Raw genomic sequence first — 144,179 nt, 5'->3', positions numbered from 1 at the left:
GGCAGGCAACTCTGGACACTTCAGAAGCTGCCAGGAGACTTTGCTGAAGCCTCATAGCACCTGCAATAATTGCAAGGGCTGTTTGAGCATGGGGCCTGCCTTTGGGGCCCACGTGGGAGCAGCACTCAAGCAGGAGGTGATGGCAACATAGCAGCTCCAGGGAAGGAGGCAACACTGGGAGGTCTCTGCCCAGAGAAGGGAGGGCCCTGCGTGGGCAAGATGGCAGAGTGTTATTTACAACACTTTCACACTCCTGGCTTGTGATAGACAAACAAACCTGTGCTTCTCACAAGTGGGGAGCATGTGAATGTGCTTGAAAAGAGCATCTGAGGCTTCACGTGCAGAGATAGGCTGAGAGCAGCTGTCCTAAGCCTGCTGTGAGCAGTGGGCAAGGCTCCAAACCCCTTCTGGTCACAGAGCAGCAGGTCTTACCCAGCTCCTCCTGACACCTCTGGCTTAAGAGACCTTTTCTAATGAGAGAGACAAAAGATATTTTGTCAGTGGGAGCTCCTGCATCCTTTTGAAATAACTTCATATTCTCTCTGTTATTTGCTTCCTGTTCCAAGAAGAGGATATTGCTTGAATATTTTCAAGTAATTAGATATTTTTTTTCCTGATACCACAAAATATACTTCTCTCCTGACTGGCTGTATACCACACATTCTGTTAAAAAGGGTATATGCCCACTTCTATAAACACTTTTTTTTTTGCTTTGCTTTTACAGCCTATTATTGCTTTCCAAGTCCCACTTTGCTGGCTTGTTCTCCTGACTTTAACTGAAACTGAACACACTTCATTTTGATAGCCCACTAATCTTCCACTGCAGCACTGTCCACTGAGTCCCAAAAAGATAATAACACTTCCTGTGTTTTTGGTTTATGCTGAATACAGTTTGCCAAAATTAAATTCCTGCCAAACAACAGAATCTGTAGGAACCACAGCTATTCTTCTAAAGGCAAGGGATTGTCTTGGCTTTTTTGTTTGTTTGTTTTTCATAACATAAATAGCTGTGCATGTGGAGGTCTTTTTGAGTGGACTCTGCCTTTTTCCATTTTCTCGAGTATCTTTTCTTACAGGACTTTCGAAGTTTCTTGAGAGAATGCCCAACTTTTTCTTAGCAATGAGACATCCATTTTATAACTACCTATTGCATGCAAAAAATGTAGCAGAGCAGTTTTTTCTCTACAGATGTACATTCGAACCTGTCTAGGTCTCTCTCTCAACCCAAATAAAGTCAACATCTCAGGGACACGATCCATGAGCTGCTGTATGGGCTACCAAACTTCTCTTTTTAACCATTAGTTTTGGTTCTCTGATGTCTGTCTTTATCTTGGCCTTGAAACTTTACTACTGCCTGATTTTTCATGAAGGTAGGTTTTCATAAAGAGGTAGGCAAAAATATGGATTGTCTCCTCAAACCATTTGTAGCTCACCCTCAGATCTCCCAGACCTTCCATATTTGTGCAAATGTAATACTTTTCAGATTTCTTGTACATGGCTTCATAACTGAGTTTTACTGTTTGAGTTGAAACTATTTAATACATCTACTGCTTCAAACCCAGCTATTGTCAGAAAATAAAGATCTATTCTGATTGCCTTCCGTTTCTGGCATCCGTTCCTTGCAGCAACAAAGTTCTCTTTAAATTCTTTCCAACTGTCTTCCATAATTCTAGGGAAAAAAAAAAGAATAATTGTCTCAGATGAGACTTTTAATGGTGCCATTTTTCCATTTGGGGAATTTTAAAATTTCACTTAACTCCTAGTGCTATTATCACTCAGCTGTCATTTAACATCTAATACAGATCTGCTTTATTGAGTCTCTGATTAGAATTGCATTCCCTGAGCTGCTGCACAAGAAAAGTGACCTAATTGTTTCAGGTGGCTGGGCCAGAGCTTCTTAATTCACTAAAAATCAGGGCTAGAAGGTAGCATAAAGAATGGCAGAATACTCTGACATTCCTCCTCTCCTGTCCACATTTTATGTCACCCAAAACAAATGCACTGAGCTCTAATACTCGAGGTTTTGTGAGCTGATTAAAACATATCTTTTGTTCTTTTTGAGAGGATTTGCAGAACAACAAAGTGAGTGGCAAACTCCTCCAGGTGCCCCTTCCCCCTGCAATCCCATCATGGAAGCCTAAAACTAGGTGCCTAAGTATTTACACAGAAGGAGGAATAAATGGATCGTGACTTTTCAAGAGTGGCTGGCACTCACTGGCTCTCCCTGGTGCAGTGTGGATACCACGCTCAGCTCCACAGTGCAGGTCTCAGGCTGCATCCCAGGGCTGGGGATGGTGCAACCTCAAGTCTCCTGCACAATCTCACCCCTTGGATATCGAGATCACAGCACACCCTGGCTCTTTCCTGCCTGGGCATATAAAAAGGACCACACACACATTCTCATCTAAATGTGCAGCTTGGGCAGATGTCTGGGCAGGCAAAGCAGGGCAAACTATGCTCTGGAGTCCACCTGCCTCAGCTTTGACAGAAATGCTGAGTTCAAGCATTGCCAGCACTCTCAGAAGCCAAAGGGTCTCTTGAAAATCCATAGAAGAATTTAGCACCCCAACTTCCAAGCATTTGATCTTTAATAACCTTGATGCTTTCCCAGCAGGCCTGCTCCTCTGCTTGCAGAAGGTGACAGCTGTCACTCCCCGTTGAGGACAAAGTTCAGGACAGTTCTCCACAGAAGCTGTAGCCAGCCCTTTGCACACAAGCTGCTTTTTTTTTCTTTTTTTTTTTTGAGGTTTATAGAGCTTCACAGAATTGTGAAGAAGCTTGAAGTTTGTCTGATAGCACATTTCCCTGCTTAACTGTCTTTTCTGTTCTCTCATATCAAAGGAAATGAGTGTTTGGGGGGAGGGAGAGGGTTGAAGATGGAGGAGGAGAAAGGTAGGAGACAAATAAAATGAAGGTGAATAATCAAAGCTGCCTTTCCTGATACCAGATGCTCTGTAGGAAAGTTTTGGGTGGGTAGGCCTATAGATACACTACAACATACTAACACAAGAACTAGAGTCCAGTGAAGAACTACAAGAGAAGAAAAGGATCAGCACCTATGACATTTCTCAGACAGAACTCTACTCTAAAGAGATTAAACTCATCCACTTCACACCAGGTTCACCCCATGTAAGAAAGGCAGAAGACAGCAGCTGGCACTTATGTATTGTTACCTGGAAGACCTTTGGATGTGCTTCTGCTGAAGCTGGTGCCTACAGGTCCAGAGTGAAAACATCTACCCAAGTTTAAGATGCTTAAAGCTTTTAAAAATGTGTAGATTTGCAAAGTTACTTCATATCTTTCCATTACTGGAGGGATATCATTGCCTCATCTTTGTGTAAGAGGTGGAAGATAGAGAAAAGAGAGAATGAAAGCCCTGTCTCAAATGAGATGTCTGGCAGGACATTTGCAGTTACTGTTAAAGGACATAACATCTCTACCTTTAAATCAGTTCATTAAGCAATTCAAATTCCCCACTGTATCAACTGTTTAGTACTACAAGCAATTACTACACTGGCCTTTCTATTATCTCTGAGCTCTATTTCTTTCAGCAATAAAATTATTAAAGGCAAGATTTTCTTCACTTGCACATTTTCAAATCAAGAGATAAACTTTTTTTTTTTTTTTAAATCCCTAGTCATTCTTGCTGGCTCTGCTTTGTAATCTTTAATGGGATATGGCATATCAGGCTACTGGAGAAATTGCTTACAGAGACAATCTCTGAAAAAAACTAGCTTTCTGAAAGCAAGCTCGGGCTAGCAGCGCATGAAGAGCAAGGCGGTGTGTGCCTATAACGAAAGTAAATCAGCAATCAAGAGGAAACAGCAGTTCAGGTCTGTCCAAACCGCAGGTGCAGGGACTCACATGGCATCAGCTTGTGCAGCCCAGAGTTACATTGCAGCTATTAGAAGATACTCCACAGGATCACTTGTCATCTCCTGCATGACAAATTGAGCTGTCTCCCCATACAGGACTGTTTCTCATCATTCTAAAGAGGCCTTGGTTTGAATATAAGCTCTAAGTCTAATGTAAATTTGTGCTTGGCACTCCTGTAGCCAGAGCACTCCATGAGCACCATCAAACCGTGCCACAGAAGATGCAGCTTTGCTGTTGCAGTGATGCATGAAGTGACAGGGGAGATTATGGGTTTGGAGATGCCAATGGAAGGTCTGAGAAAGACTTTGCATTGGGGTCTTCTGCACATCAGTCATGATGAGCCTGTACCTCTTGTGATACCTGTTAGTTAAGAAAAAGTAACTGAGAGAACCTAGTAAGGCATAGAAGCCACATCAACAGACTTCTTACCATATAAATGAAAGGAGGAAAAAATACCAGCATATGCTACATGGCTTTTGGATTTCTGCAGATGGTACCTTCTGTTGCACAGTTGAAAAAAAAAAATTTAAAAAAAGGATTTCACTCAATTTTTACACAGATCCTACAAAATTTGCACACATCTCTTGTATGCCAAGTGGGTGAAGGTATGTTTACTCCTCTTTCTAATTTCCCACACTTGCCCTGCATACCTACAGCTGCATGTTGTGTTTTATTCTCTATCACGGTGAGACAGCACAACGCTGTGGGGCAGCCTCTGGATTTATATATGGCTCTTTAGTCTTTTTATGCAAGCAGCTTCCAATGATTCTTGCTCTGGGAGAGTTTTCTGCGCAGGCTGGAAATCTCTGCTACCTTTCCTTCTCCACATGGCTCTGAGTTTGCTAACGATCACATTTCAGACCATTTGGTGCCAGCAGCCAACTTCCAGGGCTGCTCAGTGAGTGTGCCGTATCAATGTGGGATGAGTGGGTGGAATGTTTTCTACTGTTTTACTTTTTGGGGGAAAATAGAACTAATCTGGTGGTTTTAACAGTTGTGCTGTCAGTGGTACGGACACAGTGATGATGAATAAATTGTTCAGTCTTGACAAGACCTTCATCAGCAACAGCAAGATTGCTCATTAGATTTCACAGCATACACACTTCAACTACATTCTGTGCATCTGTGGTACTGTTGACTGATTAGGACATTTCTTATATACACACACACACATCTTCTTTGACTTCAAGCTTTTATGTTTGTGGCTGAGTTTATAAACAAACAGGAGCCTGAATCTTGCCGTTTTACTTCATTGCTAATGCATAATACTCTGTACTCTGGCTGGAACTTAGTGTGTTGAAGGGAAGTGCTTCATTAAGAACCACAGCAAAATAATCAGAAAAACCTTTTATGCAAGAGGCTGAGCAAAATCAATTTTACTGGTTGATTTTAGTTTATTATTTCCAAACTATGATGGGTATTTGTTTTCATGCCAAATGTTTCTGTAAATCACCTATCTTATGATGTATTAAAGCATTTACAGTGTGATAGTTCAAATTAAAAGGAGTTACATAACTAAGCAAAAGTTTCTGTGCTACTCCACAGTGCATTAATTAGCAAAGAAATACATTTTTCCCTTCCAGTAATGACAGGTGCCTTCACATATGCAAAGGCAGCCAGCGTTCAGGGCTAACTGTGGGTGGACAAAGAAATGTGCCATTTTACAAATGCCTTCAGTGAGGGCCTTGGAATTACCTTCTCAAAGGACAGAACAAACACGTGAGGCATGAGATCTTCCTTAACGCTGAAATATTTCTCCCAAAAAAGTTTCAAGGCTATTGTCTAGAGAAGCAGCAGAATACATTTTCTTCAGGAAATAATAATAAAGCATATTCTGTGATCCCATGGGTGCATAAAAATCCTACAATGAATGCTTTCACCAGGAAAAACCAACCCTGAACGACTTTCAACTTTCTCCTGGGATTCAGTTCACCTAATGTCTTTAAGCCAGTTACTAACACATGGCATAAATGCCACTAGAATTAAAGAGAATTATTTTTCCTGAAGTTTCTGGAAAGATTCATTACTCTCTTTCTGATATAAAAAAGAATTTTCATCAGCTGTTACCCCTGTTGTCTAACCAAAACTAGCAGACCTGTTTGTTTCAAACAATCACAGGATGATGATTCATGAAGAGATGAGAGGCCTGTGTTCAGGAGCTGCAGATTAATTTGCAATAATTTGATCACTTCAGCTCACTTCCTAGAGCATTGATCATAAAACCCCACAGTAATGACACCATGCAAGAACTTATTTTTGCCACTCTGAAATACACAAGGAAAACCTTTTTTCAGCGAATCAGGCACTGCATTGGAACACCATAATGGCAATACTGGTTCAACATCTAATGAAAAATGATTAATAAAGAGCTATTGGCTATTGTTACAGATACTGGATTGCAGCCCTGTGGAAATCATCTACTTTGTTGATGAATTTGGTTTCATGTTCTTTTTTTTCCTTTTTTTTTTTTTTTTTTTGCCAAATGCCATTGCAAGAAAGCTTTCTCATAGTTTTGCTGGTCAGGAACTATTAGCACCAAACTACCCCCTATTAAAAATGATTTTCTGGGAAAATCTTATTCCACTGTGAATGGATAAAATTTTCCTTACCTTGACAGTGGCATACTGATACAGGGTAATAAAAATCAACTTCAATACAAGGTATTTTTAAAAGGCGTTCAAATTATAGAAAACAATGTGTTTTTCAGGAGTATTCTACCACTCTTGTTTCATAGTTGTGTTTGATTTATTTCTCACCATTCTCCCTGAGATAGTGAGAGTTAAATAAAATTGCTAGGAGATTCTTATCCTCTAAACTGTATTTACAATTTTCCCATAACAAAGAAACCCTCACTGTCCTTCTGGACATAAATTTTGCACAGTTCTGTCCTGGCTCAAATGTAATGAAGCCATCAGGGTCTTCCTGACTGTAACTAAGTTACAAGAAGAAAAGCCTCCATTCTCTGTAAACACAGACCATTTAGCAGGAGAATAAGACAGTCTAATCCATGGCAATTTAGCTATCCTAAATACAGATGTTTTATCATACTTTTTTAAATTCAGTAATAAAAGAAAACCCCAAGGAGTGCTAAATCATTCTCAACTTCATCAGAACTCACTAAAAAGAGCCCTTTTAGCTGTACTGCTTTGCTTCAGAAAGAACCAAGAATACTGGCATGATAAACTGCTATTGCCTTCATGTCACCCCACACTTAATTTTTCCAAATTGATTTATATTGAGAAACTGCAACAATTACCCAAACACAATGTTTCCTGTATTGTTATGGATTGTCAAGACATGTTGGAGAGCAATGTGTCCCACTGCTGCACTATATTCTTTATTTTTTTTCTTTTACCTACCTGTTTCATCAATATTACTACTTGTAGGTAACTTTTTGGCAACAGGGCTCTTTAGACTATACAGCAGTCTGAATACATTTCAAGCCTCGCCAACCTGTGCCATAACTGACAAGACTTACATAATTTAATTTATTAGGCAAGGAGATAGCCTTCAAGTAATTTATCTAGTTGAACTAGAAAATCCACTCTCCTATATTTCTGAACATGTAGAGGCTTATTGCAATATCCCTCTCTGATGTCAGTCAACAGTATTCATTCACTTCTCTCTTTTTCATAAAATTGCACAAAATTCTCTATTGATAGGGCTGGAGTTGGAAAAGTCAATAATATATGGTGAGCAATGCTTCATTTTCATCTCATTTAGTGTATTTTATTTTCCTCCTGTGGGGTCAGTGTCTCTCTGGCTGGAAGTCTGTCACGTGGTTTTATTCGAGTCGCACATCTCACATCATGCAAACACCAAGTGATCTTAACATGCATCGTTGGAGAAGACCAAAGAAGAGACTTGGGTCACTCACAAGGCCACTTGGGTTCACTTAGTATTAAGAAATGAGTCCTTGACAGTCACTGTGTGTATAGGGGGAAGGGAGTGACATCATTATAATATCATACAGTACCATATGGTTTATCAGCAGGTCAGGCTTTATCCTCTGATCACCCCGGTCATGATCCAACAATATTGTTTTTAAATTTCAGACCAATCATATCAGTGAGAAAACAAGACTCTTCTGAGTTTAATATCTTAGAATGCAGAACTCATTCTGAATGCATAGAATAAGCATAAACTTAAGATTACAGCCATGTAAACCCTATATCCTGATTAGCTAAGATCATTTAGCAGTGAATATTCACAGATGAGACACCCTCTCTCCCCGTTTAAGTATATGAGAAGGACTGTCCTATGAATTGCAATATTAAATCTCTTTTTTCTTAGGTAATCCAGCACCAGAATAACAAAACAAACTCATTTTGATTCTCAATGTTATATTAATGGAAAATAAACCCAGATTTAGCAACTTATATTTATGTGCAATTTGCTATAGTGATTGCAATTTGCTGTTCATTTCAGTTTCCCTTAAATTATTCTAAAGAATTACTTGATGACTGTCAGTTTTTCCAGTCGTGGCATGGCACAGCTGGAGCAGACACTCACTGTTGGAATCTCAAATCTTCCTCCTACAGAAATACAAAGGAATTCAACAAGATCTTCAGCTAAGATTCTTTGAAAAGGTAACCTGCCATGGCATAACAGTGCTCAAATCATCAATAACAGACAAAAGAGAAGGGGAAGAAGGGTTTTGTATAGAAAAGGGTCACCAAAAAAGTCCTTTTGGAATCTGCACTGGGATATGTCCCACTCATCATATACAGAAATGGGAAAAAAACATAAAATGGGAAAAATAGGAAAAAAAAAATCATCATTTTTCATCATGTTGCAGACTTCTGAGGAGCATAAATTAATCAGATTATTAAAGACAAAGATTGACTACAAAGAGCTGCCAATATACTGAACAGAAGTGTTATAAAAAGGCGGAGTGGGTACAGTGCAGGTAAAGCATCCCCATGAGGACAACCAACAACTTTACACACACTATGAGTAGTTTTGACACTCACTCCTTTGAAGCAAGAGCTTAGCATCATAAGAGAACTGTGAAAACATCAGTTCATTGCTCATCAGTGGCCAGAAAGCAAATTTAATGGCATGACCAATTAGGAAAGGAATAGAGACCAAAGGGGATCACCATTGTGCTCCTGTACACATTTTTGGTGTACCCACATTTTGCATATCGCTTTCTGATGTGTCATTCCCCCCACCCCAAACTACCCCCAGAGTCATGGAACAGAACTGTGAAGGCTGGAGAGGGGCATCAGAACCCACGGGTAAAACAGTAAGTAAGGAATGACTTGAATACAAAAGCAAACAAGAGTGACATTAAAAAAAACCCCAAATGGTAACCCTTTCAGTAGGGCACAGATGATCTGTGGAACTCCCTGCCAAAGGATGTTATGAACACCAGAAGTTTATCTAGATGCAAAAAGCAACTGAACACATGTGTGAGAAATAATATAATCTGAATCACCATATCTAAGAGCACCACCTCTATCTGAGAAAGTCCCTGAGCAGTAATGGTTGTCTGGTTTGTCAGGTCAGATGTTCTTCTGGCACAATCCCATTTGAAGATTACATCGACATACACGATCATTTTTATGTTGAGACACACTCTGTCCCACACGATTAAAACATCCCCCACACCCCATCTGTGACACATTCCTTTTCTGTGACATTGTTTTCATTTGCTGCCTTGCAGGTGCCACTTCCTGCCCTTCAGAGACAAACCAAACTACTTCTCAAGCAGGGGGTTTAAACAGAAAAGGAGATAATGCTGCCTCAAACCCAGCTTCATGTCACCCTGAATCTTCCTTCCGAGAAACAGTTAGTTAGCAAGCAAAAGAAAGACACACAACCCGTCTCACTTGATCCCTGACTGCCAGTGCTAAAAGATGTCACGATTTCCATCAAAACCCAAAGTCAGGGATCTTTCTCCACACAGCAGCAAAGCTTCTGTGAAGAACATCTAGCTTATTTCATTCAATGCCTCCAAATCTCTGGAAATGCTGTAGTGAGCAAAACAATTCTGAAGCCAACTCCTTCCTCTTGGGACAGTGTGCAGGCATCTGGCAAATCTCTCTATCTTCCTCCAGGGCAAGGGGAGTTTACACAGTCAATGCTACATGGATTTCTTAAATCTGTCCACTCCCAGTCTACTTCCTAGGGCTTGCTGGATGAGAATTCTCTGCTAGCTCAGCTAAGAACATTAGCCCCTCACAGTTTAGTGTTTGTTATCAGCATCACCTTTTGTGCTGTAGGCAATTCTTACTGTCTCCCCAGGTGAGTACAATATTGAATGTGCTAAGTTGTTTCAAGGCAGCTCAGGCTGTCCAGGGTTTAAGTAATCATTATAATTGAAATCATCATTTTTCAACAGTAGGTCTTTTTACTAAAGGCTAGAATCTAATAATGAAAATGAGTAACAATAATCTTTAACAGAGCATTTCGAAATCAGGCAACGCATTTTTGTGCATTCACTTAGATGGTTTTAACTCTGGCTTACCAATCACAAACACAAACCTCTTCAGTTACTGATATTACATGAGCAGCTTCAGCAGGGACAAAACAAGCCCTTCCTTGCCCCAGAGTCCTCTGTCCTTGAGGGAATTCAAACCTTACAGCTATTTCTAGACATTAAAGACTGAAAATGTTCAAAATGGTAGTTTTTAATATGGCAAAGAGATGTTCTTAGATTGACATGAAAACAAAAAATGCCTTTGTTTTGTTAGCTGAGCTCAGGAACTGCTTCTTGCTTTCTCCTTGCCACACCACAGCATCGTTCACCACTGGGGAATGGCAGTGGCAATCAGAGCACTCATGCTGCTGGAGGAGAGTGCACTCTACCAGATAGATTTTCATATCCTCCACATTGCTGTTCTGTAGCATGCAGAAAATCATTTCAGAGCATCCTAGGGAGAGTGGCCACTCTGAAGATGCTGAAAGATGCACTTTATTCCAGTAGAGAGACATTACTGCCAGCAAGAAAATTCTGTACATATCCAGAATAAAAGAGAAGGCATTACCATAGAAGTAAAGAGAAGAGAAGCTTTTGTCTCAAATAGACTGTTTTAAAAAAAGAAAAGGAAAGAAAGCATCCAGTATCATTACTGGCACTTGGAAGTACACAGTCAAAAAGTCAATATTGCTTGCTGGAAAAGCCCAATGTAACAGTTTAAATCCACATCTATCTGAAATATTTTTGAAATTAAGAAACTGATTTCTATGTTAAGTAAGAATATTATTTTCACAGGCATAATATCAAAATAAAAATACCTAACATAATCTCACAAAGTGATTGCATCTGATCTGCTTTCTCATGCGAGTCAGACCTTGTTATGCACCAGTATCGCGCATCCGCATGCTATGGTGTGACAAGGGCAGATCACTGCCCACAAGGACTCTTGTCATGTCTCCTAGTGAAAAGGAGCCATAAAACTTTCCTGAAACAGACATCATTGCACTCCTTCACAGGCAGGGAATTACACCTGTTTCTGACACGCTCCTGCATCCCAAGGAAGAAATATTCCGAACAGTAATAAATGACTGAAGGGTTATTTCAAGCCAGCATTATTAATTAGCTAAGAGGCTGAACACATTCCCAGTTGGCCCTAGGAGATAAAAGAAGGATACAAAGGTGGTGTTCCCACTTGCACAGTTAGTCCTCAGTGTAATCTCATCATTGGGTTGCAAGGCAGTGCTCATAGGAGTGTGTAGTAGATAAAACTCACAGGTGGAGAGGGAGAGGAAATCATACGTGACTCCTGCAGAGCTGCTCTGCCTGTAAATCGGCACCTCCATGTGCTACTGTTTAGTATGCTGTGGGCTGGGTAAGCACTTTCTGGGACATAGGTGAGGCCAGCATCAAGCCTGAGACTGTGCCAAGGTCAGTGTGGCACACTGTGACAAGTGAGACTATTGTGCCTAGAGTTTTTGAGGATTTCTTTTTTGTTTCTGTAGGTGAATGGCTGCTCTGGGAAACAGAAACAGGAGCTTTTGCTGACAGCAGCTCCCATTTAACTCTCAACCCACTTTCCCCTATTCTGATACCCTCAGGCTTCCCTTAAGAGATGAATGTTTCATTTCTCTCTGGTGACGGGCCCTCAATCCCACAGCTGTCACCAGCTGGTGGAGCACCTCCAGCTCTGTCAAATCGCACGCTCCACCCTGCAGGTTACAAAACCGAAGGAGCCTGTGAGAGCTCCCTCCTTCCACCAAGAGGAACAGCTCCAAGGTTTCTGCTGAGGCCACTGCTACTGTGCTGTCAAAAGCTTTTTGTATTTATAAGATATGACCCCTGTGGAAGGTATGTCTGACGAGGATTTGGCCTCCCCTCTCCCTGAACAAAAAGATGCCTGAAATAAATCCAAGTAACACTTATTTACAGGGCAGGACACTGGGATCTAATGATACGTACAAGATGAAGAGCAAACAAGCACAAAGATAATTATCCTGATTCTGGCCCCCTCTCTTTGTTCTCTATTAAAGCAACAAGCCAGATGTGGTTGTGCAAAAAAACCCCCACAGCCAGACGGTTCTTCTGCAGCACACACAGTTTTCCCCTTCTCATATAAAACTACTGGCAAATATTTTTGCTCAACATTAATCTTTCTGCATGACCCAATTTCTACCTCCTCCACAATTTAGGATATTTTGGCAGATGCCTGTAATTTTTATGAATTAAAGTAAATGTCAGAAGGAAAGCTGCTCCTCCCATTCGTCTCAAAGAGCTGGAAATAAAACCCCATTTCTAAGGTTATAAAGCACAACTCTCCATTTTGGAAAATTACTAGAACGAGTTTGCTTAGCAGCTTCACATTAAGAAATGCTTCCAGAAGAGTTTCTGAATTCTCTCAGACTAAATTAAAGACCAACACAAGCCATATCCCAATATCATTTTTACAAATGCCTTTTCCCATAGCAGCCTCAGTCTGCACACTAATTTTAACACCAGTGCCTTAATATTTTATACCTTTTCAGATAGATTTGTAACCATAGAATTCTTGAAACAGAATTTTTAAAGCCAACCTAGTTACAAGCTGAGCTAACTGTATTGCATTGATCCCAAACCTCAAGAAGGCTAAGAAAATAAAACTGTTTCATGGTTGGAGGTGCAAAACTACAGAAACAGGTATAACTTCATACCCATTCTTAGGAGTCTCATAGGGTAGAGATGGACTTTCTCTCATCAGCCCCACTTTTCTCTTTTTCCAATTCTCTTTTTCTAGTTCTCCTCCAAGCTCCAAAAAATGCAAGGAAAATGGCTTTCCCCAACTGGACAAGAATCTTGTGCATCTTAACTCTTTGTCCCTTACAAGCAGCAGTTTGGTCACTATGAGTACTTTTCTGAAATCCATAGCAGACCCCTTCTGATGCTTGCAAATGATTCCCATGGTCTGACTTCAGCTTCCTTTAATTATGAGGGATAACAGACTTAGCAATGGGGAAAAGAGAAAATGTTGAAAGACATAATTTTTTCTCCAGACAGTGTGATGGGACAGAAGGGCACCGAGCCAACCAAGTATTACAGCTCTGCAAGTTACTTGGGGTTTTTTTTCTTCCCTTCTGTCCTTAACATAGCAAACCTTAGATACAGCTCTTGATTTGGAGCTCTCAGAGAAGCTGACCAGTTTGGGGTTCCTCAAGACACTGTAGTGGGACAAATTGTTAGAGCAGTGGCATATCTTTTTTTCTACATGACTGTACTTTCAAACATCAGAGATCACATTTTGAAATGTAACATATTTTGAAATTCTCATTTAATAGTGTTGGGCTACAACTTCTGAAAAAACCCCAGTGAGTCTGCAATACCAGATGAACACTTCTAGTCTGAAGATTAATTTTGTTAATGGTCTAAGCAAAACTAATCTCCTCTAACCCAGACAAATTAGTGTTTCTGTGCGGCTCATTAATCCCTGCTTCTTCATCTGAGGAGGCCATGTTGCATAGTACCAATATATGCAAAAGAACAGCATGCTAGGAATATCTCAGATTGGAAGTGCTGAAAACAGTAGAAGCATTACCCAGTTTGATCTAGACATCTATGGCAGCATTTTGTGCTGGTTCCACCTTTCATTTATCCATGACTCCCCCCTGCCAGTTTAAAGAAGCCTGGAGTATACCAGCAAACACTGTGATCTTCTGCAATCCCATTGAGAATAGAAACTGAAATTGAATGAAAAGCTATCTACTGCACATTTCATCAGAGAAAACAGCTGCCACCATGACAGAGGAGGAAGGAACCAGCATCTGTAAATCTAATGACCTTGCCACTGACATTCATTCATTAATAAGAGTTAAGGATCGTATTACTGACGGACTTTCCCGTGTGGTTTCAGTAAAAGGACACAACTGAAGAAACTTTTTCTTAACCCCTTTCAGTATTTCTTTGGAAGCTGGACTGTCCTCCCTGCCAGCTCACCCAGGTACAACTCCTTGAGCGAAGCAGGAGCCCAGCACTGAGCTCGGATTCACCTCCAGCCTGCTGCCTTCCTCGTGCCTGTGTACACTGAGAATGTGCCTGGCTCGTGCTCCTCAGCTGTCAGTACCAAAGCAACAAGCATGGGACCACTCAAGGTGCTGCTGGGATGGTGCAAAAGTTACGGTATAATTAAGCTACACATGTGGTAATTCTCAATTTAAAGTGACTTTATTCCTCTCTCAAGGTGTTTGATCCCCGAGGCCTGAAATCCTCAGTGTGGGTGCCACTGCTTACAAATCAATTGTTACTGTCAGATATTCTATTGATTCCTGTGGTGCAGTGCCTGCGAGCAGCAAAAGCAAAAATGCCAATTTCAATTACTAAGCAAAACAGAAGATTTCTTTGTGATTAGATAACAAGAGGAAGATCTCCACTCGCTATATTCTGGGGAAGAAAAAAAAAATCCAATGTCCTTACTTTGCAAAAAGGACAGAAACCTATAGATTTCTACACTAGAACTATCCAGCTACATTGTTTTTCCACATTGTTGAAATAAACGATACATATATATATAAAGACAAAAAAACATATACACGCAATTATGCCATAACATACCCACCTGAATGAATTCAGACCAGAGAGAGAAGTGTAACAGGGTGATTTTCCCTTGAAATCCCATGTGCTACACAAATTTTGGTGAATCAACCACATTCTTTTGATGTAGTCCATCATCTCTGTGCCATCACTGGTATAATTGAATTCGGCCTGAGAAAGCACTTCCATGTGGGAAGTTATCTCACTGTATGCCCTGGAGATGAGCGGAGCTGAAAGAATAGGTCCAAGAACAACACAGCTGGGTGTCCTGAAGCAAAGAGGGGAACCATGTCTAAATCTTCAGGCCTCTGGTGTCACCCTCTCTCAAAGGGCAACCCACACTAGAAGGATCATGTCACGTCCTGGCAAAGAACTGAAGAAAAATTCCTTTATTTTCCCCACCATATTTTGGCCACTCCTCCCACTGACATTTTTTCAGCCCTACCTGTGCCAACAAGGATGCCCTTCCCTTACGAGCCCTCCTTCCCAATGTCTGGCCTCAAAGAACTGTGTTGCACCATGCAACAGCTCTGACTGCTGCAACAAGCTGCCAGCCAGCCCTGACAGTGGCAGTGGCAGTGGCAGTGACAGTGCCATTCCCAGAGGAGGGGACAGCAGCAGCACAGACTGGGACAAAGCCTCCCTGCCTTGGGCCCTGTGGACACAGTTCCCACTGATGTGTGCAGAGCGCAGACACTGCAGGGGGGATGTCCTCTGGTTTCTTGACATGGGGGCATCTGCTGTCCCCAGCCTGGTTCCTGCATCTAAACTGCAGTTCTGGTGTGAGGGGGCTAGCAGCAACATCCAATGCAGGGAAGAAGGCCCACTTGATTTCATGTTTTCTCTTCTGCTGGAAGGGGAGGTAGGGAAAGCAAGAGAGAAGCAGGCTGGATATGCTTCAGCTCTTATTAAGAGTAAGAATACTCCAGGCTGCTTTCAGCAGCTTCTGATTCAGCTCAGAGCACAGCTGCAGGGGACACAAAGCAGTGCTGTGAAGGGCAACATCTGAGGCACAAGAGATACAGAATACAATCTGTACATCCTCATACTTTCTCTTGCTCTACACTCCCCTAGCCCTCTTCCTCTAGTCAATATATTCTGGGCTAGAAGCTGGTGCATGAGAGGAAAAGGAGAATTTATTTTTTTTTCACTTCAATATGGCTTCCTTTTAAAAAATAACACTGCTTTTTTTGATCTAGCAACTTCAACAAGGTACACTGTTAATAACACACATAGGGAAAAACATTATTTTCATGCAATTTCAGACCCTTGTGCTGGTCCTTTTACTATTGTACAGTTGTTGAAGAATTGTAGTACAGAGTTGGAATTATTTCTGAGATTTTTAAAGCAAAAGGAACATTTTCCTGATTCCACTTTGCAGAAATATTATGTGCAGGAAATTAGTTAAGAGATCTAGAGAAATCTGCAATTAGACAGTAATTTTGAATGTAAAACTGAGCTAAAGTCCACTACTTCTTGGGCAGAGCACAGCAGTCCCCTGTCAAGGGAGAAGGGCTCAGCAAGAGCTCCCCAAGTTCACAGGCAGTGCTAGGAGAACACATAACCAGTTTGGACCCAAGCGTTCACCTACTGGAATTTGACATTATCTGTCTGCAAGAGTGCAGCTTGAACAACTGCCAGCTCCAAGAGGCAGAACTTACATGGCTTGGGAGCATCACTCCCCCTTCCATAGCCCAGCATCACCTGCCTAAGGAACAATTTTTGGATAGGGTCTTGAAGGAGGCTTTGCTGCTGTCCAGAGTTTGCTCTGTGGAAAGCTAACCAGGTGGGGATGAAAAAAGTTAGACGAGTGCCAGATGCTCTGAAAAACTTTACCTATAAGGTCTGCAGTCAGTATTACAAAAATTGGAAGAGGCCTTGACAAATGCTTAAAAAGCCCCATTTCCTAAATTGATCTGAGGTCATGCTTCATGTCAGCATATCATCAAGGATTCTTGTAAAACTGAACTTCTAGGCCAAGTCACTTTTCAGACAGAGCCTGAGGAAGAAGCATTTGCAAAAAAGCAAACAGCACAGTTGATGTTAGGGATTCCTTTAATCAAAACAGCTTTCAGTTGCCAGAAATATGGTTTATTGGCCACATGTCATACAAACAAACAATCAAGAGGATGGACTTTGTTACTGAGAGAATTTAGAAGGCTTCAAAATTGGATGCAAAGCTAGTTAAAATCATAACCACATAGGCGTCGCCAATTCTCCACGCTGCATGCACGTGTACACTTGCAGTGGTGCAGGCAGAAGGGCCAACTGGCTGAGAGAAAGACAATATTCCACTTTTGCAGGAATGTTTACTTCAGAGGCACAATATGTTCTCCTGACAAGGAGGGATTATACTACACATGATTAGGAGTATCTCATTGCAGCTCTCATAAAAATTGGTCTCTGACAACACCAGAGTTGTTTAATAGCACTTGACAGATTAGAAGCACATACAGTATTAGCAAGAGTGTAACAGTCTTTGCTAAATAATCTGTGTAGCTTTATCAATGAGCAAACACTGCAGATGAACCAAAATCTTTATACAACACGCTTCCCATATGTAAGCAGGAATAATATTTTCAAATCCTCTCTCAGCTGTGACATCTTCTTGTAAGATGGATGTGCCTAATATTGGTGGAAAACACTTTTGCCAAGGGAAAAAGCTCTTTCTCTGATAAACTTGAGTTTTAATGGGGTGAAAAATCCTCATTCATAGCATAGTCTGCACTTGTCCCCATCTATATTAGTTTAACTGTTAGACATTAGGCAGTATGTTTTTAGGAGCTCTCACTTTCAAGGTCATATGGCTTCAAGCAAACTCCTTTAGGGAGATATCTGCAAGGCTGAGTGAATCAGAATTCTTGCCTAAAGACCATGCATGTCTGACATGCATGCATTGGTAGGTTCAAGTTGTACATGATATAAAGGCAAAATAGTCCACTCTTTGCTTTCCCAAAGTCTCTGGGAAACGCTCCATTTAGCAAGACTTGAACATATTTCCTTTAACCCAAGGACAGCCTGAAGCCTGTGTCTACCCTAGAAGATTAGGATTTATTTTCTGGGACTACATAGCAAATATCCTTAGTTCATGATCCTTGTGATGCCCAGACTTGCTGCAGACTGTAGCACTTCATATTGATAAAATTAATATCTGCACTGGAATCCTTGAAACACTAAGAAGCAAATTTATTCACCTGACCTAAAGCCAGCCAAAAATTAAAATATGGTAAAAGGATGTGAATAGGATGCCTATCAGGGAAAGATGTGGCTTGTCAACACAAGGGCTCACTCAGTACTAACATTTCTTGGGTGAATATCATAAGTTGGAGTTCAGACTGGATGAAGATAATATAAAATTTACAAAAAATTCAAATGTCATTTTAAAACGTATTACAGAGATGACTCAGAGCATTCTGGCATGGGTTAAGAGGTGCCCCAGTCTGAACTTTGCAGGCTGGCAATTGACTAAACTGCATCAAAAACTGAATCATAAAATTTTCAAACTCCAGCTCCCTGTTGTTTCGTAACACCAACCATCTAGTGGTGAACTGCCCTTGGATCATCACAGGAGGTGTGTTGGCTCATCATTGGCTTGGGGAGGGCCACTGTAAGGTGCATCACAGGTTTATAGTCAGATGAGCTCAGTCTGGGCTGGAATAACAAAGGCAAACTCCACCATAATTAGTGAGTGTGTGCCTGAGCCCACTCCTCCCAAGCCAGGGTGGGAGCCTCAGCACTGCACTCCCTGCTGCTACCAGTGAAGGGAAGCCTTGCCAGTTCAGATCATAAAACTGTAAGACAGTGGCTCTAAGTCAGGAGAGTGAAACACTTCTGTACTTGTGGGAATAATTATCCACAGGGAGAACAAGCCGCCCAACATGTGACAGAGCACTGCCTGTGCCATGTCACAAGAGCAAGGGCAACAGAACATTCTCCAAGTCCACTGGCTGAGCAGCACTATGGACCTTGCTTTCAGATTCTCCAGTCCCAGGGGCTCATTGAATGCCATTCTGCCAGTAAGAGTCCTCTAAGTGAAAAGAAAAATCCAGTTTCTCCTTTGCCTTGTCCTGCTGTCCTCCTCTCCTCCCTGCTCAGTAATGCAGCAGGACACTCTTTGGAGGCCAGGTGCTCCTTGGCAGCCAGTGACATGATTTACATTTCTATGGCACATTTCACACTAATGGATACCAAAGGACATTTCAAAAGGTCTTTCACAGAGAAAGTCCTAACCTGAGTTATGAGAAAACACTGCAGCACATAAGTATTGCACAGCAACCTTAGGACAAGCAGCAGAGATGAGTATTAATTAGCTACAAAGGGAATTCTGGAAAGATGAGTGCAGTTTCTTACAGTCGTTCTGGCCAGTACATCAGAACCAGTATCATCCAATTCTTACAAAGGGTAGCACAAAGGTCTCAGTAGCTACAAGCTTTTCTGTCTCAGAAGATAATGTGTCCTGAGAAAAAAATCATACAGAGAAACTGGAATTAGTAATAAGTCCAAAATAAATGAGTTCCACTTATTGGATCAGTCCTCACCACAACCTATCATAAGCCTATATCTTCCCTTCAGCACACTCTCATCAGGCTTGTGAGAGATCCCAACCCAGCTCAAGGCAACATATCTGGAAGTGGAGAGCTAATCCTCTGCCCATGTACACCAACAAGATGTCACTGGACTGATGAAGTGGGAGCAATTTACAGCAGCTGCAAATGTGTCACCTAAGGCAATCAGATTTAAAAGAAATATGATGGCAAGGGTCCTAAACATTTTCAAAACACTGCTGTCAGAACAAATCTCAGGGTACAAAACCCTTCTTTGAGATGTTGTCAGAGACCCAGATGGAATACTGGTTTATTCTTTCCTTCCTGGAACACCATGCATTGTGCTCCTTTTCAGTTATTATTGTTCCTGTACCCTAAACTCCCACTGTGAGGAGTCTCTGCTATGACATCATCCCCAACACTGAGCTTAAGGCTGGCCAAATATTTTGCTAAGCTTTCTTTCCCTCCCTGCCTTGGTAGCTAAAACTTTAGCTTAAAACTTTAGTTTTTCATTATGTCTGTGAAATGAGGAGATTAGAAACAGACAGAAAAACAACCTGTAAAAGGCAATTAATAAAATGCACCATCAGTCCCAAAACTGTTCAGAACACTTCATTCAGCAATGCATTGAGACAGAACCTCTGCAAAGCTACTAAATAACATGTGACAAAACAAAACCCAGGAAAAGGCAAAATAATAACTTGTGGTTTTTAACATCTTTTATCCAAAGTGCTTTGCAGCCATATATGCATATTATATGGGGATCATTCATCTAGCTGAAATATAGCTGGCTTCACTTCAAAACTAAGTTGTATAACGGCAGGCAATAAAACTATATGGCAAAGTCAGGGAGAGGAAAATTAAAAACAACTGTTCTAGTAGGATTACAGAACAAATTCCAAGTCAGCAGAACACCACTCTCTCTAGGTGAAATTTAGGGGAACATTGAGGGTTGCATTCAGACTCGTGGAGAAGATACCATGGCATCACCAATGACCCAGCCTTTGGGTTTACCTCTAAATGAAAATATAGTACCTCTGGCAGCAAAACGTCTCCACTAGCATTAGAGAGGGCCCAGGTGATATCCAGTGAGTGATCAACATTCATTTCTGAATCACCTGCATTTCCTCAAAAGTCTCCTCAAAGCTTAGCATCAATCACTGCAGCCTGGCAAAGATTAATATTTCTCAAGAGCCAGAACGAGCAAAGCCTGAGCACAAAAATGTTTCTGATTCTTCTGTTGGGCCAGGAGCACTCAGTAGAGTTTCAGAGAGAGGCCAGTCAGGCTACAGGACGTGGTTGCTTTTACTCTAAATACTGTGGTTAATAGTGTGATGGGAATTAAGTCACTCACTTGCCCATGTGATTGTGTGGAGAAGGTGGGACTCTATTCCCAGCTGTGGATCACATTAGCTAGTTAATGCTGGTCATTAAGGTGCATGATCCCCTCTAGCTTTTGGAGCTTGAGATTTGCACAAAGGTTGCTGACAGGCCACCACACTCTTCCAAAACTACAACAGTAATTGGCGTTATTCATACAGAAATTTTCTGTTGCATTCTCTATCACAAAACACTTGTTACAGGCAGGAACCTTGCTCTTAGGTGGCTCTTCACTTTCCTCACTGCCTTCAAGTGCCCAGCTCTCAAGTATTTGCATCATAACAAATTGCACATATTCAAGTGACCAGCATTTTATTCAGAAACCTTTGATGATGGATGTCTGGGGGAGTCAGCTCTGCTGAAAAGCCCTAATTCTGGTGATTTGCTATTTCAAGCCTCAGAGTGCATTGAGTTATAAGTGGTTCCCATGTAGAGGTTTTCCTTTGCAAGTGAAGGCTTAAAACATTAGTGTAACACCACCTGTGACACAGCAGAACCTAAATCTATTTTACAGAGTAATAGCCCTGTACTGGGATTTTCCTTTATCTTACAATACACTGCACTTCTAATGGCCTACCACAGCACTGGAGCCAGAAGTCCTCTTACAGGTAGCCTCTTGCCTGTTTACACTTTCAGAAGGCTCAGAAGATTGCAGAAACATAAGACAGTAGAAACACAAAGTATTATTCACCATTCCTCCCAAACAGAGGTTCCCCAGGCAAGCCACTTTGCATGTCCTTTTCCCTGAGGATGTTGCATAGCCAGTGGCAAGAAGAAAATGGGATACCTGGGCTGGCGTTTCATCACAACACTCCAGTCTGTTGAGGGGCTGGCTCACAGTGAGGTGCAGGCCCTGCTGAAGCAGTATCACTTTCTGTCACTTTCCTCTCTGTCCTTGCCTCCTCCAGCCTCACAGCACAATTACAGGACAGGTGCAGGTATATTTGCCCTCTTTCCTTTACACAGTCTGTTTCTCTTCCTCATTCACAGATATATCAATAAGGTGACTGTTTTCTGTGGTTAAAATTATATCCCCAGACATTTTAAACCTGTAGTCAAAGTAGATTTGACTAGTCTGAATTCACCTTTGAAGAATAAATAGGAGCATGGAAAGGTGCTGGAATAAGAGCCATCACAATCAAAGACTGGAGATCTCCAGCTATGTCTTGGGAGATTTTATCTGGAAATAAGAGAGCCCTTCCAATACAAGGAAGAGCAACTGCTGTGTGTGACTCTTTCACCTCCAAGTCCTCTCACGATTTCTCGTCTCCATGTCAGTTGTCTTGTTCCTGAAAGCCATCCCTTTCTGAGCTATTTACTATGGCACACCATCCTGAACACAGAAAATCCCTCCTCAACCAGAGAGCTTACTGGGACAGACACGAGTCAGTCAGCACCAACTGATAAGGAATAATTCAGTACAGTCTATTCTGTACTCTCTGGCCCTGGGACACTAATCCAGAGGCTAATAAAGCAGTAATCCCTTGCTGATCTGCAGGCTCTGTTTCCCACATCATTACTCCAGGTTATATCTGCTCTCACCACCCTAAATCTCCCTTCCCCACCTTGCACTGTCCTCAGCAGTGTGACATCATCACAGCCACCTTTCAGGACCCACCAATGGAGCCACTGATAGTCAGTTATTTCAGCCTTCCCTCCTGAATTGTTGCTATCCCAAAGCACAGGCTATTTGGTTTGCTTTTTGAGCTAGTGGGGTTTAGCTTGTCTCAGAAATGCCCCTGGCACCCCAGCATGGAAGCTGCTTCTGGTTCCCAGGGAGCTGCTGAGAGAGAGTAAAAAAAACGTTCCACCTCCAAAAAAGGGTTCCCCTCGCCTTTCCAGGCACCCCAACCTGCCCCTGCAGGGGAGATGTACAAATTATCCAGCCCGAGGTCCTGGTTGCAACCTTGCAATCCCCATTTACTCTGTCATCTGCTCACTCGTCTGTAACAGGAAGCTCTAAGCCTTGTCATGGATCAGCCAACCTCCAGTTCAGTTCATCTCCTGTAAACACCTCTGGCAGGCACAAGGAAGGTGAGAGGAAGGGAAGACGACACACAGCTCCCTGGCAAAGTGTGGCTCTACTGTCCCAAGCAAAGCATAGCTTGTCCCAGGTCAAGCCCTTCACACGGTTTGGTCTTCCTGTGACCACTCCCTGATGCTCAGAGAAGGTAAATGATGCAAAAGCATCGATCTTCTGTATTAGTCTTATCAAGCTTCTTGTAAATAGGAATTGCCCAAGGATCTGAAGCATAGAGTTTAGCATAATATCAGTAAATATTACATATTCTGAAATATCTGGATTTTCTCAGTCAGCTCTTCCACATCAAGCATAAATGGATTTTGCAGAGGCCTTGCTTTCAGTGGTGTGCTGGAACAGGGAGTTAGTTTTACAGCATGCTTTTACTTAGCAATAATCTGGAGCTTGGTTCCAAGCTTGCCATCTTTTAATTTAATCAGATGTCCTTTGAATAAGGCACTGTATTTTAGGCATGCCAAAGAGGCTGATATAGGGAGAGCTGAAGTGCTGCTTCTCTCTCACTTTTGGAAAAGCTCACCACTAGAATTTATCCTGAGACATAAAAGCCAAAGCACAAAGACAATAGGAGGTTTAAAAGGGTACAGAAAAGAGATACCAAATGCTCCCAACATCCATCAATGTGTAAGCACAAATTATTTGCTTTCAGCAGGAGTCTCAGGGTGTCGATCTCTTTTACTAGCAGTGGGTACAAGGGCTACAGAGGACATTACTACATTGCAAGGTAGGCTGTTCTGAACTCTCTCCCTTGATTTTGGGGTTAGGGAAGGCTTTCCATCTTCAACATGGATTTAATTTTACTCCAATTTTTAAAAACAAAGCAACACTCAAAGTGATCTGTGTGCTTCAAATCACAAATTCACAAGACACAATAGAACCCCAGGAATTGCCCTCATTGGTAAACTGCTATTTAAAGAGTACTAAAGCTGACTGCAGTCCTCGTTTTCCATCTGTCCTTCCTGCATCCCTCCACATGACAAGGAAAAAGGATGCACTATAGAAATCAACAGGTTATTTCAGCTACTTCTTTCCTGCCAACTAAGAAGGAATAGAAATGCAAAAGCAAGTACACAAGTTATCAGCCTGTCCTTCCTGACAACTCACTGCAGCTCTCAAACAACACATATCCCCATATGAGGGACAAGGAGACACCATATCCCTGCTGGCCCAGAACTGTGCCTAGGAAGAAACTTGATGACCTGGGACAAGGTGGGAGTACAGGCATCTGATGCAAAGGGACATCACAACATCTCATGGCTCTTGAAACAAACAGAGCAAAAATGCCAAAACAGCCCCAGGCCCCAAGGTGTCACCTCTTTGCTGTGTTCTGTGGCTGCTAACCTGCCTGCAAACACTGCAGTTACAGAGCAGGTGGGCAATTCATCAGTCAGCTGCATCCTCTCGTGTGCCACTATTTTCTTTTGCCCTGCAATGAGGAGAATTTGCCAGCTCTTTCATTTCTCTGACAAGCAGACAGAACCCTCACAGCTCCATCCACAGCTCCTGGCGACCTGGATGAGCCCCTGGCCCTCAGTGTCACCTGCCTGCATCTGATGGCATTTGTGTGAACTGAACACAAGGACTGCGACCAAGCCATGCTGCTGCACTGACGTCTGAAGACATAAAATCAGGCAACCTCTTCTGACCCCATTGCCCACTCCTCCCTCCAAGAGGCCAAGCTTGTGATGGCAACTCTATCCCTCCCCATGAACACCTTGCATCAGTCCAACTGCTCCTACTGGTAACAGCTTCTGTCCTTAAGCACCTGACTAGCTCATTTGGGATTACAGGCACAGCTGATGTTTGCTGCATCCCTGTCTGTAAGCTCTTTATGGAACCCTGGCAGCATGAGGATGCATGTGAGGATGCATCACACAGAGGTGGCAGGGGGCCAGAGAGAGGGGAAGGATACTGGAGTGCTGACTAGGCTGTCCCCCTGAAAGGACAATGACAACTCAGCATTCATCCACTGCAGCTGCTCCCTTTTAAATGCTTATTTTAAATATTTACAGAAGAAGAAGAGGAGAAATCATTAAATTACATGTTGGGATTTTTTTTCCAGCAGGTTTTCTTCCAGAGAAGAGGCCAGCCTGACAGCGCCCAGGCTGCCTCCAGCCCTCTGTTTATACCCAGCTGGCTGAGGCACTGCAAGTCTCACATCTCACCCACCTCAATACTGCCCTGCAGAAGGCTAAGGGAGGAGGTACAAAAGTCAGAGGCTGATGAAGACACTGCTTAATACTGTATTGATTTTTCTGACCTGGCACTGACTGAAGCCCAAAGCTGTTAGACCACTGCCAAATCTCGGCCTGGGGTTGACGACTTTTTATACTGCTGACCTCGGCTGGACCCACAGCACAAGTAAGCCTGAGAGGCTTAATGCCTCCCCTTGAAGGACTTATCATCTGACACTTCCCTTGCTAGAAGGCAACCTGATGCATTAAGCAGATATGCCAGGGTTCATGTAATAAATCTGCCTTTCCTGGGCAATCACCTTCACCTCAGACATTGGCTGCAAGAGAATCATGGTTTGGAAAGCTTCATCTTGCAGCTGAGATCACAGAATCAATTAGGTGGGAAAAGACCTCTAAGACCATCAAGTCCAACTGTTAATGTAGCAGTGCCAAGTCCAGCACTAAAACTTGTAATATGTCCCCAAGTGCCACATATACATGTCTCTTAAATACCTCCACAGATGGTGACTCAAACACTTCCCTGGGCAGCCTGTTCCAGTGCTTCAGAATCCTTTTGATGAAGAAAATTTTCCTAATTTCATATTTACCCCTTCCCTGGCACACTTGAGGCCTTTTCCTCTTGTCACTCGGGAGATCAGCCCCCATCCTGCTACAACTTCCTTTCAGGTAGCTGTAGAAAGCAACAAGATCTCTCCTGAGCCTCCTTTTGTCCAGCCTGCTCAGATCCCACTCTAGTGCTTTATTCCATCAAGCAGATCAACACTCCTGCCCAGCTTGGTGTTGTCTGCAGTCTGACTGAGGGAGCACTCAATCTCCTTGTCCAGATCCCATGTGAAGATTTTAAACAGACTGCCCCCAGTACTGAGCCCTGTGGAACACCACTGCTGTGTGGTCACCAGCTGGATGCAACACTATTCACCAGCATGCTTTGGGGTTGGTCATCCAGCAAGTTTTCTACCCAGCAAAGTGAGCACCCACCCAAGGCACAAGCAGTAGTTATTTGGCTTCTTGGCCTTCCCCTTGATTCTGACCCATAAACACCCAACCCTACTGTCACCATCATTAAGGTAGTTTAAATCTCTTTCCACAAGTCTGGTTAACTCCTGTGCAAAGATCCTTTCCCACTTTTGAGTCAGGTGTACTGTATCTATCACCAGCAGGCCTGCTGTCATGTAAATCGATCCATGATCAAAATCTGAAAATTCTGCCAGTGACAGCAGGCTTGTATTGATACGCTGGCTTCTCCCATTTCTTCCCTCATCATTCCCTGCAACTGGAAGGAGAGATAAGAGCACTACTTGTGCTCCCAATCCCTTAACCAGTAGCCCCAAAGTCTCTCTTGACTGCCCTTGGGTTTGTAACTTGATTGCTACCTACCTGAAAAACCAGTAATGGAAGAAAATCCAAGGACCATATCAGGGTAGGAAGCTTTCTCTTCACATCTTTAACCTGGGCCCCAGGAAGGCAGCAGATGTCCATAAGAAGTGTGTTCAGTCAGCTATGGGGTCTTCTACAATTCTGTTCCCTCAGAAGGGGATGTTCTATGCGAATGATCAAGCTTTCCATGGAGAAGTAGTTTTGTTGCAGTGTGGAGGCTGATATAACCTCACTGGCACCTCCAAACTAGATGAACCAACATCCCTCATTATTGCTTGGCTCCACTTGCTGAGCCTTGTACCTAATGTGCAAGGGAACCTTGAGATACAGCACAGCTGAAGCACGACTTAGCAAGGACGGATTCCCAAGAGAATCCTGTTTTCCTCATCTCAGGAAGGGGAGTCAAAAATGTGAGAGAGCTTGTTCTGCTCCTTCTTGTCTGTCTGAGCTGCAAATCCCCTTGTACAGCTCTCTGTTCTTCCTTGCTTTTCCAGGCTGTGCACACAGGATCATGTTCCTGATCTCCAGCTACATTTAACATCACTTTACAACAGTCCTCAAGGGGAAAGCTGAGCACCTGCTCCACTGAGCTCTGTGGTTTGGAGCAGATGCAAGTGAGTTTACTTTGCTAAACAGTCCTACAGGTTTGTTCTGCCCTCAGCCCAATGACATTTGGGGTTTTGAAGGAAGGCAGTCACTGCTGGAGGAGCAGGGGTATCAGCTCCTCCCCAGCTTTTGAGCTAGAAAAGCACTAGCCCCAAGGTTTTCTTCTCCCCCATGAGAGAGTGGCAACAACTCTCCAAAAGACTAAAATACAGATCCTGCAAGCTCCCACCCTTACCTTAAGGCTGACAAGAACTCCCCCTGCTCTCTAATCACTAATGAGCATTTGCCCATGGGGTTTTTCCACTTTCTCCCCCAGCTGTGGAGTCCTCAGTAAGCACAGGCATTTTGTGCAGGCACTGATGGGTTCTGATTGCTGTGGATGAGGGGGGGACTGCGCATGAAGAGAACCCCAGTGAAGTTCAGCAGCTTGGAAGTGTTTTCCTCAAGGGGACAGACTAGTACAAGCACAGGATTGTCCCTGTCAGACAGCTCATTTCCCCTACCCCTATCCAAGAGAGTGAGGGAGCACTGTCTGTCTGCATTACAGTGGTTGCACTGCTGATAATTTGCAAGCAGGCAGAGTTCACTTGGGGAAAAATGCAAAGTGCAGCAGGGCAGGAGAGGAGAGACTCTTTTAAAACACTTTTGTCTTTTGTTAAACAAAGTTATAAGATGTCTGGGGGGAAATCTATACCTAATTAAAAGCTTAGCAAGCCCAAGAAGATAGTCAAGGCTACAGAAATCAATTGGTGGGAGCCTGAGACTTACTAGCCCTTAAGATGCTAATTCACAATGTTTCTGAGAGAAGAACATGACCCAGAGCTGCAAAGAGTGTCTAAGGCACTGCTTCTGGGAGGATCAGGTGAAAAGTTCTCAAGTTGTTGGTGATAGCAGCCATTGCTCATTCAGGAAAAAAGACAAAAAGAAGTTGTCCAGCTATTTTGAAATAGACAACTGCAAGAAAAAAAAACCAAAAAATCTGCCTGAGTCAGTCTTGGAATCACCTAGTCCGGTCAGCCTGAGTTTCCATAATAAGCATTCCATTCCAGGAGCATAAAGCAAATAGTGATGGTAGTTTTGATGGAGGGGTGCAGAGAAAGACAGAGAGAGCAGGATGGGAGAGGCAGGCAGGAAGCCAGGAAAGCACTTCCCGCACATACAGGACAAGCTAAGGCTGAAAGAGACACGGAGGTTTGGGCAGCTGTGCCCAGGGAAATATGTTCCTTATCATCAAAGAAAGCTGCACCAAGGACAAACTCTCCTCTTCTATCAATTTCTTATTGAAAGAACCCCTGCACTCCTGAGCCCATTGTTCAGGTCAGGAGGCGGCACTGGCTCTGGAAGGGTTTGGGGAATGCTGCGCCACAAAGCAAACCCCAGCAGAAGGGCTGGTCATGTAACTCAGCCAAAGGGACACAAAACTGCCACTCACAAAACCAAAGAGTCACCTAGGTTGGAAAAGACCTTTAAGATCATCGAGGTCAGCCGTTAACCAGCACTGCCAAATTCACCACAACTACACGTCTTTTAAATCTGCTCAGCGCCTCCAGCCCCAAGCCCAGGGCACACAAGATCACAAATGCAGCTCAACAAATACAGAAGGGTAGTTGGAGGGTTTTACTCTGGCCCCCAGTAGCCCCGGAATCTACCTGTAAACCCCTCCAAGGCCTTTGGCAAAGCTGGTGGGGGAGCTGATCCTTGTGGCAAAGATGCACACAAAGGATCAGCTCCCCCACCCCACTGGAACAGTCCCAGCACAGCAGTCCCATGGCCTGGTTACGCACACACACTGCTGGGAAATAAAAAACCAACCTGATGTGCTTCACTGCTTGAGCACCCATCCCTGAGTTATTGAGAAATGACCATCACTTGTGCAATAGAGCTTTTCAGTGCCAGCAATAGCAGGAGGCACACGCAGCACAGGGGACAGAGATTGCCAGCCCCCCCCCCCGCCCACCTCCTGCCACCCCCGCAGCTCAGGCAGACACACAAACTTACCTTTCACTCCTTCCTTCACTAACTGTCTTATCGCCATAGCAACTGTAATCCTAGGTCATGCAGCTAGGAAAAAAGAATAAATATAGCACAAATGAAGATATACACTATCGCCAAACACAGCCTCGCTGGTAGAATCTAATTTTCATTAGAGGCATAACAGTGGTTTTGCATAATTATACATATATTAATGCCCAACATGCCCATCTTCAGTGGGAATTCATTAATTCAGTTCTAAATAAAAAGGATTGCTCATTGCAGGTTAATTTCTTTTTTTTTTATTTTTTATTTTAAAGCAGAAAATATTTCTAAAGGCTCAAATCATACTTTCACAGCTTTTCCTTAATCCTGAGATTAGCAGAGAAAGGAAAACACAAAGATTAAGTTGGCCCTGGAGTAAAAACATGGCGAAACACATAACAGCAAACTTTTCTCCTTTTGAAATGTGAGGAGTAAAAACATTTGGCCAGATGCTGCACTGTACCTGGAATTGTGTCCCAAAGGAAAGCATCTCACAGCCTTTGGTGCTTGTGGTGAAAGCAATACAGCAGCATCGTACTGAGAAGAACACACCACTGCAAGCAACCAAACACAGGTTTGGCTGGCGCCAGAATTTACTACACAGCTTGAGGTCAGCACTTACAAGAGGAGGCTTGCTTACTCTGATGGCACAGGTACAAGATAGCAGCACCAAGGGACAGCCTCAGCCAAGCACACCAGAAAGCAGAGAAACCCTTCCTCTGCATCTTTCCTTCCTTAATTTGCTCCTCAGGTTCCTTCACTACCCACTAAACACAAACACCCTGAGGCCGGTACCTTATGTCCCCTTTTTATTACTTTTTTTTCAGGTGGGCCTCTTCTGAGTGATGGGGAGCCCTTGGTGCTGTTCAGACCCAAATCTTCCTGTGTGCGGGGCAGTGCCTGGTGGGTGGTCATTGTCACTCCAGGTGACAGGTGCCTGGCTATGTGGCTGCTCTGGGATGTCACAGTGAGCCCTTTTATTGCAAGCACTCAAGTGGCTCTAAGGATGCTTCCAGAGTCCTGACCTGGTGCGCGCTGGACTAAATAATGAAATGAAAACAGCATCCTGAAGACATGTCTCTTCCCTAACTTCATCAATATCATAGCCAGGGAGGCAAGGGAGGATCTATTTGGTTCTGTCTCCACAAAGGCTTATTTAATTCCTCACTTACTGAAAAGGCAAGGAGAACTAGGACAAAGGGAAGAGGAGGCCTGGGCTTGAGGAAAGGGTTTGGAGGCAGGGAAAAGGGGGAGGTGCAGAATAAATAGAAAGACAGAAGAAGAGACAGAGAGAGGTCTGTCCTAAACAGCGATAGAAGTCTCTCATGGCTGTCAATCTCTAGCTCATCTCCTCGTTGTGTTGTCATTAGTACACAGTTCAAAGAGAAATCTTCCTTCTCACCCAAGCTTCTGCAGGGTGGAGGGAACTCACTGCCTATCTGTCCAAGCCTGTGTCTGCCCTGGTCCTTGCTGGTCCTTTCCTCTGCAGTAGGGAGCCCTCACTGACATGGACTTTTGGGATGTGCAGCAGGTCCAAATGTGGCCCCTTCACACTGAGAGCATCTCCTGCCCATGTCCTGGAGGTACCTGAGCCCTGGAAGCCCATCATGAAAAGAGAAATCTTTCATCTCTATCCATCATGAAAAGAGAAATCGCAGCTTGTTTCAGATGATGCTGGTCAAAGACAGATTTTTAAGGGTTTTTTTTAAACAATGAATATACACCTCTGGCACACTTGTGCCTACTGTGTCTGTCCTCCTCTCTTGAGTGCCAGCCTAGTCAGAAAAAGAACTTTTTAGAGAGAGGTCAGATGGGGCCTGGCAGAGGGTCCTGCTGTGCATGAGCTGTGAGCTCATAAGTGGAGGAAAGAACTCCCCTTCTCTTTGTGCAGCTGTGCTGTAGGTTTGTGGGTCTGTTTGCCCAGGATTGCCACTGACTACAAAGGCTACCCAGCCTTCTGCCTGAGTAGAGAGTAGTGGCAGTGTTAAAACCTCCAGAAAAACAGGGTAAGTGTTCAAATGTCTGTGGCAAAGTGCTCTGTGGGAGCAGGACAGCCATTCAGATATGGTGGCTAATTCAGGGAAAAGATTCTAAATCTTCCCTGAACTGGTGAAGGAAACAAAATCAGCCACTCCTCTGATTTTCATGTTGTCTGCAATTACCACCTCTGGCTGCCAAAAATAGTAGTTAGGCCTGGGATGGGGAAATGAGACAGACAGGGACTTGCTCCATCCCTGGAAGTATTCAAGACCAGATTGGACAGGGCTTTGAGCAGCCTGGTCTAAGCGTCCCTGCCCAGGTAGGAAGTAATTGGAATACATTCACAGAGGAGCTGAAATATGACCTAGGAAGCTTGTAGAGACAAGCTTGTAGAGTGCCAGAAATATTGTTATCCCCTGCTTCCCTCCCAGCGGCTCCTGCAGTTTTGAGACAAGTTTGGTCTCTCCCTAGACGTTCCTTTCCTGCAGGTATCCCTGCACATACAAATCCCTTGACATGGGATTTTCCCCAGCGTCCCACCCCACTCCAGCTCTCAGGGTTTTTTTACCCACTTTTACCCACATTACCTGCTGTGACTCCACAGTGCTGTGGCAGCAGCAGGGAGAGGTACAGCTCTGCTGGGAAACCCGGCAGGGTGCTCCCCTCCCTGCAAACACGGCCACTGAGCCACGCTGAGGAAAAGCAAAGCAGTAAGGATTCAAGGGACACAGTCCCTGCTCCCCTTTGGAGGGACATTTAAGCCAGCTGAAGAGGCAGAGGGGATGTGTGAGCATATCCAGCAGGATGAGCTTTATGATTTAGGCAAACAGTGTAAATGCTTAAGTACTTACATCTAATACTATTCCTGGCACTCTCACAAATGGACTCTCCTGCCCAGCCATGCACAGCAGTCTCAGATGCCGTCTCACAGCAGGGACCCACGGAATTCCATCCTCTGCCTACAGGCACACCTGGAAATCTTGCATGGGCAGTGTGGCCTTCTCCTTCTGCCCTGCCTATCCACGGAGGGGACAGGCAAGTGATGCTCAGCCTGTCTCGCAGTGGCTGGGGATCTCTGTGCCATATTCACGGCACCTTGGAAGGTGGCATCACGGGGTAAAAACACGAGGCGGGGGGCAGGTGATTTGTTCCAATGTTTTGTTGCAATCAAACAGCAGCTCCTGACCAGAGAGAGAGATGGAAGATGTGGCAAACCTGCACTTCCTGGTCCAGATCTGAAGCTGATGCATGCTCTTACCAGGGTAGGGGCTCTCCTACCCCTCATGGGCTCTCACGTGTTCCTGCACCAGCGAGGCGATAACATTCCTCCTTCTCTCTCATGCACACTGATTAAAATCATGCTCATCACAAGAGCCTCAGCTCGAGCACCCAGCCCTTTAATTGTTGCAATGAAGGATATGAATGTAGGCTATTCTGAGGCCAGCAAAGCAGAAAATTAGCATTTAGCATGAAAATGATACCACTGCATCATCACCAGTGCAAAGCAAACAACACAACCAGCCAGGCTGCCTCTTCCCCTCCCCACCTGCATGCTGGGACTCATCCAGTGCTGCAACAGCCCCATTGCTTTCCACACAGGTGGGGCCTGTCCCTCTGAGGCTGCCACCAGGAGACAAGCAGGGGCTGCAAGGTGGCATCTGCTTGCTGACTCTGAGCTTTTGATGAAGCAGGTTTATACACTCCTGCTGAAATAATCCTCCCTCAGATGTCAAAATGCCACATTAGCTGCTGCATTGATTCCTGCAGTATTTACAGAGCAGAAGAACGCAGCAGGAAGCAGGGGTGAGGCTGGAGGGAAGAAACCTGCACCCCTGGTGTGTCCTGTCCCTCAAGGTAAATTATCTTATGAAGCCAGAAGTCAGATCTCCTCCAGACCCTTAGCTCTCTCCATCATTACTGCAAATTCCCCTCAGGTGCCCTCACCTTTTTGTTACCTAGGCTGGTTGGACACAAATAAATGTTAAAATGCTGTGTCCACAGAAGCCTAAAAGGAAAGGCTGTTTTTTACCAGTCAGGCTGGGATGGAGCCATCATCTGGTAGATAACTAACCTTCCAAACCTGTGAACAGTGCAAGGATGACTGCAATGCTTTCCCACTCCAGTCAGGGCTCTGCACGCTGGTGGTTTCTACCACAGAGAGAACTGCCATTTCCCTGGCCTCCCACAAGTGGGTGTCTGAACATCCTTGCCCAAAAGGGAGACTATTTCAACATGTTTCAACATGGATCTGCAACCTCTTTGGGCTCCTGAGCAAATCAATGATGCCGAAGTGCCAGAGCTTCAGTTCTGATTAGCAGATGGAGTAGCAATTTATGTGGCATGAGGAGCGTCCTGCTGGTCCCCAACAGCACACACACACACACACACACACACCCGTGGTGGCTCCCACGGCTCCAGATCCCCTCGTGTTCCATCCTGCCAACCCAAGCTCTTTCCCCTGCCCACGGAGGCAGGCTGGACTAGCACAGGTTGCAGCCTAGCTGTGCCCAGCCCCTCAGGCCGCCACACTTTGAGGCTGCCCCTTGTCCCCAGCCCACAGTACACGGCTGGACAGGCCTCACTGCCCCGGGGCAAGCAGAGACCTTTGCAGCTCATTACAGACAGCGCTGCCCAGAAATTGTCTGTCTCAGTGCTGTGGGCACTGCTGGTGAGCAGTGTCCCGAGTCAGCAGTTTGGGCTGTTTACTGCTTTAATATACCCTTGAAAAAAGAGACCAGTGGGAGATCTGTTTATAAACCACAACCACCCTGAAACAAGTATATGCCTACGCCCACGCACATATACAGAGCAGCAGTGACTATGGAAGCATACAAATAAATATTGAGCAGACACCAAGGGATTTTCAGAATAGTCTCTCTGTTTCTTTTTTTTTTATTCAATGCCATGTTGTTTGTTATTGGTTTGTTATTGGCTGCTTCTTTTTTATTTATTTTTTTTTACCTTCCTGATTTATTTCCTATGCCTGGGCTTACAATAACAGCAGAAAGTAATCAGTGGCCAATAATGATTAACAGTCTCTCATGTGATTAACTCTACATTCAAGGTAAGGTAATTTCAAAAATCTGTGCCAAGTAATATTATTGTACAGGGAGGATGGGGCAGTTGTATGTATGTAGAGAAATTATACACACAAAAGCAGATCTTTTATCCACACCACCCCATTTACACTGCACTCATCTTTTCTTCTTAGAAATATCTATTATTAACTAGAATATGTGTAGCACTTCTGTGCGTAGATCATCTTGAAATGAACCCTTCATATGATTCAGATAAGGAGGTGAGAAGTGTGTAAGTGAAAAAGTAAATTACTGTGTTGGTGAAATAATTGAAAGGAGAAATGGGATCATCCACTTTCATTGTTATCCCAGCAATTATTAAATGCAGCTAAGGATGACAGTGGTAGCTTTAGAGGAAAGTCCACCTGGTACTTCATCTCCAAAGCTGTGATAGCTCAAAAGCAAGTCTTATACCAAGGACTTGTGGGGTAATTAAAATGCTTGCCTGTGCATGGATCACGTACCTCGAGTTCTTGCATGATGCTTCTCCTTCTTGTGTGTGGGTGGCTCTCTCCTAAATAGGTACATTTCAATTTAAGAGCAAATCTTGGATTAAAGATGTTTCACTAAAAAATAGTTTATCTCCAGATTGCCATCCACAGAGCCCAAGGTATCACTGATAATTTGTTTTGAAGCAGCATCTTAGCCCCTCTGAGTGTTTCTGAGTGAAGGAAAGGTAGCTGCCCTGGCTGCTTGTGCTGGATGGTTGCTTTTTGAAGGTACCCTGCCAGACTCTGTGAAAGAACAGTGCTATTCCCTTAGCAGCATAGGAAATAGAAGAACAGAAAGAAAGTTTTGGCAGCATATTCCGCTCACTGTGGTCAGCACAAGCAGGTAACTTACAGTTCAAAAATTTCATCCAAGATGAGTCAGCTGGAGGAAAGAAAGGGGAAGAGCTGCAGGAAAAGCTGCTTCATTTGCGTGGTGCACTATGTGCACCAACACTGCCCCAGCAACCAGAAGCAGAACAGAACAAAACAACAAAACACAGCTGCAGCATCTTTGAAAGTTCTCCAAAATAATACAGATAGTTAAAGCAGCATTAGACAGAAGGTTAAAGTGCTCTGGTCTCTGAAAGTGTCCTTGGAAAAACAGTGCCTGTCCCTCTGCTATCATTCTGCTCTGTGGACCATGAGACAAAGGGAGAGCCGTATCTGTCAGCTTTGGTGACTACAGACAAAACCACTAAGGAAAAGGATTTGTATTCCTCTGTGTCCACAGCACTGCACAGCATAGGCGGAATGTGAGCTGGAGCCTGCTGTGCTTTTCATGGCAACAGCCCAGCTGCTCATGGGAGCTAGTGCATGAGGTGTGGAGTCCTCCCTGCCCTTACTGATGTCACAAATGAGCACGAAAGATGCTCAGCGGTGCTGCTGACACGTGAAGCGAGGCTGAAAACAAACCCCGCCGTATGGCTCATCTTTGCAATCCCATCGCTGGCATGAGGGGAAGGGCAGATTGTTATTGCTTATTGCTGCAGCTGATGTGGGAGCAAAAGCAGAGGTGTGCTGCAAGCCAGCGTCTGGGATGCTGGTTTTGGTGGAGGAGAGCTCCTTCCTTGTAAACTGAGCACATCTGCTCTAGAAGTGGCTGGGAGGCATAAATATTGGATAGCAGATTGCCAGCTCCAGCTCCTGAGTGACAGGATCTTACTAAATGTAAACAGGGGCTTGGAAATATGCAGAAGAAGGAAAAAGTGCTAGAGAAGAAAAAAAAAATTATATATATATATATATATCCCTATATATATATATCTAAATGAGATGGAAGAAATGAGTGATAACTCAAAGATATAGTGAGTTCCGACTGGAAACCAGTCCCTAGCAAGGAACAAAAATAACGTGGAGAATAGGAGAAGCAAGGCAGATCTCATAAAGTATTTGTGAAGAGCAGGGAAGGGGATACTTGGAAAGTCAGGTCACATATAGATAAATTGAACTGGGTGGCAGACATCCAAGTGCCTGACTTTGCAAGCTACCAAGCTCTTCCTACAAGGTACACTGTGTTTTGTGTCACAGCTAGTTTAAAAATTCACAGGGTTTAATTTTTTCCTTCTCTGTGGAATTCTTGTGATGAACCCAAGTGAACCAAAGCCACTTACCTCCATATCTTCCATAATAAATGTTGAGTTTTTAGTTACACTGACTAAAAATAAATCTCTTCTTCTGATCCAGTGTTAGAATGTTTGCTCTCCTGGTACGGTGGGTGTGCAGGGCATATTTCCTGCAGGCACCTCACTGCCTGGGGACCCATCTTCAGTGCCCTGTCAGGTGGACAACTGGCCTGGGGTCTTTAGGATTCAGTCACCAGAGGCCAAGCAGGCCACAATACTTCTGTGATGCTCTTTGGGAGCATTTTGGATGTGAGAGTCATTTTGGTGGGAAAAGTACAAAATTTCTTGAAACACTTCATGGTTTTCTGCTTTATGTTTCTTCTATCCGAAAAATTATTTTCTTGCTCAATAATGTTTTCAGTTCCTCCCCTCCCACCAAGTTCTGCTCAGCTCATAAGAATTTCACAGAGGGCAGGTGGTGTGCAGTCCTTCACATGGGCCTCACAAAAACATTCAAAACAACACAAAAAACTCCCCAAAAGCCCAAATAAACCACCCTGCCACATTTCCTTGAAAGAAAACTGTGGTCACGTTGGCAACTGCTTCCTCTATACCTAATTTCAAAGTGAACTTTTGGTAGTAGTAAGGAAGACAGATGAAGATATAGAAGTCATGAGAAGTACTCCTAGTGGTAAGCATCACTCATTTAGCTGTGCTGAGTCAGAGTCTCTGGGTTCTGAAAAAATAACAAATGTAGGTGTGTTTTCAATGGGCAGCTTGGAACAGTTGGGGATTCCACATTCAAGGGAAGGTGGGAAGCACGAGGGATGGGCTCTGCTCTGCAGCTGCAATGAACAATATCAATAGGCCCAGAGCTCACAGTGAGAGAGGAAAATTTACAGGGGGGCCTTAGAAAGAAAAAAAGTCTAGAAAAATATTAAAAAGAGGTAGAGGAACCACCTGATGGGCCAGGGTGAAAGGAGTTAAACACGCCTTGGACTCAGCGTGGAGGAGGGAGAGGGACTGCTTCCAGTGGCAGACGTGGGGGAGAGCTGGGCACAAGGGTAGTGTGGCAGCAGGACAAAGCAGAGCAATATCGGGCTAAGGACAGCAGAGAGCACCATGGCAGGAACTGCCTGCGGTACAGTCCCTTGTGGGAAGTGGGGAGTATTAGAGGCTGAATAGATGCCAGGGCAAATCCTAAGCTGTCCTCAGGTGTTGTCTGGGAGGTGGGCGGGTGATGACAGAGGTTTTTCCACTTGCCTAAAGCCAGACATAGCTGGGAAATGCAGCTCTTGACAGTAGAAACTGCACAACCTGAAATACTGCAGAAATTCCCAGCAAAAACACAAAGTTTGCTTTGTGCAAACTTGCTGGGGTTTAGTGTTCTGCCTCCTCCTTGGGAAGGATAGATGTTTCCTGCTTCTTCTTGAAACAGTAATTAATTAAGAGAGACACAAAATAGTCTTTATGCATAACGTAGTCTTTTGTTTCCATGGCAACCTCCTTCCTAAGCCAGAAGCCTTTTGCTCCAGTCATACAGCAGAGGGTGAAAGCCCTTTTGCCAGGAGGTTGGTGAGATGGCATGACCCTGCTGGGAGGTGAAAGGGAGATATCCTGCAGAGCAGGACTGCCATAAATTCCAAACCACAGGAGAAGCAAAGATGTCACTGCCAGGGACAACTGGGAATAAGCCTAGAGGTACCCATCCAAGGCGTGGTAGTCACCCCATGAGGTCACCATCACCATCTTTCTACCCTTCTTCCCTCCCAACTATCCCAAGTGCAAGCCATACTTCTCTCATGATCAAATATTGTTTCATTTCTAGCACTCCACCAATCTCTGATGTTTCTCCTGTTGCTCAGTTGAAACATTTCACAGCCCATACAACTGCCAGGACAGCTTGGAGTCCCACCTTCGAGTTCCTTTACGGCAAACTTCCAGGGAGCACTCTATGCATTGAAGTGTCTGGGGTTTGGATGGGTTTCAACTCTTTGGGTTTTTTGGTAAGCCCTACCTCTGGCTTCAAAGCAGCTCTGGGTTTGGGTCAAAGCCTCGTGCAACCCAAGTTCATTGTTCAGCCATTTAGGGATGGACTTCCTTCCCTGAGGATGTGAAACCATGTGTCATGTCCCTCCTCTCTGCCCACAGGACAGCGAGCAGGGGCAACTCACCCAAAGAACTATCCGTGCAAAGAAAGCATTTAAAGACCCTTATTATTGCTTTAATGAATCTGTACTTGCATCCTTTCTGCAAAGACAAGGACCCAGGCTCTCCTGTCCTCTACTGACAGGTCTGACCTCCCTGCAGTCAGCATGAGTGCTTACAACAGAGCAAATGAATTAACTCCACACAGTAATTATCCTTTTCCTGGCTGCTGGTCCCAAGTGATGTGCTCACTGTTTACAACCTTGGTTTGTAAAAGGCAGCAGCTGCTTTAAAGTCAGACAGGTCACAATCAAATCAGATCATCTTTTGTGCTGCCCTCTTCACAATGCTTCATATGCCAGCTGGGAGACCTCTATGAGGACTGCAGAGGCCCTCTTGGTCTGATGGGAAAAATGGGACAGGGAGCCCTGCTCCTTCTCCTCAGTGCTCTAAACATTCCTGTCTCCATTAGGCTGCTATCATCTCCCTTCTGCCCTTCCCATTCTGTCTTCTCTGACACATCTGAGTGGAACATCCCTGGGGTGGTACATGACATCCAAAATCCTTTGTTCCCCTTGGGTGGCTGGTTTTCCTACCCGTTTGCAAATCTGGGAAGGGTACAAAACCTTGGAGTTGCTGCAGGAGGAGATCCAGGCTGGCCCTGCCAGGAAGGAGACTTGTGCAGTTGTACCACTGGAAAAGCAAGGAGGGATGCAGCCTCTGGAAGCCTCGTTGCAACCACGTTGGGAGAGAATGGTGCTGGACAGAATCCTGGATCCTGAGGCAGGTCATGGATTGAGGGGTCATTCTGCCCTCACCCTCTGCAATCCTCCCCACTCCCACTGCCCTGCAAGGCAGAGACAAGGAGAGCTGCAGTTCTCCTTGTCCTTCTCACCCATCTCTCCAGCTAGTGAACCACTTGGCCTGGACACAGCACACATCAGCATCCTTACAATGGCGCCCACACACACACACACACACACACAGGTCTCCAATCAATATTCACTGCCCTCCATGTCCGTGGCTGGCACTGATTAGGACTCTGGTCTCAGGTACACCGATGCAAACCAGGAAAATGCCAGAGGATGATGCTAGAGAGGAGACAGAACCACCACCGAGCTGAGGATGTTCTTGCAGGTTCTTCTCACTGGAACTTGGAACAGGGTTAGGCTTCAGCCAAGGGACTGACTGCATTTTGTGTTGTTGAAGCCCCCTTCGCTTTTATGTCTTTTTTGAATATTCTAGGTTTTGAATTCTTTTAATATATATAGCTATAGATACAAAAATAACAGATAGGTTTCTCTAGGGATAATTTTTGCACCTTTGGGCTTCTAAAATATAATATCACAATTACTGCAAATAAAAGGGGGAAAAGTTCAATTTCCTCTCCCCTTTTTACCTCCCCCTTCCCTTCCACCCTACCTCTCCCACTCCAAATATCCCCACGAGCCTTGTAATTTTTTACCCTTTGTAGTTTTCTTTCTTTGGAAAATGAAAAAACACCCCAAACCCAACAAAATAGCAACAAAAAAAGCCATGTAGCCTCCTATCCCTCCTTCCATGAGCGTGCCCGCTGTGTTCACACATTCCCTTCAAAGCAAGGCTTTTCACCTCAAAACGTTTCCCTGTGGTCCATGGATATTTGCTTCTCACTGTTGCTGGGGCCAGATTTTCACCTGCTGTAAATCAGCATGAATTCACCTCAAGCCAAAACTCTGCTGCTTTACATCAACAGCATGTTTTGCCAATTTATGCTCACCCTGAAGATCCGGCCCACGATTTTTAACCTTGGAAATGGAAACATGGACAATAAAAAAGCTTGCAGAAACACACAAGACAAGCGTCAGATGTTCTTCCCTTGCTGCTCACCCTGCTTCCCTTCACCCCACCCTCATGGTTTGGTGTAGCAGCTCCTTCAGCACCGCCCCCCCCCCCCCATTCTCTTGTTCCTCCTTAGCACTTTCTGAAATTCATAATCTCTCAGTAAAAAAAATAAATAAATCGATCTCTCTATATATGTATATGTATAGGACTAAACAGCTGCCACATAGCAGTCACCTGGCTGGAGGGTCCTGTCCCTGCCAGCCCCATGGCCTTTTCTTGTCACTATAGTCTCTGGGGTGATGGTCCAGGTCTTGCCCTCAGGCAGGACTGTTCACGTATTGCTTGCACTCTCCCACACCTCTGAGGTACGGTACCAGAATATTTATTATATATATATATGTATATATATATATATTTACGTATATATATATATTTATAAATTTTTGTTTGCCTGTTTTCTTTTTCTTGCAAATCCTTTGGAATTGCTGCCAGGGAGAAGCTAGTGAAACATGCTCCCCATGCCGGCGGCCGAATGCTCCCTCCCTGCGCCTCAGGGACCCTCATCTGTTCCTCTTGCTGACTCCGTCGCCCAGCTCCAGCTCGGAAGGGAGCGGGGAGCTGCGGTCCCCTGTCCCCAGTCTGCCGGGGCCGTCTGGCGCCTCTCCTTCCCTGGGCGAGGGGGTGTCCTTGCAGAAGTCCGTCACCCAGGAGGGCATCGAGAGGAAGCCCCGAGGGTCGACGGTGTAGAAGGGCTTGGCGTGGTGGGCGGCGGGGCGGCGGGGCGAGGGGCTGGCCTGGAGGCTGCTGGTGCTGCTGCACTTCTTCACCAGGGTCAGCGCCGCCGGGGGCGGCGAGAAGAGCGAGGTCAGCGAGAGGCTGCTGAGCGTCTCCGAGGGCTCGCTGTTGTTGCCACCCCCGCGCAGGCTGCTGCCCGCCCCCTCCTCATCCGAAGGGTCCATGGAGTCGTGGTGGGTGCAGCCGGGGCTGGTGCTGCCGCCGCTGCTGTGGCTGCGCTGGTGGCGGCACAGGCTCCGCAGGCTGAAGAGCCCCCGGCCCCGCAGGCTCCGGCGGCGGGAGGCGGGGGACAGGGGGGCTGCCAGGGGTCTTTGGCTGCCCGCCGCCGGCACGGGGCACAGAGCCACCGGCAGGTCCAGGGCACACTGCGGAGAGTCGCTGAGGTTGAGGCTGTTGTCCTCCAGCGTGGTCTGCAGGCTGCCGGCCGAGCTGCTGCTGCCGCTGTCCAGAGACGGGTCGCTCTCGGGGGGCTGGGGAGCGGGAGCACGGAAACACAGGTGTCAGGAGGGACATGGGCAGTGGGCAAGAGACTCTGCCTTATTGGTTTTTGGGGGTGCTTTGGGGGGTGAAAATAAGCCGCGACTACAGAAAGGGGAAAAACTCCATTCCTCTCTCACTCTTCTCTGCTGGGGGAGGGAGCCGTAAACCAAACAATGCTACAAAGCACCAGCCATGCGGCCTGCCGTGGCGATTTCCTTCTGTGTAAGGAGGAGGGAATGTTTCTATATTTTGAGCTAATTTCATTCTGCTTCAGGACGAATTTACCCCTCCCGCGTGAAGTGCTCCATTTCAAGGGATGCCGGGTCTGTGAGCCCTGCAGCACCCACCACTACACTCTCCCCGGGCACTGATGGCCCAGGAGGCAGCAGAGCAAAGGTTCCCTGTGGGTCCTCCCTCATGGCTTCCCTATGAACCTGCCACACAGGTTTATATGGACACTCACATCAGCGGGACAGGAATCAAGGAATTTGTACAGACCTCCTCACATTAAAAAAATCAGCAATATCTGGGGAGAGAAAAGAGGCCCCATGGTTCTTTTGACCAGCACTAGCAGCAACTACTCTTTCATTTAGGGTAGAAAGGTGGGGTCCCCTTCCAGCAGGAAGATGAAACAGCCTTAATTTCCTTGTATCAGGGCTCATCTAGTTAAGCTGCATTTCAGTTGTTTCTAGGAAATTGGTCTGCACTGTGCAATCATCACTGGGACACTGCACTGGGAAAGATGCAGGTAGGACTGGAAGCAGTCTCCTGAGGCAGTCTCCACAGTAATTCAGTACAGTTCTTTGTCAAATAATCAGAAGTTTACTAGTATCTCCTTTACAATAATTCAGTACTTTTGCCCCAGTGGTGTGCCAGCTCCAGGGCTCTACCTTTCTGTGTCTTAACTTAAACCAGAAGTTTCAAAACTGCAACAACTCAGTCTCAGTCCAAGGCTCAGTTTATCCTTGGTGAATTTATACACATTTGTATCGTACCTACAGTGTCTGTTATATACAGATGGATAACGTCTGATTTTATTTTTTTAGTTTGTCTGGAATAGAGTGCCCCTGCTCATGGAGCGTCGTCCAAGAACAGTAGCTGGGATCTCTACTTTCATCTCTGCATCTTCTGCACTTCAGAAACAGCTGATCTCCCTCCAGTGCTTTTATTTTTCTCTTTTGTTAGTGAGAAATAGCTGTCTTTTCATAGAGAGATGGCACCTTTCTGGGATTCAAGGGTTTGTTTAGTGGGCAGGGCAAAACAGTGAGCTTAGGGACACAGTGTGTGGAAGAGGCACTAAGAGATGTGGAGGATGCAGGTGGGAAGAAGCCTATTCCAACAAGAAGGTGCATGATTTGGAGTCACAATCTTAAGAAGACCTGAGGAGGATGTGCAGCTGTCACCTCCCTGCCCACAGCATGGCTGCTGCGCATGCAGATGTCTGCAGCACACCCAATGCCAGAGACCCAGGGAGGAGCTACAGAGTGATGTGATTTCCTCTTCATGTGGGGCCCACTGCAGCTGACAAACTGTTGATCAAAAGCAGAAGAACAAACGACTTCACGGGGTGAGAGCTACACCACTTTGTTATGTTACCCTCTCTCCTCCCCTACCCTCCTGCATTCTGGAGTCCACTGTGCTCCTCCTACAGATTCAGGTTACCCAGCCCATGACCAGAGCTGCCTCCTCCTCGTTCAGCCCCCTCTGGTTGGGTGGGATGTGAAAATAGACTTTTCCTAGCAGACAGAAGCGGGGTTCCTCACCTGATGGAGAAGTGAGCAGTTCACACCTGGAGATCTCAGTGATGCCCACGAGCCTTGCAGGGAGATCTTTGGAAGGTTGTGTGGACACGAGACTTCCTCAGGCCCTGTTTGGGTGGCAGAGATGGCTGGGTGGAAAAATTCTGTTGGTACGGGTAACAGAGGGGAAGATGCACCTGGAGAGAAGGGGCTGGGAGGGACTGACAGAGCATCAAAAGAAAGGGGAGGGGAAAAGAAATAGAAGAAAAAAAAAAGTTTAATAAGAGTCCTCCGATTTTATTTTGTGCCTTTGCTGCTGTTACACTGAGCCAAGTCTCAGGTCCAGTGAACAAAGGATATTCAGGAACATGTACTCCTGGCTAAGAAGCCTCAGTCTGGTGTTCAGATTAAGGATCCCACTTTTTTCACAAAAACCTGCACCAGACCAGGAAGACCTAACACAGCTCAGAGCCATATGGTAACAGGCCAGCTCTGCTGTTGCTGTCACAGAAGAATGCTGAGCTCTAATGCCTTGATTCAAGTATGTATCACTGCCAGAGGACATTCATCCCAAATCCTGCAAGGCAAGGGATGAAGGGAGATAAATTAAGTGGTGGTTTGGGAAAGCTCGGGACCACAGGAGAACAGGGCACACTCAAGAGTAGAACTGGAGCACTTCCACCAAGGGCAGACATGTGTTACATGTTCCCTGAACCTTTATTTGGTCTCAGGGGGCAGCAGTGTTTTCCTGTGCTGAGTGAGCACAGTTCATCCAGCTGGCATGTCAGGAGAATCTGTCCCCACTCTTTTCTGACTGTGCATGTCTGCACTACTGCAAATGGGGACCAGCGCTTCCACAATATTTCACAGAGTCATTCTGAGGGAAGATATAAAAACTAGCAACAAAAATGAAGGAACTGCTCCTCCTCCTCCCCCCATTCCTGAAGCAAATTAGCAAACTGAAAACTAATTCTTGGTTGGTGTAACCCCAAGTCACATTAACTCTCCACCTGGCAGAGGGAAAGCAGGGGAAAACCAGAGCTGAACCAAACCACATTTTCAGCAGACCTGCAGAATAAGAGCCCTGCTCACCTTTGGTACTTTCATGCTTTAGCCAAGATTGAACGGAGTTGAAAGAAGTATTCTCCATTTCACACAGGTAACTGTCTGGGTTTGCAGAGCCATCCTCACTGGATGCTGGAAGCAGGCATTCCTCCAGATTGTCTGCCCCAGTGGAGTCAGGGTTGTCCTGGCCATCCTGCTGGAAAAAATAAGTGAGGACAAAGCCTTCTGAAATTTAATGGAAGATGACAGAGCAGACTTTTCAAAGCCTCAAGAAGAACCGATTCTGACAATAACTTCAATCTAGCTAAGAGATGCTCAATTTTTCAGCCCAAATCACCTTTTGACTAATTCAGAGGAAGTTACTAACAGCAGTGAAGAGAACTTTCAAATACACATATTCTTTTGTTCTCCTCAAATCCTACTCCACAGTATGGCTCTCTGGAGAAGCTCTTGAACAATGACCAGAATTATATTCCTCAGCAGGGACACCTGGATGAATACAGAGCACCTGAAACGAGCAAGGGCATAAGTACAGCACATAGTGTAAGATACCCATGGCTCTCTGAGGCTAACCTTGATCTCCTTAGGATTCAGCTGAGCAGTATTTCGATTGTCTGACTCATCTCCTAGAAGGATGGAAGAGGACTTGTCTGAGTTGAGGGATAACGCTTCCATTTCAGCCAGCTGGACCTGCAGGAAGGGAAAGGAGCTATCACAGGTCATGCCTGGAATCCGCATTTCAAGCAGTCACACTGTTGATGGTGGATAAGTGAGAGCCTGTAGACCCAAGATCAGTTTTAGGTTATATTCCTTGGATATATCAGGAACTGCCTAACCCAGACCTGGGCTGGGCAGGAGAATTCACTTTTTAAAAAAGGTTGAATATACGATTGCAAGCAGGCTGCTACCAGTCCATGCTCCCCTAGTGCCAGAATTGGAAGAATGAGTCCTGTATCTGTCACAGAGATACAGCTGGCCCAAGGCCCTGCAAGTAAAGCCAGGCAGGCAGAGGGGTCCCTCAGGCTGGTGACAGGGCAGCCAGCTCTGCTGAGCGATGAGGAGAGAATCCCCCTTTCTGAAGGCACCACAGACAGCCCTGCTTAAACATGAAGGTGCTTTCATTCCAGGAAAAGTCATGCCTTTTGCAGTCCATGCCAATATCATGCTTTTCATATTCTCTTACCTTCATTACTGAAACCCTGTTTCTCTCCAGCTTTCCTACATCTTGCCTTTCCCCTCTCCTCTAACTTAACCAAGATCTTATCTAACACTTGTCTTCTGTTCTGTTCTCTATCTCTAAACTCAGCCCTCCCACACACCCACACTTGAGCTCTCTTGCTTTCTGAAAGCAAATCTGACCACTGCATCTCTCTCATTCTTGTGCTTCAGCTCTGCTCCAGTCCCATGCCTGACCTTGCTTCATACTGCATGTGCCCCTCTCTCCCATCCTCTTTCCTCCAAGCCCCTCTGCCTGACAACTCTTTCTCACAGTGCTTGAAAAGCATCTTTTTCTACCAGCTTAAGCAGTTACTCTGTCCCTCCTGTGCTTTGATTTCCATCACTGATCTCTAGAATGCCATAGGTTTGCACCACCAGCAGCTAACTCTTGAGAGCTGTATTCTGGGTTGTCTCAGTCGGGACAGCTTCTGGCCATGTGTTTGTGTTTGCAAGAGGCAGGTACAGCTCTTGCGCCATGACAGCAGGTGAAACATTTGGAGAGTTGACTTTCGAGCTGGAAGTTTAGTGACTTGTGCCAATGCCAGAGACTGGAAGAGGTCTCCATCGGGATAATGCACTTTAAACAAACAGAATGGGAAACCGGACCTGGATTTAAATAAAGTGCAAAAATGACATCCTTATTTGAGATACTATTCTGACAGAGGAACATGGTGCTGTTCAACCATGGAGAAAGCCCAAAACCAGCAACTGCTCCTCAGAGCACGAACGCACAGAGAGCCCTCAGTGAGCCGGGGATGCTACACAGCCACCAGTCAGCAACCACTCCTGTAGAGAAGCAGGAAGTCTTCATTCAGTCCCACTTAATGTGTGTGGGACTTAATACTTATCTATTACTCTCCCAAGTACTTGCTACACCAAAACAGCCTTACTGCTGTGCTTATAGAGACAACAGCATGACATGTGGCAACATCTGTGCCTACCTTTTCTATCCATAAAAAAGGATTTCAGCAAATGCCAGAACAGTCTGTTTGTCACTGAACCACTTGCTTGAAAATTCTGATCAACCTGGGATCTAAATCCACAATCAACAAAGTCACAACTAAATCAACTTCAGGTGTGGAAGCACATTTCACTGGTGCTCACTGACAAACTCCTACCATGGCTAAACGCACTTCAGTCATCCATATACAGAAGTCTGTCAACCATCCCAAGAGTGAAAGGATAGAAATGACAAGAGAAGAATTTAGCACCTTGAAAAAATGAGGTTTCATTCTTTTTGCTTCCGCTATGGCAGAATATTTTAAAATCTGCTGACTAAAGATGAGGAGCAAAAAAAATATTTTAAATTGCAGAGGGGAGAAGGGGCTGTTCACTAGATCCCAATCCATGAAACCTGCCAGGAACATCAGCCTGAGATACTGAACCATACACACATATCCCTAAACAACTACTTGCAGATATATCTTTAAAAACAGACTCACAATTACAAAAATCCTTAATTGTACAAATAATTGGTTTGAAAATAAAATATCGGGAGAGTAATTGGGAAAGGCACTGAGTGCTTCTGCTCAATGCCACAAAAAGCTTAATATTAATTATAATAACACATTAATGAGTTTGAGCATACATTTAAATGTTGTGTCCATCCACTGTGCTCAGCATCTCAGTGAATTAAAATACCGATGAAATTGGAGGGGACAGTTTTGCCTAATATGTGATTTTTGTCAGAACGGCAGTTTAAGGCTGATAGGGCGGACAGCAAGCATACTGTTTTTTTCCTAACACACAGGCAGTTAAGAAGACTAGATAAATAGTTTTGCCTATGTAAATTGCTGTCAGCTGTTTCTGGGACTGTACAATTCAGTCTGTGTACAATACTCATTTGGATATGTTGACGTACCAGAGGACACTCTAATTTAATAACTGTGTGCATTGCTGATGTTAGCTATGACTCCATATTGTGATTTATTATTTAAATTTCCTCAATTTCTTTTCCTGTTTTGAAATATGAAGAGAAGGTCATGATCAATCCTGGCTTAAGATCCTAAGGTATAGTTTTGACTCATATGATACAAAATAAAACATCTGTATTTTATTACTAAATTCATTCTTGCAGAGATAATTTCTTTTCAGTTCCACATTTTAGATGTATTAAAATACCGATTTTGAAACTAATTTATGGTTCTATAACAGCCATTAGAAAGTATGATCTAAGAATAATTCCTCAGTTGTGATAATTACATCAAATTCTTCGCTCTGGCTGTGGGTTGCATTTGAAGATTTTGCCATCTAGTTTCTTCACTGGAAAGGTAAGAAAATGGGTTGTTGTCTTAATTCATAGGCGGGGAAACTGAAGACTATCTGTGAGGTTTTCAAATGCAGCAAACTAGCTACAAATGACTTAACTTGGGGGCAATCACTCTGGAATGCCTTAGGAGATCTCACTTGCTGAGAAAGCTGAGCACCAATTGCTGAACATAAAAACTTAAGTAAAGCAATGGAAATTGCAGTTAATGGAAAAGTAGTTATTTGGTTGCATTAATGCAGAATTCATTTGTGAAGTGTCTCTATAACGATAAACTACAGCAATGTTTGCATTTTAATACTTTCAAAAGGAAGCAGCGGGGAAAAGCAGACAGCTGAGAAACTGAAAAAATACCAGAGCATCAGAACTAGGCATTTGAGACCAAACAAAATATTGCTTTCTTCAAATATGAATAGAATGATCTGCCAATAAGAGCTCTTTCCCCAAGTTTCCTTGTTCTTTATAAGCTATAACGTATCGAGTCAGTTATGGGGAAGGAAGGGTGAAGTTTGCCACTGGCATACCAATTGACTAGCAGAAGAGCCACACTACTGCTACAAGTCTGGCCACACAAAATCAGAGCACCTACACACAATAAAATTCCTTCAGAACTAAATTAGTTCTGCTACTCACCTAACCCTTCCCAGACTATTTTGCTCCTCAAGTTTCACAACCTGAAAAGACTAATTGCTTAGGAAGGAGTTTTCCAAAGCAACTTTAGTAGCTCAAGTCTAAGCCATTTAGTCCTGCTCTTAGCAACAACCCAATTGTCAGCTAACAAACTTTCTCGGTGGGCCCGCTTTTATTTAGTTTTTGCTCAAACTAATTAACTGGTTTTCACCACAAACCAATCCTTGCTCACAGACATGACTCTATTCAACGAAGCATTTAAACATGTGCTTAATTGATCAACCTCAATAGGGAATAAGCAAGCACATGCTTAAAATGAGGACAAAACACAAGCTTAAATCTCCCACTGAATTGCTCCTGAGCGGTCTCACTGGGGTGAGATCCTTAGAATCCTCTGTCCAACGTGAGCCTAAACCTAGACTTTTCTTGCAGAATTGAACACAACAAGAGCTGCCAAGGATGCCTTCATAGCCATTTCTCTACAGGTCATTCAGCCCCTCCTGACCCGTGTCCTGTCACGTCTCACTTTTCCACCACCTCAAACATCCACGTGTGGCTGAGGAGGGCAGGCCTGTGCTAGAGGCAGTACTGGCACTTCACAACAGATAACAAACACAGGTCAACAAGCTCTACTGTCTACACAATCTACAGTGAGGAGCATACATGGGACGACCTGCGGGCACGTGGGTGTGGGTGTGCAGGTCTGGGGGGAAGAGTCCCCTCACACATCCTCGTACGCAGGTTACCTCTTGCTTGTCATGGTTACACTTCTCGCACATGGCCGGCGAGGAGTAATGATGGAAGACGGAGCCCGATAGGTTATCGATGATCATTAACTCCCCGTCGAAGGAGTCCTTAATAATTAAAGAGACACTGTCCAGCCATAAGTTCTCCTAGGGGACAAGAAAGGGGGGAGGATGGGAGAGATCATTTTAAGAATGTCGAGTTTTTTGCTTTCAAGTTTCATGTGAATTTGGGGCTGGGTTCTCCACCCTGACTCATCTGGAGCAGCATCTTGTTCTGCAGGTACTTGCACAGGATCACTGAGGGGAACATTTGCGCCACAGGGTGTGTATAGGTGCCAGAGTTCAATGAAAAAAAAATAAAAAATAAGAAGGGACAGTCTTCACTCACTTTCAGTGCTCATGTCTCCCTTCCAGCTCTGCTGGAGTCACTCACTCTCGATCTGCAATTTCTCCTGCACTCTTCTCCTGAGCTCCCCTCTCAAATTTGCTCCTGTCACACCTTTAGCTGATCTGCTCCATCCCTCCTCTGCTGGCCCTCAGGTTCCTACACCGTGATGACAATGAACAGGACACACTGCTGTCATAGCCTTGTCCCTACATGATCCTATCAACTCAAAAGTCTACTGCTGAAAGCAAACCTTTCACCCTGAGGTGGAAGACTCTGCTATTGCTAAGCCCTCAATCATCTGAATTACCCAGTTAATGCCCACAGCTCCTTGCTGCAGTCTGGTTAGTAAATTCAATGGTGTACTCACCTGGGCTGGAGAGTAACATCTCATGCACAGATGTCCTTCAGGATCTGTTCTACCACCACCTCCTCCTGTTCCTGCTCCTTTTCCCTGTCCTGAATTTGGAGAGCCTGACTTGTGGGAGCATAGCCCATGAGTAATTTCCATCTCAAGCTCAGCATCCATCTCTGCATCCTCCTGGGCCTCCTTGTTGCTGTCGTCAAGATGTTTCATGAGCACAGCTACCACCACGTTGATGAGGACAAACTGGGCTGTGAGCACAAAGCTGACAAAGTACAGTGGGGAGATGAACTGCAGGTTGCTGAGACAGCTCCGGTCATCGTGGCTGCAGTCACGCAAGGTATCCTTGAGGGGAAGTTGGGATTGAGAGGGAATGATGGAAGGAAGGAAAGACTAAAGTAAGAACAGAAGCTTGGCTGTTCTCTCTGTCAAAAAACACTGATGCCAGAGGAAAAAACAAGGCAAACAATTCTATCACCCCATACCTTTTGGCATAATGAGGTCCCCAAAGAATCTGGGACACTCCCTGTTCATATGCTGTTTGCTTCAGAGAAAAATCATCCAAAGGTATATGAAGGAAACCTTCAGACCATGACATGTTGCTGCCACCGTAGCCCCACACGTGAACAAGACCAAAAATGAGCAGGCTGGTACTGCTTTCTCCCTTCTATTCTCAAAAGCACCGTATGTGATGAAAGGACTTTCCCTTCTCCATGTCCTCCAAAGGAAGTATTTAATTTGTATTTTCCTGGTAGCTCTGCAGGTGAGTGCTATGTCCAACACACATGTCCTGTGCTCAGCTTTGACAACAGTCCTGACTACAGTGGATATTCCCTCTTACCCTAAATGATTTTCTTGTTCCACCCAAGGAAAATTGGCCCTTTTCTCAATCAAATGTCTCCAGGACTAGATGAGCCCAAGGTGTGAGTTACCATGGTAGAGAGACAGGCTCTGCACCAAGCAGGGGTCTTATCTAGCAACCCAGTTTCTGTGTTCTGTTGCCCTTCCCTTTGCTAGCCCAAGCTCTGCTGAACAGATCCACGCATCAGAGTTTGTCTTTCCCCGCAAGTAGGATATCCTTTCCTCCAAGTCCCAGTTACCTTCATGATCCCATTCCAGTTGTCTCCTGTGGACACCTGGAAAAGTGTGAGGAAGGCCATCCCAAAGTTCTCGAAGGTGGCGTGGCGGCTCATGCCTTCACAGGGGTTCTCATCGTTGCACACTGAAAAACAAGAGGACTTGTGTGTCTTCAGGGGAGGACACACTACCAGCCCTGAGACCAGCAACATGAACTCACAGCCTGAAGACCTCAGGTAATGAATGGTATCAGCACCCTGCCCAACAGTTTGCCATCAATATGGAAAAATCCCTGATGGCCCAGCCCCAGGATATCAGGCAGTGTAACTCTGTTGCTCAGGAGGATCCTCCCTGCGTCTTTCTTCTTGATCAATATTCCATGGCAAGAGATGTAAATAAACTTTCACAAACTTTTTCTTGTAGTCTTGAAGGCAATGTGAGGGACAGAGGGCAGGAAAAGCAAATGTTTAAGAATGTAAGAGAATATAGAGTCTGCTTTTACTTTGTTAGGCTGTTAGGACAACAATTTAGAGGGAAATTCCTATTACGTCAATTATGCATAAGGGAGAATAAAATCCATCAAATAATTCAGTCCCTTTATTGAGGAGTTCTGATTTTGAGAAACCCCAACCAACATGTGTCTCTTGACTGAAGCATGGTCTGCTTGAGACTTACCCAGTTTTCCAAAGAGCTCCACTCCCAGAGCAGCGTAGATGAAAAAGAGGAGCATGAAAAGGAGTCCAAGGTTTCCCACCTGAAAGCAAACAGCACTGTCAGCCTACCCCAAAGCCTATTTCATCTGTACAGAAAGCATTTCTGCATTTCCAAGTCTGAAGAGAACAGCAGTGAAATCCCGGTGTACAAATGCAACCAAAACAATTGCTCAACACTTGGGAAATGTTCAGTGATGGCTCCAGTTGCCATCAGGGTTGGGGGAGGAACAGGCAAGTGGGAAGAGAAGGCATGGAAAAATTAAGGACTTAACAGGTTTTTTGAAACACTAAACAGTTTCTGGTCTGAATGCATGTGGTCACTGGGCCTACGTTAGGATCATCACTTCAGGAATCTAATTTAGTCATTGCAACTGCTGTGCCATCCAAATTCAGCAGAGAAATAAATGATTCAGCCCACCCACTCCCCTGGACTGCCACATCCTGGCTCCCTACATACTCACTGGAAGGAATTATTTCTGATGACTAAATTAGACACCATAGTAAATGCTGTGAAAACACAGTGCTGGGTCTGTGTCTACAGGGCGTTAAGAAGAGGAAGTTAATAAAACTTAGCTAAGGACTACATTTCAAAAAGGCTTGTTAAAATTAAAGCTCTATTCACTATTAAGAATTGCTACAGTGTAACAAAGACAGGAGGGGAATTGAAACAGGACAACTGGAGATGTTTTGTATGCCATTAGCGAGCCAAAATCCCTGATTTGAGTCTCTGCTCTAGGAACAAAAAGAGAAAGGTCAGGACGAGGATAAAGTACAAGGGAGAGGACAACTTATTTTAAACTACTTTTGGCAAAGCCAATAAATCTTGGAGAATAATATTACAGTTAATTCAATTGTCCCCCGAAGACTCGGTGTGTAAAATACGGACACTAGATTCATTCTTTTAATGCTGAAATTGGTGGGTTTTAGACCTTTAAGTTCAGATTTTTACACAACTGTAAGTATGGAGGGATTTTTTTTATCCCTGCTACACAACTTTATTGAACAAAGCCAACCTGTTACAGGAACTAGCAAAAGCCAGTCAATAGGAAGTCACAGGCTTTGATGTTGAAGGGATTAAGTTCTGCTTGTTATTATCTTCCAGGGGATACCTACAGACCAAACTTTCAGACATCTGTTTGCTTTGAGGCAGGTATTACTGACCTCCAAGAGAGCTGGATCACAAACTTGGTTAGCAAAGGAGCCATAGGCAAATGAGAGACAGAAAAATCAGAAATGAGAAAGTGTGGAAGACTATACTTGTAGTTTGTGGCTAGGACCAGAAGCAGAGACTCACAGGTCCTGGCTCTGCTCTTTGCTGTCTTGAGCAAAACACATAACTGTCTGATGGCTCAAGTTCCTCTGTCTACATGACAGAGATATGAATATTTCCTCCTCTCTTATTTATTATTATAATTTATTATATTGGGGGTAGAAGTTGAATCTCATAATCTAAGTGCAAATATATTGCAGAGTCCTCTCACCAAAAGTTTCTGGATACTATTTAATCCAGCTCTTAATATCTGTGTGCATTTCTCTGGGTTTCTGAATAAACATGCCACAGACATGCAGACGCTGGATCTGAAGACCTGCTCTGTCCCAGATCCTTGTCTGAGAAAATTCATCTGTTGTGGCTCTTGAAATGGAAAAGAGCAAGGCGCAAAGAAGCTGCACTGATCCATTCTGTGGCAGCAGCCAGAACTAAAAGAAATTTACATTTCAGGTCTGCCTGCACTAAGAACATCCTTCATCTCCCCTTCCTTCTATTGCCCAGTGTATCTCAGCCCACAACTATCCTGAATCATGTTGCATATCCTACACATGAATTATTAATATTTTTGTTATTACTATTATTATAATAAACCACAAATAATTGTTGTTTAATAAAAAACATGGGAGATCAGACCGAGCTTGGGATCCATAAAATATCACAGAGTTTCCTTTTCCCTTTTGTGCCATCATATTCCCGTAATTCAGATTGACATTTATTGTCACCAACACCAGAAGCAAATTCCCTGAGTAACTACTCATGCTGTTTTCAAATTGATTCCCAGCTCATCATCACTCACCAGCACTGGCACATTAGCTGATAAATCAACTGACAAATGCTGGTGCATTTTGATATCACGCAATAGAGTTGCCTTCTCAGGGCCTGCCAAGGGACTGGTCTGATGTATGATCCGCAGAGCCACTTGGTGCCATTACTCCTTGCTTAACAATTCTCCCTCAACAATCCAAAGGAAGGGGACCAGACTCCCTGACTGCTCATCCATCACAGAGGATGCTCACAGTGGGCTTGGAGCCTGTGTAAAGCACCGTGTCAGCATCTCGTTTGGGAGCAGCTGCCACTCACAGCTCATGAGATCCTTCTGTCTCCATCATGTCTTGCGGCAGACACTTAACTGCCGGCTGTGTGAGCCACAACAGAGCGTGTCACTGCTGCTCATGCATGAGAGACACAGAAACACAAAGGGATCCAGGAGGAGAAAAGAAGAAAAAATAGGAAGGGGGAAGCACTAGCTAAGAAAAGGAGTGATGAGAGTGCAAATGGAAGGGAAGGAGGGAAAAGGGGGTACATTCAGGGAAGAGTGAGCGGTGCAGTGACAGAAAGATTTCCTTTCCTCCTGAAATAGCTTCCAATCACTCTTCCCTTCTATGGAGAGAGGAATAAAAAAAGGAGCCATGGACTAATTGCAAACAGTTAGACACTAGCTAGACATGATGGAAAGAAATCTACCCTTTTCCAGGGGTCAAGCCTCGTTTCTTGCTCATGCTGGAGAAGAGAGATGCAAGGTGAGTTGTAACCCCATGAATGACATGAGAACTTGGACATGACCTTCAGGCAGTTGCCTGCACACCACAGTAGACACCACCTCTGAGACTCCACAAGAATCAACCCTTTGGAAAAAGGGAAAGAAGAGGAGAGTGTTTTGGGAAGATGTTTTACCTGTGGCAGAGCTTGAACAACTGTATCCAGCAGTGCTCGCATTCCTGTGGCCATCTTCAGGAGCTTCAGGACTGCCACAACAAGCACAAGAAAAGTGTCAGTCAGACTGCGCTCAGAGGCATTCTTTGTGTGACTTACTAATGACAGTAGCACCAGACAGGTATCTTGTCTCTCCTTGCCCTAGAAAAACTGGACTTTCCCCTCATTCCTCTTCTTACTTTTGATGGTACAACCCCAGTTGTTCCTTATCAAGTTTTTATCCTTTTTACTAAATATTTTGCTTCTGCCACCCACGTCTATTCTTCATGCTTCACCCAGACACTCTAGCCACATCCTTTTTCCCAGGAATGTGTATCCTAATTGTCCATCTGCTTTGATTTTTCCTTCCATCACTCTCTTTTCCTTCAGCCATCACTGTTATGCCATCTTGGCACACCTTGGCCACCACCTTACCTGTGCAAATTTCAACCTGCTTATTGGTCTCTGCTCCCCACACCACTACTGTAGTTGCCCCAAAAATAAGTAACAGAGAAAGTTCAGCTCTCACATGATCTGCCCACCCTGCCACTGCTTCACCTCCCAGGGAACCAGAAAGCCTGAGCTTCTAGGGTGCCCTAGATCCTAGAATCCCTGCTGGGATGCGATGAAAGACACCCCAGAGGCTCCTTGAGGGCTGGGGACAGGGCAAGCTCATGACTCTACAGCCACTGCTCAATGAGTCATGGCACCAAGCTGCACTCCATGGCCACATACACCCCTGCTCTGGCCAGCGTCTCTCTCACCCCGGGCAATACGCAGCACTCTCATGATCCGGATGATAGTGGGATTAATTGGGAGAGCAGCGTTGATTTCAATCTCTTCCAATGTGATGCCCATGACAGACAGCAGCACAATCGCCAGATCTAGCTGGTTCCACCTTCAGAAGAAAAATTGAAGAGAATAAACTAAGATAGAATTTTTCCGTTTTCCCGTGAAAGAAAGGTACTTGTCTCCAAGTACCTTTTCTCTTTAGCCTAAACATTTCCTTATGTACGAGTTCAAGACCCACTCTGAGTCAGCCTATATGGGCTTTTCCAGAGAAACAGAGATTCACTTTGCACACACCCTGTGCAGCCAGAGGCAAGCCAGCCTGATTTGAAAGCATGGAGCTGTGTTACTATGGTGCTATGCTTTGACTAATGGGCTCAGCTTTTTACGGCCTTACTACCTTGAATCAACATTGCTATATATGTTCTGCTTCAGCATGCTCACAGTTTGCCTTCAGGGCAGGAAAAAAATGTCTCTCTCTAACCTCACCTCCTTTACTTTCTTGCCTAACCAGCAGACTCTAACCAAGAGGCAATTTTTGGACAACTCTTGCTATTGCCTAGGCATTGCAGCTTGTGAAGGATGAGGTTAGGTCCATGCTGTGCAGAACTGCGAGGCAGTCAGAGCACTCTGCCACCACTTCATGGTCTAGATAGGGCACCATCCCCAAACCTCTACCCCAAACCCAGCTGTCCCACAGCCACAGCTGACAACCCTCTGCTCACCTGTCCTTGAAGAATCGTCGCAGACCAAATGCCACCAGCTTGAGGACTGCCTCAAACACAAAGACAGTGGTGAACAGGTAGTTGCAGTACTTGAGGGCGGTCTCCAGGGACTGCCACAGAAAGAGAGGGAAAAGAATTGAAGCAAAAGCAACATCCAACACATAACCCCCTGTGTGGGGACTCTCCTAAGTGCCTGGAATTCATCCTGGCATGCGGAAGCTGCCCCAGGTATTCACTTTGGGCGGGAGGGAAGCTGCCCCATGCTTCTTACCTACTTAAATATGGAGGTTGCCTACTAAGGGCAACCACCAGCCAGCCCCTCTGCCCCTTGCTCTTCCCAGGATCAGTTACTGCTCCTTTCTCCTGTACTGTTTGGCATGACTGGGAGGAGGAGGCCATTGCAAGAGAATCCATGATATGCCATCAGGCTTTTCTTCTGCCAGTAGCCTATGCCACCTGAATGATACCTTGCCAAGGGCACTGGCACAGCTATCAACCAGGAGTGAAGCACAGGGGTTACTCTGGTGGTGGATTCAGGTAATCTCTGACCAGAGGAAACCCCTGCTGTGCCTTGGTCTGGGGCCAGCACATCACATCTCTGAGCTGTTTGGCTTCTGGGTTTTTTACGTGCTGCCCCTTCATGACCACCAGGAACCATTGTGAGCAGTGGGAAGCTTTCGGTGGAATTTTGTACTGGAAGGGTTTGAAGTGCTTTGAGAAGCTTGTTTAACAGAGCCTGACAGCAGGCTGGCTTGGCTGGAGCTGTGTTCCAGGGAAAGGAGCTGAAGAGTAAGAAAGAAGAGTGACTTGTTGAGGGACAAAGATCTGATGTGAGAATGCCAACAGATAAAGGTTGAGACTTCCTGAAATATAAAGCTGGGCACCATCTAGGGCAAGATGAAAGCTGGGCAGTTGGGCTAGGTGGGCAGGAAACAGAGGAGCCAGGCAAAAGATTTGAATGAGAACAGACAGATTCAGCTCCTGATCAAACCTGAGCTACCTCTGACAATCTGTTCAGAAACCAGAGCTGTCACATAAACCAAGGGTCTTCTGAAGAGAAAACTGAAATGTCACTGGGCAGATGTCATGATGAATGCTTTGTCTACATATGGAGGAAGAAGGTTTCTTTGATATGTGCAGCATACATGTTTCCCACCAAAGGCATCTGCAGCTTTGCCAGGAACACTGAGAGGTACATGGTCTGTACCCAAGCAAAGTGTAAAACATTTGGCCTCGAAGGTGCTGTATTTGGAGTCACACCCTGCAGCTGAGAGAGGCTCTGCTCAGCACTTGGGCCCTGCAGCTTCTCTTATGAAAAAAAGGTGGCTTGATAAAGGTGGCCCATCCCATGACATACAACCAGCCACTCTGGTTCTCTCAGCTGAGGCCATATGGCAGGGGAATTGGGCTGACATTTGGAAATCTGATGCAAAGCCTGAAGTTCCCAGAACACTGCTGCTTCCACCACCCCTATTAGGATCCAGGGGAACATAAAAAGCAGAGCAGGCAGCTAAATTTGGGTGACCCACATATCCACTTACTAATAGAAAGCACAGTGATTTAATTGTACCATGCTTTCTAGGGGCTTGACTCTTGCTCAGATACCTTCTCTCTATTGATTTTAATGGATAACAAATGTCTGAGGAGGAACTACCTTTCTGGATACACGTGAAAATATTCACACAAATTTCCCTACTACAAAACTACTTCCTACAAAACTTCAACACTAGTTTTTAGAGACACCCAAGCGTCCTACTTATGCTGGTGGGCAGTGGTCACCAGAGAGCTGTACCAAAATGACAATATCTGGAGGCACGACTTATCTCCATGATCTCACTCACCACAGGTTGGTTGTAGTGCTCCAAGGACATAGTGACCACGTTGAGGCAGATGATGAAAGTGATGAAGATGTCCAGATAGTGGCTGGTGCAGACCGAATGGATAAGGAGGCGTATGTGGCAGTAGGTAGCATAGTACGGCAAACGCTGCGCCTCTTCAGTGGAAAGAGGGATATGGGCAGGGTTAGGAAGAAATTAGAAGAAAAGAGAGAAATGGGTAAGAAACACTGAGGAGGGAGAAGGCACAAGATTGGTGATAGGTATTGAAAGAAAATGGAATGCAGTTAGGAGAGAGAAAAATCAGAAAAGAATAGGTATAGATAAAGGACAAGAGGAGGAGGGGGAAAAATTTTAAAAAAAGGAAGGAAAGAAGAAATGGGGAAAAATATGTAGGGAAAAAGACAAAGAACAGAATGCTAGAAAGAAAATCTGTTAGACTGTGTTTGTGGGAATGGTGCTAAATCAGCATTTCATGTCTTGACAAATTAAGATCACTTATGATAAAAGGAGCAGATGGTTCAAGGAGAGGCCCTGGGGTGTTATAAGAGAGAAGGGGAAAACTGAAGCAGAGGAAGGGAAAGCATGCCCATAGGCTGTGAATAGAAGTCTGGGTAGTAGGGATGATTTCCAGGAGCAAGTATGCTTTAGCAATTTTTATCTAAAGGTAAGACAAAACAGGACAGAAACACCAGGAATAGAAGGTTTCCTTCAACACAGAGGATTTAAGATCCCAAGGAGTGACACTACAAACACTGGGGTCACTGGGACACAAAACACAGGGGTCTTCCTCTTTTTTTTCCCCCTTCTTCTTTAAATTTGGGTTTAAACATAAAGAATAGTCTGTCCAGGTTCTTCTTCAACCACCAGCTGAGCTGCAGGAAGCCCAGGTGGGGCTCTACCCCAAGCACAGGAAGCATACCGATGTGTGCACGTCCCATGCCAACAGTGCCTGTCAGCATGTGCACAGGGGTGTTTTTGGTACATCATCTCCTGAGGAGCAGGGTGCTAAAACCCTTCCCCAGTGCCTTCCCTGGAGTCCCAGCAGACCTCCTCAGCCACCCCTCTTCCCTAGACCGCCACAGTGAGGTGTGTGGTGACACAGCAGTGGTGCAGAGAGGAAGGCTGAGAGCACGGCCACGAGTGATGGATTTTGGAGACCAGCCCATTGGGAAAGAAAAAGAAGAGGAAAAGGTTTTTCTCAGAAAACCTTGGCCTACGAACCAACCAAACACTTAGGCTGTGCCTTACTCCTTCGCTTCTTCTCCAAGCGTCGCAGGCGCTTCTCCTCCCGCCGGCGCGCCTCCTCAGCCTCCTGGTGCTGCCGGCACTTGTGGAAGTTCTCCACCACCACCCCCACAAACATGTTGAGCACAAAGAAACTGACGATGAGGAGAAAGGAGATGAAGTAGAGTAGCATCCAGGGGTTGTTGTTCGTCACTGGCTGGAGTGGGAGAAGAACAGAGGCAGCCATTGTCTTAGCAGTAGAGGAATAGGGATGCAATGGGCGGCAGCCCAAGAGATTCTGCTTTACAAGGTATTGAAATAATGATGTGTGGGCCAGGAGGGAGCCAGAGAGACACATGGCATTATTGCTTTTTCATTACAAATAGGTAAAGGCCCACTGACCCCACAGCATAGCCACGGCTACACCTCCCTGCATGGACTAGAAAATACCATGGACCTGATCTCTTGCAAATAGGTGAGCAAAGCATTCAGAAGGAGCCTGGAAGGAACTCTTGGTGTGAGGGAGGTATCTGAAGCAGGATGTTAAAAGATGTTTCTGCCTTATGAGCACAAGGAAAGTGAAAAGGTCTTTTCACAAGAAAGTCCATGTACCTGCTGGTCAACAGCCACAGCATCAAGTCCATTGTACATAATATTGACCCAGCCATCCTTGGAAGCCAAAACAAAGAGGGACATCAGAGCCTGCAACACATAAAGAAAATCTGATGTGGAGACGATGCATCTGGCAGGCAGAAAAAAAAAATACTGTGGGTTTATGCTCTAACACACACAGCACTGAAATACTCTTCCTGTGTCTCTGCACACATCAAAACCTGCTCCTTCCCCAGTGGAGGACATGGAGGGGGTGACAGGAAGCCATATGCAGCCAGATCCACCAGAGGAGAGAGGTTGTGAAGAACATCTGCTTCATGGCAGGAGAAGAGAGAAAATCAGGCTCTCTGCTGCCACCACTTTTCTTTCCCACTCATCCTGTAAGTGTCATTCTGATACCAACCCTCTAGTGACACAGCTTCTGCATGGACACCCATGCCAAATAACTGCTCCTTCTGGCCCAGTCATTGGCTTTCCAGGTACTGCATCTGTTCCCTGGGGAGGAGACAAACCCCTTGCTGGGTCCCCATCAGAGGGAGGGGCTGTGGGCAAACTCACCTGTCCCAGGTTGTCGAAGTTGTACTTGTGGTGCACCCACTTGTAGTTGGCTGCCACGCAGTCGGAGCGGTTGGTGATGTTCCTGATGTCAACCCCCAGGCAGTGGTAGAACTTGCCCTTGAAAAGCTGCAGGAGGGGAGTGATTCCATCAGGGTCACTTTCCCCACAGGGTTCCCCACAGGGTTTCCCATGCTCCCTGGGATGTACAGAAGTTGCCAAGATGCTGCATGGCCTGCAAGACTGCAAGCCACATAGAGCACGACAGGGACACCACCAACACAATGTAGAGCACAGACTCAGCCATTGCAAAGGAGCCAGGACCACCCTTGTGAGCTCACACTTGGCTTTTCAACCTCCTCTATTGCCCCAGCTCAGCAGTGACTGCAAGCCCACCATCTGACAGCCCTTAAGGCAGCCTTTCTGGGTACAAAGTGAAAAAGTATCTTCTAATCAGTCCCCTAGAGTAATCTTCCCTCCCTGCTTCCCGGTTACTGAGAGTGCTGATGGGATCTCATCTGAGGGTAAAGAACCAGAAAAAAACATCCTCTTCTTCTCATATATATTTATTCACAAAGCTGCACTGCACTGCTGTGACTCTTCTGCCCAGGGCTCCTTTCCCCATATGGAAGGTACTGGATTGTGCATTTGTACAGATGCATCAGAGCAAACTAAGTATAGCGCATTCCCTGAGATGGAAGTAACACCCACACCCTTGCTCCTCTGCAATGCAACAGCCAAAAATAAAGAGGATTAAATAAAAAAATTAAAGAAGTTTGTGGGTGGATTTAGGGCTCAGAGTGAGGGGGAGAAAGAGAGCTGACTGGAGGCAGGGTTCATGTGAGCAGGCACTGAACTGCTTGCCCTTGTGGGGTGACATGGATGGGTCCTGTGAGCTCTGTGTCAGCCCTGGGCTCTCCCTATGGCACTAGCCCAAACCCTGACCCAGCTGCTGCCAGGTGTGAGCATTAACTCCTGTCTCTCACATCCAGCAATGCCTGCGCTTGCTGAGCACCTGTCTGTGCTTGCCAAAGGCTGTGTCATTGTGGAAATGACTTATGGAAGAGGGCAAACACAGAGAATTCACCAGCTTCCCTGTCTCTCCTGCTCTGCTTGGCTCCCTGTGTCTGCTACAGGACCTGGGGCACAGGTGTCCATGGCAATAGGGCTCCAGGGCTGTTTGATGGACAGTAACAACCTACCTGCACTCCCAGGATGCCAAAGATGATGAAGAAAGCACAGCAGATGAGGACAATGTTTCCTATGGGCTTGAGGGAAGAAATAAGTGTCTCCACCACCAGCTTCAGACCAGGGGCTCGACTGATGACTCTGGAAAGGAAACAAGGGGAAGGATGACAGAGGGACAGGGTGGGGATGTTTGGCCTAAGCTAAGCATTTTCAGCAGCAGCAGCAGACCCCTGTCTCCCTGTGCAGAGACCCCTCAGCGGAGATCCCTCCCCTGTGATCAAAAATCCTTTTCTCTCCCATAGATTTTTTGTTTGATGAGGTATCTCCAGCATCAGACCCATATGGCTAAGGAGGACCTCCTTGTGGCTTATTGCTTGTAAGTGGAAAATCTACACTTTGCCAGGCACAGCTGGATGTGACCCTGGGACCCCTCCTGGGGATAACCAGTGGGAAGAGGGGGCCGAGCAGGGTTCGGTGGGGTTCTGACCGGAGGGGACGTAGTGTGCGCAGCAACCGGAGCACTCGCAGCACCCCCAGGATTTTGGCACCACCAGCAGAGGCCACTGAGACCACAATGTCAATGAGAGACACAAAGACCAAGAAGCCATCCAAGATGTTCCAGCTGCTGCGGAGATAAGCTTGGTCCCCAAAATATAGGCCTAGAGAGACCACCTGGGAGAGAGGGGAGAGAAGAGAGCGTGAAATGGCTCCTATGTTACCTGGTAGAGAGCAACTTTGGAGAGAATGGGAGGAGAAGGAATAGTTATCAATTCCTTGTGACACTGAAGTTGTCATCTCATAATCTTTTCCTTTCACCTGGGTGTCTATAAAGGAAAACACCTTTTTTTCTGCCTTCCTGAGTAACATGGCACTGTAGGGGAGCCACAGGAAACCTTTCCCTGCCACACAAGACTTCGGGGAAAGTCTCCCAGTTCAGAAATCACCTTGGAGGTAAAGTCAGGCACTAAATCCATACTTTGGCTCTTAAAGGGGTAATTTGTTTGTCAGCAGTTCTCAAAAACAGTGAGTGCTACAGAAATTGATGGCCATGGGAAGATATTAACATCCTGCAAATCATGGTCAAAATTCAGATATTAATTTTAGGGGTTTAATTTCCAGCACACAGATTTAGAACTTTTTCCCAAACATGAGAAGGTAGTAACAAGGTTTTCTGATTTTTGCAAAGTACTTTTACATCTATGGAATAATTATCTCAACTTTGAGCATGTCATAAATATTGTAATGTCCCCCATTCTTGCTCCAGGAGAAACGGAATGGACATTTGACATCATTACAAAATCCATACTTGAATGCCAGCTATCCTTCATGAATACTAAGATTCAACTGGATCTAATGCCTACAATAAACATCTCTATGCCTAGCAAGACAGGACTGAACCCCAGGCAACATCTGCCTTTATAAAGGTAGAGGGAAGGATTGCTGCACTGAGAAGATGAGCAGATTTTAAAAGGGTGCTGAGCAGACATGAACAGTGTTTGACACTAGAAAAAGGCTCTGAGCTGTTCATCTCCAGTAACTTACCTTCAGTGTCATCTCAGCTACAAAGATTGCTGTGAAAATGTAGTTGGACACAGTGAGAAAGATTCTTTCCTAGAAAAAATAAAACAAAACAAAAAACAAAACAGAGAAAGATCTTAAATGTATTTTGACTACTTCTTGTTACTCTGTCAGGCCCCTTTGATGATCTTGATATTTTTGCATTCCTGTGAAGGGTCTGAAAGTTGATGAAATAAGGGAGCTGCCCTTTGCAGAGATCAGTGCTAGGCAGCTTTCAGTTCATATAGTCCCTTGGCTGGGACAGGATCCTGTGCAGCTCTGGCAGAGAAGAGTGGATGGGGTTTTTTCACATCCTGCAAATCTGGTTTCAAGGCACCTTCTGCCCTTTTCTGTCAGTGCTGCTCAGACCTAACCCGCTACACTGACCTGGGACTCCTTCCTGAAGAGCTGCTGAGCATAGACCACAGATTGTGTCCAAGTGCAGCAGAGTCTGGGAGCCAGCTAAGGCAGACAAGCAGAATGAGTAATTTCATTGCCAGCTGAAGCCACCTCCAAGATAGCCCAGGAGTAGCATACATGAATGATGATGTGCCATTCCTACAGCATGGAAGTTACTTCAATCTTTCAGTACCCAGTCATTGTCCCTTTTGCCATTTATCTCTTATATGCAGGTTTCTGGAGGAGACTTTTACTTTCCAAGGCAGAAGGAACTAGACTTTCTGTATTATAAAGTGGGTTGCCCCACTTTACATTATATACATTATAAGAGCCTGCAGGGGAAGCACACATGTCAATTACTAATATTTAGGTATTTGAATAGATGAGTTGGAGCTGGTGTTTAATGCTGAAGTTCTTCCAGAGATCATACCAGTACCAGGAGCACTCAGGAACCACCAGTGTTAGAGGTTGTGCTAAAAAGTGGGTGACAGGTAATGGTTCTCACCGTGCTTCTGTGTTCAATCTGAGGTCTTTCCAGGGCAATCGTGATGCAGTTCAGGAAGATGAAGGCCAGCACTACGTGGTCAAAGAGCTTGTGAGCAATGACGGTTTGGCAGAGGAGGCGAAACCTGCAAAAGAGTTCCAGTAGGCACCTGTGCCTTGGGCAGAATAAGTTTAGTAGCAAAGGGGACACAGAATTAAGCGTTCTGGCCAAAACTGGGCTCTGATACAGCAGCATGTCTGATACTGATGTTCCTTGAAATAGCAGTAGCCCAGGGTGGTACGTGGTCACACAGGGAGCCTGGAGCAGAGCAAGGGCAGAGCAATGAGCTGAACCTCCACTGATTTCCCCAGTGCCAGAGTAGTTTCCTAAACACTATGACGCTGTGCTCCTCTCTTGCCCTCTAAAAAGGCTGAATTGCAGTTTTCCTCCCAAACTCACACTTTGTACCACCCCACAGCAAAGAGACCACATGCTGAAAGCTGAGGAGAGGCAAGTAGGGTGGCAGTCATGGGGGCCACACTTCTGAAAGACATTGTGTACATCAACATAGGTGTCAGAGCAAAAAGCTCTCCCTCATGGCCTGTAATGAAAGCCCTTTCTTTTCAAGGGGCAATATGCATGGGTGAGAATACTGTTGTCTGGGGTACGTGGACATTTTCTCCTGGTGAGATCTCTTTAACAGGAAGAATTCCAACTTTACCCTAAAAGGTGTGATATAACTGCTGGTAAGTTGATACTGGGACTGTAAATTAAATGAAGATGCTATTCTGGTACCAGGGGAGGAAATATCAGTATATGGAGTCATCAATAATACATTTTTTATCCTCTTTGTGTTAACATTAGTATTCCCTGCCTTGCTTTGCTATAAATATTTATGATTACAGAAAATAAAAATGGGATGCTCCAAAGTGAAGGAAGATCACAATAGCTATTTAGGATGCTCAATTTTCCTTTCATTGCCAGAATCTAGGAAGAGAAATGTAGAAGGGACAACGGAGGAGAAAATACACATTCTTAGCTGGTAAGTTTGCCACCTAACATCAGGGGATGCAGCCAGCAGAGCAAGAGAATCTGCCCCATCTTCTCAACCCTCTCATGGCAAAAACTGCACAAACCTGTTCTGTGGAGAGAAGAGATATATGGACCAGTCTTCCCGTAATTCACACCAGTCTGGCTTATAGACTTCCATCATCTTCCGGATGCGAAAGCACAGGCTCTGTAGGGATGCAGCAGAAGCAATTGCCACTGGTCACCTTCCCACTTGCCTGAGAGAGACATTCTTCCTTTCACATCTGACTCAAACACACCACTACCTGCTTTTCTTTAATTCCTCAACTGAGAAAATCAACTCAAAGGCAACAAGTCATGGAAAAGAAGGTAGAAGCTTCTTTGCCAGGGCTCATTTACTTCTTGGCATCTGGTTTCCTCCCCAAATCATGAAAAATAAAACCACTGGTGTCCCTTCTAGAGTAGGACACTGTCCCATGATGCCTTCTTAGAGGTGTTGGAGGGACTGTGTTACATGAGGGCAATATTTCCTCCCTACCTCAGCTAAATGAGAAGACAGGACAAGAAGGCTTTCTGTTGGCACTTGGGCTGAGAATTTCATACAGACATTTATATCTGTTCAAATTTCTACTGACCCTCACTCCACTTTTTCCACCCTTTGATCTGCTCACAGATCTGCTGTCCTCCAGGCTGATACCACAAAACCCACTTGCCTTGCCTGTGGTGCCTGTGCTTCCTGCTCTGGTCTGCTGATGTTCCTCATGCAAAACTCTCACTGTTGCACAGCTGGACCTCTCCTATCTTGTAGAAATCACTGGCTGCACTGCTCTGAAATAACAGCCCCTGAATGACCACATGTACATCTCACATCTGCCTTCCTCCCACCATACACCTGCCTTGCAGGCAGCCTGACAATGTGGTGTGAGCTTTTCTGTGCCTAGAAGGTCCTATCTGCATTCAGTGCTGTCCTCCAGCTTTCCTAAAGCACCTTTGCAAGCCTTCCCATCCACATGCAAGAAGACTGAAATTTGAGGATAGATTTGAGGTTTCCCAGAGCACTGTGATGTAATTCCAGGCTCCTCCACCAAGTACTCACATAATCTATTTCATCATCATCCTCTCCCCGTTCTTTGTGGTTGTTCATCTTTGGGAAGATCTCCTTGACAATGCTGGGCATTTTGCCATTGCAGTCCTGATGCTCACTGGCCCCAGGCGGTGCTCCCAGCCTGTGGGTCACTCTGTGGCCAGAAGGGAGCGAGGCCAACTCCAGCAGGTCACAGGAGCCTTTGTTATCCAGAGAGAGTGTCCGGCGGTGATGAAACACCCTTCCTGTCCGATCCGGCTCCCCATCTGCTGCCTTGTGCGTTTCCCCAGACAGGAGGGACTCATGCTCAGCTGAGGGAGGTTTGTGTTTCAGGCTGTGTCCCCGGGCCAGGCTGTTCCAGCTGGAGCGACGGCTTCCCCAGGCTCCACTGCGGCTCCAGGCGCCGTAGTGGGAACTGCGGGAGCTGGACTGTAAGAGAGTGGGATGGGGACTCAGTGGCTCAGGGCACAAGGAGGGTGCTTGTGATCCTCTCTCAGATCACAGACTTCTCCCTGAGCCCCTGTGCCAGAAGGCTGCCATTTATCAGACACTGAGCAAGTTGCATGGTGGGAATTCAGCAGCAATCTCGGTAAATCTGACAATGAATTGATAATGAGTTAGCAATGGTGTTGACTGCGATTACTTTATAGCACCATCTGTGTGCAAAGCACTTTCAGGGAAGGTAAGTAATAAAGCCAAAGGCCAGGTGCCTGATACTGTTACTTACACCAGCACAGAGCAACAGTAAAGCTCTCAAAAAATCTGATGGGCAGCTTTTTACATTGTGCTGGGGTTAAGGAAAACACAAGGCACAGGGTGATGGATCATCTGACACGCCATCTTTGAGTCCAGTCTTAGTAAAAGGGAGAAATGAGAGAAACAGGCTTGTTACAGTCTACTCTAACCACATCAGCAAGGTATCATGTAGTATGTGGCTGCTAGCTCTCCCTGTTTGGAAATAACAGGGGCATTTAAGCACGGAGGCACTCCCCAGAGCTGTGTATGACAGTGGGTAGAAAGCCCAGAAGCTGATGCTACAAGGTGGACTGACCTGAGATGAACTGACTAGAAAACCTGCAGTGCTTGGGGAAGTGCTATGGGGTAGCAGAATCTGCTATGGGAGCTCAAAGACAAAATTTCCACTGTTACAAAAGCTGATACAATCCCATCCATAATGGAACTTGGTGCTTCTGGCATCACCTCAACTCAAGGCATCATTTTGTGTCCTTTACTCTAAGAAAACAAGGAAAAGGCAAGGGGGAAAAACATGTTCCACTGTAAGAGTGAGACTATCTTCTTGATGTTCTCCCCCTCCCAAACCCAAAGGAATATAGATAGCTAACTTGGAAACAGACTTCAAAAATCTGGAAATTCAGAAAAATAATGTGAACTGATCTGGATTCTAAAGACAGGCAATGCTGTTGTGCTAGAAGCCTACAGCAGCAGTGCAATCCTTCCCAGAAATGCCCAGATGATGGCAGAAAGCCAACAAACTGCTTGGCCTTCAGAAGAAGGGTATGACACAGGTTTATACTCCCTCACTCACCAAGGACCGCTGGTCATAAGTCATTCTCCCCAGGGATATCACACTGCTCTTCCGGGAGCCAACAGCAACACGGATCTGGTCAAGTTGCAGTGAGTTGCGTGAAGAGTTGGTGACTCCCCCAGAAACCACTGGTGGGTTGGAAGAGGGCAAGGATGGGTCCAGGTGCCCATTAGGTGTCACAGGAATTGCACAGAGTTTGGGATCTAAGTGGAAAAAATGAAGAAAGAAGAATGAAGAAAGGAAAAAGGGGGGGTTCCTCATGACCCAGTGACTGCTTTGATGCCTAAGCTGTCTAGCAAGTTAGCAGCAGCTGCAGATTGTTAGCCCTTTACCATCAATCAACATCAATTTATCTGATTTAGGGCGTGGTGACAAAAGCAGTGCAAGCTGGGAAGGCTTTAAAGTCATTTCTTCAGCCTCCAAAACTGACCACATCTCTCCTTGGGGACAGACAGATGAGCAGAGTGGTGATCAAGCAGCCTCAGACTGACAGGCAGAGCATGAAGGAGAACAGGGGGACAAGAGCATGCTTCTGGCAGGCCAAGAGCAGACACCAGCATCTTCAGGTCTCAACAAATTCCACCAGCTGTCAGATTGGCTACTTAAAGCAGTTAGGCTGAAACACTGTGCAAGAGACTGAGATGTAGAGACTGCCGCAGCCATACATGTACTGAGATCACCTTAAAATTCCTGCAATCATACTGCATACAAAAACTGCAACCCAGTCTATCCTACTACACTGCCCTTCTTCAAACGACTGATCCTTGACCTTTAAGATCCAGGACACTTTTGAGGGAAATCTTAAGTTCTGTAGATGACCAAGAGCATTTTTTAAGATGCATGGAGAGGACAGGGTACTGAATTTTAACGCCTGAAAGGACTGGACCAATCACTTTTGTTTGGCTTATTCATTAATCAAGGTCACCTATCTGTGTCTGCATGACAGACAGCCATGAGTCCACTAACACCTCTGTAACCTCTTCCTCCTCTGTCATCTCAGGGGTTTGACTGCCTGCATTCAGCATAAGCTCTGATATGGTGCAGCCATGTAACTCAAGATAGGACTGCCTTGAAAAGAGCTAAATTACGGGAAAAAATTGTGAGCCAAAAACTGGAGCCACTGTTCCCTGCTGCAGGAGCTGCATTTATGCTCAGAAATGTGCCCGTGGTGCTTGTCTGAGTTGTGCTGTGAGTACACTTGTGCCTGTCCTTGTTCCTTGCTGATCCTGATCTTATCTTGCCGACTGGACTTCTTGGCTTGACCTCAGACCTTCCTCGCCGCTGTGGGCTTGCCTGGTAATTACTGAACCTTTAGCAGACCCTTACTAGTGTCAGTGGGCCTGCTCTCATCACCTTGTGCAAGAGTGTGCAGTGTGGCCCCTGCCCTCCTGCCTGGCTCTCTGTCCCCTTCAACTCGTGGCTCACCATCCATTGCAGAGCAAGTGACTCTTGCTGCTCCCTGCCACCAAGTCCTGTTTGAAGTATAATACATCTTGTAGAAAGACTTTCAGTCTTTGAGGGATAGAGACCTTACCAGGCGGCTTGTACTCAGGTTGTTCCCACTGTTAATTATCTCTCCTTAAAAATATACAGCTTTTTTTCAGCCTGAATTTGTCTAGCTTGAGCTTCCAACCTTTAAAATCTCATTATGCTTTTTTCTGCTCAATTAAAGAGCTATCTACCACCACAATTCCCTCCTTATGGTCTACAGAGAGAGTGATGAAGTAACTTTCCTGATTTCTCTAAGCTTCATTAGTCTCTCACTATGAGGCAAAGCTTCCAGGTTTGCCTGAGTCCTTTTTACTGTCTTGGTATCCCCTCTCCAAATGTGGGTTTCAGATTTGGATACAGTGTTCCTGAAATGGTGACCCTGAAGATAACCAGAGACAGCCTCACTTCTCACTTCCAGTTGCTGTTCTGGAGGTCATTCAAGAACTTTCACTTAGCTACCACATTCCTCAGGATGCCAACATGTCTCTGTTTTTTCCACAAATAACACCACAAACTGGCATAAAGTTCAAAATAAGAATTGGCAAGTTCTCAGAAGTGGGAGTAAATTTTCTGCAGAATCTGCATTTAGATTTCTCACCAAACAGCAGTAGGACACAAGCAAATAATACTGTTTGAGCTATTGTACCTGAGCCTTCCTGGACCTCTTGGAATTGATCAAACTCTTCCATGTTTGAAGAACTCTGATCTTCATCTGAGTATGACCGGTTGGCATCACCCTGGAACACACAAATATAGAAGTGGAAACTCAAACAGTAAAGATCATTTGTTTTTGCCTTTCATTTCTGGAACAACTGCAAAACTGTCCTTGGCAGTCAGGCATCCAGTGTGATCCCTGGAAAGATTTGGGATGGCTGAGAGACTGCACTGCTGCTTTTGGATGGGTAAAGGGCTCACCCTAAAGTAGGTTTTTTGTGTTACACAGAGCAGAAATTGTGAATCCCTTCCAGAGAGCCTCTTTCCTTGCAAGGATTAACACTGGGATTTTTTCTTTTGTTTAATTGAATCCTACCCTAACAAGGGTCATTTCATGAGTGAAATTAAAGAGGTGTGATACTTTGTAAGTCCTCCAGCCCACTATCCTCAAAGTGTCACAAAGCATCTCTTTTTAGCACCTCTATTCCTCCTCCTGATGAAGCCTTGGTGGCAGCTCACCTCAGCCTGGAATCCCTCCACAAGAATGGCCACCAGAAGATTAAAGAGTACATAATTGCCAAATGTCATGAGAGCCACAAAGTAAAGGGAAGCCCACGGTGAGGTGGAGGCCATGCCATTATAGAGTACAACATTCCAGTCCTCCTGTGTTAGGATCTGCAAGAGAGGACAAGAAAGTCAAAAAACATGAAGGAAGCACATGAAGGGTATTCCCAGAAAAGCACAGTCAAAGAATACACATCAGGAGCAGACCAGGCCTCTGAACTCCCCCATAACCACACACCCACTGCCACTGTCCAGCTGTGGCACTGCACCAAAAACTTTAGCTGAGCAAGAAGAAACAAGAACAACCATTAGGATAGCCATGTGCTGAGGTGAGAGTGTTAAACTTGGGAGTTGCCACAACAGGACTGACATTTTCACAATCGTCTCCTAGGAAGGAAGGTCCCCTGTTTGAAATACACACCAGTCGTTTGGTTCCAATATGCAATTGTTCTTCCTCCACAAACTTCTGTGCTCTCAGGAGTCAGTGCAGTGCTCCTCAGTGAGGAAAAAGCACCTGATCCTCTTCACTTTGCCCTGACCCACCCATGGAGAGCAAAGTGGGCTCACCTGAAAGACGGTGACAATGGCCCACAGCAGGGAGTCAAAATTCTTCCGGTCAGGAACTGTATCTCCTGTGTCTGTCCTGAGGCTGAACTTGCAACCAAAGATGTGCATTCCCAGGATGCTTTGGAACAAGATGATGTCAAATATAAATATCTCTGGTACCACAATGAACTCATCAGAGTAATTCTCTTCTCCTGAAAATCTAATGCAACATCACAGCAACAAGGGGTGCAACAATGCGTCAGACCACTGGGAGCTATCTGTGAAGAAGGAACTACATATTGCAGCCCTGTAGGTCACCACAAAATTGGTTTTCTATCTGTGCTGACTCAGAGATCATATATTCCCTCCAACCTGTCAGTCAGACCTGTTCGCTCTGTTGTCCTTTTTGCTCTCAAATGTTTTCATCTTGCTATCAGGGCATCCCTGGCATGCACAGACAAACTTTCTTGGTTGCTTCCTGCTGCTCTTCTGCCAGAACCAGCCTCCAGACTGAACTGTTCCTGTAGCTAGTGCTGGTTAGCTGGAGACTTCACCTATCCTGCAATGGGACATTATGCTCAATGTCTGTATTTGCTTGTATTATTTTACTGCCCCATCCAAGCCAAAAACCTCAGCTGCTGAAGCCAATTTAAGGCAGGAGGAAGTTCAGCCCTTATGAAAACATAAATGTTTGTCAGTGCTGCCTTGCCCTAGAGCAATGGGCAAGATGAGTTATGCAGTCACGCTCTGAAGCTGCTGTCCCCATGAGCCACACAGTGCCACTCCAGAACACTGTAAGCTGACTGCCTGCTCACCTGAATATGAAGATGAAGAGCATGAGGAGCATGCAGAAGGTGGCTACGTTGTCCATAGTCTTCATCAGCACCACAAGCTGGCGGCGCAGCGCTGGCATGAAACGCACCAGCTTCAGCACCCGGAGGAGTCGGAATGTCCTCAACACAGAGAGGCCCCCGTCTGCCTGGCCAATGATCTCCCAGATGCTGTGGTCCAGAGAGGCACAGGGAGTATGAGGGACAAATCAAAGCACAAGTGAACAAACCAAAGAAAACAAGGAATAACAACGCTAAGTCTTCACCTTGGCATTTCCAGTACAAAAAAGGGGTGAGAAAGAAAATCTGTCTGAGCAAGACAGAAGTATGAACTACAGGCTTATCCTTGTATGTTGAAAGCTGCATTTATGCCTTAAGAACATGAACATGGCAGTACATGTTGCAGGACTGAAAGAAGGCTTCAACATTAAATTCCAGCAAGACAAGTTCTTCTATCACACTTTAAACCTTTGTAACATCTTCAATTTGTGCATTGTCAAAATATTTCAGCTAATATTTGTTGTGAACTTAACAAGGCAGTTACAATTGCCTCAACTCTACAGAGGAGAGAACTGAGGAATAGAAATGCTATGTGGCTTGCATAGCACCAACACCAAGTAATGGGAAAAGATGTCTTGGTCTCCCAATCCCTGACCTTGTGTATCAGCCCAGCTCCTCTCAGGTACTCTTTTCTATGTGTATTTCAGCTGATCCCCAAGGCCCTTGTCACCTGATGATGACGATGATACTGTCAAAGATGTTGTAGGGGTTGCGAAGGTAGTCAAAGAGACCAAAAGCAGCAAGTTTCAGGATCATCTCCAGGGCAAACATGCTTGTAAAGACAACATTGCTGATCTCCAAGATGTTGGTCAATTCCTCTGGCTAGAGAGAATGCAAATTCAGAGAGTCAGAACTGAAAGAGCCCTGAAATTTTGGGAAAAAAGGTGTTACCCTTCCCAGGGAACAGGGGAACAGGGTTTGTAGGGAGTTGCAAATTTCCGTGGGTGAGACTGTAGTGGATCTGGATAGCAACACTTGCACTCCAATTCCTTTGCAGATTTGCTACCTTCATCATAGATTATATCCCTAACAACTATTTTTTTCTGCAGGTGATCAGGAGCCTCACAGCCATTCACACAGCCAAGGCTGACCAAGCATCTCCTACATCCCACCCCATATCCCGTTCCCCTGACTAAAGGCTGCTGTATTTTGTGCAAAGAACTGGAGTATTTCTTGAAGGAGACCAAAATTGGCTGATTTGCAGTCAATCTGTTCCTTCAAGAATTTCTTCCTCTGAGGTTTCCACAGGTAGCTGGCACTTCTTTTTTTTTTCCTGGCACTTCTTTTTTTTCCTGAAATTTTGAAAACATTTAAATGACAGGAAGACAGTTCCCCATCTTCCTCTGAACATCACTTCATTAAACTGCCCCTTTTCCCTCTATTTTTTCACTTCCTCATTTTTCTCTCCCCCTTCCCCCACCAAACCCTTGGTATGCATTGGTTTCCTGGTCTTGCTCCGTCAGTGTTATGCCTCTATCCTCAGAGTGGTATCAATAATTACCCAAGAAAATATCAAACTAGACAAGACAACAGCAAGGAGGACCATAATGCTAAAACCTGCCTGTAAGGGACAGGGAGAGAAGGACAGGATGAAGGATACAGAAAAATGGACAGCAAGAGGAGAAAAGCAAGTGCACAAGGTGAAAAATCCAAGAATGACAGAGGTGACTGTTGAAAAATAAAGAGTGTGCATCTTCCTTTGCATTGGTCTGAGCTATGCCTGGCCACCAAGCCACTCTTTTAAGCATCACACAAAATGGATGGGAGCAAGAAAACTGGAAATGCCTGTTGTAGAGAGCACAAGAGGAGAGACGTTCCTGGCACTGTGGAAATGAAGAAGTGAATCCCTGCAGGTCAGAGCAAATATTTTTAGCATTCAATCAATATTAGTGCCCACGAAGAAGGGAAGTCATGGTCTCTCCCCATGGTCTGCAAAATTGCTGTTTTGTTGAAGGGTGTCCTTTGCATGGGTCATGCCTGTTACTTGTACAGCTGGTGGAAAGGGAAGTGAGGGAGGAATGCAGTTCTGGTTCGGTCTCTCTGCCTGGAGCTGGGGTCTGCTTTAACCCCTGCTCTGAGGCCCACAGTGGCCAAGATCCTTCCAAGTGAACAAATGAACTGGAAACTTCTCACATCATTGGCTTCCCATGCCCTTTGTTAATTTCTTGCACTCCTCATTGTAGCTTTTTATTAAAATAGTCCAGGTCTTTAAAATGAAAAAAGAGGAGATGGATCAATTTCCATCCATAGTTACATATGAATAACAAAACCACTCTGAAAATGATGGAGAAAGGAGGGGAGATAAGAGGAGAGAGAGAAGGAATGAGCAAGTGCATGTGGGGAGGAAGAAATGAAGATCACTTCACCGAGACGCAGCAGTAACAACACTTGCTGAGAACAGGAGGTCTATATGTTAAACTGAGATGCCAATTTCAGTCTGAATCAAATCATTATGTCAGTGAAAATAAGCAAAGCAAAAACAGCAACAGGTTATGATGGTGGATTATCCTCCTCTCTGCTCTCCATACATTCTCTCGTGCTCTTGTAGGGAACAACTGATGTTTGAAAAACCATGCTTGCATCTTGCTTGTGGAAAAGGTCACCTGTTCCTCTGTCTTTCCTTCCCTCCTTGACATCTGTTTCTCTAGTCAATCTTCACCTGTTAATCTGTTTCTAATGGACCATCATCATAATCAGTCCCAGCTAAGTATCCTTCCTAGAGAGAGAGAGACAGGAAAGACTGGGCAGAGAAAGAAAGACAGAAAGAAGAGATGGGCAGAGATAAAAGCAGAAAAAGAGAAATTAAAAAAAAAAAAACAAAGCTGGAAAGAAATTAAACACACTAACACCCACAAAGAAGTAGAGAATGAAAGAGTTGTTTTAAATAGTGTAGTAAAGAAGTAAATGCTGGGAAAGAAAGACTAACACAAAATAAATTAACTCAGGGGAAAAGGAGGTGATAGAGAGGAGCCAGATGGAGAGGCACTAAGGCAGATATGGCATTGCAGCAGTTTCTGGAGATATAGCTAATTTGACAGAGTGCAAAGAGCCATCAGCTGGGGGCCAAGGCTGCAGGGTGGGGTTCACCAGGGGTTGTGTTCTGTGTGGCAATGTCCTTGCTCCTAGGACGGTGTGGCTGTCAGTGACAATGGATGAGGAGGGTGTCTGACACATGGCTGGTGCAGGGGACTCTTCTCTGGCCAGGGAAATGTGAACCTGATGAAGAGGACAAGCAAACAGGGGCAAAATGGTTCTCCGCTTTTCTTCCTACCAACACACAGACTCTTTAACACAGTGGCTGTGTCCCCTTGCAATTGTGAGGTCTCCCAGGCTCCCACAGACAGCATTCAGGCATTCATCATCTAAACCCTTCCTCCTCCCAGGTTTACCTAGAAACTGTAAATTGAAGCATCCCCAAGGAAAGAACTGAACTCAAGGCTACTTTAGTCCAAGAAAAATAAAGGAACACCAGAAATCTTCCCACAAGCAGTCTGTTCACATTGCCAAGACAGGACAGACTGCTTTACCCATCACACTAGAAGTGAAACTTGAACATAATTATGGGAGCTGAGTATTGGGGTAAGGAGTGTGGCTTGAAAGGGCAGAGATCCCAGGGGGCAAGGCATGCCCAGAGCCACTGTTTTAACCAGAATGGTTAATTTATCCTGTGTATGGATCTCTTTCCAAAATTCATTAAACTATCTAATTCATATCTTTGTGGAGTAAAATCCTTCATCTCTAACAATGTAGATCAAATACTGAGAGTAAAATATATGATTCAGATTTACTTCAGAACTCCTGTCCCATGATCAGAAACTAGAACTGGGGCAATAGAGGGCAGCAGCTCAGCTTTTTTCTCCTCAATTTCTTACTAACTTTGGAGCTCTTTTGCCAGATTTGACTGAAAATATAATTAGTCCATTATCTAGCAGCAAACAGAAACTCTTGCATCATAGGAAAGGCTAAGAAGATACAGATCACCATGAAGCCCCTGCAGGAAAAGTCTGTTCTAACCAGGAGTAAATTTGCAACTGTTTAGAAACTGAAGAGTAATTCATGTGACCTATGCAGACCAGCCCTACCAAACTTACACACCACGGCCTTTGCGATGAGAATATGAAAAAGAAATATTCCATAAAGAGATCTCTCCAGCCAGTCTATTTTCACTCAGAGTTTTAAAGTCAGTTGGCAATAATTAGAAGAGCCATAGAAATCAGCCATGGAACATACCAACGCTTACATAAATTTCATCACCACCCCACAACCAATGCAGGATTACAAGATTGTTATACTCTGGTTCTACAAGGCTGAAGTAGCGTGGTTTCATCTACCACTCCAGGGAGACTGTTCCCTCCTCACTAAATGTCAGTATGATGAGCTGGCTTGGACATTTGCTGAATGTTTCTGGCAAGGAGCAAATAACAAAAAGAGAAGCAATAACTGTAAAATATGAACTTGTGAATGCAATAAATGCTGGTACAAAGTGAAATCACACAGGCTAAAGGATATGAAGGTACTGATCCACAGGATGGGTCTAGTTAGGAAACAGGGGATCATCATCTAATCCACACAGAGAGACCTCATAAAGTACTGATCTGATGTACAAAGGAAAACTGTAAGTAGATACTGGAGAAGATAAACTAAGTCACTCAGCAGTTTCTAAAGTGGCTGCTAATAGCAGAGAGGCTTGAGTCCAACAGGCCATTCAAGAAATACATTATGAAAAAGGCAGTCTGGGACATTCAGCTGGGACAAGCTTTTCATCGTCATGCTGAATACGAGAGAAAAGTCAGCAGCACCAGACCCACCATGAATATTAAGAAAAAAATAAGCCTCTTAAAAGGATTCTTCTGGACAGCCACAAGAATCTAATATTTTCTACACTGGATTTTAAAAATAGACATTTCCAAATAGAGGCAGATCTGAAGAACTGCAAAAACTATTTCAAGCAGGACAAAGCTTGAAATGATGGGGTTTGGCTTATGCAATATCTCAGCAATATCTGAAGGCCTAATACTGAGAATATTACATGGTATATTGCACACTAGTGGAGTTGAATAAACGTAGCTCTTTACAAATTATATCTTGTTATAAGATCATGAATTAAAAATGACTCATAGAAGTGCAGTTTCTCCTAAAATGAGTTGATTTCCCTCACAAGAAATATATATGCAGATGGAAACTGCCTTGGCCACACAATCAGGACAGGATGAAGGACTGGATGAATATGCTAAATTAAGCCAGATTTCAAGGTGATTTGAATATGAGTAAAGTTATTTGAATTGTTGAGGTTAGTCTCCTGGAAGAAAAACACAGTGAATATTAAACCCCTGAATTATAACAAACAGTTTAAATTCCCATCTTTCTGCCTGTTGGTCAAGACCAGGCAAAGCTCACGCTTGTGCTCTGTCCCTTGGGTTCCTGTGTTTATAAGCCTGCAACTTGTGCCACAGCCCTTAACCTGATGGTTTTGGGTGCTTGGCCATCTTTCTGGTGAATAGCCCATGAAAAAGTGGAGTGGCAAGGTGCTGGCACACGTGCCATGAGCTGCCCAGCCAGGTATGTCCCTAGAGAGTGGCTGGATTTGTGATGTCCCATGTACCAGAAAATAAAGCTCAAGAGGTCTCTACAGGCATTAGCCCTGGGTCAGAAGACATCCCTATGATGAAGTAGCTAAAGCAAGAGAAGCTTCTTCAGTCACAAGGTGGTGTCACCCTGCAAATCACAGATCCTGGTGGGTGGAGGGGCTTTGCTGGATTTCATTCTGTGAAAAGAGAACGGTCTTCTCTGAGAAAAGACAACAGGAAAAAGAAAAAGGAAGGAGAAAAAAGTAGGCAAGGAAGCACCAGCCTAAGATGTACTGTTGGCACAATTTGAGAAAAACTGAAGGAGAGCAAAGGGAGGTGCAAATGTCTCTGTTCTTCTGAGTTAACTGCTGACTGAAAAGAACCCAAAATTCATGGTATGGTCTGAATATGTTTTAGTCTTCTTGTACCAGGAAAACAGAATTCAATACACATTTTGAATAAACAAGGCTGCACCACATTTTTCAGTTATGATCAGTTTGGCTGACAGCTCTTCTGGTAGAAACAGCATGCAGGGTCATAAGCTTTGCCCAGCTACTTATGGATAAAAACTGACAGTACAGTTTTAAGGACTATCATTAAGGACCTGCTTCTAGAAACTCCAAGGCTGCAGAGGCAGATCCCACTCTGCTGCGGGCTGTACAAACACAGCAGAGGCATCCTAGAAGGGCTTAAATCTTCACATACAATAGCCAGAACATGAGAGTGAATTCTCTACCTCCAGCTCAAGTATTCTTCTGTCAAACTATTATTCACACTGTGTCCATTAAACCAGGATGAACAACGGCTCTCCCTGCTTGGTGATCACATCTCTAAAATATCAGTGGGCAGTTTCCAAATTGTCCTGGGCTCCAGCCCTTAGTCATCTCTCTGATATGTGATAAATACTTTGCTCTTTTTTATCTATTTCCATGAGTCAACCCCTCCAGCATCTTCTTCATTCTCCTCTCTACTGAGCTCCTGCCAGTATTTTTCTGGTACTGAAGCATCCAGTGCAGTTTTGAATTCTGGGATCAAATTAAGGTGTCACAGCCTTGTATCAGAAACTAGCTGGGCTTTGAAAATTGGTTTAAAGCTTGATATGTGGGTGGGATGCAGACATCTGAGGCTTCAAATACTGGCTCAGACACTGTGTTGCCTCAAACAGGGAATTTAAGATACTCTGGGTCTCACGGTATCTTCATCCTGATACAGCACAGGACAAATCTGAGTGCCTTGCATGAACTGGGCTCACTGCTTTTCTCTTTGCTGCTTGAGACTGTGCTCAGGACAAGACTTCACCTTGACTTCAGAGCTTCAATACAGTCAGCATCTCAGTAGCACAGCAATCTCTTATTTTGTGATCTGGGCAGACACATGGAGCGAATCTTGGTCTCATTCAGACTGGCGGCATAGATCTGAGACGTGGACGTACAGCATGGACTATTGAATGCAAAGTGCAGCAGAGCTACCAACCAGCAATGCAGATTGGTCACAGGTGTGCTTAGCCCCCTCTGACATTGGCACTGCACATCACAGTGTAGACATAGTCTCTGTCTCCCAGCTATAAAATAAGGGCACACAATTTCTCTACATCTCACAAGTCTGTCCTTAGGATAAAGTGTACGGCTGACTCAGAGCTGCCTGCAAACTACTGGGCTGAAAGTCAAGCCTGTGCCCACACTTGCTTGTTTGTGTCTGACCTACCTATCACTTCTTACTCTCAGGGCAAAGGAAAGGCTCAAGCAGCCTGAGCCCCCAAAATGACTGGAGATTGGAGGTAGTGCCTTTCCTAGCCCTCTGGTATGGATTGAATGTGCTCAGACATCTCTTAATTAAGTTGGGAAGGCTAGCAAGCTGATGGATTTGAATTGAGATGCTGGTGAAGTGCCTGTGACATCCCCAGAGGGCACATTAAATTAACCAAATAGACTAAGGATTCAGTAAGCTAATGAAGAGAGAAATGAGTGCAAGAGATGAGGAAGATGGAACAGACGAGGATGACAGAGAGAGAAGCAGACAGGAAGCGGAGACAGGGCAAAAAAGAAAAACAGTGGGATGAATGACCAGGGAGGAGGAAAAGAGGGGCATTGAAAAGAGGTGAGAGGAAAATACATGGAGAGAGAGAAAGAAAGCGATTAAGTACATGTCTAAGGAAGTAAGAGACCCTGCAAGATCCTGAGGCTTTCTCCAAAGTCATGCTGGGACCATCTGTGCTGCAGTCTGAGGTCCAAATTGCTCAGTCTCTGCCTCCACCAAGTTGCATCAGCTGCTTAGCAAGGCCATAACCCCCAGTAGGACTCAGCAGCCCATGCTGCCCACCTCGTGCCCTAAGGTGCTTTACCTGTTCATGGTGCTCAATGCCCATGCTGATGGTGTTCACTAGGATTGCAATCATGATCCCCCGGTTGAAATACTTGCTGTCCACAATAACTCGAAGCTTGACCCTCACTTCTCGCCACATGTCACTGCAGAGCTTCAGCCGGCCTCCTTCTTCCACCTCCTCCTCCTTCTCCAGCGCCGAGGCACCCTGGTCCTCTTGGCTGCCCTCTCCCTCCCCTTCACTGGCTCCTCCATCCTCCTGGTCTGAGCCAGCACTATCCAGGACTGAGAGCCTTCTGGATGCTTCATGTTCTGCCCTATGGCATCGTGGGCAGTTGGTGGGATCAGAGGTTGCTGTCACAGCGATGGGCTGGACTAAGCCCTGAGGAGGGCAGCCAAGAGAGTTGTGCTGCTGGCAAAGCCCTGGAAAGAGAAATGGTGCTGCTTAAAGAAGGAGGATATGAAAAAAGACATTCAATGTGGACACCTGTTTGGCTTCTGGGTATTTAGACAGAGTAACTGGTCTTTTTAGCTGTGAGGATGATTAGACACTGACACATCATCTCAAGGGCAGCGATAGAAGCCGTTGCCATTGGGGGCTCCATGCTGACAGGCTGTGTCTCCAAAACACATGGTACTGTTCAGCTTGCCTGTGATCAGGCTGAACAGAGTTCACATCCATCAGAGAAAGAACTGCTTTGTCTCATGCAGAAATCATAGCCTGAGACTCACTAGCTTGTGTTAAGTGGAGCCTGAGGGGAAAAATGGTCATGAGAGCTGGTTTTGGCCTGAATTGCTACAAGCAGGGTCTGAGAACCCCAGGCTGAACTGGACTCTCTAAATTAGAGAAACTACATCAGCAAAGCATCTCAAGAAGCCAGAAGAGGTAACACAGGAATGCTTCCTCCTGACAGCATGCACTATGAATCAGAAGAGATCCCCTGGCTTCAGTGAGAAATCTAAATTTGTGTTCCTTGATCCTCCATTTTGGCCTGGAAGATCAAATGGACACTGGGGGAAATGAAGCAATTAATTCATTAACACAGTGCATGAAGCCTGCAGAAACACTTCTCCCAGCAAGTAAAGAAAATGAAAGTTTGAGTATGCAAAACACGTTGAAGGAAAATCTGCCTTTTTGCTTGTTAATGGGAGCATAACTTAGGAAAGGCATCAGCAGGCAGTTAATACTAACTCTATAAAACCATTTTTACAGTGACTTTTCCAGCCAGGAACCCAATTTAAATGATATCTTATGTCTAATTTTACGCAACAGCATGTGCTGCAGTCAAGAGAAATTGTCTCCGTTGTCCTTGCATATCAACCAGACTCCTTAGGTTCAGGCAACACCTTATGCAATTCAACTCTCTTTGTCTTGCTCTTGAGGTCTGGAAACAACTCGCTTTGGGACTAGAGCTCTGGGGGTCCTGCTGTGCCACCAGGTCCAATCCTTTGCCCTACTTTGTTATGTCCCCTAATTCTTCTCTCTCCCAAACTGCTATCAACACCCGGCTATACCAGAGACATGGAGACCTTTACAAGCCTCAGTGTCTTTATCTCTTTATGGTGTCTGGATTTCAGATCTGGATTATCCACGTTTCCTGTAGGCCAGCCCTGTTTCATTCCCATTCTTGCTGGTCACCCCCACCTTGCTGGTCTGGTATGTTGGCCATGCTTGCTCAGTGCCTTGCTCAGTGGTCAATGTTAATTCTAGTTCTGTGCTTTATAGGCACAGGTCCCTTGGAAAGCTGGCACATGGAGACGCTCCCAGTTACTCTCACATTTCTGCCACTGGTATTTCCAGCTTTTCCCATGCAATCCTTACTGTAGTGCCTCTGGCTTTTCCTGTTCCCGCTGGGTTTGGCCTTGCCGGGCTCCTGCACGTGGCCGTGGCGCCAGCTCTGCACGCTGTTGTACAGCCCCAGGGTGCGGCGCTTGGCCTTGCGCAGGATGTGGCAGACGTACTGGAAGATCTCCTCGTAGCAGTCTCCCGGCTCCATGTAGCTGGCGACGGTGCTGGAGGAGAGGTAGCGGGCCCTCTGCTCCTGCATCAGCTGGTGCTCCCGCTGCTTGGTCTCCGAGAACTGCGTGGCGATGACCACCAGGCACAGGTTGATCATGAAGAAGGAGCCCACCTAGCAGCAAAGCAGAGGAAGGGACCAACATCAGCATGAAAAGAAACATGTGGGAGTGGGAAGAGGAGAGAGAAGGCAGACAGAGGGGTGAGAATCAGTCTGCATATGGAGAAGAAGTTTCAGAGCAAGCCAGGAGTGCATGAGCTTGGTTTTGAGAACTGTCTCAACATAATTTCCACGCAGAATTTAAAGCTACGCACTGAAATTCTGGAAACAGGTCCAACTTGTGGCAGGTTTTGGGACCCTTAGAAAATCACTTATAAGTTACATACAAAGGGTTTGATGAAAACCAACCTTTTTTTCCCCTTCTTTGTGTTAAACAGAAGATAAGAGACAGAGAACCAGTTTGGTTGATTTATCCTCTGCTTATTAATTTACCACTGGAAAAATCATGCACTGCCATTTATAGACTTCACCTCTTGGAAGAAATGTCAGTATTCTCATTTTAATGACATACCAGTATACTTGGGGCATATAATTGATTTCTATCATTTGCACCTTAATTCTCCATATAGGGAGATGGGAGTTTCCTGAAATGAGTGAGCTTATGAAGTCAAAAAGGGTTTTACAAAGTCAAACAACTTTTAGAAGGACACATAGTAGTCTGGTAAAGCCATGCTTCCTTGCTTATTTTCTATTCTTCTGATACAAGACATCGTATTAGCTCTTTCTTAACTTGTCCTCTGGCCTACATAGGCTTCTCATTTCAAACACTAAAACTGTAAAAAACACACTCCAAATTTCTTAGAAAGAGCAAACAAAATGCCCAAGTTCTCCTTGTTCTACATACAGAAGCCCAAATGCTTACCAGGCTTAATTTAAAACTTGCACATTCCCTTTAAACCTCAGTTTTCCTATTTGTAAAATGGAGCAAGAATTTCTTTGTGCTGAGAGTTCTGGAGGCAAAATAAACTCACTCTGTGTTACATATCATGAAATTAGAGATTAATTTCCACTAGGAGATCTAGCCATAGATAGATAGATAGATAGAAGATAAATCCCGAGCTTCAATATGATGAGAATTTCATACATAAAAGGGCTGGTAACTTCATTCAAAATAATTTTCAAAAGCTATGGCACCTTGATTGGTGCCTACTCCCTGCAGGGCTATATCAATGGGGCATTGATAAAATGCAGAGCCTGAACTCTGAACAAGGACTATACATCTGCAGTGCTCTGAAACAGACTCTGGGGCAGCCCCTGGGAGGAGATGAAGCACCAGCTCAAGATTTCTGCTGTCCCTGGACCTGTGAGCATCCCTGCAAAGGGGCATCCTGGCAGCAGTTTCTCCTGTATGAACCCACACAGGACCCAGTCTCACCTCACTGTCTCTCCTTTGCAAGCAAACAGCTCTGACGGAGAGGATTCAGTCCTGCCCTTGTCTTCACATGTCTCCTCTCCTGTAAAGCCTTTCCAGCAAAGGGGACAGAGCAGGCAAAGGTGGTGATAGCCTGACCCCAGTGCTTGTGAATGGAAAAAGGGTTTAATTCAGCAAAAAATAGAGCTTGCTTTACCTATCCAAGCAGTTTTCCCTCAGTCCAAAGCCCTTACTGCCCCCCTGACCAGCTTGCCCTTTTGGGTTACCCTTTCTCTTGCACACAGGTGCTCTTTATCCAAAGGGGAGGTGTCTCTGCTAGCATCTCAATAACCCTTTGAAACATGAAGCTCTTTCCAACCAGATTCAACATAAGGACAATAAAGTGTCTCAAAATAAAGGGCTTTTTTTTTCTCCCCCTCCTCCTCTCAGCACCCTTCAAAGCTGTTCTAATTCTGTTTCCCTTCATCACTGAACCCTTCTCTTCTCTCTCCTTCCCCCATATTTCAGCCTATTTTCCCTTCAGATTCTGCATGTGGCCTTGAAAATTAAAATAATGCCTTGTTCAGATTCCTTTGCCTTCACCCAACATTTTCCCTAGTCTGTGATGTCTTGCATGTTTTATTTTAACTGATGAGAGTATTACTGGGAATCCAAAGTCTTCTCCAATGCATTCTCCTCAGCAGCATGATACTTGCCCAGGCTTTCCCTTTTGGTTATGTCCCTCAGCTGGGATGAGAGAGGCAGGGCAGGGGGATGGACAGCAGTGGCGTGAGCTTTTCTGGAACACTACTTGTGACACCACCCCGTACTTTGCATCTTCCCACAACTCCCAAACAAGACATGAGGGCTTGCAACACCTTCTCTCTAGGCCACAAGAGGAAGAGGTGAGGGCTAAGATGCCCTCACCAGGACTGCACTGTCGGCCTAGGGTTGAATCTGGAGCGGGGTTCAGGTTCACATCACTGAGCCCTGTCCTCACAGGCACCATTTGCTGCCATCTCCCACCAGGTGAAGAAAAAGTCGGGGAGTGAGAGGACTGGATATGGCAACTACTCCCCAGTCCTTATCCTTTTAGCTAGGAACATCAAACACAAAGCAAATTAGTTTGGTTAATCCTTAAAACCACAGGCAAGCCCATAAACTCTCAGGCTCTGCTGAGCTTGAAGCTGCCTCCCAGCTAGGAGGACAGGAAGGGTCCCAGAAGGCTCCTAATTGAGTGATTCATCTCAGCTGGCTGAGCAGAGACAGAGAGTGTCAGACATGGAGTCCAAGCATTTGAGAGAAGCAGATGGAGACCCTTGATTCCAAGTCCCAACACAGGGTCCCGTTCAGCCCTGAGACTGAGCTGTGCTTTGATAAAGCAGATCCTGGCCTCACTCAGCCCAAGGTTCAAGCCCTATCTCTGCAATATCTAACATACTCTGACTAGTGCTGCAGATCCTGACTTGTCAGCTACTTCTACTGCTTATGCCTGGATATCCAGCTTGCCTTCCAAGGCCCACATGTGTAAGCACAGGGTGCTTCAAGGAGCCTCGGAGTGCTGCAATGCCGATGCCAGTCTAAGATCCCAGAAGAGCTTGCTGTAGTCCAGGAGCCACAGCAGTGGCCGAGTAGCTGCAGAGATGTCAAAGAGACAGCTGGACCTCAAGCAGGAAAACCCAAGTGTAAGACTGACATTAAGAACAGGGAGCAGTCCTTCCTTCATATCACATCTGTGATCTCTGGTCAAGGGGGAAACATTTTAAAATCTGCTGAACACATAAAATGCTTTTCCCAGATTCTACAAGGCCACTCAGAGTGCCACGGTCAGTCAGCACCCTTCCTCTCAGAGAAGCACATCTATGCAGGATTTCTAACTGTGCTGGGAGTATATCCAGGTGGTGGAGCCTTCTTCCTGACATATGAGCAGTAGCAGGTAATGTCCTTATGTAGGTGTTTGCAGATACCAGTGTAGGAAAGCAGTCATGGATGAAAGCACAGCTCTAGAGAAGCTGCAGAGATCCAGCCCCAGAAGAGTAGGTCTGAGCCAAGGTTAGAATGTGTCTGGAAAACCAGAGTCAGGGCTTAAGTATGACTGTCAGAACAATCCTGCTTAGAAAGCCCGACCTTCCAACCATGGAGAAGGAGGGGAGGATAAGGCTGGAAGAACCATACTTCATGAGACTTACAGAGGGGTCATTTCTATATGAAGTTTCAGACAGAAAATGCAGCCAAATGATAGCAAGTTTTCTCCGTGGTGTCGCTATGTGCAGCAAAAGATGCATCACACTCCAAGAAGGTAGCAGAAAGGCTAAATACTTCCTTGGCCAAACTCCACCAAAGGTAAAGAAAATATTTCATCTAGCATATGACTCCTTTGTTCTCAGCAGTCCCCAAAGTAACCTGAAATTCATGTTCTCCTGTTTGACAGAAATAAACCTATATGGCTTCTGCAAATGAGGAGGGAGTGTCTAGAAATGTCAATGACACTCTGCAGTAACATCTCAGGTGGAGTGTTTAATTGAGGGTTTTCGGTGCCTGCAAATTCAGAGACAAAGTTTGAATCACTGTGAATCCACATGACGTGAGCCAGCAGTAGAAGGATACTTAGAAACCAAAAATATGCTGACAGAATTTATGTAGTTTGAAATGTGGGGGGAAGGGCAGTTTCTGGAACTGGCCTACAAAAGACCAGGTATAAGTACCCCAGTGATTAAACACTGACCCTTCCTGGCTCTGGGAGAGACTGGGGCTGTAGGACAAAGGAGTAAAGTCTTTGTCTAACTGCATATTCTATAAATTGGGGTATCCTAACCATGCTGCTCAGAGTCAAAATGCAGGTGGATACTCAATATCTATTGCACTGTGGGGTATATGAACAAAATTCATGGGAAATTATTATTTTCTGAACACACAAAAAGCAGTGGATGTTCAGCTCGCCCCTGAGAACAGAGCCTGTGGAAACTCCCTCTCCGTCACCCCATCCTGTGCAATCACATCTCTGTGCTGTCTCTTTGGGACTCTCCAGCATCAAAGTAAAAGCAACATTCCTTAAGGTATATTTCACTTCTGCTGCCCAGGTTTATGCTTCAGCCCACAGGGAGTACTTCATATTTCTGTTTTTCTCTCCTTGTCTTTCCCTTGTGAGAATGGAAGGCCATAAGGCAGGGTGAAATCAAGGATATAGTAAGATTTTATTAAGGTGCCTGACCTGAATGGGCCAATAGGTTTGTGGGCTTTTTGGGCCACCCTCCATATGTACAGGCTGCAGAATTTCTCACAGAAATGGATTTAAGTCTTATCTCAAGTCATTGCATGCCAACTTGAATTTAAACTACATCCTGTCATAGGTCAGTGTGTTACTGTTACTGGGTGACTGCTTCTAGAGATCCTATTTCTTGAAGGGCATGGCCCCATAGGACAAGTGTTAGATGAGGATCAGAGTCCTGGCCAAGGTCCATTCATCAGCCCATCCAAATGCATGTAGGTCTTGGAAATACACACTGAGGTCCTTACTCAGTGACCTGAAACTAAATTGCATCTACCACGTACAGATTTTATACTTCCCATAACTCATCCTATGTCTTTCCATTTCACTCTTGACTTTGGATCCCCAGGTGAGCAATGTGCAAGAGCCTTCATAAAAACAAAATCCTTCCTGTTTAGAAGAAATGCCAAGAACATGCACTTATGCAACGGAAGCCTGAGGAATGGGGAGGCAATGGCACCATGTTTCTCAGCTTTCATCCCAGGTGCTGATAATGAATATCCTTGCAGAAAACCAACCTTCAAACTTCATTTGTATAAATCCACAGGGTTTATAAACTGCTTATTAAGTTCTCGTTGCTGACACGCTTCTCTCTTTCCATCTTACCATCCACAAGGGATCTCACACAGCCAGATTATTTTGGACTGCTGACACTTTAGGAGCAGTTGCTCCTTTTCATTCATGGTGAGGAAGTAATTCAGCGTGACAGACCCTGAACCTAACAAAATGTGAATCTGAGACTCTGAACCTGACAAACCCAGGTGCTGCCAAAAGCTCCTCACTCAATGTGGCTCAAAAATTAGTCAAAAAAAAATATATAGAGACCAAGTAGAAGGGCAGAGAAAGAACAGGCTTTTAAGCCAACTGGTATGGGGAATTTTCTTTGCAAGAAAATCCGCCAGTGAGAACATTATTCTACACTAGGCACATATAACTTTAAAAATCAATCTTAAGTAGATTTTAGAGTGAAAGCTAATAACCTGGCTGCCAACTATATACGTGATCCTGCTTCAGACTCTTGGTGAAAATCAACTAGCCGGATTTCTGAGATTCCTAGAGGTTTTCTTCCCCAGTATCTATGTTGATCTGAGACCTGTCTTTTGTTGGCTTAGCTTGCATTGCTGACATTCATCAAACCTTATACTTACGATTATCAACAAGATAAAGTAGATAAAATTGTAGAAGGAATGGGCATCCATCACATAGTACATGATCTCTACCCACCCTTCCAGTGTGATCACCTGCAAAGACAAAGAGAAACAGGAAGAGTATTCCAGAGTTCACTCCTCAGTGTATAACAAGCAGATACTGGCAGGATGGTTGCAACCCAAGAAAGGTGAGAAACAACAATTCATTTCAATGAAGCCAAATTTCCATTTTGGGAAATCAGCATGGTACTGCTTGGTGACACTGGCATACTGTCAAAGCCTGTGAGATCATTCTAGTCCACAGCAGGAATATTTCATTAATATAGTTCATTTCCCTGGATCGCAGCAGGGGAAAACCCACAGCAGGTTGCTGTGCCCCTTGGACTGGACACCGCGTACAGCGGGAGGAAAAGAAAAAAGGCACGGATTTTAGGTCCCATCTGCAACATGTGCTGGGAATTAAAAAAAAAGAAAAAGATTCCTTTACTATAGGTATCTGGACTGGAGGGGAAACTGTTACCAGTCAGCCTGAAGAGTGGAGCTTATTTCAGCAAGTGCGTTCATGTGTGCGCTGCCTCCCTTACCCAGGGAGTCACAAGGCCCTTTACTTTGCATCTTTGTCATGCCCTGGAAAAACTGCCACTGCAGCCCAGAAAGACTGAGTTTGAAAAACAGAAAATAAGGTTGAGCCTTGTAAGGAGGCTAACTCAGAGTTACCTGAAATATCACAATCCAGGCATAGCCAATGTTGTCAAAGTTGATGGCACCCTTGTGCGGGTTGGCGTTGCCGGTGCGGCACACGTTGTAGTACTGGTTCCAGTTCACACACATGCCACTGATATTGAACTCTTGCCGGACTGAATTGTAATAATAATAATCATCCTTGTCCAAACAACACTCATGGCCTCGCTCCTTCAGTGGGGGTATTTCGTGACAGCCCATAATTCCATTGTCTCCTGACAGCGAGCAGATAAAGGGCATCTCATCATCTTCCTCTGGCTGGTAATAAGGGGGCAGGACAATGTCACCTTGTCTGCAAAAGAACCCACAGTCAAATTTCCTGTGACAAGGAGTTTCCTATCTATCAGTGATACTGGTGGAGCTGGGAGCCCCCATTCTGACACAGGGACTGCACTGGGTAGGGGATTTCCAGCTTTATTGCCTCAGAAGAAGGGGAGGAATGACAGGGCTCCTGAAAAACAGCAAATTTCTAGGGTGAGCCCCCAGCTTTCAGAGCTTTTCCTGCCATCAGATCACCCCAAGCCAAATTACACAATCTGCGTTCATGGAGATTAAAAAAAAGATGGAATGCCGAGATTTGCAGTCTGAACACTCTCCCCATTAACATCAAAGCTAAATCAGATGCAATGACATTAAGGAAGTTCATCAGGCTTTACTGTAATATGTTCATATATGTAACTGCTGATGGACATGTTTTATAACATTTGGTAGTGAACCTTCTGTACTTCTAAAAAAAAATCCAGTTCATGCATAATTAACATTGCAGAGATAAGCCTTAAAATTCGGAAATGGAAAGATAAAATTGACTTAACCTTAACTTTGACTCCTCCTTGACAGCTGGCATTATGGGTGCAATGTTTTATGACAAGTTCATGTCTTTTTTCCAAATAATGCAAGCACCTTCCAAATGCATGAATAATTAAAATCATCTATGCTTGCCTAGTTGGAGATGAGCTAATATCAGAAAAGTGTAAGGTGGAGATTAAAAAAAAAAAAATATTAAACTTTATCTGGTGTATTCCTTGCAGTGCTACAATGCACAACCTTCACGTTGTGCAAATACAGACTTTTTCACTAAGTGTCATTGGAAGAGGACAGGTGTTGATGAAAAAGAAAAAGTTTCTGATTGTTAACTAAACAGGACTAAACTACAAAGGTGTGTTGTAACTCATCCTCATCATTGGTACATGGGCACCTTCAGAACTGATTTCCCTAGTAATGGTGAACCAAATATTTTCTAATATCTATCACTGTGAAGGCTGTGGCCTTAATTCACTTCCCAGTTACATCAACTCTGCATGGATGTAATTACACTCATTAAAGAAGTGCTACTTCTGATTTACATAAAAGACAATCATCCTAAACATTACTTTTTCCCCAAGGAATAAATAAACACAGGAAATGCCTGCTTTAAGCAGCTCCTACTCTGCAACTCCACTTCTGTTCTGCACATTGTATTTTCACCCTTTTTTTTTCCAATTTGAGATGCTCTAAAGCTTCAGAACTGTTTAATCAGTTTAAACTGATCTACAGCTCTAGGTTTTCTTTAAGCAGTCTACATTGATAGCACACCTGGGATTAGCATACGGTTTTAAGAAAACATTTTAAAGCCTGAGATCTACTAAAGCCAGAAAGTCAACAGCCCTGAAACTGGGTAATCGGAGAATTCATGGCAAGCAGGAGCTTTTCCACCCCACTGCCTGTGGGAGAAGTAAAGCTGTGCTCTTGCAGACTCACCCTGGAACCCCCAAATAAACCTGTAATTGATGCCTCAGTGGCTTCAGGCTCTCTTTGCCAGAACTGTTCCCATGTTTCCCCACAGGTTTTTTGTCCCATTCAAATATTCATACTTTGATTTCAGATGCTGTCCCATCTATTAATCCAGCTGTGGGACATCTCTCCCACCAGCCCTCTGTCCCTTCCCCATGGCACTGGCCACATCCAATTCTGCTCCTGAAGTTTCCTAGTAATTTCTCAGCGTCCTTCCAAAGATAATGCACTAGTGTCGAAACAGTGACCCCAGCTCCATTTTGGAGGTGCCAAAGGTGTTCCTGGATGCATTAGGCAGCACTAATAGGCTTTCTGTAGGACTCCTATGAGTGTTGTTTTCTGAAGAGGGAGCAGGTTCAGAAAAACAGCATGTTTCTGAGTTTCAGTTCTTTCTGGGTGTAGGAGCATTGGGCATGGCTGGGAAGGGCAGTCATGCTAACCTGTGCCTTGATCAAATCCAAATGAGCCAGACACCTGCTGTGGAGACAGAAGAAAACAGCAGCCTTTGCCCACCCTCCCTTTCCACTGCAAGATGTGCCCAATACCCTCACACTATCACCCTACACTTGGAGTTAGCGATACACAGAGAGCCTGGCAGAAGACATGAGCAGGCAGAGGGAAAGAGAAACGTCCATGGAAGAAAGGAAGGAGATGTTGTCTCCCAGTCACTCACACTGTGAAGTTCTCCTCCATGAAGCAGCGGTTGCGGAGCAGCCCAGCCCACAGCTGCACCCCAATGATGCCAAAGATGAAGAAGACAAAGAAGCAGAGAAGAAGGACGTTCCCCAGCATGGGCAAGGTGTCCAGGAGCAGGTTCACAAGGATGCGCATGCCTGCAGAAGGAGGAGAGAACCAGAAGGAGCAGGTGTGGGATAAAGGGATAGAGAAAGGGAGAGAGGAAGGGAAGGAGAAGAAAAGGAATGAAGTTTACAAGATAAGCATAAAAAAAGAAAAAATCCCCATGAAAATAAAAGCAGAGTGTCAGAAATTAACTACTGTCCAAACCAGGCCAGACTTATGGTTATTGCCCTTTTCTGTCCTAACCTCTACTGACAGGCAGCCAGCAGAGCTGCTGTGATGCTGTGATCTCTTAACCTTAGGCCTCCATCTGCAGCAGAGAAGAAAAGAGAATGAGACTTTTGGTGCCATCAGCTATGTGACTGACATCCCTCCCTCCCCTTTCCCTGCAGAAGGACAACAGAGTGATAACTGTCCCAAAGGGGCATGTCCACTCTACAGCCCCATTATCCAATGCCTTGGACTGAAAGTCATCCTGGTACAGCAACTGCATCCTGCAGCCTGTGAGACCTGCATGGATAGTCCAAGGCCAGCCTGCCAGTGGGACGAACCTTTCCAGAACATATAAATTGGCGTAGATAATTGGGTTTTCTTCAGTGACAGTATCATCAAGAGACAGTCATGAAAACCACAATTTCCTCCCCTGGCTAGTCCTCATGTCCCAATGGGGCTGGAGCACACAAGTAGCAGGCACAGCCCAAAGTGCTTCCAGCACAGAATCTCTGCCCAGTGCAAATGTTTAAAAAAAAAAATATTTTTTACTCTCTAATTACCCAATAAATTATTCCTGTGGTTTTATTTTCCCCTTGGCTCTTTAGCTCACAGCCACTAGTAGGGGTAAACATAGTCTCGTTTCTCCATGGAGCTAATGGCTTTTCCTCTGCTCTCCAGGGACAGTGAAAGTCTGGAAACTCTTCTGAGCATCACAGTACTGCCTTTATCCCTGTGCACACCTCTCAAAGTTGTCTCTCCTTGTCTCCAAGGAGGTTCCTCCCCCAGGTATCCAGAGAGTTCCTTCACTGAAGTTGTTCCATGTAGGCCAATAAATAATTAGCTAATTAGGTATTTATAACCAATTCATTACTTCAGATGGCAGTGGAAGGGGAAAGAGAAGGGGAATATAAGATTAGGATTCTCTGACAGCCCTTTGAGGCACAAGATAATCCCCCTTGTGTACCCAGCACCAAGTAATTACTACACACTACTCTATATAATGCTCCACGTCTATTCCCCAGACTGCTCACCCCACAGAGAGGGGAGGGAAGAGGCACCTGTGGTGGGGCAGGCAGGCATGGAATTCACAAACACTGAAGGAAGAGGGAGAAGTGTGCCTGCTGTGGCACAGAAGACTGGCTTAGATTAGTGGAGAATGCTTTGGAGACAGAGCAGGGTGGAAGAGACAGGAGTGATACTTACGTGATGTGCAGGAAGGAGAAGATGCTTACTGGTGCTTACATGGGATCATGAAGGATAAGGGATGATGGCACTAGCTCTAAGACCAGGCTGTGGAGCAGTAGTTAAGCCCTGCTGCCTGACTGTCCAGCTGTGTCACCAGTCACCACGTAAAGCAGCTTCTAGACGAGTACATCAGCAACACAGCAGTGCAGGGACACAGCTCCAGCCACTCGCTGGGGATCACAGCCATGCCCTGAGTCACTGACAGCTCTCTGACCTCTCAGCACACAAGCCCAATAGCACAGCCACTGTGACCTGCTGGGCCCTGCAGAAATGCTCTGAACAGCACTGGGACTTCAAGACCGTGGATCCTCCCTGTAGTGCTGCATGTTCCCAGCATTAATGTCGTGTCACAGAACGAGCTCAGTAGCTCCCATTAACTGTCCTGGTTAGTACACTGGGGAGAGCCAAGTGACACAGGAAGCTGTGCCAGTAATGCTGCAAGAGGGGGTGATGTTTTTCAGATCAATTGATGCTAGCTCCATTTCAGAGCTGAGTAATGGGAGAGATGAGGCTGCCCTTACGTTGAAATGCAGAACAGACAAAACAGACATTCCCACCAGAATTTTACAGACAGCATGCTTGTTGGGTCAGAATTTGCAAAAATTGATTTTGTCTGTGTTCCAAGAGAAAGCAAGTGATGAGCAAAACTTGTCTGCCTTTTTGTTGGAAACACCCTGCCTGCCCATACGTTCTCCATCCTGACTCTCAGAGGAATTACTGATGGTACAAGAATATGCTCTCCACAGCTCCAAGATTGTAGCTATTGCCCTCATGTTAGGCCCTCTGGGGTACGTGGTGCCATGACACAAGAACTGGCAAGTTTCCCCCACCACCTGGCATCTTATCCACATCACAAAAAATTTCAGCAATAACAGGTTCTAAGTCCAAATGAAACTTTTTTTTCTTTTGAATTTCACAGTTAGACAGATTCATCTTTCTCTTCCCATTGATGCTGACTGTGGATATGAGATTGGGCCCTCAAAAACAGTAACACTGAATCTACACCCATCCAAATGTTCAAACATCAGTTCCAATTGCAGGAGAAAGAGGGAAAAAGGCTGAAAAGCCTAAGGACAACAGGTGATGATTTACTGTAAAAGCTGGTAGCCAAAATAATGAGGTCTCTAAAGCACCTGCCCGGGTGTGGAAATGGGACATGCAGCTTAAGTAATATTCTGTTTTGGGGAACTGGAAAACTTCCATTTTGCAAGGGGCCTTGACTGGACAAGTTGCCATCCAGAGCAACACCTGTGCATCTTGAATGTCAAAAAGAGAGGTGCTGGAAAGCCAGTTGTTCAACAAAATCCTGCTGTTCCCTCCTTCCCATCTTCTGCTGCCTCTGCCTGCTGCTCGGCCACTTTTCCCTTGCTCTGCCCACAACTCCTCTCTGCCTCTGTGCCACTCCTCAGCGTATGTGCACACTTTTCCTCGCCTCCCTCCCCACTGCTGCCTTTCCCCACGTCCCCATTTGTCCTTTACCACTGGCAGAGCAGAAGCCATGCTGGCTCACAGTAAGGAGGGGATATGAAAGGGACAGTGACCTTTTCTGAAACATCCTTTGTAAAAAAGGAAATGCTGCTCAAGAAGAGAAGCGAAGAGAGGCTGGGCAGTCTGGAGGAAAAGCGAGGAGAGAGAGCATTGATGAAACAACATTCAGCAACCAAACAGCCTTCCAGGGCATCAAATATGAAAAGGTTTTGCTCTTCAAGGAAAATAAAAGCTGGAAATGTTAAATATTCATGAGTGCCAGGTGTGGGCTCAGAAAGGCCTTTTCTCCTCTCACTCTGACCAGGAGACCAGGGGAAGGGAGGAAATGAAATGGCCTTGTCTGTGGGCATCCAAGGAAGACAACAATGCTCACATAATGGTTTCCTGCTGCTCTGCTAGGGGCAGAGAAGGATGCTCGATGGTACCTCGAACGAGGGCTGCTTATGGTAAGATACCCCTCAGGAGCAAAGCCTCAGGGGTGTTCACCACCCGAACACAGCAGGAGATGGGGGGAAGTATGTCACAGGGATGAGAAACGGTGGGAAGGTGAGAGAAGTGCCCAGAAGTGCCCGTCAGAAGGAATCACAGGGCTGAGCAAAGTCGCAATTGGTTCTGAAGTCAAGTTCAAGTCTTTCGTGGTTGGGAAGAAGTAAATCTCTCTCATCCTGGTGGCACCCAGAGGCCCTTCCTGACAAATTCAGCAGCCACTACAATGACCCTAGCTCCCTCCAGGCACTTGCCACCAACCCTGATTAGCCTGGCTATCGCAGCAAAGCGGACTCGCGTGCCGTGGCGGCCCCGGGGAGAGCGCAGGGCAGCGGGGCAGGGCTGGGCGCGCCCCGGGCAGCCGAGCCAGATGTGCGGCACAGCTGTGCCCGCCACCGCCACCGCCACCCCTGCTCAGACAGCTGAGCTGATTCACTCCATGGTGCTAATCACCCTGTGATTAGCGGGCTGGCTCAGGAGGGGGTGAGCAACCCTGCTCTTTCTGGTTTCTTGTATGTCACTGACCTCTGAGGCTTTCAATCCGGTGCAGCTATAGCGTGAGGCACAAAGCCAATGCATGTGAAGTCAGGCGATACCGGATTGAGGCAATCATCCCCTCGCTTGGGGTAGAGCAGATGGAGGAGACCATAATTCTCAGCACCCATCTCACCTGCATCTCAGACTAAGTTACCAATTGCCATTTTAACTGGAACAAAACCAAATCTCCTTCCCATCAGCACTTGTGACTGTAGCTGGCAGGACATTTTGCAGAATGCAGAAACTGAAGTGTCATTATGTCCCTCAGCCAGGCTGCTTGTCCAAGCGTGCCTTCTTTCCTTCCTCCCCTGCCCCAGGACACATGGCAGTCCATCCAGTTAGCATGTGGTTGGCAGGATTTTCCTGTGCATGCTCCTTTATGGAAATTTTCAGAACCAAGGAAGCATTCCAGCAGATAGATTGTGCAGAAAGTACACAGAGAGAGACATGCACTTTTTTATTTATTATTATTTTGCAGCCAACCCCTGTAGTTAAAATAATCTCAGTTAGTGTGCGCAGTGCAAGCTGGTGCTCCAACTTGTGGCCATCCTCACTGATCTCCTGCTGAGCCGAGGCTTAGCTGTCATTTCACACATTGCATTCATAATCATCAGCTCAAACTTGGGCCAAACTACTACCAAGAGATACCAATCAGCTGTGGGTCCAACAGCAGACACAATGCCAAGCTGACTGATACTATAACCCACAGTTTCCCTCACCACACAGATCTTTTCTCTTTGATGCATTCCTCCTAACTGAGGCCTCTTCTGCAAACAAGATGTGCAACCTAGAGGAGCTCAGCTGGAAGAGTCAGAGTGTGCAGCCCCACATGCTTTGTCCTGAAGCTGCAAAGCCAGTCTCACTCATATTGCAAACCATCACTCCCTGCTTTGCACGAAGGCAAGAGAGAGAGCATGTCCAGATGGATGGCCACACCCAAATTAAATTAACTCTGTGGAAAGACAGGTCCAGTCCATGGTACAAGGTACTGAGAGACCTTAAGACAGTTCTGCTGCTAAGGAAAAACTGCCCCAGACACACTGGCCTCATTGAGAGAAAAGCAAAGTCTTCATCTCTTTGTCAGGTTGTTGGTGTATTTGTAGGATACATTTAGAGCTGGGAGTTTAGCACTTTTAGATGGTCAGCACGATCCATATCTCAGGAGCTCTGGTCAGTTCCTCGTCAAATCCCCACTCTTGCCTTACTGACAAGCAAAGCCTTTTAGCGTCCCTGACTGGCTCAGAAACCTCATCCTACTCAGACTGTTGATGACATAACCTCAAATTATCTTTGTCACTCCCCATTGTAACCACAGAAGATATGAAAACGTGACACTTCCAGCACTTACAAAGCTTCAGTCAGTCTGTAGAGCTGTTGTTCTTTTTCTCAGTAACATGGGCATACCAAGCCTCATCTTCATACAATGACTTCCCTTAGAATACTCAAGTTTAAACATTAAGTGCCCAAGTCCTTACCTACAAGGTGCTTCTCAGTTTAAGCCTGAGGTAGCCAAAAGAGAGACTAAAACTCCAGGAAAATACTTGTTGGCCAGAGCTTCACCCTGCTGGAACAACAGAGCTTTCCAGAGCAGATTTAGAGTACACTCATATAAGAGAAAAAAACTCTCTTTAAACTACTTGCTCCAAGGTTCTAGAAACTATTCCCTTGGGATCCAGGAACTAACACAGACCTCACCTCTTCAGTCAGAGAGTAAGACATGGACCAGGTCAGGTCATGAGCATGAAAAACAAGAGTAAGAAGGGAGGAAAAATGCACTACTTAAAACACTTCCCAACAGACATTCAGCTAAAACAACCACTGAAAAGGGAGTGCAAATGAAACCTGAGATAAGCTGTTTTCTTTGGAGGGGAAGAGGAGCAAATAAACACACAGGCACTGCAGAGCCACAGTGCTCAGCAGGCTGCCAAAGGGGGCTCAGGTGGTGCTGCCAGGTGATGTGAAGAAGCAAGCTCAGAAGTGAAGCCTCCTAATTGCAGACCTGTCCCCACGGTTGCAGTGGCCTCAAGAAAGAGAGTAAAATCCAGAGCATTTACCTTGACACCTAAATGCTGACATTTCTGGAAAAAGAGTAGCCACAGTCCAAGCTTTTCTGCCATCCAAAGAGAAGGAGACACCCAAGCTTTGCAGCAGACTGCACCTTATGATGGATGCTGTAAGCCCAGCTAAGGTTCACAGATAACAACAGAAAATTCCTCCTCCACAAGCAGTCACATTCAGGACGTGCCACCATAGCATGGTTGGTAGCCACATAATCTGTGACATGAGCAGAAATGGATGCAGGCAAACGTCCCAGTCAGTAGCCCCTATCTTCACTGTCTTGCCATTATGCCCTTGCAAGCTTTGGACTGTTAAGCAACCTTGTCTTGGAGAGTGATGACAGGTGTCAGATTATTTCTTAGAGAGGTGTCTCTCTGGGGGATTTCTGTCATTCTGTTCTTTTTTGTAATACTGAACATCTAATAAGCAACACCTACTACCACCTGCTACAGTAGTTCATTCACTGATCATCTCATTTTTTCCCCATTTATCACTGCAGCGATGACTGCATTCACTTTCAGTGAAGAGTCTATTAAAAACTTACAGTGCCATCTTTTCTTTTGGAATTGCAGGAGCCACCCAACACCAGGGACAAAAGTCAACTCCAGTGCTGTGGCTGCGAGCCACTTGTCTCCATTCTATACATATCCTTAACTTCTTTACACATCTCTAGTGCTAAGTGGGACAGAATAATGCAAAATTTTATGTAAAACGGCATTAATGAAACTTTTGGGTAAGATTTAACAGGGCTAATTTCCTCTTGCTGTCACTAGCATGAATCATGTTTCTTTCTACTGCAGGCAATGACATGACATTACGTGAAATGAGTGTGAACAAGAGAATCGGTCCCAAAATACACAAAGAGAGAGAAATTTAAGGTTATGATTGTAAATTGCCTTGCCCACACACACAAAGTTTAATTTGCATTAGTGTAATATGACAGTATCATTCACCCCATAATACACTGTCATTATTGCTCACATTTCCACGGTATCCATTGCTTGATAGGTCCCATGGGACAGATTTTGCAAAACAACTCAGCTCCCATTTAGGCAGAAAAATACATGGCTGGGCTTTCATGAGCACTGTGTACACTGGAGGCTGAGCTTGTTTGAACAGGCAGCAGAATTGTCAAAATGGGAGCTGTGAGGTGCTAAGCATTTTTTTAAATTCTGGCTCTGCAGGTTCCCCTACAGGAGAAGGGAGAAATAAAGATTCCATCAGAGGTCTTTCTATGACTGGTTTCTGTAATGTTTTGGTTTTTTCCAGGCTTGCTTTATTTTCAGTAATACAAATTCTGAAGTGATGTTACAGACTCTTGTGATTTTTATCATCAGTCTTGGGATGCATGGCAGAAACCTTCAGGTGTGAAATCTTGCTATGACTTGAAAATCTCAGATTGCAGCCAAAAAAAAAAAAAAATAAATAAAGGAAAGAATTTTTTTATTCCCCACTACTATGGGTGGAAAAAAAAAGACTCACAAGCCTAAAGGTCTGAAAGCCATGGGAAAAATAAATAAATATGATCTATGATTGTTTTTCCTTTTCCTTTTTCAAATCTCATGGCTTTTAAGCCATCTGAAAAACCCACAAACACACTATTTGTGACTCTTGAATACTTGCTAATAATTGTGAAATTAAGTGGACTGGTTCAAAGAAGGAAATATTACTTTCTCCCATGATTTGTGACCACATAAAATAGAAACTAAGCAATGTATAATACAAAACAAAGCATTTCCAGGTCTCTAGTTCCTGTATTTCAATACTTCCCAGCTCCTTGCCATGACACTACATTAAGAAAGGAATATAATCCTCATTATTTTTGGGGGGTTTTCTCCAAAATTTACTTTGATTACCCAGTTAAACACCTGGCAATACACTGCACACTTGGAATCCACATGAGAAACAGCACTGAGATCAGACAACAAGTAAATAAAATTGGATCCTGTCTTCAGTGACTGAAGACTTAAGTACAGGAAAAAAAATTACTGTGAGTTGTGAGGCACTGGAACATCCAGACAAATTGTGGATGCCTCATCCTTGAAAGTGTGCAAGGCCAGGCTGAATGGGGATCTGAGGAGCCTGCTCTAGTGGAAGGTGTCCTTGCCCAGAGATGGAGAGTTGGAACGAGGTATCTTTAAGGTCCCTTCCAAATCAAACCATTCCAGGCTTCTATGAAGTCTTCCTCCAGCACAACAAAATGTGGGTCTGGTTACAGACCAGTTGGTTTGTTAAAGAGCTTCAGAGAAATGTTGATTTGCAAATGCATCCAGTATTTTGTGAGTCAATAGTTCTTCTTTATACCATCCTTGACTTTGTATCAGTTTTGATTTCCTCCCCACCACTTCTGTGCATCATCACACAGAGGTGCTTCAGGCCTTCATGTGCTGTGCCTGGCAAACCTTACCACTTGTCTCCTGCGCATTTCTCTTTCCAGACCCGCTTCTTTGTTCTCATCTCTATTGATCTTCATTCTGCTCTTCTCCCCTTCACATGGTTTCACTTTATCCTGAGCATGTCCATCTAATTTAGGGCTTGACTGACTGGATAAAAAGCTGCTCATGAAGGATAGTGCAGCTCTGAGTACAATTCCATCTCTGATCTGTCACCCTCCTTGGAGGAAGAGCATCCTTTAATGGCATGCTCCAGGCACAAATCACATTGCTCGATTCAGTGCTTTGCTCCATTTGGTTGGAAAGGGAGGACATAGACTGAACTTGACTGAATTGGTGAAGCCTGTTTCCTGACAGCTTTTCTCCATCCCTTCCCTGCCCACCTGTCTGGGACAGAGCCTGCAGAAAGCTGGCATCTTCACCTTTAAACACATTTCAGTCATACAGCCTGATCAGGGAATGAGCAGGGCTTTGTGTAACTTTTTTGTATGGGTGCTGCAAGAGAACATCACTCCTGTGCCCTTACTAACCTGCTCAGGCTGTATGTGGGTAAATCTGTGTGTATGCACATTTGCACATGGTTGAGAGTGTGGTTTGTTTGTCACTGAGGTGTGATAATAACTATTTACAGAGCACCTCGTACAAAGAACTGTGAGTTGGGTAAGTTTAAATATTTGGAAAAATCAACAGTATCTGAGTTTCTGAGAAGGGAAACAATGAACAAAACAAAACCGAGAAGGGGAAACAATGTACTTCCAAAAGAGACATTTGGAAGAGTACATTTTTGTAAGGGAATCAGTGTTGGAAGAGAAGCAGTAAGTCCTCTTGCAAAAACACTGAAGCATCTGAAGCAAAGGCTCTATGGGGGGCACTTAGAAGAGGAATTTCATAATCCGTTTGCATTTTCAACTGCTAGGGCAGGATTGTGCCTGTCAAATGTGCTTGGTTTTTGTCTGATCTAGCTGTAAATGAGACTGTTTTACAGCCTAATATATCTCAGTCAGAAGCTCACTTCACACACGCTCATCAGTGAAATTAGTTCTTCAAAAACACATTTAGAGAAGTAAATGTCATCACTTTTCCCCCATGCCAAGTGCGGGGTTCGTAGCCAGCTTACTCTGTTTTAGGCACTGTTACAGCGCCAAGCACAGGTACCTTGGTGTGGAATACAGATTTTAAGCAGGCATATACAGGTTACACATCTGCTTTTCCCATTTCGGCACTCAGATGGTTCTGATTATTTTTATATTGGTGGTTTGGTCTATAGTGAGATGAGTGCAGAGCTGAGAGTTAGGAGATGTCAGTTGTATTTCTGAGTCTGCTGGTGACACTCACTGAGTCCCACTAACCTGGTGTGAAGCATAAGAAAGACTAAAAATAACAAGCCATGGTTTATATCTTTGGTATCTCTAGAAGAAAAGGAGAAAAATCCAGTCTATTTGGACCCATGGAGCTACTATAATTATAATCATTAATAAAGAAAAATGGAACTAGACACAGCACTTGTGGTAGGAAAAAAAAATGCTATTTGATTGAAATAAAAACAATGCAATAGTTATTAAAACATTTAGCCATTTAGCAAAAAGAAAAGGAGGACAAGAAGAAAGGAAAGCATTCTAATACTAGAATGGCATGATTAAGGATTTCTGATTTTTACACATTTTTGTCAGGAACCAGTATACGTAAAAACATTAAATGAAACAAACCACCTAAAATTAGGCAACATAAAGCTGTATTAAAGTGGATGGGAAAAGATTATTTTTGTTCTGACTGAACAAAAACACATTTGTTTTTGTTTGTTCCACATCTGTGGAAGCAGAACTTCCCACAAATCTGCAGTTTTATTTCCTGCACACCAAGTAATAAGTATATAATGCTATTTTTCTAATACCTGTAACTCCACATAAATATTACTGTACTTACAGAGTATTAGCACATATACACACTTTCTACTCTGTAAAGTTGCTTTGCAACAGATTCCTTCACTTCTATGCAGCTGAAGAAATCTGTTTCCAAATGATGAATCAGCTACTAAATTGCAAGTGGAAACTGGAAGACATCAAACATAATGCAAAGGCTCTCCTTTGCATAAGGCCAATGTGACAAGAAAGAGTAAAATGAAGAAACATTTCCTTCTTCAACGTCAACAAGACTTAATAAAAGAAGAGCAAGAAATTCAAATTATCAGAAATGATCACAGATTCACTGCTCAAAAGCAGGCAAAAAATAAAACAAAACCAGCCTCGCTCCCACCCCCCCAAACCTTGTGCCTTGCCTTGAGAAGAAGAAACAAAAAGAAACAAAAAAAAAAAAGAGCCAGCACAAAGAGCAATATTTCACCCAGCAAGCTGACACACAATCACAAAAGGTTAACAACAAATGGATGTGGAATTTCACCTCAAGACCTGGATGCAGACATGCCCAAATCAGAAAGCAGCTACCTCTGACAGAGGCCTGGAGGGTATTTTTTTCACTCTTTACAGTTATTCAGTGACTTGCAGGGCTTGTCACACCAGCTCATTGCCATGGAACTGAATTGCATGGCAATAGGACCAGACCAATCTCTGGATTTTCATTTCCTGCATTTTTAAACATGACCCCCCAAAAGGCAGAGTTCCTGGGGTTGTAGCCAGGAATAAGAGCAAAAAGAGGGAATATTAACGAAGGTGTGATATATATTACAAGACCAGGGTGCTTTGTGTCTTCTTTAGCACGCTCCACAGATGGCATGAGAATGGGGGAATGATCAGGCAGGGCAGAACCCCAGACTGCTTCAGACAGGAAACCTGAAATGGTCAGTAGCACATCCTGCTGAGAACTGTGAGAAATGCAATCAATTGCTGATAACTGGTAGCTAAAGATCAGCTCTAACCCCAAAGGAGGTTTGGAATCTACAAGTGTCTCCATGTGAGTTCTCATAGAATGGTTTGGTTTGGAAGGGACACTGAAGATCATCTACTTTCAATCTCTCTGCCACAGACAAGAACACTTTCCACCAGTCCAGCTCCCCAAAGTCCCATTCAAACTGACCTTGAACACTTCCAGGGATGGGGCACCCCTTGGAAAATCCCATTTTACTTCCTTCACTTGCACACGGCCACTTCCTGTGACAGCGAGTTTTACAGCCTAACTACAAACTGGATAGAAACTGTCATTCTTAATGGACATTTGCCACCTTTTGGTTACACTGGTTGTCCTTTTTCTCTTCTGTCAAGATTCAGAGGGACTTTACATCCTTGCATGTATCCTTTATACCATAGCTAATGAGTACAGCACAGGCAAATAGAATTTTCCAGCTCCTTTTGGGATATTATTTCAAAGACTCGGGTGTGTCACTGTGAAGAAGGGCTTTCAGTAGCATGTTAAAAATGAGCACACGTAAGCAGAATTTAGACACATCCAATTTGGGAATTTGTGCATTCAAGCTTCAGCCTTGCCCACCTGCCAAGAATACAAAATAAGTTTATTTAACTTTTTACTCTGTCATGTTGCTACTGTTTCCTTAGAAATCCCTTCTGAATTTCCTCTCTTCTAATTTTCTCTTATCGCCTTTTTTTTTTTTTTCTTCATGTTGTACAAAATTTCTCTCAAACTTCTCCAGAAATTTCTTACATAAGTACATGGACTTTTCAAACAGATTAGTAGAGTTCTTTGGGCACTAAATAATCTGACAGACCACTTGAGCACTCTTCTACTCATGCTCTAATCAGTCAGGCTCCTAATCATTTTGTCCATTCTCCTAATAATAAACTGCCATTATTCAGTCCACACAACCAGACTCCCCTGTGAAAATCAGTCCCTACCTGGGTGTCCATGTGGAAGCCTTTGAGAAATGTCCAAGGTGAACACTGGGCCCCTCCATCATAGCCTTTAGAATTTGGCCAAATGTCTGCCTTTGGGATTAACCACCCCCCATTCCTTGCCTCTCCCCAGACATCTCACACTCACAGCCATGACCTCAATCTCCCTCTGCCTTGGGCTGGCCTATTTCCCCCTTTCTTTGGTAGCACCTGCACCACCTCCAGCTTGATATCATCAGTAAATCTCACTAATAGACTTTCCTCTTGCTTCAGATTAGTAATGAACAACTTTAAAAAGACATTAAAAAAAGATTTGTGGCCAAAGGTCCCATTAATTTTGTTTGTTGTAGCCCACTGGGCACCTTCTTCTAATGCAGCTCATTCCCATTTATCACAAACCTTTGTTTACAACCTCTTTGCTAGGTTTCAGCCCTCAAGTCAATGCTTCCTCTCCCAGGGAATCCAGTTTCTTTCTTTTTTCTTTTTTTTTTTTTTGTTTTGTTTTAATTAATGGCAAGATGTCTTTCTCCCAAAATATTCTCTGCACATAACATATAACCACAGATTTATGTAGCAAGAAAAATACATAAAGGTTTAACCACAGAGTGGAAATTAAAACAGCATCAATTTCATACAGGTATAGTTCTATACTGATGAAAAGAGCAAACAGGCAATGTCAGGGCAGGAACAGCCAGGAGAAATTCAATGGCATCTGCTCTGCAAAGGTCAGGAAAGATGATGGAAAACATCTCTGGTGCCTCTGCATGGATGGAGCAGGTCCCCGATGGGTCAGTTTTGATGTGGCTTACACTGTTCCTCCCTGGGAAAGCCCTGGCTGTTCCAGGAGATAAATGGGAATAAGAAAAAGCCTTAAGTTTCTGCCAGGCAAGCTCTCCTCCTGACCACCTTTGTCCAGTAATTAAAATGGCAGACACCTGTAAGAGTTAATTGGAGGTCATTCCAGATGTTTCCGTTTGCCTCCAAGGTTAAGTCTACCCTGATAACAGGGATCAGTCTCCCAAAATAGTCTTTGAGCACAAACTCGTGGCATACCTGAAGAAGCAGGGAGGAAAGGAGGCTGCACAATGTGAGGATGGTGCTGCTCTCACATAGCTGCCCATATCTTCCAGGACAGGGTGAGCCTGCCATGCACAGCCTCCAGGTCATCGCCCTCACAGAAAGGTCCTACCCTGATGCTTTAAGTCTTAGCTTTCATACTTTCCAGATTCCATACTGCACTGGTATATAACTCTGAACTTCATATAAAGTGTTAGCAAGTTCTCTTCACAGGGGAGTTAGACAAAAAAATCCTTTTCCAGCCTGAGAACCAAGGACACTGTTACAGCTTCAGGCCCAGTAAGTACAAACTACAGTGAACTGAGGAGAGCAGTCTGGGAGGATGGGATTTCATAACCTGAAGCTGTAATTGGACAATTAACCCAAATACGTAAATGGAACAAAACTTATAGAAGTGTGAAAACTTGTGACTTGGGGTCCATCTTGGGTGTAGCCTCAGCCAGGCTCTTGTACTGCTCAAGGTGTATCCTTTGAAGGCCTTTTAATAAATACCTCCTTTATTCCTTTAACACTGTCTAGCCTCTGTTTTAGGTAGCCTCACAAGGCATCAACCCCAGGACCAGGGCTCACTCCCAGCCCTCTCCTCTCCGGAGAAGAACCAGCGAGATGGAGACAGACTGGGGGGTTGTTTTTCTGACAGTGAATAGCCAAAAGCTTCTCTTGAATGTTATCTTTATGGACCTGTGTCATGGAGTTACTTTACCTTTAAGAAAGTTTAAGTTGCTGGGAACTGCCTGGAGTCTTTTCTCCTGACCAATTATCAGTCATTGCTGAGAATTGACAGCAGTTTAGGCCATTGAAAAGTGGGATCAACTTGTGAACCCTACCTTAAAGTGTAAAACCAGAGCTCTCTTGGTTCTCTTTGTTTCCTGGCTGGGAAGGGTGGCGGAGCTCCAGGCCTCCCGTTCCCTGCCCAGGCCATGCGGCCGGGCGGGGACTGGGCTGGGCCCAGCGTCTCCCGGCCGGGGGATGCGGGCCCTGTGGAGGGGGTTTTTTCCGGGCTCCGGCCGGGCCGGGCCGAGCCGATCTCTGGCTCGGCTGCAGGATTTTTGCTGTAACTAAATTCACTAGAAACTGCTGAGTGAAGAAGGAGAAGGGCTCTGGGCCTGCAGCGGGCTGGGCGCGGCGCCTACACTCTCCAGAGCAGCCATGAGGAACTTTCCATCGCAGACGGCTCCAGCTCCTGCACCGGCTGAGGCCACAGAACTACCTACAACAGCCTGGGCAAGATTTTAACTCTTTCATTACCCAGATGAGACTTGCGGATTAATCTTTTTATCCAGACAGAGAAAAGAGAGTGATCAACATGAAAAGAGACTTTATAAACTACCACTGACAGGAAAGAAAAGAAGCTTCAGAAAAGGTAGAGAATTAAGAAGATGCTTTAATTAAGCTGAAATGTCTTTCTGTTAAAACTATGGAAATGGACAATAAGGTCTTGAAAACACTCCTTTAATTCATGACAGTATATAGGGAGGAATAGAGTGTTCAAAGTGTAAATTTTGAGTAAAAAGCAGAGTAATTATGGTACAGTGAAGTGCTGGAAGATTTGAAGCCTTGAGAGGCAATGAGAAAACTGTTTTCTAGTGAAGCTCACAGAAACAGATGAAGAAGACTTTTTGCCTTTGAATAACTTATCCTTAAAAATCCCATCCCTAGACTCATGGCCCATACACACTTGAGAGTGATGTGAAAATGGGAGGAGTGGGCTCTAATAATAGCAGCTCTGGGCAGCTAACATTAGAGCAATGGAAAACTATAACAAAAATAGTTTTTCTTGTGAGAAACTCCATAAATTAACAGGAAGAAACTTCTGTTTCTCTATAAAGACTGGTGAAAAGACAGTAGCAAGAATTGGGACTGTTTTAACCATCAAAGTTCCAAAGGTTTTGTCTCTTTTGTCATGTGAACAAGGGAATAGTGGGTAGACAGGGGATGAAAAGGTTTTTCTAGAAGTTTATTCTGGTGTTCTTATTGTAGTTTGTCAATAAACTTTCTTTTTTTTTCCTTTTAAGTTTTATGCCTGTTTTGCTCTTGTTCTAATCCATATCTCACAGCAAGAAATAAGTAATTTTCTTAGTTATTGGTTTAAAACCACGACAACCTGTTACATTCCTGTCTGTTCTCTCAGTGCCCCAACCAGTGCCTCTTTTGCCTGGTCCCCTCCTGCTATGCTGGGCACACAGAACTGTGCCTCAGCTTCTCTTTCACACCTGTTCAGGGTTATTGCTCAAAGATAAAAGTACATCCAAGAAGAGGGACAAGATCCTTTTATAGAAGGGCTTTGCATGAAGTCCGAGTCTCTGAAATCCACCTCCACAGCATGTTCAAGCAATAGGTGACATAATGAAAATTACTTTGGCACAAGGGAAAACATATGATACAGACTAGGAGGTCAACTGTGCAAACTTTCTCAGGTCTGGAAAAGAAAAAGGAGCATCTGAGTTTGAGAGAAGGATTAGGAGAGCTCTGGCAAGGTCTTAGACAGTGCAGACAGGCTGATCAGGGAGATTATGGAGAGCAGCAAAGAGACTTCCTGCCATTCTTGCAGAAGAAATGCCTAAAATTTCCCAGGGCTGACACATCCAGGTTTGGGCACAGCCCTGGCTGCCCCAGGCCTGGCTCATACACACACAGCAGCTCACAGAGGGGCTAGCTGGCACAAAAGAGAGAATACAAAGCACAAGGTGAGGAAAAAAGAAAAATGAGTTGGTGCTACATGCCCCTACCCTGTAATGACATGAAAATTTTTCAGATGAGAAGATCTGGAAGGTCTTGTGAAAGCCTGAGCAAACTAATTCTCCCTGCTTCCCAAAGCTGATCTTCCTCCAGACCTCACACACAGGCCTTTTTGAGCCTACAGACATCATTAAACCTGTGTTGCCTTTCAGTAAGAGAAAGGAAAAACACTTCAATTTACTGCATATTGTTCACCTTCAGTTCCTGAAGTTCCATCAACATGGCCATGCAAGAAGGATGACCAGGACAGAGATGCTGGCAGACTTGTTTTCCTGCCCATCCAACAACGCCTCTTGGGCCTGTGATGGGGAAGAGCCTGCACAGAGCCCTATGAAAACCTCTATTCATTTTGTACCTGAGCCAGGCTGGGACAACTCCACCACAGGCAGTCTTATTGATCATGTCCTCCCCACAGGCCGAGCTGAGAGGTGCGAGAGGGAAGCACGAACTTACTGGGCACACGGTTGATAGCTTTCAGGGGTCTCAGGACACGGACTGTACGGATTGCAGACAAGTTAATGTTTTGGAGATCCAGGGAGTACTCCACCATCCTGCAGAAGGGGAAAGAGAGGGAGAGAGAGAGAAAAAAGAGAGAAAAAGTTTAACAGAATCCAGAATTTCTGCTTGCGCCACAGGTTTATCATTTCTTCATTGAAGAGCTTCTGGAAGCTATGAGGATGAAGCCTGAGCTTCATCCTGGGACTCCTGGCCAGGACACACATGTGGGGTGGCCACTGCACACAAGGCCAGCAGGACTGGAGCTGTGTGGCCAGTTTAGTTGGGAGTAACCTGCAGCACAGTGGGGTGCTTCCTCTGTTCCCCTCATCTCCCACTGCAGGGTATGGTCTCAGGAGGAGGTTCAGCTAAACCTGCTTTACCTCACACTGAAATAAACCCTCTTACTTAAATCACTAACTGCTTTGAATAGGTGGAAAGGCTTCCCCCATGGAGTGAATCACTCCTTTTTGACACCAACCAAAAGGAGAAAAGCCTAATTTTAGGACATACGCTAGACCTTAGCTTTCCTAACCTGAAAACATGTGCTGTAAATAACCTCAAAGTGTAAAGAGGTGTGACTCATGCATTGGCTTTTCTGCAAGAGCAGCAGGTGCAGGTGACAAAAAGTGACCTGGCCCAGCAATCTTCAGCCCAGTGTTCTCTTCTCACCCAGTATGGCAAATGTCCTCTCTCTTTGAAAGCATGGCGGGAAACCATTATAACAGTAATTTATCCTGGCCAGCAATTTCCACCTGAGGACCTCAAAGCATTTTTCATGTTTTCATGAACAGAGGTGCACGAGGCCTCCAGGAAGACATGGGCTGTTGTCACCAGCTGCCCTTGGGTAACTCTGATCTGCACATGGAATAAAATAACATGAAATAGCAGCAGAGTTAGGACAGGAACTGCTTCTACTGAATCTCTTCTCAGACATGAATAATAGAACTACAAAAAGTTCCCTTTTCCTTGGCCTTTTAACAAAACTCAAGAGACGGGAAAGGACTGGGGGGACAGCCTTTGGTTGCTGCACCCTTTCTCAGAACAAAAGCATTGTAATTTATACAGAAAGACCCACAAGTCAACCTAAAGTTTACCCAAATCCCCCTGAGCAGGAATCACTGAGAATTAAATGAGAGAGCTAAAGTGAGACACTGAGAGGGAAATGGGGTACAGCCAGTCTTTAAAAAATAACCAGGGAGAGGCATCAAGTGAAATGCTGCAGTGGACTGATCCTTCTGTTGATCACCCTCCATTCAAGAGGACCTTGAAGAGCTAATGCCTGGTTATCTGTCTACATCTTTCACAAAGGGGACTTGTCAGAGTGATAGATTTTCAAACACAATGAGGTAAACCTGTCGAAGTGTTGTGATTATCCTCTCTCATGCTCTCTTTCTTTCTCTCCCTCATTCCTTTCAGTCTGTTCTCTCATGCACTTTTAGGGTAATTGCATGAAATAATTCTTCCTCTGAAATGCAGTGGCATTCATTTACCTCCCTGGAGCTGTCAGTTCCACATACACCAAGTGCAGAAGAAGAGACAAGGGATTTCATACAAATAATCAAAATATTCCCACCTCCAAAAAAAGCCCCGACCCCAAACTAAGCAGAAATGTTCAACTGGCCTACAGAAAGAATTAGTGATAGACAGAGGCTTAGGATCCAGTCAGATGAAATTGGGAAGCAGGTGTGAAAGGAGGAGGAACACACAGAGATATAAATGCATGGACATGACTACAGGACGTCCCAGTGTGGTGCAAAGGCACACAGTGAAAGGGCCTTGAGTAAGCACTGACCAACCTTGCTCCAAATAAAGCAGGATTGTCTCATCAGCGTGTTGCTGCTCCAGAACTGGACAGACCTGCTGAAACTTTGGAATTCCAGTTACAGGCAAAGCACACTACAGACAGAGTTGTACTGCTCCCAGGACATGAGCTAGCAGCTCTTCACAGAGAGCTGACACACAGAAGCAGTTTCCTGACTGCAAGAGCCCCCACACTGCAGTCTGCTGTGGGGTTATGTATAGGCACAGAAACATAAAGGCCTCAAGCTTGGTGAAGTCCCACTGAACTTCCTTTCCTCTCCTAAAAACACTCATCTCCTAAGAGAACTGGGTTGCCTCTGAAGGCAAAAAAAAAGTAAATACAGTTTTTTGGAGCAGTTGCAGAACAACCCAAAACAGAGTCAAATGCCAAGTAAGCTGTTGGCCCAAAATACATCTAATTTAAAAAAGTATTTTTTTCTGAACTGCGAGGAGCCAAATGAGAAGTCCTGAATACTGTGGCCCTCAGAGAAGCTGGACACAGGGGAAAAGCACAGGGCTAGGGGTGACATTAAACCAATGGGTGGAGGTGACATCTTTTCTTAGCCTTAACCATGCAGAATTCAATTTAATTAATTTAATTGTTTTCAAACCATTTGGTTTTGTCCTGTTTTGTGGCTACAGCATTTGAGTAACCATAACCAGCTGCACATCACTGCCTTCTCTTAGCTGGAATGAGTTTGCCATCTATGTAGTACAGTCCCTGTGTCAATAGAAAATTATCAATCATCCAAGTAGTGACTGTGGGTCCTTTCAGCACAAGACAAATGCTGTCTTAACTCAACTCTGTGGTTCAGACAGCAGCAAGCCAGCCTCCTGCAGCCCTCAGTGGCCACAGAGTCACAGATTTACTGCCATTACCTTCCAGTGCAGCCAGACAAAAAAGCTGAACAGACAATCACACTGCCAGGGAAAACAGCAGGTTGTTCCCAAGCATGGGTTAGAAAAGGGCAACTGCTAAATCTTTCAGAGAGCAACCTGTGACAAAAATGAACTCAGCCCTAGGAGGCCCCAGGAATTCAGCTCGATTAACAGACCCCTTCTGCCTACAGCTCTTCCTGAGGCCTCCTGGTCTTGGCTGTAATAACAGAGAAATCCAAGATGCTTAAATCCCTGCAGATGAGATATGACTATTGTAGTCACGGAGATTGTATCCAAACAATTTCAATGCAATTCCAGTGTAATTTTGCATTAGGGCTTCTCATTTTCGCCTTTTCATTTCTAGTGATCAGTTCAGCATCAGCTTATGTTCACTCTTCCCTTTGTGCAATGGTAGCATGCCCACACAATGCAGATGACCAAAGTGCAATGAAACTCCATTGATTACCAAAAACCCACCCACCTTCTGGGTAGATCAAACAGATAAACCCAAATGATGCCTCCATTCTCTAATGAAATAGGATCTCTAAGTGACTCTGCTGGAGTCTCCAGGCATCTACAGCATTTCAGGCATTGCTAGCCCAGCTCTTTTTGTTATTACCATTCTCCAGCCAGCCCTGCTCCCCACAGCCTGGACACTGTGGTCACTTAACCTGCTCTAGGTTTGGGCTGTGCCCCATCTCCTAGTGCCATACATGGAGGTGATGTCAGGTTGACACAGAGCCAAAAGGACTCATCGCAAAAAGTGATCAGCCAGGAGCTGTCAGCAGGTTCACATTTTCTGAGATCTTCTGGTGGTGAGTCAGGTGTACTGTGCTTGTTTGGACTCCCAGGCAGGTGGGTTTTGGATCCTTATCACCTCAGCAACCTGCAGAACCCTGCGTTTGCTGAGTGTTTGCAAACCAAGATAATTTTACAGCTGGTACAAAATGAATGGCCACCCATGGAACTCCAGGAGATTCCCAGGCTCCTTGTTCTTTCTTTGCACCAGCTCAGTGCCATGAGCAAGGGTAGCCCCCATGACCTGGCTACCCTTCTTCTTGTTCTCCTCTCTCTTGGCTGCTTAAAGCATGTCTTGTTAGTAAACACCATGGATTCTTCAAGGTCTAGGGCCAGTCAAACAAAATCTAGGATGTGAGAAGGGGAGGAAAAGAAGAAAGGACTGTGCTGGTTGTGAGTTCTTTCTATTTCTCATGAGGGAGCAGGGTGAAATGCATCTCTTCTGAGGGAAACAGCAGCTCATTTCTGGCATCACTGAAGTATTTTGTGGCCTCTTGTGTGAGTGGGTGAGTGGAGGGACAGGTTCAGAAGCTTAAACTATGCTAAATAAGACAAACTTCTCATCTGTGATGGAATTTGAGCTCTGAGCTGTCAAGGTAATTGAATATTTACTGTAATTCTTCTTCCCTTGCTAGAGGTTTTCTTTTTCAAAACCTTCTACATGAAACACTTCTGGAAGGAGAGGGGATTGGCACAGGCAGTGTCCTCACACCACACAGCTCAAGACAGATGCACTCTGGGAACACTGGCAGGGTGGGAAATGGACAGAGGCACTGGCTGCATGTATGGGGTTCATCCTGCAGGAGCAGGGGGATGCCTGGCAGGGAACACCTCTCTATTTGAGCTCTGCCTCCCTCCCCACTCTCCAGGCATCCCACCTGCCCCCTGCCTCTTTACATCCCTCTGACACACACTGCCTGCAACATTTCTACCTCTCATTTTAATCTTTCTTCTTCGTTCCCACTTTTTCCATTTGCCCCTTGACTTTCCTTCCTATTTTTCCATTTAGGTAAATCTGCTCAGCTGAGCACACAAAGGACCTGGAGTTAAACAGGGATGAGACCAAGCTAGTGCAGGGAACAAGTGAGCAATTTGTTAGCATGCTGACCCTGTCCAGAATGTGCCTGGTCTCACATACCTCTGTCCTGTGTCATGCCACTGGAGCAGACAGCGAGTACACAGGGACAAGGGGGCATGGAAACCTTCAATGCTCGTGAGGCCTCAACTGCACCAGAACAGCTTCATCAGCTACAGCTTGGCACTTATTTTGTCCTCTGCACCTGTGAGCTTGAGAGTGGGCTTGGATCTGCCTTGGCACTCGAGAGGAGCAGCAGGACTCATTGTCCAACAGCAGAAATGCACGGCCAGCACGGCTCTGTGCCAGGCACAGGATAGCAGACTGACCAGCAGCATGGAGGGATAAAGCTAAGGCTATCTAAAATAGACATAGTGGCAATACAAAAGCCATGTATGGAGTCCAGAAAGTTCAGACTTTTATCTGCTGCACGTGTGACCCAAGACAATATGCAATGCCTGACTAGCTGCTACCTTGCACTTAGCTTCAATGAAATCCATTATTAAAACAGTTCAAACATTACCATTTACTTCCTTGTATTTACATCTCCTTATACCTTTATTACATACTTATTAACTTTCCTAATCTTGGCTTCTGAACTTCTATTTGCTGAAAATTAGCAGTCAAGAAATGGTATTTAAAACCTATTCTAAAATCATTCATGAAAAATACCGAGGCGGTATTTTTCTTATGATACAAAGCCAATATGTTTTTGTCAAATACAAAAGCTGCCTGATTCCCCTTCTCTGATAGAAGTTTTCAATTGAAATCTAATTAACTGCAATCTAATCAATTCATTTTTTTTTTTGTCAAATAAATTTAGGTTTAGCATTGAAGCCAAAAACTTCATGGCTGGGTCTTTCTAGATGTAGTTTCAGACTTGCTATGAGTCTCTGTGGGAAGTGAAGCTTTTCCTGCCTGTGGGCTTCTATTTGATCCCTACATCTATGAGCACCTGATGCAACCAGGGCAGAAGACTTTGACTGGTCTCTGGTCTGAACTCCTTCAGCTTCTCAGCTATGTCAGGGCTCAAAGACTGCTATGTACCTATACCATGGCTAGATGGGATTTAATCAATGTCTTCTGTGTACAGGAATATGCCTTTCTGTCCTCAGCTCCTTGATCTGGCGATCACATTTTGCAGACTGGAATTTTTACCACTTTGAATATCTAGAACGCAGGAGTCCATGGGAAAAACTAAGACCATCAGTTTTCCCTGACAGAAATTTTATTCAGATATCTATGTAAAAAGTTGGAGCTGACATCTTGACATTTACCAAAATGTCTAGCCCTGATATATGAACTGAAATCTTCCACCTGAAGTTTGTGGGGTGGTGGGAGATTTACCCCTAAATTCCTCCACTTCAGCCATACACATCAGGACAAGAAGAAGGTCTCAGTGCTTCTGCTCTGGCTTCAAAGACTGTGGCTACAATGCAAAGAAGGAGCAAAGCTGGTATTTGGACTGGACAATGTATTCCAATGGTTCCATATCTCCCCCCGACATTATTGAGGCATCCTGGGGAAAAGAAAGTAAAAAAAGGCATATGCATCACTAGATCCACACAGGCCTGGTCCTCTGTGGCCAGTGGTGTAGCAGCAGGCAGGGAATATGGAGAACAGAGCTGGCCAGGCTACCCCAGAGACTCCATTAGCTGAATCTGTGCTGTGGAAAGAGAAGGCAGACACTAAAATCCACTTATTGCCTTCCTGCTGTCCACAACTGCATGGATAGTGGGGACCACCAGCACTGGAGTAACAGCAATGAGGCAGGAGGAAGAGCACACAGATAAAGGTCTAGAGCATGAGGCATATGGGCATTCAAGACACCTCCCTTGCTAAGGCTGGGCATGCCTGAGCTTGTACACAAAGAGAGCTGGAAGATGAATCCCACCTCTTGAAAATCCATCTGGATATATTAGAAGCAGAGCCAGGAGATTTTGATGAGGCCTGATGGGACATTGGGCAGGAGCAGAAGGCTACTGCCTCCACTCGGAGTCTGCAGCCACAGGGTGCACACAAACCAGCAGATGCAGACTGGCTACTTGCCAGCCCAGCAGGGCTCCCAGCCAGGACCTACTTTTTGAAGATTTCTGCCCCATGCCTATCGTTTTGCTCTACAGCTGGAGCTACATCCTTACTTTCCCCAAAGGTCCAGCAGGCTACAGCAAAAGTTAAAGACTCTTTCATTATTTGGACCTGATCTTTTGCTATATGGGGCATCGTGGTGCAGGAGGCATGGGGCTGCCAGGCAGATCCCAGCACTGACTCTCCTATCAGCTCACTTGGGGTAGATAGATTTATCCATATAGATATAGATACCTGAAGAACAAACTGTGCATTTCACAGTTAGGTGCCTCTGGGGCCAGCTTTCAACATGCATCCTAAACAGATGATCCAAAATCCTTTCAACATCTACCACAGAATAAGTGGAATAACACAGTAGGCCTCCAAATTGCTCTGCAAACCACAGTGTACTAAGCTAAGTAGTCCTGCTTATCTCTTTTAAATTTAGAGCTCATTATGTTGCAAAAAGACAACTCTCTGCTGACACAAAAACTGAAAGATAGAAGTAAAAAAAAAAAAAAAAAGCCTTGTTAGTAAAACAAGAAATGCAAAAATTGCACTCTTTTTCGCCATTTATGAAATATAATAATAATAAAGGGTCTATAATTCTGTAAGTAAAAAGACATTTCCTCAGGGAGTGATAGATCAATTACTAATTACACAGTCAGCTCCTGAGCTGTGATGCTTTGTATTCTTAAAAAAAATAACCTGCTACTCTCCCCCCTCCAGTACAAAATATTTTTTTACCTTTTTTTTTTTTGTATTGCTGTGCAAGCAAAAGCCGCTGAAAGCTTCCAGAGCCTGTGAGACTGGTCCCTTTCTGCCTGGAATGTGATTATTTCACACCCTGAAACACTCAGATTTCTCTGCAAACTGTGTACTAAGAGAAAATGTCAGAGTTTCTTAATAGTTTCAGAGACATGATACGAAAAGACATAAGCAGGTTTTCACACTGTGATAAGAAAGCCAGAAGGACTCGCCAAGCTCAGATGACTGTATGCGAGTGATGGGCCCTCACCTCTGAGCTCCGTATTTCACTGCTTAGAGGGGGGGAAAAAAAAGGAAAATGAAAAAGAATGTTTGCATTTTGGCCCTATAAGCCTGCTGGTTTTACCTTTTTGGCAGGTTTGTGTTTTGATTTTTTTAAAAAAAACCTAACATTCACATGGTAGGGAATTAGCTTTCAGGAAGGCAAAAAAATCAGAGGCAATAATTGAAAGCTACACGTTACACAGGCAGGGTAGCGCTGCCTCCTTGTTTTTATTCTTCTCTGGTGTGATTCATTTCGTTTTGATGACTGCTTTCATTTCAATATGTTGCACATCTAGGGATAGTTTTACTGGGAGAAAGCAAATGAAATAATTAGTATCATTAAGGAGGAAAAAGCGAGTGCACGTTTGAGGGGAGGGCTGTGCTGCTGCTATTTCTACCTTTGGTTAAGATGCTATTTAGCCTGCTCCTTGCTGGTTTCCATCTTTTTCTGATCACTACTTGAAACACCTAATTGCTATATTTATTACAGTTTTCTTTAACTTGCCATAATTTTATAGAGACTTCTATTTGGCATCGAACATTAGCTAACTAGGATTTTCTGAGCATTCTGCTGTTTACCCTGCTGCTAATAAGTATTTAATGATCTGAGATTTTAAAGTCATAACTATGCAAATTCTGGCCAGGTCCCTGAAGGACTGCAGTTAATTAAAAGCAAAGGAAAAGCAGAAGATTGGCAACACTTCCCCCATCTTGTGAGATTAAGGCCAGTTGCTGTGTTTCAGGCTAAGAAGCATCTTCACAGGGTGAAAGGGCACCAGGCAGTGATGGATTTGTTTCCTGGAAACAGGTGGGCATTTGAGGATGGGTGATTGGTACCTCACATCCTTCAGAGAGCTGCCAGTTCCCTTTCCTAGGCTGAAATTTAGAGGGATGAACTTGGGGCCATAAGGGCTTTCCATGTTAGGAGAAAGTTGGTGTTCATAGTGATGCTGCACACGTTTGAAAAGAGCTTGGATGGATGAATTTGGGGAGCATCATCACTCCAAGTTTTGGGAAAGGATGCCATATCTAGGGAATTATGGGGAACAGAACTCAAGGACAGGAGATAACTATAAGAAAGAAAATGTAAAAGTAATATCTCAGTTAATAGAAATACTTTCCAGACTCCCAGTGTGAAAGCCGCATAAAGAATTCCTGAAGAAGCAACTAGCCAAAAGGCACAGGAAGTGAGAAGTGTTCTGCTCAGCTTAAGGTGCTGTCAGGCTTGCCTGAGAAGAGATCTTCAGCTGTGCAAAACCCTTTCCAAAGGCTGAATAACTACTCAGAAAGGAAAGAATGTTTTGGAAAAGAAATGGAGATACCAGGAGAGCTGTTCTGCCGTACTATAGGTGAAACTAAAAAGCAAATTCAGGAAGGCTTTCAGCCTTCAAGGACAGTATTTACCCATGATGATGTGTTTTGAAACTAATTGTTTTTCTTATCATGATATATATACCACATATTATAGACTTGGATTTCTGTCCCTTTCTGAAGAAGTTGGACAAGAACTATTCAGCTGAACTCCTTAGTGGCACATTCTGGCCAGCAGGTGAACAGGTGATGGAGGAACCTGGTAATGAACCTTAACCAGCCACACAGAGCATAAGACTGGCAGAGAGCTGGGCTAATCTTGTGCAGAAATATTACCCACCATTTCATTAGAACAAAAATTAGGTTTTAGAGAACTGAAAAACCAGTCAGAAGATTAAATAAAAGACCAAAGGGGAAAGTGATAAAACTAGGAAAAGAGTTAATTCTTACAGGACCTCCATGTCAAGAACAAAACTAATCAAGGCACTAAAAGATGTAAAGAGGAGAAAAATAGTGTCGCCTCTACACCTAGTGCCAGGGGCCTGAGGATTAAAGAGAATAAAAATTGTTCATTTTATGAGCATAATGCCTAAGTGGCATTAGGAAGGCCTGGTGGGAAAATCTGCATGAAAGGAATATTAAAATCAAGGATTTTAACCTAGTAGGGAGGCTCTAGTGGACAGAAAGAGAGAAGGAGTAACACACTCTATCAAAAACTGCATTTTCCAGTATAGAATCAGTGACCAAGTACTTACAGATTAATTTTCTGCCATATAGAGAATTCCTCCTGGCTAGAGAAATGGGCTGACAGGAGCCTCATGCAATTCAAGAGGTGAATGCAAGGTCCTGCATTTGGGCTGGACTGATGGACAGTGGTGCTGCTGAAAAGGAGCTGCCTTGGGGAACAGGTCAATGCAGGGAAGGACAATGACATCCCAAGCTGCACCAGTCAGATTGCAGCAGGTGGATGAGGGAGGGATTATGCCCCTTACTTTGCACTCAGGTAGACCATGAAAGCAGAACTTTTGGCCCTCCAATAAATGAAGGTGTTGATAAATTGAAGCAAGTTCCGTGGAGGGTCACCAAGGTTCTCAGGGTTGGAGCATTTGTCCTGTGAGCTGAGATCCTGATCCTGAGAGGCTGCAGGATGTGGGCTTATTTAGCTTGGAGAGGAGTTGATTTTGGTGGGACCCAAGAGCAGTTCCTTGGTACCTATGAGGCACTCAGTGAGATTAAGCCAGAATCTTCATAGTGCCACATGGCAGGAGAACAAGACACAACAAACACAAAACCAGAGAGGAAAGGGATGTTCAGACCAGTTACAAAGGCACATCAGCAGTAGGGCTGGGATGGTGAGAGATAGTGCCATCGCCATCTGCGGTGGTTGGCACGATTTGACTGGAAAACTCTAACTTGAGTTTGCTGTTGACCCTCCTTTGAACAAAATTGGAGTGGAGACTCCAGGGGGCCCTTTCCAACCCTGATTATCTATGATCTGGTATGTCCAGATCACACCAGAATACAGGCTGACCAGCTCTCTTGATAAAAGCATTCTCCCAACCCACCACTAGGAACTAAATTTGAGCAATGCATTTAGGTTACCTAAATCTCCTTGGAAGTTTTCAGCCCTACAAATCACAGAAATTTGTATTCAAGAATGGAAGACAGAGAGGTTGTCTAACAAGTTATTATTTAAAAAATATTATAGAACTTGATTGTGTGTGTTATGTCCAACTCATGCAAGGTCATAAAAAGTACCAGATATATCTGGTAGATTTGAGAGGCCATATTCACGAGTTTGAAACCACACAGAAACAGGCATAGAATCCTAAAATCATTTACATTGGAAAACTCCTTTAAGATCTTTGAGTCCAACTCAGCCTAGCCAAGTCCACCACTAAACAGTGTCCTTAAGCACCAGTCACATCTACATGTCTTTTAAATAGCTCCAAGTGTCAAACTAGTCAGACTTCAATTCATGGGCTGTGGATTACAGTCAAGTGTTGTTTAGGAATATTTATCAGGTATCCAAGAAGCTTCAGGAGAGACAAGAAAGGTGAACAGGTGAAAAAGATAATACAGCATGAGTGAAAGCAAAAGCAGCAACGTAATAGCAGGAGAGGGGAAGGTGATACCCATAAATATAAATGAGGAGATGGACTTGCAGAAAATTTGTAAGAGAACTGAAAGAGCACATCAAACAACGTAAGTTTTGGAATGAGAAAACAGAATTGTCACTAATAGTGTAAAAAAGGCAGAAAACATCAGTTTAAAAAAAGTCCTCTGGGGAAGGTCAGATGATGTATGTGCACCATTGATCATAATGAGCTAATTTCAGCTCCAGCTGTGATCAAGTATTTCAGGCTGTGCCTAAATAGGGATTTTCTAAGATAAGCAAGCCTGGACGATCTGTATGCAAGAGTTTTAAAAGAGATGGCCAGAAAATATCTGAACCAGTACCGATAATTTTTGATTAGGCTCAGAAGACTGGGAAAGCATCCAAGGGTCAAAGGAATTCTGATGTTGTGCCAGTACACAGTGATCTCAATGGCAGGACTAATGCTGGTGACAGTACAGTAATGAAATTGTCAATATGAGCCTTGGATAGATTATGGATTAAAAGTGAATAAGAAAATTAACCATACCCAATACAAGTTTAAGGAAAAATAGACATCATCAAACTAATGTGCTATAATCTCTTATGAGATTACAAGTCTGGTTCACACAAGTAATTAGGTTGATATGGCTGGAATGATATGTAATCATCGTGACATACATTAGCTGGAGAAAAACTAAGTAATAAACCTCACATGCAACACTAAATGGGGATTCATTTGTGAGCAGATGTACTTCTGTAATGCACAATTCTTGCCACTCTGTTCTTTATTTATTTATCACAACCTGACAGAAAACTGAAAAAAGTCACTGATGGATTTTGCAGTTGAGGCGTATTTTTGGGAGAACAAAAAAGAAATGAAGATGACAAGTCAGAGATAGAACAGCATGAACTGCTTTGGAAACGCAAATAATATGTATTCCAGTGTGAAAAAATGGAACCAACGTGCATCTGTGAACAAAGTTTACTGTTCCTACTAATAGGAAGGGGGTTTCTCTCTTCAGAAGAGGAGACGGGAAAAAAAACCCAACCAATCAAACTTGGAGGCTATGAAGAAAGCAGCTGAATGAATTGATGGGGAGGTGCTGTGATTGAATGGACAGGCTACTGCAATACTTGGCTATAGGAAATGGGAAATTTCAGGCAGGAATAGTAAGACAATATTACAACCAAGGGCACTGAAGCAGACTGAAGCACTGACAGAATGCTATGTCTTGTTCTGAAATGCACCACTTTTATAAGCTGTTTAAGAACACTGCAAGAATATCTCAAAATGCTGAAATATCCAAAATTCCATTTCTCACGGCAAAGGTAAAGGACAAGATGGAATTTGACCACAGTTTGAGATCTACATGGCAAATTCCACTGTGGTAATAGAGAGAGATAAAGACAGCACGCTTTGAAAGACAAGCCCTCTCCTCAGTCAATGGAATTCAAGCAACAAGTAGTTAGAGAAAGATTTTGGGCATATTTTTGATTACACATGTAATCACAATGACACCCTCTCCCCCAGCCCCCTCCACCATGTAGTGAAGTCCTCTGCCCCTTAATTTACCTAACATGTTCCAGGGATGCCACAGAAGAGGGAAAAGACAGACAGAATTCCCAACACAGATGGTTAATTGTAGCACTTGGATCACGAGAAGCAGAACAACCACTCCCTACATGGAATTCACACCCCCAAGGTCAGGGAGACCCTCAGGTCAGCTACATAAAGGGATGATATCTCCTTTTCTAGAGGGGCAGTGGCATCACCTCCAACCACATGTGGATGCAACTGTTTCACAGAATAGAGGGAGCAGGGGGAATTGTTCACTACTGTATTGCTAGAGAACTGCCTGGCTTAAAATGTTGATGAGAATGAGCCCAGAAACAAGTGACTCTTCCTCTAAATTCACACAGATATAGACTCTGGCTGACATTTCCCAATCTGATTAGCTTTCTCATTATCTCAACTTTCAAACAGTCATAGGCTCTCAACTCAAGGAAGCTGCCCTGTGAGGTTGCCTCAGTTCAAGCTCTCCAAACACACCCATCACTGTGGGAAACAAGTGACGACAGACAAGACCTAATCACAAACGGAAGGGAAGAGGGACTCCCACCAGGACAGCTGGTGGTGACGAGCACAGTCTGCTTGAAACGTCTGGGAACTTGCAACCTCCTGTCACCAGCAAGTAGTTGGGAACGGGAGCATTGGCAAGCTGAATCTTCAGCCCTGGTTGTTTGTGCACACAAGGGCATTGGCACTCTTCAAAGCAAATTGCTTCATCTGATTTTTGGAGCTCTGAGGGGAACAATGAGGGAAAGCATTAAGTTATAACTCATATTGTTTTGGTTTTATTCCTAACCCTTTCAGAAAAAAAAACCCACATTGAAGGTGGTTAGGGGAGGGAGTGTTTGAGAGGGGAGAAAATTCTGGTGATGTCAGCTCCTATTGCCATGGAAACTGAATATTTTTAGTGACAATGGAGTCTTCCTCCTTGAGCTGCTGGGTTGCAGGGACAAGCAGGGCAAGGGCACATGAGGGAATTCAGCTAACTAAAACTACAGCTTCTGGCTTTCCAAGGAAGTGAGGAAATAACTACAAATGATTGCCTGAATACATGGTTTATGTAACCAAAACACCGTCTGGGTCCTTAGCAGCAAACAGTCATTATGCTCTTTGATAAAACGTGCTGTCATGTAGCGAACCGGATCAGCTGAGACAGCTCAGGAAGGCCACAGAATGGGCCCTGCCTGCACCTCGCTTTTCCATGCTACAGTCTACTCTTTGCAACCTTTGCTGCCTTGCTGGTGTTTATTTGAAAAGGGAGAAGAGAGGAGAAAGAGCTGGGAAGTATAGCCCATGTTCTTGAAACTGAGAGAAGCTGCATAGGGCTGTAGGCTGGGCGTTGCTCCCCAACATCAGGGATGTTTCCTTAGGAGCCAAGTTTATGACCTCCCTTACAGAAAACAAGAATCCTGAATGATAAAAAGGAGAAGGTTCTTAGAGAAAACTGATTAGCCTCTGATCAGGATCTAACTCCCTGGCATGAAGAAAATGTGCAAGATCTAGGTGTCCTCCCTAAGTCAGAATGCTAAGGCAGCATCTGGACAACATGGCTTCAGTAAGCTGAAGCCGTGATCCAGGTGTGGAATCAATAAGGATAAAGGTTGAAGATTACATCTGAAGTTAAGCAAAAGCCTACAGTATGTAAGGACAAGTTAAAGCCTTGGATTTGATTTAAACAGTGCAGACAATTTTAATGAATTTCAAGGAATAATGAATTAATAACCACAAGCTTTTTTAACTTGAAATACATTATATAGTCATTAGTTCTATATAACTAAATGGAAAAATCTTTCTTTAGCAGAAGTCCTTTGAGATCATATATTCTAATGAGATTACTATCATTTCATTCTGACACCTCATGAGGACAATTGAATAGAAATCAGGAAACAATTTTCTTTTAGTTTTGGACCTGAAATAAAAAATCCTCTATGCAGATTATTTGATATCTAAGAAGTTGATTCAAAGTCTCTGGCATTGAAAGAAGTTCAGATATGAGGTTTTTTTTTCCTGGTACTGCTATCAGATGCACAAAAGACTCTGTCTCTCCTCAAATTCCTCCCAGCAATGGTGACAGAAGGAAATATGTAAGGGAGTTTGCTCCCTTCTTGTCTAGGTAGTGTGGATTTCACTTGTTTTCTGCATGAAGTATTTGAGCTCTCCCTCTTTCATTTAGTATTGCCCACTGATTTCACCATCTCTTCAGATACCACCACTCACATACCACGCTTGCAAGGACCCCAGCAGAGTAAGACCCCCAATTCCCAAACCTTTTTACCTGATACGCTGATTTTCCTGTGCCCACCTGGAGCAGTCTCCCAGCATACTGCAGCATGTCACCCACACAGAGGAGCACCATGGGCTCCAAGGTCCCCTTTTCAAACCTACCCAGCTCTTCCTCCCTCAAAGGCTGCTGTGCTAGGGTCTTGCTTTCCCTGCATCTAGTCTCCAGTGATTTTGCCACCAGGAGCTCAGGCTAGAACATGTAATGATCTGGATTTTCTCAGAACCATGTCTCAGGGACTTTATCTGACACTCCTCATGTCAGGCCATTTTAAATCAGATGTTAATCACAGCAGGCTCAGCTACAAGAAAGGTCTTCCCATCTCACATATATTGTGTTGATTTAGAAAAGCCTACAGCTTTCATCTGCCTGTCCTCCTTTCATGCACAACCTGGCCAAAAATCAGCCTTCAAATTTTTACAGCTGCACTGAGTTTGAAAATCTCTGCTCCTCCCAGAAGCAAACAATTATCTGCTCCTCCAGAGGGAATGACTTTCAAGTCTTGCAGTAGAAGAACTCTGTCAAAAGCAAATATAAAGACGGTGCTGCTCCACACCACGGGGGAAAACTCTGCAAAGTGAGCTCAAACTCACTGCTAGCTCAGTCAGTAATACATGCACTTCCAGGCAACAGTGGAGCTGGTAATTCCTGGCTAAAGAGAAGGAAAATTGAGGGCTTCTCTTTGAAAAGATGTTCACTTTTTTTTCTGTGAGATGAGCAATATAACATATTTATTTCTGAATTTATTTTTTTTTATTGTACCACAAAGTGTTCTAATTGAAAATTAGTATTCCAGGGGAAAAAAGCACATCCCCCTGGTATCAGAAATGGACTTTCTGTTGTGATTTAACAGGCAAATTCTGGTAGACTTTCCACTTGATACATGCAGAGGGGAAAATCAAAGCTTCACCATAGCAACTTTGTTGTAAAAAACCCTCAAATGTCAACTTGTCCCAGTAGTACTGCAGGAAATGTTGGTGCATTACAAAAACAAAAAGCCCTGAATAAAAAAACCCTACATTTATAAAACCTACATTTCTACCCTTGAAATCCTGCTGCTGGAAACAGAAATGCTAGCTTTAGTTTAGTTCTGGCAAAGGTTACATGATGCCTTAAGTTTTAGCTTTCATACTTTGCAGATTCTGTTCTGCGTTGGTATATAACTCTGAACTCCATATAAAGTGTTAGCAAGTTCTCTTCACAGGGGAGTTAGACAAAACAATCCTTTTCCAGCCTGAGAACCAAGGACACTGTTACAGCTTCAGGCCCAGTGAGTACAAACTACATTGAATTGAGGAGACCAATCTGGGAGGATGGGATTTCATAACCTGAAGCTGTAATTGGACAATTAACCCCAATATGTAAATGGAACAAAACTTATAGAAGTGTGAAAACTTGTGACTTGGGGTCCATCTTGGGTGTAGCCTCAGCCAGGCTCTTGTACTGCTCAAGGTGTATCCTTTGACGGCCTTTTAATAAATACCTCCTTTATTCCTTTAACACTGTCTAGCCTCTGTTCCAGGTAGCCTCACAAGGTATCATACACCTCTTCTACCCAGACATTTAAAAAACAAAAAACCCAGAAATGTTTCTGGGCAAGCTGTTCAGCTGGTACAAATTAACACTCTCTATTCAGGTTGTGCTAGACAGATGGCTGCACATCAGCAGAGGAGTTAAAACTACCTTGTCTGCTCTTTCTTCCATTGGCTGCTAACTCCAGCATACCCAATTCCAGCTTGGCAGCTGCACCAGAGGGAAAACTTTCTCCTCAGTTACATCATTTCTTTTCCTTGCAAGACTCCAGTAAACCCAGAATAAACAAACCTAGAAATTATCAACCTACCCAGCCATGACAATGAAGAAATCCAAGCGGTTCCAGGTATCTCCAAGGTAACACTTCTTGCCAAATATCCCCAGGGCCACCATCTTCAAGACCATTTCCATGGCAAAGAAGATGAAGATGAAATCATCAAACACCTGCCAAACAGAAATCCAAGAGCATATTTGACAAGCATTCTCAGCCTTGGACTTTAAAACACAGAATGTGAGAAAAATACTAAATTCAGTACTCCTGAAAATGAGATAGAGGCAGGGCTGGAAAAGTTTCCTTCATGTAGCCCTGGCATCACAGTTTCTTGCTGCTCAAGTTCAATGAAGACTTTTATAGTTTTTTCACCCACAGGTGAAGTAACTGATGCAGACTCAGAGACTCCTTACATAGACTTGAAAAGTGGTGTTGTTTCAGCACCAGCAGATCTAAACCTGGCCAGAAAAACACTGTTTTTCCAACATCCCATGAGGAACTCCTCATCACATTGCTGCAAATGGCTCAGCTGAGGACATAGTGCAGCTTTCCACACAGCTTGGACAGCACACACCCATCACAGAGAGAAGCTTCAGATACCTGAAGGCCTTAGCCACAACCACACAGTGCATGACACCCTTTGCTGTCACCTTCTCTTTGGGGAAGCATCAAGCACAGCTGGTGTGTTTACAGTGTGGATGTACTCTTGGCCCTTCTAAGCATTCTTTTTATTTCCTCTCCCTTTGGGCATCCTGAATGCCACAGTATCTGTTGAATAGGTAATAGTCTTGTACATCACCAGACTACCAAATGCATTGGAGGCTGCTGTTCTCTCCTGCCTGGATTGTGTAACCTTAGTTATTTCTCCCTGGCTTAACCCTGACCTATGTGTCTTGTAGATATCTGTGTCAGAAAACCCCTGCTTATGTGCTAGGTTCAGAAATATCAGCAAGTGTTCAGTATTGCACAGTCACAAGTAAAGTTCATTCATTCTCTCATCCCATTCCCCTCCTCAAAGCAAGCTCTTGCCATTTTACAGCAGGACAGCTCGCTGCCAGGGATAATCTTGCCAGCCTCTCTGGGAAGGTATAGCCCACACGCTGGAGGAAAGCACGCATGAAAATTTGTGACTTGGACTGAAGCACCATCACAACAAGAAGGAAATCTGCTTACCTGCAAGATTTTACACCTGTCAGAAAGGCAGTCCATATCCTCACATGGCTGGTACATTCCCAGGGTAACACAGTTTAGCAAAATCACCATCATGCTGACACACTCGAACCAGGTAGAAAAGAGTTAAGGAAAACTTCTGCAAAAGCATCATGGCTGAGATAAGTTTGCTCTAAGCTTGAAGTAACAAAATAGGAAGATTAAGGGAAAGAGGTGCTAGTAGGCTGATTTATTACATTCCCACATTCTCTGCACTCAGTTTATCACTACTCCATTCCTTGATTAAGCCAAAACTCTTTTGTAAAAGGGAAAGCAGAGGTAGCATAAAAGGCCTAAAATACTTACACAAGTCAAATCACTGCCATAGTCAAATACATGCTTGCTCCTCTCCTTTTGGTCTGCTTCCCTCATTGGTTTACTGAATCTTCCAAATACATGGAAGAGACTTTCCAAAGTGGCCTCTACCTAAATGCATCAGAGATCTCCAGTATCTAGGGATCTAAATCAAAATGGGCAGATTTATCTCTACGTGGTTATTGCCCTTCTACGAAGGGAGTACAAGATGAGGCTAGAACTCTCCTTTGTCCCCTCTCAGAGAAACTTGGGGGTAAAGAAGTGCCACTGGTCCCCCTAACCTGTTACTATGCTTCCAGCAGTGACCTAGGCTGTATAGAGCTCCACAACATGCCCAAGTTACTCAGTAACGATGAGAATGGAGAAATTGTGTTTCTGACCCCAGCTGGTGATCTTTTTATGCCCTAAAGCATGAGGATTGATAGTCCTTACAATTGTTTTCTCAGCTACACTGATGACCCTGCAGATGCCTTTCTTATTCATTTGAATCCTTTGTTGATAATCTTGTTAAAATATCTGCTTTGATAATAGTTGGCAGCCCTGAGCTACATTGGCTAATTATACTTTACATTCAAAAGTGTTCCCTCCTATTTATTATTAATTTGTTGTCTTATAATTTCATCAAGTGCCACTTCATTTATGTATTAGAGAAGTGGATAAAAATGGTGTATTTGTGTGACCTTTGTACTCTACACACTCTAGCTTCCCCCTCTCACCATCCCTCTCCTCCTGAAGGAGTTTTAAAGCCTGATAAATGCTTATCCAAGAACTCATTTACTGTATTTTAGCTCTAAAAGTGGGTGCATTTATGCAATACTTTCCAGTGTTCCCATTGTAAAGCAGTGATATAGAGTGAATAGACCTCCAGCCTCTGGCAGAAACATTCTTGGGCATGTTACACACCTCACAAGAACATATCTGCCCAGTTTCCACTGTCTGACAGTTTTATCTTCTTTTATATAGAAGAGGCACAAAATTATCTACTTAAAATACAACCCACTGAGCGCATCCACTTTAAGTCCTTTCAGTACTGAATCTAAAAGTGTGGCCTGTATCTCTGATCACTTCTGAAAGACACTCAGCTTCTGTGGTTTGTTCTGAGCAACTCTTCCATGCTCATTCTCTGACAGTGATTTATGACTAAACTGCACAATCTGATCTAGAAGATTATTAATTCTCTCTCTTCTCCCCCACCTGGTTTGTGGTGAGCTACCTTCAGTTGCAAAATCAGACAAGAGCAGGGCGCTAGTCCTACTGTTCCCAATTATGCTCTGAGGTGATTTCAAGAATGTGTTATCACTGTCTCTCACAAAGTTAATCCCATGTACTCTACAAAGTAATGCACATAAAGCCCACCCTCAATGTAGGCTTTGAAACCAGACCCCTTTTCTGAGAGGAATGCACCAAAAGGAAAAGAAAACTGTTTTCACTCAGGGTCTATGCAATGCAATTTCAATTTTCCACCTTCCTCTCTCTTGCACATTTCTTTAATGATCAGATCTGAAGCCCAGGAAAGCCATTTGAGAGGTTTCCACTAGCTCACACAGGGCTCTCAGATAAGACTGCAGTTCTTTTCTGGACCCTTCAAAATCTGTTTGTGTCACCACTCTGTTACAGAACCACAGAATGGTTGATGTTGGTAGGGCCTCTGGAGGTCATCTTGTCCACCTCCCCTGCTCAAAGTAGCATCAGCTACAGCAGATTGCTCAGGGCTGCATCCACTTGGGGTTTGAATATCTTCAGGTACAGAGGCACCAGGACCTCCCTGGACAACCTCCTCCAGAATTTGACTATTTACACAGAAGATAAGTGTTTTCTTAAGTTTTAATAGGACATATCCCACTTTTCAGGCTGTGACCATTACCTCTTGCCCTGTCACTGGGCATCACTGAGCAGTCTGTGTCCTTTACTCCTCCTACCAAGTATCGATACACATGGCTAAGAGCTCCCTAAACCATTTCTGCTCCAGGCTGGTCAGCCCCAGCTCTCTCAGCCTTTCCATTTTGCAACAGGTGCTTTGACAGTTACTGGAAAGGCAGCACCAGTGAAGCCCTGGTAGAAGGATCAGTGCTGAATGATACTCTTCAAGGGGCCAAAACAGTTCCAGACCAGGCTGAGCCAATGCTTGCAAAAGTTGTTCTCCCTGGGCATAAGGGGGTCAGAAGATACATAGCAAAAAAACCAGGGCTTCAAACATCCCTGGATTAAATTAATGCATGACAAATGAAAAGCAGAAATTGTTTTTAAAATCCAGTTAGCATTTTTTTTTCCCCAGAAAGCATAACACAAGACAGCTGTAGGCAGAGCTCTGAATACAGCCAAACTCAGGAAAGTTAGGAGTTTTTACCTAACACAGATCTAGACCTCTATACACGTGCTTTGGTAGCAGCAATGCCAGGGCAGCTCACTTCCATGTTCCTCTCACTGCCTTTGCAGTGTCCCCCACAAGGCCATGGCAGGGTGCTGTCAGCATCTGGTGAGACCCTGAAGCACAAGACCTGACAAGCCATGGCAAGCCCTCACAAAATCTTGAAACTTAGACCAGATGTGCAATCTCATCTTCCTGCTCAAAATGCTACGGCCAGTTGCAGATGATTTCTTCTCCCCTGCTTTTTAGATGTCAGCTCTCAAAGTTTGCCAGCATTGTCCAGGCTTCCCAAGAATATTACAGAACTGCTGGCCATTCCCAGGCTATTACAGTGACATTAGAAAAAGCCACTGCTCCACGGTTTTCCTTTCAGAGCAGCTGGAAATGCTGAAAAAGCACATCAAACCTGCAGCAGAACACAAGAAAGTGCAAGGAGAAAACCAGAGCATCTCCTATCCTGAATCAGGAGGGGTTGCTGCCTGCTTGGGTCGGTGGAGGGGGTAATTAGGACTATCTGCCTTCAATGTGTCACCATTGTCAACCACAGCTACTGCCTTCTGTCACCACAGCAACAGCCTGCAGCCAGGTTTATCATCTTCCTTTTGGTGATGCCTCCCCTCTCCCACATCCCTCACCCCCCTCCTTTTCCCTGTGCCTGAGCCTGTAATTAATTGCAGCTGCTGACAAAGCCAGTCTTCATAATCTGCATCATTCAGTCAGAAGTTTCATTATTAATTAACTTCTTTCAAAGTTTAAATCTCCTAATTACAAGCAAACCCATGCACATGTTCTCCCCGCCCCACTCCAGCCCTTCCTCACTGCTTCTCTCCCTTCCCACAACCTCGTTCCCAATGTCTTTCCCAGTGAGTTTTGGGGCCTGGAAATGGTTTGGAAAACTAAAAGGAGATCCACACAATTTCTGCCCATGGTCAGCTTCTCTCCTTGGCCACCACAAGGTGCTTCAGAGGAAGGTACCAGAAAATTCACAGCAATCCACTATGTAATAAGTTGCCCTTAAAGGGAGGGTTTTTTTCCCCACTAACTGTGACAGTTCACAGTTGATTCAAACTGTTTCAGATAAAAGGACCATGGCCCTCAATTGAAAAAAAGAAATACAGCAAAAGAGAAGTATGTCCTGGGTTAATCACAGAATATTCTCAGTTGGGAGGATCCACAAGGATCATGGAGTAACCATGGGCTGGTCTCATTGTCCACGTAAGTCTCTCCTCCTTAAAAAAGTTCTGTTCATTTCAGCACTGTCTGGAGATATCAAGATCCATATCTAGATTAACTATATTTTGTCTAAAAAACTTCTACTGGAGCTCAGATGGTACCTGCCTGTGGCAGCAAGATTTTCTTTGCTGCTGGGTGCCAACTCTGTCCTTCTGCACTCCAAGCAGGGCCTGGCCAGAGACAGCCACTGTCGATCTATTGGCCCTCCATGGTGTCTTCCTATGGACAGGGCAACTCTGGGATGAGGATGTTTTACAGGGACTTGCATCACACACCATGAGAGACCTGTCATTCACCTCAAACCACCTGGGATGTACTGGGAGCCACAAGCTGCAGGATAGTTAAGGAGATAGGCAGATGTTTCTGGGACATGTTTTGTGTAAATGCTTCATAACACAACTGTGCATAATGGAAGATGATGTTAGAAACAGGTGATGGGAGACAGGCAAAGCTTTTGGGCTCAATTTCTGAATGACAAATAGCAGAAGAAATGTCTGCTGTGCTGGATCTGTAAATACCTTGCACCTAAAAAGCTGAGTACCACTTAAGGTTCTTGGGATTGACCTTAATCTCTGTTTTCTATCACTGACAAAAACACAACCGAACAAAATAAAACAGTGCTTTTAGGTCCCCTCTCCTCTTCCTCCATCATCAGCTGCAGAGGTACAAGTAGCTCCCCAGAGGCTGGCACTCCTAACAGCACAGAAAATATATAAGCTTTATAAACATGACAATCCCTCAGTGTTTCCTGCTGCTATTTCCAAACTACACCTCGGGTATGCCTTGTGTCAGTTAAAGTCTTGAATGTCTCAGACCTGTTCAACATGCAGAGAAATGCCTGACCACAAAGCAGCAAGGGGGGAGAGCCTGACAGCCCTGTGGTACGGCTGGTCATGGCAGAACCTGTTCCTGCCCCAAATGGAAAGAAGAACAGCTCAGGGACTAAAGTGAAAACACAGAGCCCACATGCAATGCATCCCAAACACCAGCCAGCCCTCATACAACTCCTTGTGGCCTCCCACCTCTGTGCTGCTGCCAGGGGGGCTCTCCTGAAGACACACTGCATCACATCTGCATCTGCATGAGCACTCCTCTCTGCTTCCCCTTTGGGCTCCTCCCCACCTACCACTCATCCCACATTCCTTCCCACCAGCTAAATGGCTTCACCCTGTCATTCTAGTCTGCATTTACACTTCCCTTCCCTCCTTTTGAAACAAGCTAAGGACAGAGCTGTGTCCCTTCCCTACTTTCCTCCCCTGTTTTGTGACTGTCCTGCAAGGAGCCAGTAGGATGCTGTACTTGAAGCAGGACAGTTAATATTCCTTTTAAAATGGAAGGAGGGATTTGTTGTAAAGGTCAGAGAAAGCAACAGCCCCAAGGAAAGAAACATTAATTTTTTTCTACCTCATTGCTGTTGTCTTTTGAAAATGTTTTCACAGGCAAGTTTCACTGTTTGCCCTCTTTTACTTTTTCTTATCACCACTCAGCTTTTGTGGGTATTTTTTCCTTCCACGTTGATACATGGGAGTTTTGTCTTTTCCTACAAAACAAGCTGGCAGAATCAATGGGGTTCTTTCTCTTCAGCCTCAGTCTGCTGAGCCAACTCACTAGAAGAAGTTGAATGTGACACTGTGTTCACATGGAGGAAAATACCTCTCAAAATGTGTTTGTGTTCAAATAGATCAAAACAACCAAAACATTTTTGAAAACAAGAAACTTAAAAAATCCTACTTTGGAAAGACTGAAGCATTTCCTCTATGTCTCCTTTAGTGCAAAGAAAAATTTCAACAAAACAGAAAAAAAGGTTGGGGTTTTTTTTTGACCCGACATTCAACACTCTGGTTTTGAGTTCTGAGCTTCTTTTGGAAATCAAATGCCAGCACCCAGCATTGCAGTGTTGAGATTTCATGGTGGCCAAGCCACAAGGGCAATTTATAAAGCTTTTTTGCAAGCGGTCAAGGTCAACACTCTCTGGGTGTTCCCATGTCGTGCAATCTTGCATGTTTGCTTTCATCACGCCACGCTCTTCTCATGAAAGAGGAGCACCTGAACTTCAGGCACCTGACACAAGCATTGCTAAGGTCTTCAAGCCTTCAGTAGTATTGATGCCAAGGAAAGGACTGCAGTATAGCCAAATACAGGGAAACACATTGATTTAAGAGGCATTGGGGAAGACTTGTGTTGGTGTTACTGGGAGGCAGAACAAGAAACTGCAGAGGAGGGATGCAGTAGAGAAGTTTCAAATGCTTGGCAATGCTTCTATGTTTCTGCCCTTTGGAAGGGATGTTCTATCAAGAACAGATTCATTACAGAAGACAGACTCAATTGTTGCCATGTTTTAATCAGATGAACACCAAAAAAAACAAAGCACCACAGGTCAGACTCTCTAATCTTACTTCCAAGGGCTGCTCAGAAAGTGGGTCCTGTACAAGTCCACACAGGCTTTTGGCTGCATAGTTCAGTTTTCATCAGGTTCTAAGTTAAACTTGAGTTTAAGTCAGTTGTTCCTCAAGCACCACATCATATTCCCTTTCAGAGTCTGGCAGGGATTGAAGATGGCTTTTGGAAAATTTTGTTAGGTTTGCTTTTTTTTTCATGACAGAAACAAAATGAAGCTAGTCTCTCCTTTCTTTAAACTCTTTCCATAATGATTTATTCATATCTTCTAAATGCATCCATTAAACTCTCAAGTCCACTAAAACAAAAAATAATGGAAAGAAATTTTTGTCAGGAAAAACGTACAGTGAAGATTAAGAGGCTAAGAAGGAACCTGAAGAAAAAAAAGAGGTATTAACAAAATGAGACAAGTCTTCAGATATTCCAGAAATAGGGAGACAACAGATCTGTGACCTAGTGTAGGGCCCCTAATCAAATGGGAGGCTACAGGGAAAATCAAAGCTTCTTTAAGATACTCTTTAGCACCAGGACTCACTGGTACTAAGACTAGCATGAGTTGCACCAAGTATTCTGGCTGTCACACCATTTACATGGATACACATTGGTATCACAAAGCAGCCTGGTGCTTTCTCCAGGAGAGGTGTGCAGATCCCACCGATAATTATTCAAATATCTCACAAATACCATGCGTCTTCATCAATGCTGCTGCGCAGCCCTGCTATTAATGATTACCTCCTGCCTGTAGCAGCTGAGCCCCAGAGCTTCTCGACTGATAATGACCCACCTCCAAATTACATCTATCTTTCAGGGTGCAACAGAGCATCTGTTTAACAGTGTGCAGCATTCCTACAAAGCTGTTTACTACAGAAAGCGTGAAAAAATACTGTACGTAGGAAAAAACCCACCTGAGAATCCTTTTTTAGGTCAGATGAAAGTAATTACCCCAAGTTTAAACTTAAGCAGGGTATTAGCGATAATGACTGTTCCTGGAGAAAGAGCTTTTTAATATCCTCAGATGGCTGGGATTGCAGTTGCTTGTCTTTCTTGCCAGGAAAGCAATATTCCACCATGCTGTGGAACCAGTTCAAGACTGACTTGAGGAATCACACCTCCTGCTGACTCCCAAATGGTACCTCCTGTAGCATTCTGGCTCTGCCTTGGAGATTGCTATCCAAAATCTGACCTGGCTTCACTTTAGGAGCTTCAACAAGGTCACAGTATGAGGCTATAGGACTGCAGCTTGGAACATTATTATGCTGTATGGCAGGTGAAAGAATTTTGCTCCAAAATCTCCTAGTAAGAGTGGCAGATTCAGCAGTTGCTTCCTGCTGCTACCAGAGAAGGACCAGTTGAGAAAACCCCATAAACCACAAAACTGGGGTCCAAATTTTAAAGTTCTTATTGTTTGTTGATATTTCACATAGCATAAGTGATTCCCTATTGACAAGAGCAGCAAAGTAGGGACCTTGGAAGAGTTAGTCTTTGATTTTGGACTTAGTTGGACCTCTGCTCCAGAACTAAACTTGGCAGGCCAAAACAGGAAGGTATTTGTAGTCCAGAACTGATTTCAATTAGTAATGGGCTCCAGAGTGACAAAATCTGAATTTTACCAGTGTAGCGAATGCTCTGATACAATGCCCCATCACCCACGATCTCAGGAAGTGATGTGGCCAGAGAGACTGGTGGAGTCACCATTCCCTAACCACAGCCTGAGTCACTTTTTAATCAGATTTAATCTGGCTGTGGTCAAGCTTAATTGGTGAAAATTTCCTTCTAAAGTATAAAAACAGTGTTTTGCAAGGGGAAAAGGAAAAAAAAAATTTCCCAATCCTCCCTCTGCTTCTGTGCCTCATTGCCCCATCACCCAGCAGCATCCACAGTTGTGGAAGTGTTCCTCAGCAGCTGTCAAACTGGTGCAACAGTCCTGCCATGTTTGGTAGTGCTGCAGTCTCTTCTTTGACATTCATATCATGATAGGTTTGAACAGGGAACTCATCTTGGGTGGGCTCACTAGATATAACCACTAAATAAATACAGTACCATAACCGCAGTGTTTGTGTGACTCCAATTCAAGGAATGAAGAGGAAAGAACAAGGGATGATAGACTTGGGAAGGCAGAAAAGAGAAATTTAGAAAAGGAAAGTTTGCTTTTATACCCCCTTACTCCTCCTTATGTTGTCAGGTTTGTTTATGGATGGGTATAGGGTTTGTCCTCTTGTTGTGGGTTTTAGGTTCTGTGGGCCTTGGGAAAGCATCTGTGGGGCAGGAAGAGGATATTCCAATGAACCTCCTGAAACAGGTGCTGCTACACAGCTGCCAGTCACTGCCCAGGCTTGAGCTGGGAGTCACTGCCCCAGAAGCACAGACACATGAAGGACCAAGAGATTTGGGTCCTGAGTGCTGAACTGTACAGCAAATACAAAGGAAGGATGGACTGTCTTTGAATAAGAAGCCATTTTCCTGGAGAAGAAATAGTGTAGAAGAAATTCCACCAACACCAAAGGGCCAAAGCCCACCAAACAATAACTATGCTCCTGTTCCTTTTCCTTGCACTGGTTTCTTTGTTCAGCATTGCTGTCTTTCTAGTCCATAGTATTTCTCAGATGTTAAAGATTATTTTTTCCATCCTTTGCAGCTTCCCACCTATCCCTGTCAAAAGCCATGCAAGTTCAAACTGAGCTTAGAGGGATATACAACTCAAATATGTCTGAAGGGAGTGCAGGGCACCTTTAATAAAAGGTCATCTTGCCTTGCAGGAACATAAAGATGACAAAGAAAATACAAAAAGGCAGAATAAGGACCTTCTCACAGTTTTAAAAGGTGTGTACGCCCTTCTGCACAGGGGCTCTTCTCTCTGCAGGTTTCAGGGCAGTATCATGTACCCCAGCACATCACCTGGAGAAGGATGTGGAAGTGAGCACCTTCCTCCTGCAGACAGCCAGTTTCCAAGGCTAAATTATCTTAGAAGGTACTCTGCCTCTAAGTAGAAGTCCAGGATTAAAGGGGCAGAAAGAAAGGCAGAGTGGCTTTATCCTTTCTCTCTTCTTCCAGCAGTGTGATGTTTTCAGTGGCTGGAGCATCACTAAATCCTGTGTTGGTGCTTAGCTTAGCAGGCTTTTCTGACGAGTGCTTCAGCACAGAAAAAAATAAAAAGACGTGTGGTGACAAAGCTTTGCAGCAAAGTAAATAAAGATTAATTCAGAAGTGTAGGGAGTGCTTGGGTAAGATCACTCAGAAGAAAATGCATACAGTCTAGAAAAAATGCAGGACAGTAACAGAGAGCTGGAGAGCTCCTGTTGTTTGTTTCTTTATTGGCTGTAATTAAAACATAATTTTCAGAGTTTAAGTTGTCACCACACAGTATTTTGAACACACCTTTCTCTTCTCATAGTTTTTAATTCTTTTGAAAGTTTGTAGCTGGCCACTCTACCCTGGTTCCCAGAGGGTATTCTGGAAGATTTGGCACCGATGTCCTGCAGGACACGTGCCTGGAGAAAGGAATGCAAATGACTGAGCCAATCTATCTCAGCAGATAGCTGGAAGCTAGGAGCTTCAGCCAGCATACAGGCTCACAGCAGCTGCTGGAACCTCCTCGAGGAAACAAGTGGGCTATGGATGCACTCCCGAAAAGGAAGGTCCTGATGTGTCCATGTGACAAAGGGCAGGAAAGATTCTCAGTATTTAAGCTTCTCATCTGAGGAGGAAAAGAGACCCTGTGGTGGGTGAGCAGATGTGTCAGCACTCCCCTAGTACATTTGGTCTCTTTTCCATCCCTCCTCTTACATGCTGCAACAAAGAGCAGTCAGTGAAAATGAGATTATATAAATCGTCTACTACTTTCCTTCCAGACACCATTTGAACTTTCACTAAATTCCACATCTACCTCTTAAGGTACATATAAATCCTTCCCCTTTGTTACTGATTAGAAAGCAAGCAGAAGAGGAGCAGGGTTTATTTAAAGCGTCCTCTAGTTTGAGTTTTCCAGTACATGAGCTTCTTAGAGACTGGTTTTCAGGAGTGTGTAATACTTTTAATTTCTAACACAGAAAAGCTCTTTGAGCCTCTGGCTCCCACTATCTCAAGTCAGATCGCCAGTGACAGAGTTCACTTCAAAAAAACCCCCAGAACAATCAACATTACCCAGCAATGACATAGTAAGTTATTGCCAGGGCTGCATTAAGATCCAGGTGCTCCTGTCACCCAGTACACGTTCACTAAAGGCCTCAGCTTTCTGGCTAGTTGACAGATTGCACCATGCCAGGGAAAGGAGCCAACATGACTCACGCTCAATCACTGCGATGTCGGCAGTGCTGAGTGCTGTTTTAGGGGGAGGTTAAATGCTGTGAATGTGCTAAGCATTAACAATATTAAAATATTATTAGTATTATTTATGAGGTATCTCCACGTGTCCTAGATGATGCTAGCCAAGATCAAATTATGCAAAATGTTACATAAACATGCAGTAGAACATGCTGCCTGCTCCAAAGGGTTTTTAATCTAACTGAACAGGACAGGCTAACGATGCATTATGATTTCTGCTTTGCACACAAGAAGCAAGAGCACAGAGAAATGAATGCATTTACCCAAGGGCAGACAGGAGACATGGGGCACAGCTGGGAACTGAGCAAGAGTCTCCCAAATTGTTCTCCAGCATCTTTGACCTAAGAGCATTCTCTAGCTCAACTACTACTGCATTTGATGAGGACAGTGCTCGCAGGGAAAATGATTTCCCAAAAAAATCTTTCCTCAGAACAATGGCAGAGGTGTCCAGGTTCCACATATAGAGGCAAGTAATGTACTGCATATAGATTATCATAAATGCAGGAGTCCCCATTCAGAGAGGTTTCTGGATGTTCAGGTGTGCAGGATAAACAGGCAAGAGCCAGAAGACACATGGTCTCTACCTCCATCTTCCACTGATACCTTCACTGGGACCTCAAGATAAAATTCAGCCCACAGTTGTGATAGTGTAACACTAAAACCAGTCTAACACCCACGCATCTCTCTCTTCTCCAATCTGCCAAAGAATTTGCTACCTTCCAAAGGCACTCCAGGTTCCTTTAATAGAAGCACGCTATATAAGCAAAAGTTACCAACACAATTGGTGGCAGAACGACCATCTCTGAAAAAGGCGGTTCCTACACAGCATGTTGCTAAGAGGGCAGGCTAGCTAAAGCCTTCATCAATCAGAACAGCATAGCTCTACTGCCTCTTTGATGTCTTTCTGCCTGTTGTATCCGTCGCCTCTATTCAGATTTAGGACTGGTACCACATTTGTATTCCTGTGACCTATTTGTTTTCATATAGATTCAACTTCACACTCTATTTATTCTAGAGTTTTTGACAGCCTCTGGAAATACATGTTTCTTTCTCTTATTTACAGTCTAACTCACTTTTCCCCGTACTGTTTCCAGTCAGAAATTTTGGTTGTGCATTAATCTCACTTCATTTTGGACACACAGGTGATAGCCTAGCCCATTACCCCATCCTTCCTTTTCTCTTTTCTCTTAGCCATTTCCTTTTCTCTTTTCAGAGTCTCTTAAGAGCCTTTTAGTTTTAACTTTTAACAACTATTCCCCATTCTGTCTGACTCCATAGGAGCAGCTTCTTTATTGAATTACTCTTCAGTACCTCACATACATCCATCTTCTGCCACATTAATTTCTGAGCACTGAGGCATCATGTGCATTTCCTCTGTCCCATGCAGGTCCCCTTTCCTTCACTGGGTCAGACACCCTCACATTCCTGTCTCCTTTCCACAGTGCACACTGATTCAATACTGCCACTGCAAAGGTGTCCCTGCCCACAGCAGTGGGGCTGGAATAAGATGATCTTTAGGCTCTCTTTCAACCCAAACTACTATATCATTCTATTGAGGGTGGTGAGGCACTGAAAATGGTTGCCCAAAGAAGCAGTGACTTTTCCTGGAAGAGTGCAAGGCCAGATTGAATGGGCTCTGAGAAACCCAGTCTTGTGAAAGGTGTCCCTGCCCTTGGTAGAGAAGCTGTAACAAGATGATCTGTAAGATCTCTTCCAACTCAAACCTTTCTATGATACTTGACTGCATCACTTCCACAGAACACTTCCAAAACTTCCCTTCCGCTTTTCACAACTGAGTGGCTTTACCACAAGGATGGAATAAAGATAATTGCTTCGCTGGGACATAGCTAGTATAAGATGTTGGTGAGCGGAGTACAAAACCCAGCCATCTTCCCCTAACCAGAGGGCAGGGCTCCAGCAGGGTCTCAGCAGCCTGCGAAGGTCCACTGCAGGGAAGGCTGTATCATGATGCAGACATTTCAGCCCCTGGATCTGCAGATCACCAAGGCAAAGTGTCACCAAATTATTGGTAACCTGCCCAACTCAGCAAGACGAGACATTGTCAATGAGGAGCACCAGTGACCAGATATATGTGATAAATCAGTTCTTGGTGGATTAGGGTGGCTGCTTCCTGCTCTGTACAGCCCTGTCAAAGGACCCATCAGGAGCAGTGGCTTCATGAGCTGCTCTCTGAGACAAATTACCATCTCCTAATAGACTTAGGATACCTACGGCTGAAAGACACGTCAACTTCTGCAAATTTATTTTTCAAACCCTACATGCAGAATCCTTTTTCAAACACACCTAGCAGTGACTTAATAAAACTCACCTTCTCTACAAAATCTTTTTGTTCATCTGAGAAGGATTCTTCCTGCCCACATACAACCAGACATGGAGTCAGAGGTGTAGTAGGAAAAACTGCCACAGAAGATTTAGGCTCCTTACTCATAATCCACCCTTATATTTCAAGACTTATTTCCTACAGACTCATATATGCCTGACAATGACCTGTGCCCCAAGAACTCATCCCTTTTGCTGGCAGGATGCACACTGCTTCAAGTGCCCATCCCCATGGAATGCTGCGCAGGAAGGATGTTTGATTTGGTCCGAGTCAGGTAAGGGTCAAAAATACCTTCCCTCAAGCAGCTGTAGCCACTGGTTCTCAGCAAGGAAAAGAAGGGACAGCCCTGTCATAACACTTCTTTGAAAAAGGAGAAACCCCCTCTGCAGCAGCGTTTTTTACTGGAAGAGGAGGTGCCATACCTGTTCTTGTGGCAGGAGGCTGAGGCAGGAGGCGTCAGCACCTGCACAGCATGTACAGCACAGCCTCCTCCCAGGCACAGTTTGAGCACCCACTTCACTGTGTTTAGAGAGCTTCCACATTATTTATGACAGTCGGTGGAAGGAAAAGAAAAACCAGAGCATAGGTCAGGATAGTAAAGACAGACTTGGCACACTGTGAGGAGACAGCCACTGTGGACCCACAGTAAATCTCAAACAGCGACTGCAAAAGAGCTCCCATCTTTCCCAGAAAGAACAGCCTGTCCCTAAAGCCAGCTCCACTCCCCGCCCCTCTGCCATCAGGGAGGATGACAAATCCCCCAGCTAACAGCAAGATGGCTGAGGTTCTGCAGCCCCATGGGACCTCTTGCCAAGCAGTACTGGGGGCCAGGGCAGTCACAGCATGCCAGGTCTGGAGCCAGACACCCCCTCCAACCCCTGCATGCTGCACCAGGCTGATAAAGCAATTTTCCCCACACCACTCTCCCTCACTCTGCACTCTTCCCACCCACCTGCCACTAAAACTGGGTAGAAGGGTACAAAGGAAAATTAAATTTGCACTAAAATTTTGTGCACAGTGACCCACATAGTATCATTTTTTCGTTGTTTAAGTTTAGCTACATTTCTCCAAGATAATTAGTTTTAGCAACTCAGCCTCACAGAGCCATAAGTTTCCAAATGACAATTGTCACATCAGGCCACACTGTCATGTGCAAAGCTTTTACCTCCGTGCTTAAAGACTATTTCCACAAATACTCCACATACACGCCTGATCCTCTCCTCTCCTGTTAGCAGTCACGCTCTTCCCCTCATATTCTTCCTTTCCCGATGCTGCCTGACAGGATTTTGTTTGAAGGTGGCTAAAAAATAAATGATATACTAGTATTGTCCCCATTACTGGCTGCTGCATTACAGCTTTTCCAAGCAAGTACGCCTATGCATTTGTAATATATATGATTTGATAGTTTGTCAAGTGATTTATTTCTTCACATAGAATGCCCAGGCTTTTTGACGACACATTTCATGTACGTATTTGTAAATTATCAAAATTATCAAAAGTCCTCTATTTTAAACAATTCATACCTATTTGAAAACTTAATATCTCTCTTGAGAAGGCATTTTCTTCCCATTTTTGAGAACTGTCCAATTTTTTCCAATTAACCCTAATTTAAAAGAAACAGAAATAAACAATCTTTTTTTTCTTCTTCTCATTGCATTGAAACCCTCCACTCTGCATAAGGGATTTCTGTGATCCTTTAGCACCTTCTCTCATTACCACCATCATCAAGGTCCAAAACAAAGCCACTGAAGCCAGAAAATCACTCCATCCTCACAGACAGGGTCCTGAGTAAAGCAACCACCTATCAGTCCATAGCACAGAACTTCTCCAAACACAGGTAAGACCCTGACAACTTGATTTAGGGTCCATCTCCCCTTCCCAGACCCCATCAAATATTGGCTACCTCACCTCTAATCTCAATAGCACTTAATTGCAAATCCATGCTTATTTCTTATTTTATTTCTTACGCTATTTTCTTACCTATTGCATCAAGAGGGAGCAGCATAGATACACATGTGCAGGTTTGTCTGCTTGTTTGAGGCAAGAGTAGCATTAACATTCCCTTTTCACCCAGGCACTGTGACCACTCTCTGAGTGAGGTTTTGTTTCTCATATCGCACCCCAGAGTTCGCTGACAGTTCCAGCAGCAAGCTGGTGAGACACAGCACAAGACTGGGATAAAGCAACCAAGGCAGAGGAGAGCAGGAAGCCATGAAACACGTGGCATTCCTATGGAAACACAGTCAGTTTTGTACCTGATCCAGGGAGAATCACCCTCCCATAGGAAGGAGCCTCCCACATTCTAGCAATTCCCCTGCTTCCCTTCTAGTCATGAAATGGCTTAAAAAAGTAAAAAAAAGCAGTTTAGCATTGGGGGAGTTTATCATGGGCTACCTTTTAGAAACAGAGATGGCTCTTTCCAGCCCTAGCAGATGGAAACTAATGGCACATTATGCACCTAACCCTGGCAGGGACAGAAAAACAGCTGCAGGAAAGCAGATCTGAATTCCCCAAGCCCTTCACAATGCAGCCGCTTTCTAATGTGCTTTAGAGCATGCGGTGGCGTAATGGAAAGGTTTTATTAACACAGAACCTGCATAACTCAATTGTAAATTTTAACCCAGTACAAATCACGTCAGTAAAGCCTCTCTGCCAAATCCCCACTCTACAGTTGGAATAGCAGAGGACAGTGATTCAGCTGAAGGAAATACAAACTGGGACAACTCCAGTGCTTAACACGCAATGGCTTTTCAATTTGTACATTGGGCAGGAATAGCCTGTAACTCCCTCAGTCTGTGGAGCTCTACACCCATTTAACATATCAACATAGAGTCATATCTTAGTTAATTAGTTAGCTTGGAAGGGACCTTAAAGTCCTCTAGTTCAAACCACTGTGGGCAGGGATACCATCACTAGATCATGTTGCTCAGGGCCTCATCCAGTCTGGCCTTAAACCAAGGGAGCAGAAGATGGCAACGGCTTCAGTCTCGCCAGGGTGACCCAACACTACCTCGGGACAGGACCACACAATGCAGTCAAAAGAAGAGCACGAATCTCTTACCGCTGATTTATGAGACCACTTGCACATATCTAATCACACTTTCTGAGATGCACAGATAGCGCTGGGCATACTCAGGCTGGTCTAAGGACACTCGCTGAAAACTGCACAAAAAACTTGGTCATAGCAAGGCTGGGATAAAGATATCCGTCTCACCCATGGGAGCTAGGCTCCTCAGGAATCCATAAGTGGAAGTAGAGAGATGCCCAGGAAATGTGTAATAGGAAAGCCTGTTAGTAAGACTGAAAGACTGGTCTCGAGTCTAACATAGATGATAGTGAGACACAGGGGTTTTTATCAGTTACTACAGCAAAAGACAGACGGATTTGGGGCTTGTGACAGAATGATGAAGAGTGAAGCTAAAATCCAGGGCAGGGCTTGCTTGACCAAATTCATTCACTCAGCTCTGTCACTTCTGATTTCAGATTAAAACTTCCTATAGCAGCACCTCCAGCTTGCCTCACCTTACACACAGGTTACTGAAACATTTAGCTACAGTTTTAGGTTCAAGCCTTGGAAAAACCTCTCCATGCTGCCAGGCTCCTTTTTCTGGTGTTCTGTGGACAGGGTCTCTGTTCAAGCATTTCTGCTTTCTTTTTTTGCCATGAGGTTACTCTGTTTCTAGACCACACATTATATCATCAAGGTTCTCAACAGCTGTGCCATTTATTTGATGATGACAAATCTAGAGGAAAAAAATGCAGATCCCTATTATGTTGCTAGATGTGTAGGGAGAGAGGAACTGTTTATTCTTCACTGACCCTTTAAAACAAATATTTTCCTGTCTGGATTAGAAAACATGCCTCATCTGAGTAAAATTTAGCTCAAATCTCCTTTCTGTTTTTCTGTTGCTCTTCAAACAGGGAATTTCAGAGACTGCTTCGCTGATGAGAAAAAAATGGATTTGGTTTATTTCAGGAGTGGAGGTTGTGCCTTGGTTCTCTCAGTATATGAAACATCCCTTGATTGTGCAAATGCATCCTGATGGTGTCTTTGTGTTCTTGTCACTCCTGATTTATGGGGCCTTTTCTACACTCAGAAAAAGAATTTGCATTTCAATTTCCATTACTTGTTTCTCTCCTCACAGCACTCTGGCTCTGGAAGGGAGCTTGTATTCTCATTTCCACCAGCTGCCCCACATTGCTCTGGCATCAGGGAATACAGAAATAGGGGTACTACAGGCCCTGCCCTATGGGGAAAAGGCTCATGCTGCCATGATCTCTTTTGAGATACACCTTTGCTTATGCCTAGCAAAAACCACTGGCATGTTTAGTCCTGTCTCTAAGCCTTTCCTCCATGCTGTCATGAAGGGGGAAGACAACAGCTCTGTCTCCTGCCTGGTTCCCAACACAGGCCCTAGCTTGCACAGCCGTTCTCAGAAGCAGCAGCCAACAAAAGAGTGAGGATGACTAGCAACACTCACCCCTCTGCCTTCTCCACTCTCGCAGGGTGGCAGGAGGACAAGTAGGAAGCCCTGGGGACTCATCCCTTCCTTGTTTCCTGCAGGGTTGTGCCTGTTCTAACGTGAGCTCGGAAGCAGACACCTATCCAAAACCACCTGAAAGCATATCACGTGTCTTGGAAAGGTGGGTTGCACAGGGATCCAAAAGCCACTATCCCCTCTAGGCTTCATCTTTGCCCCTCCTGCAAACCCTGGTGGCCGTGGTAAGTTCCTGTGCCAGCCCAGGCACTGCTCTCTCAACCCTGCGCTGCCTCTTCTCATTTGTGCAGTCTGGATGGGCTGTCACAGGCAGCCTGAGCGTGCTACAAACCCTCCAAGCCTGCACAAGGGGTGGGCTTGGAGCCAGTGGTATGTGGGAAACCACATGGGCTGCACTGCAGACCCCACCATCTACCTTGCAGGTAAACTGGGGCTTTGATAGATGTAGCTCATGTCTACCTAGGAAACATTAGAGGCTTTGAAAGGGAAAAAAAAAAAAAAAAAAAAGATAAAAGATAGCTTCAAAAACGGGGGAGGAGTTGCCAGGACACATCAAGCTTTAAAGATGTAAGTTGCAGAAATGCATTAAGGCTGGTTGTTCAGAGCTGTCAGCCCCACAGCCTTTATCAAAACTGAGCTCAGTTAAAAATAAGAGAAGCAAACTGAATTTTATTGAGCATTTGTTTGGACACTAAGGCCACAGATTCCTAATAGGTTGTTGGAAGTCAAACATCATGGGCCATAAGCCTGTGTCATCTTAATTTGCAATGGCCTGAAACAATGTATTCAAGAATACATTTATCTTTGACTTGTTTGAAGTACATTTGTTTTGACCTAAGGGTTTTGACTATCACTATTACCATGTTGACTTTTACATTAACATATAAAGCCAAAGGAAAAGTGTTGAGCTGATTAAAACATACACATCATTTCCAGGGGGTGGAAGGGTGACAGTAAATTTGTGCTGACTTCACTGAATCAGCAATTTCCAACTGAACCCAGTTCTAGGGCAAAATTCTCCAGAAGCACCATTGGGAATCATCATGCTTTCCCTAGTGTTCATCTGAGACACTATGCACGTCTAGACAGTTTCAAACACCCAATTTTGGCCACTTTTTCTCCACTGGGCTCCTTTTTTTTGACTTTCAAATGTTTGTACAGGCTGCTGAAAGCCATTTTGTTCAGCAGTATCTGCCCTATTTATCCAGCTCCCAGCTGGCTGCAGAGTAGCTTTCATCAGTGGGTCTGAGCTCACAAATGCTGACACAGAGATTATCCGCCATGTGAAGAACAGTTTAACCAGATTAAGCTGTGGGAGGTCCCCTCAGCCTCTTCCCTGCAGAGCCCTACAGCAAAGGATTGGCATAATCTATGATTGGCATAATCATAAAATAGCTCTCAGAGCCTATGGCGTATGCTCCCCCCTGGAGAAAGCTACCTGATTCCCCAGGATGCTCAGTCCCGTGTTCCAAACTGGGCTTGGCTGCTTTGCAGTGCC

The 144,179-nt window shown here is 44.6% G+C and overlaps 1 protein-coding gene across 6 annotated transcripts; it reads right to left on the bottom strand.

The window, feature by feature from the left end:
- Window positions 1-40,554: 40,554 nt before the first annotated feature.
- On the bottom strand, window positions 40,555-125,277 carry CACNA1I (calcium voltage-gated channel subunit alpha1 I). 6 transcript variants are annotated; one of them, XM_088054935.1, is made up of 35 exons: window positions 125,173-125,277; window positions 124,039-124,172; window positions 107,240-107,337; window positions 90,626-90,785; window positions 88,159-88,474; window positions 87,442-87,534; window positions 81,419-81,728; window positions 79,619-80,019; window positions 72,381-72,532; window positions 71,636-71,821; window positions 70,842-70,959; window positions 70,230-70,385; window positions 69,703-69,793; window positions 67,566-67,768; window positions 66,032-66,448; window positions 65,043-65,143; window positions 63,928-64,051; window positions 63,009-63,077; window positions 61,954-62,138; window positions 61,481-61,607; window positions 60,282-60,407; window positions 59,724-59,813; window positions 59,109-59,328; window positions 57,891-58,042; window positions 56,050-56,159; window positions 55,300-55,433; window positions 54,518-54,588; window positions 51,536-51,614; window positions 50,884-51,005; window positions 49,790-50,128; window positions 49,035-49,181; window positions 44,748-44,864; window positions 44,202-44,370; window positions 43,134-43,330; window positions 40,555-41,360 (listed from the first exon to the last, which is right to left on the bottom strand). In XM_088054935.1, the coding sequence occupies exons 1-35, from the start codon at window positions 125,263-125,265 to the stop codon at window positions 40,656-40,658; spliced, it is 6,312 nt and encodes a 2,103-aa protein (XP_087911061.1). In that variant the 5' UTR covers window positions 125,266-125,277; the 3' UTR covers window positions 40,555-40,655. The 6 variants fall into 6 exon arrangements, with proteins under 6 accessions (XP_087911061.1, XP_005527796.3, XP_087911057.1 ...); XM_005527739.3 differs by having other exon boundaries at window positions 44,202-44,367; window positions 59,136-59,328; XM_088054931.1 differs by having other exon boundaries at window positions 44,202-44,367; window positions 125,173-125,265.
- Window positions 125,278-144,179: the final 18,902 nt, after the last annotated feature.

Source organism: Pseudopodoces humilis, chromosome 5 (genome assembly GCF_049639895.1).
Source record: "Pseudopodoces humilis isolate 2021_Gansu_Grassland_sample_001 chromosome 5, ASM4963989v1, whole genome shotgun sequence".
In the NCBI taxonomy this organism is placed as follows: Eukaryota; Metazoa; Chordata; class Aves; order Passeriformes; family Paridae; genus Pseudopodoces; species Pseudopodoces humilis.
Note: the sequence above shows the minus strand (reverse complement) of the source record. Positions and strands in the feature narration are given on the sequence as shown.

Coding starts and splice junctions, on each gene's coding strand:
- CACNA1I (XM_088054935.1), bottom strand. CDS start 125,265: ATGATGGTGATTTTGCTAAACTGTGTTACCCTGGGAATGTACCAGCCA. Junction 124,173..125,172: donor ACAGGTGTAAAATCTTGCAG/GTAAGCAGATTT, acceptor TCTGTTTGGCAG/GTGTTTGATGATTTCATCTT. Junction 51,006..51,535: donor GGAGCTCTTTGGAAAACTGG/GTAAGTCTCAAG, acceptor CTTGTTTTTCAG/TGTGCAACGATGAGAACCCC.